General features: G+C 41.6%; 7 protein-coding genes and 1 long non-coding RNA gene across 12 annotated transcripts; 6 read left to right on the top strand and 2 right to left on the bottom strand.

Annotated features, from left to right (window-relative positions):
* Window positions 1–1,154: 1,154 nt before the first annotated feature.
* On the bottom strand, window positions 1,155–8,797 carry LOC115689450 (nonsense-mediated mRNA decay factor SMG7-like). Of its 2 annotated transcripts, none has more exons than XM_056306215.1 (8): window positions 8,625–8,797; window positions 7,120–7,257; window positions 6,436–7,044; window positions 6,207–6,329; window positions 4,511–4,725; window positions 2,512–4,428; window positions 2,302–2,421; window positions 1,155–1,694 (listed from the first exon to the last, which is right to left on the bottom strand). In XM_056306215.1, exons 2-6 carry the CDS (start codon window positions 7,183–7,185, stop codon window positions 2,535–2,537), a joined length of 2,907 nt encoding a protein of 968 aa, XP_056162190.1. In that variant the 5' UTR covers window positions 7,186–7,257; window positions 8,625–8,797; the 3' UTR covers window positions 1,155–1,694; window positions 2,302–2,421; window positions 2,512–2,534. The 2 variants fall into 2 exon arrangements, with proteins under 2 accessions (XP_056162190.1, XP_030471343.2); XM_030615483.2 differs by having other exon boundaries at window positions 7,120–7,222.
* A 3,550-nt stretch (window positions 8,798–12,347) lies between these two features.
* On the top strand, window positions 12,348–19,833 carry LOC115689449 (nonsense-mediated mRNA decay factor SMG7-like). The gene is made up of 8 exons (XM_030615482.2): window positions 12,348–12,493; window positions 13,071–13,174; window positions 13,250–13,858; window positions 13,961–14,083; window positions 15,769–15,986; window positions 16,067–17,995; window positions 18,086–18,215; window positions 19,014–19,833. Exons 2-6 carry the CDS (start codon window positions 13,109–13,111, stop codon window positions 17,970–17,972), a joined length of 2,922 nt encoding a protein of 973 aa, XP_030471342.1. The 5' UTR covers window positions 12,348–12,493; window positions 13,071–13,108; the 3' UTR covers window positions 17,973–17,995; window positions 18,086–18,215; window positions 19,014–19,833.
* Window positions 19,834–24,614: 4,781 nt separating this feature from the next.
* On the top strand, window positions 24,615–41,514 carry LOC130136111 (uncharacterized). Its single transcript, XM_056306192.1, has 9 exons — window positions 24,615–25,166; window positions 26,282–26,368; window positions 36,255–36,301; window positions 38,556–38,665; window positions 38,750–38,850; window positions 39,490–39,582; window positions 40,571–40,654; window positions 40,824–40,907; window positions 41,418–41,514. The coding sequence occupies exons 1-9, from the start codon at window positions 24,615–24,617 to the stop codon at window positions 41,496–41,498; spliced, it is 1,239 nt and encodes a 412-aa protein (XP_056162167.1). The 3' UTR covers window positions 41,499–41,514.
* A 1,803-nt stretch (window positions 41,515–43,317) lies between these two features.
* On the top strand, window positions 43,318–44,382 carry LOC130136110 (uncharacterized). Its single transcript, XM_056306191.1, has one exon. It carries the CDS (start codon window positions 43,318–43,320, stop codon window positions 44,380–44,382), a length of 1,065 nt encoding a protein of 354 aa, XP_056162166.1.
* An 18,809-nt stretch (window positions 44,383–63,191) lies between these two features.
* LOC115663656 (uncharacterized) lies at window positions 63,192–92,016 on the top strand. Of its 2 annotated transcripts, XM_056306247.1 has the most exons (21): window positions 63,192–63,806; window positions 64,927–65,348; window positions 65,637–66,291; window positions 67,405–67,491; window positions 69,060–69,106; window positions 75,632–75,741; window positions 75,826–75,926; window positions 76,566–76,658; window positions 77,848–77,931; window positions 78,101–78,184; window positions 78,695–78,763; window positions 79,947–80,006; window positions 82,831–82,902; window positions 83,009–83,116; window positions 83,193–83,269; window positions 83,633–83,716; window positions 87,005–87,119; window positions 87,206–87,295; window positions 89,931–89,996; window positions 90,074–90,169; window positions 91,523–92,016. In XM_056306247.1, exons 1-21 carry the CDS (start codon window positions 63,348–63,350, stop codon window positions 91,643–91,645), a joined length of 3,102 nt encoding a protein of 1,033 aa, XP_056162222.1. In that variant the 5' UTR covers window positions 63,192–63,347; the 3' UTR covers window positions 91,646–92,016. The 2 variants fall into 2 exon arrangements, with proteins under 2 accessions (XP_056162222.1, XP_056162223.1); XM_056306248.1 differs by lacking the exon at window positions 63,192–63,806 and having other exon boundaries at window positions 65,208–65,348; window positions 65,642–66,291.
* On the bottom strand, window positions 70,715–71,123 carry LOC130136147 (uncharacterized). The gene is made up of 2 exons (XR_008815177.1): window positions 70,961–71,123; window positions 70,715–70,832 (listed from the first exon to the last, which is right to left on the bottom strand). It is a non-coding gene; the product is annotated as an uncharacterized LOC130136147 (long non-coding RNA).
* A 7,353-nt stretch (window positions 92,017–99,369) lies between the features above and the next one.
* LOC130136109 (uncharacterized) lies at window positions 99,370–117,511 on the top strand. Its single transcript, XM_056306190.1, has 4 exons — window positions 99,370–99,637; window positions 115,913–116,638; window positions 116,729–117,144; window positions 117,433–117,511. Exons 1-4 carry the CDS (start codon window positions 99,548–99,550, stop codon window positions 117,509–117,511), a joined length of 1,311 nt encoding a protein of 436 aa, XP_056162165.1. The 5' UTR covers window positions 99,370–99,547.
* Window positions 117,512–123,492: 5,981 nt separating this feature from the next.
* LOC115689446 (transcriptional corepressor LEUNIG-like) lies at window positions 123,493–130,869 on the top strand. 3 transcript variants are annotated; one of them, XM_030615477.2, is made up of 13 exons: window positions 123,493–123,834; window positions 124,595–124,687; window positions 124,847–124,956; window positions 126,009–126,305; window positions 126,428–126,571; window positions 126,879–127,112; window positions 127,442–127,544; window positions 127,663–127,772; window positions 127,938–128,087; window positions 128,694–128,849; window positions 128,944–129,060; window positions 129,993–130,199; window positions 130,403–130,869. In XM_030615477.2, the coding sequence occupies exons 3-13, from the start codon at window positions 124,906–124,908 to the stop codon at window positions 130,544–130,546; spliced, it is 1,713 nt and encodes a 570-aa protein (XP_030471337.2). In that variant the 5' UTR covers window positions 123,493–123,834; window positions 124,595–124,687; window positions 124,847–124,905; the 3' UTR covers window positions 130,547–130,869. The 3 variants fall into 3 exon arrangements, with proteins under 3 accessions (XP_030471337.2, XP_030471336.2, XP_056162155.1); XM_030615476.2 differs by having other exon boundaries at window positions 124,590–124,687; XM_056306180.1 differs by lacking the exon at window positions 123,493–123,834 and adding an exon at window positions 123,874–123,983 and having other exon boundaries at window positions 124,590–124,687.
* Window positions 130,870–143,473: the final 12,604 nt, after the last annotated feature.

The following is a 143,473-nucleotide window of genomic DNA, read 5'->3' as shown; positions in this document are numbered from 1 at the left end:
GCACATCATAATGTTTATCGAACAATGCAAATAATCGAAAATCGATAACAAATCTAGATGATTGGATTTCGATAAAAACGTTTTTGTTCGTGCTGAGGTGGAGCTGGGCACGTTTTGCCAATATTGGAGTGTACGTCTTGTTTTGCCTCTTATGTGTGGTGGACTGCCATTCTACTACTAATAATACTGCATGATGACTTGGTGAGTCCATTTTGAATTTTTGAATTTTGACTTTCTTTCAAGTGCTTCGTTTACTCTCTTTTTTTTTTTTTGGTAATTTCCTGTGCATCAATTGTTTAAAAGATTAACTATAGAGAAGATAAGTAAATCCTTACCTTTTTTCTAATATTTTAGTAAAAATTAGTATTGAAAAAATTACACTTATTCTATTTATTCTATTAGATGATATAAGAAGTGCAATAAGAGGATATAAGAAGTGCCAATTAAAAGCTTAGATGCCGCTTTTTTGTACTTCTTCTTTTTTATTTTGGCGTAGTTCCTTTTTTTTTTTTGGTTGAAATTTTGGCTTACAGAAAATTTTGGCGTAGTTTTTTCTTTTTGTCAAAAAAATTTTTCAATTATACTCAAAAGTCATGATTCACATCTACCAGCGAAAGGTCCGATTGCCTCTTCCCATCTCCCAACGCCATCACCGTCACCGGATTAGATCTGCTCCTTCCTTGGCCGTGGCAAAGAAAGGTGGATCGCGGTGATTAATGATAGATCCAAGACAAGTTTACATTGATGTCTCCTTGGCACCAGTCGAGATAGATGACGATGGACCATATCTGAAACCATCATCACAGATTCGGTAGGACACAGCAAGAAATGAAACTATTCTGCCAAATGACAACATGTCCTTTTTGTCATCGGTTATCAGCAGAGTCAAGCACCTGTCAACGATTAAAGATCCCATACACGAGTTCTCTCGAGAGACAGAGAGAGCCCAAGAGCTCGCTACGAAACTATCGAAGCAGCTCAGAGAAGCATGAGACCCGATTCTAGGCCGAATTCGAAGAGCCTAGAATCCGGAACAGCATGTCAGCAATCGAATCAACACAAAACAATCCATGTGTCTAAACAATTATGTGACAATATATATAGATGCGTACGTCCATAAGGAAAAGCATGACGCAGACAGACGTGCCGACACCAATAAAGAAGAGAGTACGAGGACTTTATTGTGTGCTGAAGACCTGGACTCCAACAACGGCAAGACAAACCAATAAGTCTTCTATCTCAAGTTCTTCAAACCACTAAAGCATATATGGAAATGCAGATACTCGGTTCCAGACACATCATCTATCCATCACTCAGACTCGACCCCATCACATAGCTCTCGATGGGATTATTCTCATCAGATACCCCCCCGGCACAGGCCGGACAGTGCCAAAGTCACGACTGGAGCTCTCAAATTTCTGACAAGCTGGTCCAACAAAAGGGGTCCCCCGTCGCAAACTGCCAAAACTAGATGCCCAAACTCATCATGGTGACGACCCAGAAGAACAGAGAGCATGCCATCCACATTCCATCATCCAGATATAATAATAATCCCAACAATTAATGATCTCGGTACCCAACATATCTTGACCACGGTTACCAGAAGAAGCAACCGCTTACAACCTGGCATTATAAAAATGTCCGAACTCCTCAAGATTTCCTCCTGAGCTTCAAAGCTTGGCTTACCTGTTCAACTGATGTAGGAAGAGTCACAGTCAAGACAAGAACAAACTCAAAAAAGAAAGAAATGGAACAAAGCCTGCTGTACTAAATTTGTATGCAAAATTGGTGTACTAAGCATGTGGCGGACTCTTATTATAACTCATGTGTTTTAAATGTCCACTCGTAGTCTGGCACAACATTTGGTCTATCCATTTTGTAAACTAGTCTTCATATACCTAACATTATTCAGAACATAAACTTCTGGATCAGAGGGAATTCAGCTATCCCTAACTCAAATCAAGAAAGGCATGTCTCTGCCTAACAATTACACAAGATAAAAAAGAAAGCCAAAAACAAGTGACTGCATTGAACATATGCAACAACTACTAACTTGTCCTATAAATAGATAATGCTGACACGATCAACTTTAGCATGCAAAACCTAGTTTCTCAAGGCATTTTTTTTTTCCCAGGATGCAATTCATGATGCCTATTTAGTGAAGTCATTGATGATTCTCTCGGTCATCTGGCTCCCTTTTACTAATCTGCTAAGTTTATTAACCAACCAAAGCCTAATGTAATTGGTAATTCTCATTTCCCGGGGGTTGAAACACAGTAATTGTGAACAAAGAAATCTCACTTGCTAAGTAGAACTTCCAATCTAAAAGCCAAGGCCATCCACACTCCAACACAAACTTAGCATTGATAGATCCGCCTAACTGGAGCTTGATATGGCAGAAGGGTCTCACCAATATCATTCCTGACAAAAACAAATACATTATCATGTCCGCACTCCATAAGTTAGCAGATGGACCACAAACTCCAAGAGTTATTGTAAACTTAACCATACCGCAACATGCCGTCACATTGATCTCACACAAAATGATGACCTGTCCAGACTGGTCCTTGGTACTGCTCTGGCAAAGGACCAAGCTGTGGGTTCCCATTAATTATTTGCTGAGGTTGCTGCATCTGCTTCGGACACTCCACAGTCTCGTGATCATGCCAGCCTTTATGAATTTCCATTTGGTGGACTGATGGAACTTGCTTTCCTGGAAACGGGAAGCTGACCGTCCCAATTGAAGCAGCACTGCTACTAATGGGCGGTAAGTTTGCAAAAGATGAATAAGAGATGGAATTGTCCCCGATGCCCCCGAATGCAGAAGACATCTGATACCCATCCAACCAGCTATAATTGTCCAACATTTGGTTCTGATAGCTCAGGTCTAAACCAGAAAAGGGTCCATTGGCCTGCTTAGGAACAGCATTAAAACCAGGGGGAGGGCCAATATGTCTGAGTGGCCTAGCAACTGGTTTCTTCTTCAAACCTACAGGAGAAGGAGATGATGGCTTCGGAGCCAATGCATCAACACTAACTCCAGAAGACATTAGAGAATTATATATAGATGAAGGAACCACAGCATCTGGAGCATTTGCCTGATTTAGAAACAAGCTGTCGCTCTTAATAGCAGATTGTCTGTTCGGAAATGAATTAACAGCAGGGAAAAAGTTGACGGTGTTCTCATTGATCTCAGAATGTGCCAGATGCCCATTCTCCAGCATCCTTAGATCTTTGAAGCTATTAGACAGCAAAGTTTCTTCTGTCAACCAATTTAAAGTATGAGATTTGACAGGCTGTAGATTACCAGTAGAAATGGGATTCCACGAAAAAGCATCTGAAGTGGTCATATGCAGAGAGTTGTCAGGAGGGGCTGACATTGAAGCAACTGAAAAGGGTTGACCGCTTCCAAAGACATTTTTCTGCGGCTCCAACATCTTAGAAGAGACCAAATTTTGAACAGCAGTATCTGTTTGCTTCTCTGCTGCTGTCGGCTTAAAAACAATCTCTTCATCCTCCTCTTCCCCTTCCACATATAGCTGAGAATTCGACAGGAACTCTTCCGATTTCACAGCCGTTTGTGCTCCATTTTCTAGCAACATGTCATTTGCCTTAGGCACAGTAGAATCAGGAAGACGAATGTCCTCTGCTGACAGTTGACTCTCAACACCAATGACAAATTTCTTAGCCTTTGAGTCATACCAAACTGTTTCGTTATTGATTTTAACCCCTCCTACAAGCACTTTCCCAGCTGCAAGAGTCCTTTTAACACGAGCATTTTTTTCCTTGATCCCTTCGCTTCCAAAAGAATGCTTTCTTGAAAAGTCCAAAATGGTTTGTGCAGGAACAAGCGGCAGAAATCCTCTCAATTCAAAATCTTCACACAAAGCCAGCCGGTTTCCAGTTTCCCCTTCTTCATATCTGCTCATGTTATCAAAGCAACTTTCATCATCACAGTCATCTATGGACATCGACCCGATCGACAAAAGCTTATTCATAAGAGAGACATAGCGACTCCACAAATTTGATCTAACAGTTGCCTGCTTCTCATCAACATCGCCGCCCATGGCAACATCAGGATAAGATGCCAACCATTCCACAAAGACCAAAATGCCAGGTAAGAGGTAACTCAAAGAAGGATCGCGAACTTGTTCGCATCTCTCCATCACTAGTCCCATGATCTCAAAAACCGCAGTCAATGCATTCTGAAGCAGTACAGCACGCTGAACAATTTCGGCATAACTCTGGCCTTCACTCTCGCGTTTCACGTTATGAATAGTATATATAAAGATAGACACAAGCCTGACAAAGAAAAGACCATTCTCTACAGCATCATTTCCAAAACTCATCTCTTCTTCAGGCCCAGATGACATAAGATCACGTAAACCAGTGACAACCAAAGAGAGGACTTCCGCAAAGGTCTCCAAGCTACACCAAGAATGCCAATATAAATAGCAAATACACCATGAAAACAGCAAAAAGCATAAGAATTACTAATAAGCACTTATACCTTGTTCGAGTGAACAGAATTCCATTTAGACGGACAAAATGGATGCAAAGTGAGTTGTACGTATCATGGGTGTTGGAGTTACTTTCTTTGAAAGTTGCAGCTTCAGCAACAGTATCTTTAGATGCAAGCTTGGCTTTCTGTCCTCTCACTTTTCCAGCAGACCGAATTATAGAACTTTTAGCATCCCCATGCAGTAGAGAGAAACTCTGACGATTCTGACAATTCAAAAACAGGTAAAAACAAAGATGTCTACTAACTTTTCCCCAGACACACCAACAAAAGGCACCATAAATAAGTACTTGCTAAAAATAAGCAATGCCGACATAAAAACCAGACAATTTCCTAGCTTGTTTGGCTAAGTTCTACAATCTCATCATACAGTTTTAGTTACATATGCAAAATGCTTATCAAATTAAGTGAAAACCCGAGAAATTTGTCACCCTAACAAATAAATAAATTATAGCAATGAACATCTCCAAATGCAAAATGTTTTTCAAAGTGCCATCTTTCAGTAGGCAACTATAATAACTGCATCTGGACTCCAAAACTGTGGAAGTGCACGGCCTTCCGAGTGACTACAGAATAATGAGATTCCCCATTAATGCACATGTTAACACCTTTCCAGCTGATATTTGGATCATTGTAGTTGTATCTTTATGCAAACTCCCCTTAAATAAAAATTATTATTTATGAAACCCAGATGTTCTAAACAGCTCATGAATGTTCAAAAAGTGCATTTTTTATATCCTTCATACCTGAGACCATGATCATTAAGGATTCTTATAATCAATTCAGTAGAGTACAATACTGAGCATGGTTAAGACTGATCCCGCGTAGATCCAGGTGGGATCGCGATTCTACCCCCAATACTAAACGTCCCACTTTAATTTGAAATTAGGCCTTTTCAATACTTCTGGAGAGTGGTGGTGCAGGAGGAGAAAGGAATGGCATCTCTCAATGCCATAATACAAAAATAATGTCTAAAGTCTCAATGCCCAAAACCCATCATGCTCTCAAAACAAGCTTTTAGGCCCATTTAAAAAGGTAGAAAAAGAAAATCAGAAGCATGCCACGAGAATAAACTTTGAGAGATGCCATTTTCTTTCTCCTCCTATACTGGCACTCTCCAATAATATGACAGAGAAACCCATATCCATTTCATTTCTTTTTCTTCACACCACTCTACTGGTAAGCAGCATCACCATCTCACCATCTCCAGTTCTTCCTCTTTGAATTTTATCTAGAGCATCTGATTATGGGTTTGTCATATATATTGTTGTTTATCCTCTATGTGGTTAGATTGTAAGTATGCTTCTTTGAGATATATCTCTCTTGACAGTCCTTGACTTCTCTCTAAGTAAGAGCTCTATATTTGAGCTTTGTTCCTCTTTCTAAAGGTTAATATGCAAGTAACTGACTATTTGTACATATAGTCGTCTCAAGTTGCTTAATTTGTTGCACCCTAAAATCCTTGATCAGATCTTACTTTCAATCCACGAATAACCAAGAAAATCTTAGGACCCAATCCTAACAACTTCTCAAGACTTGATACAATAAACATCAGAAAAGAAGATAAGAAATGTAACGTCTATGAGATTGTTGTATCACACGACATAAATTCAATATTATGAGGAACTAAACCTACAGAAATGACATGCTAGAATGTCAGGACTTCATTGTATAATGAAAGGAATACCTTTTCGAAGGCAACAATCAAGTTGTCCCTTGCAGTAGAACATGGGTTATCCACAGCCAAACTCCGGAAATATCGGTAAACAGTCAGCAAATCGTCCCCAGAATAAGAAGCTAATATCGCAAGCTGAAAAGGAAGCAATTTGACACATATAATCATCCAGAAAGCACTATAAAGCTGAGCAATTCGCCTCAATCAAACGTCGTTAAATTATTCATAAAGAAAGGGAGACCTGATGATGGGGATTCCCAATAGACGGCCAAAGAGATGCAGCTTGGAGATAGTAACTTGAAGCTGCTGCATACTCACGAGATTTTGAGTCAGGCTCTCCATACAGACCTTTGTAGCGTGCAAGGTCACCCAAGTAAATCAAGCAACGGTGACAAGATATCAGAACCCTTTTTACATCTGCTGATTTTTTTCCATCTTTCTCGGACAAAAGTCTGCTGTCTACCTCCTCAGAGAAGTAACCAAGAGGGAGACCATACTTTGACCTGATTTTCAAGATCAAATCATGATAGAACCCAGTTGCTTCGGAAAGAAAAGTCTTAAAATGCAGTCTTATTTTCGTTATTCGATCTGGACGAGAGGAGGGTCCTTTCCCATTGACCGATGCATTTGAATTTGCAGATGCTTGAGCAGCACTGTAGTGTGCTCTCAATTCCTCAATTTTCTTGTAATGCAATTGCCATAGAGCATGCTCGATGTTGTGTTTCTCCGAAAATGTATGATCCTCAAGAATTATTGCTTCATAGTTCTCACGCATCTGTTGCCATACATTTGGGTCAGATGGAATTCGTGCCTGGGCAGACTTCCGACGCCTATTATCCAACTCAATGTTCTGTACAAAGGGGCATGCATCAAAATGCAAGACCGCAAGTACTGTAAGCAGATATAATTAGGTAAAGAAAAGTACCTTTTCATAAAGTCGTCCTGCGCGCTCCCAGGACGGAGCAGGCATATTATCCGTCTCTATGATCATTATCCATCCACATTAACACCGCTCGCCTTCTAGTTTGCTTCATTGCCATGCACATCCCGAAACACATATGAGCTTAAAATGACCAAGAATAATTGATGATTAAATGTAATACAGAAACATTTATGCAGTGACACAGCTGCTTGGTGGTGGTTAAATGAAAGTGTAATAGCTAATTTGTGAGAAATTCATGCTGCACCATGAAATAGCATCATCAATTGAATGCATGAGATGTAGACACGGATTTTGCAATCCCATAAATGTCTATTAAAAGCAACCAGATATTTTTCATTTGAACAAACTAACCAGAAGAGACACCAAATACCGGATGGTGACTATGTAGACCGAGTCCGATACTCTTCAAACAGGACCAAGAAGCACAAAAAATGGCATGGCACGATCAAGCAACAACTTCCCTATAACGCTATATTCAGTAGATGTGATTGGAAAGGAAATGAAGGGGTTCGAACAAGTACAGAAAAAAAGAAAGAGAAAGGAAATATAAAAACTAAGTTTATGATATTGTTCGGATGCAAGCAACAGAAAGGAATAGAAAATAATGAATCATGACTATTGTGTCCTTTTGTGCATTTAAAATAACGTACAAGTGAGAAAGAAGAAAGAATCATTTAATGAAAGCACCAATCCTTCCGCATCATTCCATTTTCGGACGGATACACATAAAATTAACTACGCCTAATCTTTCCGAATCCTTTCCTTTTCTTTCCTTTCCGTTGCCTTCCCTCCATCCAAACAAGTAAGCATATTTAAAATCCTCTCTCTGCCTTCTCAATCTCCTCTTAACGAACATAGTGTAAACTTATAGAACGAGATTAATCAGAATAGTAACAAAACCTCAACAATCGACCCACCGCTCGAACGAAGTTATACCATAATTATTGAGAAAAGCACCAACCACAGACCAACCACTAACGTCAGTTGGCAGGGTGCAATGCACCGCGACACGAGGGCCACACATCTCATCCTGCAAATCAACATCTCATCCTGCAAATCACTTTCGACCTTCGGGCGATCAACACAGACAATACTGCTAAACGCATCACGTCTCGCCGTCAACCCTATCGCGCAATATTCGATCAATGTCCATCTCTATCAATCAAACAACAAAGTGAACCCGCTACTATCGAAAAGCTCAATTCCGGCAGCTGTTTCAAGGGGCGGGCGGGCGGGCGGGTGATCCAACGGCAAGCTAAACCGAACGGAGAGAAAGAACACCAGCGCCCAGGACACACGAAACCGACGGCGGCGGACACGATTTCCTCCGAGAATCCGCACGCGAAAATCGAAAAGAAAAAACACAACAAGCGCACGCCGCGAGCGAGGGATTCCGACATTCAAAGTCAGCAGACGCGACCGCAAATCGGAGGAGAACAGCAGGCGAGGGGGAGATCGTCGATAGCACGAACCGAAATCGAGCTTACCTGGTTGGCGGCGGCGCCGGCGGGGCCAGATCGGAGGAGACGGGGAGGATCGGAGACCCGGCGCGGCGATGAGAGAGAAAGTGGCTTAGAGAGAGAAAGAGGGGGAGGACGAATCTGGATTGCGGAACGAGAGAGGGCTTTTCTACGGTCCTCGGAGAGGGTGAGAAGACCGCCCTCCGAAGGTCTTCGTTTTTATACTATTTATTTATTAATTAATTATATTTGTCTAAATCACAAACGTTTTATCCAATAAAAAATTTAAAAAAAAACAAAAAAGCACTCGGATTGTGTATGCGAAAAACAAATTGTCGGGAAAAAAAGGTGATTAGGTGAAGATTGGAGCTATCTAGGAAAATTAACTGAGATTATTTTAGGTTGACAAAAAAAATCTGAATTTGAACTTCCAAGGCATTAGAGATATAAGGAATTGCGTTATTATTATCTTGACTTATATTTTAATTGCGATGCTCGGGAAATTCAAAAGGAAAGGTATAAAGCAAAGTGCTGCAGAACCATTTTAAGCACGGGATCGGACAAATGTGATTGGATTTGATCCGCCGGTACCACCCATGACGGGATTCTTCGGGCGTTTTCAGCAGTACGCAATGCATTATAATGAGCGGGTACTAATATTGCATAAGTTTTAACGGAATTTAATAGAAACTACTGAATTTGTTTTCCCATACAAGGAGAAAGTTGCTTCGGATTGCAAAATACAAAATTTGTCTTGAAATCGTATTCGCATGCCGGTTTAAATGCCCGAATTTGTCAAGAAATAAAATAAAACAAAACAAAAACAATACCACGTGGACCATTTTTTGTAATCATCCCTAATTTGTGCAAGATAAGAACTTGTAGATAGAAATTATGAACCCTATGCTTGAAGGAGTCTTATCATGATTAACACATTTCCTACCATAAACTACCATATATAGCCAGACATAAGATTCTTCTCCATAAATCTGCATATTTCCAAACATGAGACCTTGATACCATAAATTTAACATATTTTACCAGAAATAGATATTTTAGGTATTTATTAGTACATTATCATAAATGGGGAATTTCACTCCACGATGAGATATTTCACCATAAAAAATCAAATCCATGTATTAAGAGTTACAAAATGATGATTTTTCCATAATAGACATTACTTTATTGCATACGAGATTATTGTACAAAGCAGAACTGAAAACTCCATTTAATAGAAATTTAGTTACCAATAAAACGATATTACTATGAGCAAGAACTTTCTACTACAATGTTACACTTTCCTACATTACATACTAGTCTATCGCGGATAGAACTCTTCGTAAAGTTGCATAGATTTACCAAAAAAATTGAGAGCTATGCCACGTACGGGTCGATTTCCAATCGAGATAATGGCATGATTTGACCATGACTGAATGTTTTGATAGGATTAGTTGAATTTCGGCACGATCCAATCAAACTTTGTCGGATGTGATTTTTAAGCTCTGAAATAACGGTACCACTAAACTTTAAAAGGGAATAAGAGAAACCGACTTGGCCTTATAAAACCCGAATTTCGAATTTGTTGTCAAACTAAAACTTGCAAAACAAGCAAATTGTTCCATCTCTCTATTACTTCCAAAGAGAAATCCTCACTCTGTCTCTCAATAAGAAAAGCGACAGGTTTTCATTGTCTTAATAAACTTCTTTGCTCTCATGGTCAAACGCGTTGACTATTGGTATGCGATGTTGACTATTTAGTATTTATTTTTCCTTTTCTTTTATTTAATTTAATTTTTAGGACCTTTGGGGGATGTTTAGGTGAATGGCCCTATTTTTTTCTTTTGGTAATTCTTGTGACATGATAAGGTGATTTATGTGTATAACCGATGGAGTCGTCGCCATTCACCGGCCCATATAGACCGTGGTCGGTCGTTACGATATGATGAAGCCAATGCGCCGGTGGTGGCCCGGACCAACCACCAAAGATAGAAGTTTGGAGCCGCCTCGGTCGTGGGCTATAACCCCAAAAGGCATTTTACTGCATTCGAGCTATCAATAAAAAAGGATTAAGCGAGTATTTTTTAAATATTTGTTCACCAATATTGTATCGTCGACGAAATATTTTTCACCGAAATTTATTTTTCATTTTTTATTAAGAGGATATGGGTGCTGTGGCAACAAGAAATTTAATTGATGATGAAGTAGAGAACACTTTGTCGAATTTAATCGACGACAAAGCCAGACGATAGAGAGATACAAAATTGGAATACAATCAACAACGAAGATTTAAAAAACACAACTAAGATACAGGCCAGAAGTTAATTAGCAAAGAGATATCTGAAATTATGACCAAAGTATGAGACTTGAAAAATATTTAAATTGTGGAAACTAAAGAAAAGATAAATTTACGAGTGCGTTGAGTCCTATGATTGATTGACAGGATTTACAAAAAGTACGCTTGGGGTATTTATAATAGGCGGTTGCAACTTTGGAATTAAAAAAAAAAATGGACAACTTACTAATGGTGGTTTACTAAACTTGCTTCAAGAGCACTTATCCAAAAGAAGTTAAACAATCCTAAATTAATGAATATGGACATAACCACCCGTCGTTCTCTTCTTGTTGATTGCTCGCCGATGCCAATGACTTTGTCGACAAACTTCAATGCTCTTGTCGATAACTTCCTAATGTATTGTCAATGACTTCACCGACGAGGTGTCGATTCCATTCAAATTATCAATAAGTATGTTCATAATTTTATTCTCACTAATTAAGTATATCACTTATCAATAATAACCAAAAGTCGGTCATTTTTCGGTTTAAATAATACTATAATAAGAATTTTATTGATTATGCCAAACAGAGTTATTTTTAAGGCCTTTGCCACAACGATAAAAAATTAAGGGAAAATAACACAAACGGTCCATGAACTTTGGCATAATATGCAATTTGATCCATGAACTTTTAATTTGTTTAATGTAATCCCTGAACTTCAACCTAATGTTCAATGTGGTCCCTGAACTTTTAATTTGTTCAATTTAGTCCCTAAACTTTTTGTACATATTCAATTCAGTCTCTGAACTATATGAAAATGTTCAATATACTCATTAGGTTAAAGTTCAGGGACTGCATTAAACAATTAAAAGTTTCTGGATCAAATTGCATATTAGACTAAACTTCATCAACTGTTTGTGTCATTATCCCAAGAACTAACATATCGAGCCCGTTTAACAATGAAATATGTGATTTTCAAAGCATTGATTATGCATGTCACGAGCAATATTATGGTCCGACATAATAAGAATTTTAATTATTTTTTTTATTTAATTACTCGACAGGCTGTGTAAATCCAATTTTCACAAAAATCCACAACGATTAGAAGAATACCGATCATTCCGGTTGAATTGAAGCAGACGTATGGAGTGACGATGTGTTGACGTTAGGCGGTGTTTGACCCGCCGACCCTTCCAGCCGAACCCGACGACTCGCCGTTTCGGACCTTCCCACGCTCCAATGTCACGAAGACTCCGCCCATTTTTCCTTTTCGTTATTTTTTTAGCTCTTTTGCCCTTTCGAATTAACAACGGCTCGGATTGACCGGTGGAGAAAGCCATCGAGGGGCTCAGATCTCTCGATGTTGGGGGGTGGGGGCAACCGGTCGAGGAGGTAAGAAAGCGTCGGCGGTAGAGGGATCTGAGCGGTCGAGATTGAACGCTGGCGACGATCCAACGGCTGGAGAGATCTCCTGCGACGACCATAGAAAGTCGCTCTCCAGACTTCTTCTATTCCGCCTCGTTTTCCTCCTCCTCCTTCTCCCATGGCCGTGCCGGATTTTCGCCTCGCTGGTGCGATTCTCGGCGAACCCTAAGCTCGCCGAACCGCGCAGGCGAATTCAGGTAAGTCGATTTCGGTTCATCTTTGCGATCGCTTCTCGATCTTCGTTTTCCGGATTCTTCTGGCTCGAAGCTGTTCGGTTTTTCAATTTGCATCTGGGAAATCGGGGGGGAGGAGGGGCGAGGGGCGGGGCGGGCGGGGGTCTCGCGATTGTAGCCGTGGGTTTTCTGAGCTCCGCACGATGGGATCGCCTGAAATAGCGACCCGGACGAGGGCCGGCGGCGATCTCGCCTGACCGAATTTAAGGTTTGGCAATAGTGGCGGCTACGGTTATCATGCGATGATGTTTGTTGGCCGTTGGTTTGTGTCCGAATCAACGTTATCTGGTAGGTGTTCGAAGCTGTAGGCGAGCTGTGGAATTTGTGTCCGAACCTTGTGCATATGATTGGTGGCGGTGATAGTCCATATCGCAGCATCAAATTCTGTTGAATTAGCAGTTTAAGCTGCATTTAGCCCCACGAAACAGCTGCGACGCCGCATCGCCGTTTCTTTATTACCTTTAAATCGTCAAGTATTCTTGGTCATTTTGAACTCATATGTTTATTTTATTTTTTTTTGTGAATTTGCATGGCTTTGAAGCAAACAAGAAGGCGAACAGTGTTGATGTTTGATGGATAATGATCGTACAGATGGATAGCACGCCTGCTCCATCCTGGGAGCGTGCACGTCGTCTTTATGAAAAGGTTTTCTTCTTCACCTACTTCTTTGAGTGGTCTATTGCTCGTGTTTCCGTATATTGACGCATGCTCTTGGTGCAGAACATTGAGTTGGATAATAGGCGTCGTAAGTCTGCCCAGGCACGGATTCCATCTGACCCGAATATATGGCAACAGATGCGTGAGAACTATGAAAAGATATTCCTTGAGGATCATTCATTTTCTGAGAAGCACAATATCGAGCATGCTCTGTGGCAATTGCATTACAAGAAAATTGAGGAATTGAGAGCTCACTATACTGCTGCTCAAGCATCGGCTAATTCAAATGCATCACCGAATGGGAAAGGACCCTCCACTCGACCGGACCGAATAACAAAAATAAGGCTGCAGTTTAAGACTTTTCTCTCCGAAGCAACCGGGTTCTATCATGATCTGATCTTGAAAATCAGATCAAAGTACGGTCTGCCTCTTGGTTACTTCACTGAGGATGCAGACAATGGACTTTTGTATGAGAAAGATGGAAAAAAATCTGCTGATGTGAAAAAAGTTTTAATATCCTGTCACCGTTGCTTGATTTATTTGGGTGACCTTGCACGTTACAAAGGTCTGTATGGAGAACCGGACTCGAAAGCTCGTGAGTTTGCAGCAGCTTCCAGTTACTATCTCCAAGCTGCATCTCTTTGGCCGTCTATTGGGAACCCCCATCATCAGGTTTTTTTAATCAATTACCCAACAAAACTTTGAGAGGGGTGAATTGCTAGACTTTCTAGTGCTGTCTGGATGTTCATATGTAACAAATTTCTTTCTCTGCAGCTTGCTATATTAGCTTCTTATTCTGGGGACGATTTGGTAACTATTTACCGATATTTCCGGAGTTTGGCTGTGGATAGCCCATGTTCAACAGCAAGGGACAACTTGATTGTTGCCTTCGAAAAGGTAGTCCTTAAGATAAATGCATCCCTTACATGCTACAAAAGTAATTCTACAGGTTTATTTTCTCAAATTATTTAGTTTATGTTGTGGGTTTGATATCTCAACTTATTGAGTTCATGTCATGCCAGTCTAAGAGATGTTACATATCCTGTCTTCTTTTCTGATGTTTATATTATCACATCATGAGAGAGGTTATTTATGATCTGGATCCCTAGTAAGTTATGGTTTTATTCATGGATGGGCAGTAGGATCTGATCAAGGATCATAGGGTGCTACAAACTAAGCGACTTGTGATGCTTATTCAGACAGAGAGTCAATTATCTGCATACTAACCTTAAGAAAAGAGAAAGGAGGCTTAAAAATTAGAGCTCAATATTTAAGAGGAGTTGAGCTGCATACAAGAAAGACATCTTAAAGAGTTACGCATACAACTGAATGGGCATTAAAGATGAACAAGCATCTATATCTATAATACAGCATATTGACACGACAAACAGTAAGCGGATGCACTGGAGAAAGGAAGAAAGAATTCAAAGAGGAAGAACTGGAGATGGTGATGTTGATCAATAAGTGGTGTGATAAGAAACAGAACAATATACAAATGGACTAAACTAGGGGTGTAAGTGAGTCAAGGTACTTGTGAGCTACTCAGATTTTGACTCGCAATTTACTCAATACTTGGCTCGATTCTTTCAAGTTCGAGTTAAGTTCAAGGAGTTTGAGTACTTTCTTGAGTCATTTTGAACTTGAAAATGCTTGAATCAAATATCTCGCAGGCCTAATCGAATAAGTGTATTTTTATCTATCTCGAACTGTACATATTTATAATTGTAAATAGATTCAAAAGATTATTTATTTTTCAATCACATTGTATTTACAGAATTCAAAAGGCTCAAGTTTGAAAAATTGAGCCCAAATCAAGTTGGAGCCTTGAACTTTGGAGTCTGTATGAGCTCGAGTATTGAACTGTTTTGACTCAACTTTACTCGATTACCCCCCTATATTGGACTGTCAGATTATTGGAGATTGTGGTGCAGGAGAAAGAAATGGCATCGCTCAAGTTCTATTCTTGTGGCTCTATTCTGCTTTTCTTTTTTTAGGTGTGTCAAACGGACCTAGAATTTTTTCCCAAGACCCGAGACTTTAGACCCAAATTAGATGTTATAGCCTGGTCTGTCATACTTTTGGATAGTGGCGATACGGCATCCCTCTAGATCTACTCTTGTGGCTTTCTTCTGCTTTTCTTTCTGTTATTGACAAATGGGCCCTAAAGCTTTTTCTGAGAATATGATGTGTGACAGTTCTGAGACTTTAGACCTTATTTAGGTATTTTGTGGTTGAAAAGCCTAGATTTAAAAGAAAAGTTCTGAGACTTTAGACCTTATGTTTATTTATCTATTTTTTTTTTTTAGGGGGGGGGAGGGGGGGGGAGGGGGGGTGTTAGTGTAATGGGTCAACGGTTGACTGCATTTTCTCTTAATTTGAAAAAAAGCCTGTATAGATATGGTCAACTGTATGATAAAGATTGTATTGCTTAGATGAATTTGCTAGGAAATTATTTGTTAAGTAATATCAGCATGCTGAGTTTTCGTGAGAACTGATTCATGGACCTTTGTGTTGGTGTATATATGGAAATTTGGAAATAGTTACTTTGACATCCGTGTTTTTTCCTGTTTTGGAATTGTCAGAATCGTCAGAGTTACTCTCAACTTCATGGAGATGCTACTAAAACTTCTACGGTGCGGTCTGCTGGAAAAGGAAGGGGACAGCAAGCCAAGGTTGGATCTAAAGACACTGTTGCTGAAGCTGCAACTTTCAAGGAAAGTAAAGCCAACAGCCATGATACCCACAAATCACTTTGTATCCGCTTTGTGCGACTAAATGGGATTCTGTTCACTCGAACAAGGTAAATGCTAATTAGCGATTCTTATGCTTTTTACTATTTACATGTTGTGTTTGCTGTTTATTGTGGCATTTGTGATGTAGCTTGGAGACCTTTGCGGAAGTCCTTTCTTTGGTTGTCACTGGTTTATGTGATCTTCTGTCTTCTGGGCCAGAAGAGGAGATGAATTTTGGAAAAGATGCTTTCGAGAATGGACTTTTCTTTGTCAGAATCGTGGCTATTCTTATATTTACCATTCATAATGTGAAACGTGAGAGCGAAGGCCAGACTTATGCAGAACTAGTTCAGCGTGCTGTGCTGCTTCAAAATGCATTCACTGCAGTTTTTGAGATCATGGGGCATGTCATGGAGAGATGTGAACAAGTTCATGATCCTTCCTTGAGTTATCTCTTACCTGGCATTTTGGTTTTTGTAGAATGGTTGGCATCTTATCCTGACGTTGCCACAGGTGGCGACGAGGATGAGAAGCAAGCAACTGCTAGATCAAATTTCTGGAGTTATTATGTCTCTCTTATGAATAAGCTCTTGTCAATGGGGTTGATGTCCATAGATGACTTTGAAGATGAAAGTTGTTTTGGTAACATGAGCAAATATGAAGAAGGAGAAACTGGAAACTGGCTTGCTTTGTGGGAAGATTTTGAGTTAAGAGGATTTCTGCCTCTTGTTCCTGCACAAACCATTTTAGATTTTACAAGGAAGCATTCTTTTGGAAGTGAAGGACACAAGGAAAAAAGTGCTCGCATGAAAAGAACTCTTGCCGCAGGGAAAGCGCTTGTTGGTGTGGTTAAAATCAATGACAAAACGGTTTTGTATGACTCAAAGGCAAAGAAATTTGTTATTGGTGTTGAGTCTCAAATGTCAGGAGAAGACCTCATTCCTCCCATTTCTAATGTTCCTAAGACAAATGATCTGGTGCTAGAAAATGGAGGACATACTTCTGTAAAATTTGTAGAACCTCTCTCGAATTCTCAGCTATATGTGGAAGGGGAAGACGAGGATGAAGAGATTGTTTTTCAGCCTACAGCAATAGAGAAGCAAACGGATACTGCTGTTCAAAATTTCGTTCCTTTGGGGATGTTGGAGCCCCATAAGACTGACTTGGGAACTCATCAACCCTTGTCAATTGCTTCTACATCGGCACCTCTTGATAATTTTCTTCATGTGACTACTTCAGATGCTTTTTCATGGAACCCCATTTCTGCTGGTAATCTGCAACCTATCAATTCACATACTTCAAATTGGTTGACAGAAGAAACTTTATTGTCCAATAGCTTCAAAGATCTAAGGATGCAAGGGAATGGGTATCTTGCACAACCTGAGATCAAAGAGAGCACTGTCAACTTTTTTCCTGTGGCCCATTCAGTTTCCATCAAACAGCCTGCTGTTAATAGCAATGGTTTTTTTCTGAATCAGGCAAATGCTCCAGAAGCTGTGGTTCCTTCATCCGGATATAATGCTTCCAATTCTTCGGGAGTGAGTGTTGATGCTTTGACTGTGAAACCATCATCTGCTTTTCCTGTAGGTTTGAAGAAGAATCCCGTTGCTCGGCCCCACAGACATCTTGGTCCTCCCCCCGGTTTTAATGCTGTTCCCAAGCAAACCCATGGACCCATATCGGGTTTAGACTTGACTGGTCAGAATCAAATGTTGGATGACTATAGCTGGTTGGATGGGTATCAGATATCTTCAGCTATCAAGGGCATCGGGAATAATTCCATAAGTTATCCATCTCATCCAAACTCCCCACAGATAACTAGCAGTGCTGCTTCAGTTGGGACAGTCAGCTTCCCATTTCCTGGAAAGCAGGTCCCTACAGCCCACCAAATGGAATTTCAGAAAGGCTGGCAAGATTATGAGAGTTTGGAGCCTCTAAACCTACAACATGAGAAGCAGATGCAGCAACCTCAGCAAATAATTGACGGGAACCCGCATCTTGGTCCTTTGCCAGGGCAGTACCAAGGATCATGGACAGGTCGTCATCTTGTGTGAGGTCAATGTGACAGCATCTTGTGGTATGATGAACCTTTCATTAACCGTTGGAGTTTGTTGTCGATCTGCTAAACTTACTTAGAGCTAACCTGATAATTTCTTCTTCTTATCAGGAATGATATTGGTGAATACCCTCACCCTTCTTCTGCCCTATTAAACTCCAGTTAGGTGGACCTGTCAATGCTAAGTTTGTGTTGGAGAATGGGTGGCTTTGGCTTTTAGATGGGAAGTTGTACTTAGCAAGTGAGATTTCTTTCTCCCAAATTATTTTGCTTCCCCACATTCTAACAAACCACCCCCCCTCCCCCCCACATATAGATATATAATTATAACAATAAAAATCTGAGAGAGATAGGGGGAAATAGTTTTTTGGTTTAATATTAGGCAATATCTGTGACAGGCCATATCAGTTTTCTGAACAATCAACTATACTAACGGGATATTGTGAATTGACGTCCAAGGAAAAACTAAATGCCATGGGAAACAAGGTTTTGCATGCTGAGTGGATGATGCCGGCATGGTTTATGCACAGGACAAATTAGAACTTGTTGCATTTGTTTTACGCAGTTGCTTGGCCAGAGCATTCTTTTTCCTCTGTCTTTCCTTATGGTTAGACAAAGAGATGGCTTTCTTGATTTAATGTATTGCATGCCTTTTATTCATTAGAAGGTCTACTAAGACTTCTTCCCACAATTGGTACATTAATAGCTGTGATGGACTGCCTGTGGCGTTTGAAACTAACGAGTCATATTCAATATCCAACGAGTTTGCCACATGTCTTGGGCTTTTTTTTGGAAAGCTAAAGGAAGGTGGAGGGATGAAGATTATGGGGAAAATTTTTAAATCTCCTCCTCTACCTGTCAAAAATTTTAGTAACTTTTGAAATTTTCAACACGGATTTTCAGTCCTCCCCTTTCTCTAGCTTTCCAAACTGAGCATTAGTGTATCAATTTTGTGGACCAATCTTAGTATAGCAAGCATTGTTCCGTTTTTCTTTGTTTGAGTTTGTTCTCTTCTTGACTTGGACTGCTCTTGTATCAGTTGCACAGTAAACCAAGCTTTGAAGCAGAAGTTGATCTTGAGGAAGTTGGACTTATTTAAAATGCCAGGTTTTTATGCGGTGCATCTTCTGGTAATCATGGTGAAGATATGTTGGATAGCGAGATCATCAGTTGTTGGGGCTTCTTATATAATCTAAAGAGTCGATGGAGTATGGATGGGGTGCCCGCTGTTCGACTACCTTGTCATGACGGCTTCTGTCCAATGGAATGTGATGAGTTTTGCCATCTCTCTGGTGTTGTCAGCTTCCAACGTGGGATGCATTATATTGGATCGGCCTGTCAGAAACTAGAGAGCTCCAGTTACGACTCTGGTTCTGGTCTATGACGATGCTATTTGATGAGGATAATGCCATGAAGAGTGATGTGATGTGGTCAAGTCTGAGCAAATTGATGTGTCTGGAACTGAGTATGTGCAGTTCCATATGCTTTAGCGGTCTGAAGAATGAGATAGAAGACTTTAAGTTATTGCGTAAGTTGAAGTCAGCTTGAGCTTCAACACAATAAAGTAATGGTACTTTCTTCTTTCTAGCGTCGGCCCGTGTCTTCTCTTTGGTGACATCCGGTAAAATATCGTCGGGCCGTTGTTGCGTCAGCGTCATGCTTTTCTATGGATATTGTTGTCATAGATTTGGTTTGACATGAACTTTCTTATGTTGAATTCGATACTCTGATGGTCTACCCTTTAGATTCCTATTTGGTCTGGGAACAGGTCTCGTGCTTCTCAATGTGTTGTTAGTGCGTGCAACGTGCTACGATGGTTTTTAGCCTGTTCTCCAATTTTCTCTATTTTCTACGAGTAACACTGGCTTGCGATAAATTGTCCTAAACCGTTATATATCATCATGTAGCCTTATAGACCGATCACATGTATAAGTTTTGGTGCCTTAGTCAATCCGAGTTCGTCGATGTTTTCCTCGATCTTCTGCGATCGACGGCGTAGATGGTCTCGTTGGATGGCGGTGTTAAGGTTGCCTTAATCGAATCGAGTCCTCTTACACGTGGCTTGGCATGGGTCGGAATGGACGTAAAATGAATCTGAACACATTGAAGTCGGGTGATGCGACGATGAGTCAGACATTGAGTCTATAAGTTGAACTCTGTATTATATTGGATAAGGACAAGCTTCTGACTTGATTCTTAAGTTAAGGCTCATCCTCAGATGGTCATTATGGAAATATTTATGAGGGTACGGTGGGCAGGTCGATCTTGGTTCATTACAATTCATTGGACCAATAAGTACTGCTTTTTGACTTGACTATATTTTGTCTCTGGTAGCAACTTTAAGATAGGTGGGGGTGGAGGAGGAAAGAAATACAAGAGGTGTCTTAAAAGTTGACCTGAGAGAAATTTTTTATATTTGGTCTTGGATTTTATAAATGGTAGACTTGATTAACAGTGTAGCGATTGATTATCTATGAGAGTTCGTTTTGTAAAAATGATCGTTTAAAATAATTAATTCGTGAAAAATATTTTCATTATCGATAAAAATTTATGTTTAAATATTTTCGTGAATGTTGAAAATATTTTTCGTTCATTCTTTATTGCGAGCGATACGAGCGATCATTTTTACGAACACATTTTTTAAATTATTCATTTTCCGCGAAATAAGCGTGCCTTTACTTTGAACCAGCTATGCAATGTTTCATGTGCATCAAAAGGATAGGACCTCCAAATGTGTGCTGCTGTGTTTGAACTTGAATGGGCAGTGGAATTATTTGAGTGCTAATTTTTGTTATATTAGTATAGACCCGGAAAATTTTTAGTTGCACATGATGTATGTAGACTTAATTATATGTGATCCATCGAATCATAAAGACCCACTTTTGGAACTCACGTGATCCGACGACGATTTAGATTGCTCCCGATGCTGTGTAATAAAGTCTCCTGTGGACCCATGTGATAGAGTGTTAACTGCTATTTTGTACATGTTTTTTTTTTGTTCTGTTGGCATATTTGATTCCTAACCGAGGTGGTGTATTATGACACGATTAGTGAACCACTCAGTCAAATATTGAGGCTACTTCACTTCTAGTATTGCCGGCTTATTTAGAGTGGGGAGAATAGAAATGATGGGGATCCTAAGATTAAGGTACATGACAACACCTCAATGGGTTTACTTATTTTGAGAATTCTAACTATATTGTACATAGGTTTTATTTCATTTGAGGGAGAAATTATCCAATTGATACTAGGCATATTGAACAGGTGCCGATTCAGTCATAAACTTACAAATTTTGTCAATTTAGTTATGAACATTTACGTGAAATTTCGATATAGTCATTTCAGCCATTTTTTCGGAAATTGCCGATTTGCGGTGTGCCACGTAGGACGGCTAGCGATGTGACGTGTCATTAATCGTCATGTCAATTAGAAATATTTGGTCATTTTTTGGTTTCAACACTAAGATAATAAAATATTATGATATCAATTATAATCAATTGAAGATATGTACAATCCAGGGAGATATGTGTATATACACATTTCTGAGAGTTATGGAGAATCAAATAAGATATGGAAAATCTCTTAGATTCTCTAACATCTTGGAGAAATCAATTGTAGTTTGAAGAACAAAAAAAAAATGCCTAGGTAGATTGTCGAAATGGCTTAGTGTGCTGAAAAGAGAACTTGTTGATTCGTGCAGGCTACATAACAAAAAGCTGACGTAACACTTATGTGTTGTCGTGGCTTCTATGCAAGTTATACAACAACATAATGTTGTGACGGATGTTAGTCATAATTGAAAAGGAGAATGACATGAGATGTGATTTGTGCTTCAAGCATGCTCCGGGTGCGCAACCGGGTGCAATATGCATGCAAAATTTCCCAAGAATTGCTTCGCTCTACTAACAAGATAAGAATATGCATAAGAGAGAATTGGATGACTTTTTATATTTTGGTGTTTTATAATAAAAGTACACGAGCCTATATAAGATGATTATTTATGATAATAAAACATTTTGATATCAATTATAATCAATATGGATAAATACCATCAAGAGAGATTTATTTACAATGCTAAAAGTTATGGATAATCAAAGAGAATGCAGAAAATCTCCTAAATATATATTTCTAACATCCTCCAAATTTCAGTTTCCATTTGTGTAGGAACTTTTGTACTTTTTACCTTAATGAACTATCTTGCTTAAAGGAGAGGGAGGAATATTTCAAGATCTTCTTAATTTTTTTGTGAACAAGTAGATGGAAGTATTTTAAAACTGTTTACAAAATTGTTTTCATCTCGTCATTCCCCTTCTTAGAAACAAAGCATAGAAAGATATTTAAGGAGGAGATGCTTCCTTTCATCTTATTTTGAAGGGCACTTGTGACATTTCTAAATTAACTCACTCGAGATATTGTCTGCTTTGTCTGTGCTACATTAAGTCTTATGGTTTTGTCAGCTCCCCCTAAGCACACATAACATTAAAGTTCTAATACTAAACTTGCTATTACGTCAAAAGGTGCCTTTGTGAGTCAAATTTAATTTTCACACACACACACACACACACACACACACACACACACACACACACACACACACACATATATATATATATATATATATATATATATATATATATGGCAGGCATATGCTCTTCTCCTCTTCGGTGTGTAATTTGGTTCATTTTAACCCCTTTCGCCATCCTAAAAGCTTGCTAGAAATCTCTCATTGTTTGAGCTGTAATGCCTCAAAAAGTCACGTGCAACATGTATCTTATCCTAATTATAACTTGTAGTTATTATTAACATACGGAAGCACCAAAAAAAAAATTCACCACATCCCATAGAAGAAATGACACGGGTTTAATTATTGTACATATGTTTCATCTTTTATAAAAATATTGGTAGTTAGTATCTTAATACAATGGCCAAGCAAAGACAAATACAATACATAAGTCCTAAAAAGAGTAAGGGTCACCTATTACTAACATACCACTCCTACGCCCAAAAACTTGCATGTACAAAGGTCAAGTTATTTGCTATGGATTGACAACTTTGCTATCGATACATCATCGTCACTAACAAAAGCCCTCAAAAGTCCAACTAGCTTATCGTCGATATTCTAGTACCAAGCAACAAATCAATGGGGAATCCACTCTTTAAGCCCCATATTGACCCACACGATGGAATTACACTTAGTATATACTACTGCCGATTCAGGTATAAGCACATCTTGATATTCATAATCAAAATACATGGTAACTCCAAACCACAACAATAGAGGGTGATTTGTCCTACAAATTAAAAAAAATAAATGAATGAGCAAAGCTTAGTAAATGAAATCTCAAAGTTTAAGGTAGGGTATTCTCTTGTCACTTAAGCTGGTACCAACAAACAAACGTGAATTCAAGACAAGTACAAAATCACTATGTATGACAAATGCAAAAACAAATGCTTTAGTTTTCCTATTATGATATGCCAATGAAAACCATTAATAACATTGCACAAGATGGTTCACTCAAATGCAAGAGGATAGCATAACATATTATGATGCACGATTATCACCAACTAGTTTATTAATGGACATGTGTGCACATAGACATGCATCATATTCATTATTTCATATCATCCCGAATACTCCTAAAGCATCCCAACACACGGGATCTCTCAACTCCTAGGCATCCTAATAGACAGGATATCTCGACTCTCGAGGCTCCCAAACACTTATAGGGCATCTCAACTCCAAAGCATCGTTACCACCAATATAGGGGCAACAGAACAATTTAACACAATACAATTCATATTTAATCAAATAGTAGCATTGCACATGATAACATTATAATCATATGATCTTCCTTGCATCAACAACAAAATCAACACTATTTTTCAATAATCAACATCTAGTACACAATATCTTTTCATGCAATCATTTTTGATATACAATTACCTTAACATTTCAGTAATCATATCCACGGATAATGATAATGACATACTCACCTCCTTTCATTCTCATCATGCCTTTCATTGATCACATACATGGGTAATGATAATGACATGTTTAACTTCTTTCATTTCTCATGCAAACAATAATTACATGCACTTCAACACATATACCCTCATTTTCTTCTCATCATGCTATTTTCAATGTAATAAAAGGCTTTAGTCAAGCAATCCTATCAATATCGGTAAATGATCAAAATCAATTATTGGGTAAAATTAACAAATGTGTATAATTGACAAGTGAGTATAATCGAAAGTTGGGTATAATTGGCAATTGGGTATAACCAACAAGTGTATATAATAGGCAAGTGGGTATAGCCAACAAGTGGGTATAATCGACCGGTGGGTATAATCGATAAGTATGTATAATCGACAAGTGATCAAAATTACGTAAAAAAATAAAAACACACGGCCACATTTGGTTTACTTGATGAAGATTTTTTATAACTTACTAAGAGATTAGGACAAATAAACAATGTTAAAGTAATGATGACCTTGGGTTAAAAAAACTAGGTGTAAAGAGAGAGCTTAATATGAGTAGCTAAGAAGAGATATTTGATTGGACAAAGAGAGAGCTTCATCGGCCAAGTAAAATGCATAAATGATGATTTAAGCTTATCGAGAGCATGCTTTACGTGATGACATGACTATAGCAAGAGTTGTTTTTCATGAGATAACTGAATCATCCATCAAGGCTGCTCTTAAGGCACCAAGAGAAATAGATGCAAACTTGGTGCATGCTTACCTTGCACGCCGTGCTCTAGATTATCTGATTGGTTTTAATATTTCTCCTATATTATGGAGGAAACTACCAGGTTGCCAGTCAGCTGGGCGAGTCCAATCTGCTACTTTAGCACTTGTTTGTGATCGAGAAATGGAAATTGACCAGTTTGTTCCACAAGAGTATTGGAGTTTGGAGGTTGACTTTGAGAGAAGAAGTTTGGATCCTTCCCTCAAATCCATTTCTATCCCATCCCGCTTGACATATTTTGCTTCGACAAAATTGAACCAGTTGTCAGTTGGTTCCTATATAGAGGCAAAAGATATTGAAGAGAAGATTAGATCTGAAGGTTTCAAAATTGTTGCCTCTAAAAGTAACGAGATGAGAAGGAATCCTTCGACACCTTACATCACGTCGACTCTTCAGCAAGATGCTGCCAATAAATTACATTTTCCAGCCACATACACTATGAAGGTTTGTTTCTTAAAATCCTGATGACCTTCTCAACTGATGCATGCATAATTTGACCAGCAAAAACAGTTTTTGAAAGTTAAGAAGCATGCGTTTTAATTCCAAGTGCATAAATTTTAAGCCTAGTTTGGGGAAATGATGCTGTGGATAGTAATACATGTGGAAGGGTTCAGCTGTTTGCTTGCCTGAGTATCCGAGAGATTGATTTGAAGGCTAATATGTTTTCGCATCCATGAAACACTAAAGTGTGATCCCTGCTGAAGACTCTCTTAGAGTAAATGACTTGTCACTCTTTGGCTGGCTGCCAAACCACATGAGCTATTTTATAGGTCGTGCAAAAGTTGCTAAAGAAGGTAGACGGCCCGGTCTGACCGAGCCTTTACACATGAGTGACAGCAGAAGTGCGGGGAGAATTGATTTTTGTTCTTTCTTTTTCCATTTTTTACTTTATTGTTTGTATCTCTTCTTCTATTCAATCTCATTTTACTTTACAAGCTGGCACTTATATTATCAGATTTTAGCATTTTACTCATCTATATTCTAAGAGAATTATGCTAAAAAAATGAAGACTCATGAATTTGAATTTTGAATCTAACTTAAAGTTAATCTTTTTCATTTTTTTTAGTTGAAGTTATGTATAATGAGATTCTCTCTCTCTCTTTCCCTCCGACTGCAGTATTTTTATCGGACTAATGATTTTAGAGAAGACATATGATTCTTCTTGTTTTACAAAGTCCTAATATCACTCTGAACATTCTATTATTGATAACCATATTCACCAATAAGAAAATGAATTTGGCTAATAAAAGATAACACTTTTACTAAACGAACATTTTCTATCTCATAATATGTAGTTTTTGTAGACATTTATTATCGAGTGCCACAACTAAGTTGGAATTTCATTTTCAAGTGTTTGTCATCGATAATGTTTTGTTATTTTAAAAAACTTTATGATTTGAGAGTATGTGTGATTTTTTCCCTAACTCTAGAAGTCCAAAACTCTACTTCGCCTATTGGTTGGTTAAAAGTGAAAATAGAAACAGAATGAGTTTGTTCTTAAATAACAAAATGATTGGAGCTGCTTTAATCATGGTATTCACATTAGTTCTTGAATGCAGCTTGCACAAAAGCTTTACGAAGGGGTACAGTTATCAGATGGCAAGGCAGTTGGTTTGATAACATACATCAGAACTGATGGTTTACATGTAGGTGCTGTTCTTTCTGTAAGATTGTCATGAAGTTAATTGGTTGCTTTTACATACTCTAGTGCCAACACTGTTGTTCTTTGAAATTACTTGTTGATATTTACTGACAGTTACGTTCAGCCCCTTTTAGCAGGTAAGCACTCGACCCATAGTGTGGACTTTTTATATTGGTTGCTTACGTAAATGTTGAAAGTGACATCTTTGAAAAACAAAAGTGACATCTTCGGAGACTTAATGATGTGTTATTCTGGGGAAGTGAAGGAGATAGGATCGGTTATTTTTTCATGGCAGTGATAATGTGCACTGATGTTGGGGTGAAGTGTTGGAACATCCTCGTACTTTGGTCATTTGTAACTTTTGATGCCCCTAAACTTTCTTTCTGGTAGTGTTGTTGCCGGTTCTATTTTAGACTGCTTATGGCTCTGCTAAGCTGGGTTATAGTGAGATCTGTTGAGCATGAATTATGGGCATGGCAAGGTATTCAAATATCTTATCATAAAGTGGGTCTCTTCAATTCCTCTTTCTATGGTTTTGGTTGGTCGGAGAAGAATGGAAAAGATGTCTTTTGAAGGAAAAAAGTGTCTTCTATCTGTTAACACAATGATATTTCGAGGAAGAAAAACCACGTTCCTCACTTTTCTGTATTTCTTCTTATTAAGTTTACAATGACCTAGAAGCGTATATATATACAAAGAAAAGAAAGAATCTTAAAAAATATATCCTCTAAACTAGCTAACTATAATCCTTGATTCTAGCTAATTACAATCATAAATATATTTTACAGCTCATTCTCACACTCCCCCTCAAGTTGGTGCATAGATGTCGTGAATGCCCAACTTGTCAAGTGAGCTGTAGAAGATCCTGCTTGATACAGCCTTCGTCAGAATATCTGCCAACTGATCGTCAGATCGTACAAATGGAAATCGAATCACTTTGGCGTCCAAGTTTTGCTTGATAAAATGACGGTCCACTTCAACATGTTTGGTACGGTCATGTTGAACTGGATTATGAGAGATATCAATTGCTGCTTTGTTATCACTGAACAACTTCATCTCGGCTTTAGGAGCGAACCCAATCTCTGACATTAACTTCTTAAGCCATAGGAGCTCACACACCCCTTTGGCCATCCCTCTAAATTCAGCCTCTGCACTTGATAATGCTACTACTTTCTGTTTCTTGCTTCTCCAAGTAACTAAGTTTCCTCCCACAAAAGTGAAGTATCCACGAAGTTGATCTTCGGTCATGAACACTCCGGCCCGATCCGCGTCGATAAATCCTTCGATTTCAAGATGACCCCTTTTTAAGAACCTCTCAAACCGCGTCCTGGAGAAGACTTCAAGTAGCGAAGTATACGCAACACTGCATTCATATGATCTTCACTTGGGGCATGCATAAACTGGCTAACAATACTCACCGCATATGCAATATCAGGACGAGTATGCGACAGATAAATTAGTTTGCCAACTAACCTTTGATATCTTTCTTTATTTGTTGGCACTTGATCTGGATACTCCCCAAGTCTATGGTTACGAACAATTGGTGTGTCTGCCGGGTTTGCGATCAACATTCCCACCTCTCGCCAATAAATCTAGCACATACTTTCTTTGTGAGAGAAATATTCCCCCTGTCGACCTCGCTACTTCAATCCCTAGGAAGTATTTCAACCCCCCAAGATTTTTCATCTCAAACTCCTCAGAAAGTTTCTCTTGAAGCTTAGATATTTCTATCAAATCATCTCCAGTGATAATCATATCATCAACATAGATAATCAACATTGTAACCTTCCCTTGATGTTGTTTTAGAAACAATGTGTGATCTGAGTCACTTTGGGAATATCCATACCTCTTCATCGCCAAAGTGAACCGGCCAAACCATGCTCGTGGAGACTGCTTCAGACCATACAATGATCTCTCTAACTTACACACCGCCTCAGGCTGTGAGGATGAAGAATAACCTGGCGGAACATCCATATAAATCTCTTCTTCGAGATTACCGTGAAGAAATGCATTCTTGACATCATACTGGTGTAGTGGCCAGTCTAAATTAGCAGCAAGAGACAACAAGACCCGAACAATATTAAGTTTAGCAACCGGAGAAAATGTCTCTTGATAGTCAATTCCGTAAGCTTGCGTATACCCCTTTGCTACTAGTCTTGCCTTGTACCTCTCAATCGATCCATCTGCTTTGTACTTCACAGAAAAGACCCACTTACATCCCACAGTCTTCTTTCCCTTGGGTAAATCTACTAGCTTCCAGGTCTCATTTTTTTTCAATGCAGCCATCTCCTCCTCCATTGCTTGAACCCACTTGGGATCTTTCAGAGCATCCTGTACCCCTTCTGGAATACGAACTGCGGACACGTTCGATATAAATGCCTTTCTTGGGCACGACAACCTTTTGGTTGACACATAATTTGCAATAGGATATGTACATCTCTTCTCTTGCAGATCCGTGAATATCTATTTGGAGGCTTACCTCGATTGTGTCTAGTAGGTAATTTATATCCCACAGAAGTATTAAGCTCATCAAAGATACAAGAAGGAGTAGGAGAGGTTACCTCAGGAATATTCTCAGGAGTTGAGTCGGGTACTGGAGAAGAGGGAAGCTGTTCTTCATGATTTTGCTCCTGTAGAAGTTGGCCACCCTCAGATGATACCTCTTCTACTTCCTCAGACGATACCACCGCCTCAGACATCGTCTTTCCACACCCCCAGACGATGCCTCTTCCGTCCCCTCAGACGATGCTTTCTCCACCCCTCCAGATAATATACTACCATGCTCTTCCGCCCCTTCAGACGATACTTTCTCCACCCCTCCAGATAATATACTACCAGGAAACTCCCACCAATTCGCCGTTTCTATCTGTATCTCCCCCTGAAAGGAAGAATGGGAACTCGGATAAAAAGATTCAGCTTCCACAAACGAGACATCCATAGTCACATAGGTTCGCCGGGTAGAAGGGTCATAGCAACGATATCCCTTCTGGTGTGTACCATACCCCAAGAACAGACATCGTAGTGCACAAGGATCAAGTTTCGTTCGCTGATTCTTTGGGATATGAACAAATGCAACACACCCAAACACCCGAGGAGGGATGGTCAGGACTGAAGGTAAAGGCACATATGTGGACAAAGTCTGTAGTGGTGTTTGAAAGTTTAACACTTTAGACGGCATCTGATTGAGGAGATGGATAGCTGTAGTCACACTATTGTCCCAAAATCTCTGAGGCACATGACTTTCAATCAACAGAGCTCGAGCTGTCTCAAGGATATGTCTATTCTTTCTCTCTGCCACACCATTCTGCGTGAGGTGTTTGAGAGCAAGATGACTCATGAATCATGCCATGTTGTTGAAAATACTCCTTAAGGTATTCATTCATGTACTCCCCACCATTATCACTTCTTAGAACTTTGATCTGTCCACTAAATTGGGTCTGTAACATAGTATGAAAATTTCTAAATATCTTGGCTACCTCATTCTTACTTTTCATCAAGAAAAGCCATGTCATTCTAGTACAATCGTCAACAAATATCACAAACCACCTACAACCCGAAACAGCAGTAATAGGAGATGGACCCCAAACATCTGAATGTATCAAAGAGAAAGGAGCTTCACTTTTATTCAAACTTATAGGAAAAGGAACTCTATGACTCTTAGCCAATATACAAGTCTGACATTGCAAATTTAAATCCTTCAAATTCAAAAACAATTCAGGAAATAATCGCTTCAAATAACCAAATGACGGATGTCCCAACCGTCGATGCCAAAGCCAAATATGTTTTTCTCTACTTGATGGATGTCTTGCTAGCATGATTTGCACTCCCGGAACTGAAGTCATCCATATAATACAGCCCCCCTCTCTTAGTACCACGCCCAATTATCTCCTTCGTGAGAATATCCTGAAACAAACAAAAGTGGGGATACATTATAACAGCACAATTCAAATCTTCATAACTTGTCCTACCGAAATCAATTTGGTCGATAATGAAGGGACAAGCAAGGTGTTAGGAAGAGAAAAAGCAGGAGAAATCGCAACAACTCCAGCCCCAGTCACCGGATAGGTGTATCCATTAGCATTTGAGATACTGTCACGTCTTGGTTTTGAAGTATGAACAAAGTCATCAGGAGTAAATGTCATGTGATCAGTAGCTCCCGAATCAATAACCCAGTGATTGCAATCAATCTGATTAGAACTAACCAAAGCACTTCCATGGTTACCTCCTGACATCAAATTCTGAGGATCAACGTGAGGTATCAGTGACAGTTGAGGCTCAGCAGTTGCTAAAGAAGCTTTCCCTTTTCCTTCTGCTTGCTTTCGAGCTTTCAACTCTTTCCACCAATCTGGATACCCATGAAGCTTAAAGCACGTCTCCCTGGTATGCTTAGAATTACCACAATTCGAGCAACCTCCCCCCGGAGAAATTTTCTGGCGTAGTGCCGAGCTAGGCTTTCCCCCTTCCTGCGTAACTCCTGGCTTCGCTATTTGCAATAGCGGTTCTTGATTTGTTTTGACATTCGTCCTATTCCCCCGAGATACCATGGCTGCCGAATCATGGACCGTGTCGCTGTTGGTCAGCATTACAGTTTGTCTCATGTCTTCTCGACGGACACGCGCGTAGGCTTCTTCACAGTAGGAAACGGCTGCATCTGCAAAACATCTGCTCTAACCTTGTCAAGACGGTCGTCCAACCCATCAAGAAATATGTATACGCGATCTTCCTGTATAGCCATATTGTATCTTTCAATATCTTCAGGATACCGCATTGGGTTCGGACGGCGAAAGTCGATTTCTCTCCACAAGCCTTGAAGGTTGTTGTAGTACGCCTCAATTGGTCCTCCTCCTTGTCGCATCCGAGCAACACGCCTCTTCAAGTCATAAACCTGAGAGGCATCCGTTCCGTCAAAGAAAGTCGTTGCAATTGCATCCCAGACAGATTTCGCTGTTGGGAAGCGAATGAAATTGCCAATCAACGCCGAATCCATGGAGTTGATAAGCCATCCTTTCACAGTCGAGTCTTCTGTTTTCCACCTCCGAAAGCCAGGATCTGTAGGCAGTGGCTGAGGAAGGTCTCCATTGATATATCCCAGTTTGTCTTTACCAGTGATGTACATCTCGACAACCTGAGACCATAATCCATAGTTGGCTCCATCCAGTTTAATTGCAATTTGAGATGAAGCCGAATCATTCTGCGGTGTTGGTGATGGAGGAGGAGGGTGCGTCTGGTTCTGAGTGAGAATCTGAGTTAATCTGGCAGTCAGATTCTCCAAAAAAGCTTCCGTGGTCGAATTCCCCCCTTGGTTCTGATGGGGAATCACTGCTCCGGTAGGGTTCTGATCCTCCATGGATCCAAAAACAATCGTGACAAAGATGAAGAAGATCGAGTAGGACGCACGCCGAACGACGCAATAGAGAAAGCGAGCGAAAAAGAAAAAAAAAAAATTTTCGGGGGCACCCCCAGCCCACTCCCCGGCGAGCAGGACCGCCGTAATCGAGGATTCACGTACAGTACTCACAAAGAGCAAACCCTTGGCTCTGATACCATGTTAACACAATGATATTTCGAGGAAGAAAAAACCACGTTCCTCACTTTTCTGTATTTCTTCTTATTAAGTTTACAATGACCTAGAAGCGTATATATATACAAAGAAAAGAAAGAATCTTAAAAAATATATCCTCTAAACTAGCTAACTATAATCCTTGATTCTAGCTAATTACAATCATAAATATATTTTACAGCTCATTCTCACACTGTCCAGGCACTTGTTGGACATTGGTTTGAAGTTCCACACTTTTTGTACAGTGCGGAAGGTTCTTCCAACCTTGGCTCAACATTGAGCTCTTATTTTGGCTTTGAGATCTTTGTTTACATGGGTTGGCACCCCTTGCTGCCTCATAGTGGATTTGATGTCTTGACAGTTTTTTGGATTATCATACTTGTCTTTGGTTTGTGCATTTGTGTTGCCCTTCCGAAATAAAAGTCCTTGTACTTTTACATACAAGTTTTGATATGTTTCTGGCTAGATTTTTATTCTTTTGCAAAACCGGGAAAGTATGTCATCGAAGCTTGGCCTGTGAATAAGTTTTGGTTCCAATGGGATAATCCATGTTGAGTTTTTGTGACGTTGTGGCTTTCATCTCCTGTTTAGAAAGGGAAAAAGAGGAGGGTAGGTGTTTCATGGAAAGGCCATCAAGGGGGTGCTGATCCGTTTGAGGAAATTAATTTTAAGAGGGTGTCAAAATATATATATTCAAAAGTGGGACTGGAGATTTACTTGGGAATTTTATTACTTTTTTATTTTCTTTTCATTGCAAAAGACTTATATCTTCTAGAGAGGCAAATGTCTTCCCCCCAACCAAAATCTTACGTGCTACATGGTATCAAATTTAGTTATTCTCCCAACTCGAAGTCATGTTCTCACGTTTCAAATTCGAAACTCAGCTTATATAGAACTTCAGCCCGGAGATACCATATTAATGGACCTTGTGCAATATTTTGTGCTTAGCTGTTTTACATTTATTTTTGTCTTGATTCAAGTTTGAACTATTAAGGAGCTTGTGCTTCAGATTGTAATATTTCAGTCAATTGGCATCTGCTGTCACGCCCCGAACCCTATCGAGCATGCGACATCCCTCTCAGGTCGAATAATACGATGTCCCAGGGTATCGCCGACCCAATTATACTCATGCGGTGATTTATCAATCAGCGAAAGCCACAATTAATACCCGGACAAAAAGAACTAGGGTAAACAGGGGAGATTCAACACATCCATTGCTCATCCAAACTTATACAATATTCACAATTTACAAACCACATTATACACAAGCACACCGACTTCTACACTATTGACTACCGACGTAAAAAAGGATCGATAGCCTGGATATCCTATCACCAAAAATGGTACACTCCAAAAAGCCTATTCACAACCCCTACACTAGCCCCTACGCCCTCTGCTTGGCTTCCACTCAGAAATTGATTCTTCCTCATCCGAATCTGAATCCCCTTGAACTATCTGCTCCTTTGAGGACTTCGGCTCGGTCTCGATCTCGATCGGGTTGTTTATATCACTCGACTCCGCTGGAACCTCGACTCGCTCTTCCTCTTCGAACTCCTCATCTGGCTCTTCCTCTGACTCATCATCAGATCGCTCTATGCCTACCCAGACTACGATAGTGTGCTTAACTCGGGTTATATGATCATCTATAGGATATTCTACGACATTATGGTCGGTGTGCATCGGTACTCCAAAACGCTCGGGTGGCGGCGGTGGAAGATTCATTGCTCCGGCCGGGTTCTAAAATGTTTGGTTGAAACAACCATGAGATCACATCTCAGTAAGCACACACCCTATACCCCACCTAGGCTATCACGTACCTCCAGACAATCACAACCACAACCACACTCAACCATCACACAGCAGGCACACAATTAATACTTACCTGGGCCTTTCCAGCATGCAACCTGCACGTTAGCCACAATGGTAATATTTTCCAATCACATGCACGTACTAATTACGTCTCATACATTCGTTCCTACCTCATCACATTCCTTTCCACTCAACTCGCCAGTGACCCACGTAATGGTACCGCCTCAGGTTCACTGCGACTAACTCATACTTGACTCGCCAGTGACCCGCGTAGTAATACCGCCTCAGGTTCACTGTGACTAACTCAAAACAACACTTCAGGGCCCGCGTAATGATACCGCCTCAGGCCATGTATCTTGCCCGCGTAGTGGTACCGCCTCAGGCTCAACACCCACCACCTACGACACAACCCGCGTAATGGTACCGCCTCAGGTTGGCCGTCCTCCGGTAATACCGGGCATCGTCCCGCGTAGTCGTACCGCCTCAGGACGGATCAATTCCTCGCGTAATGATACCGCCTCAGGGATTTCCATTATCACACGTACCGCACCACACACACTTTCTCACTCGTTCACATGCTTAACATATTGGCCATTCACACTTGGCCCGTGCACGCATCAAACCACGCATTTCTCATGCTCAATCGATATTCAAACACGGCCAATTGACAATCAATTCAATTCGGCCCGAGCGTGCACATAACAAAGCATATTTCAATCCATCAAATCACTGTACAATAAACACACAAGGCCACTCACGGGCCCACAAACACAACCACGTACACATGCACAATTTCGACATTTCCATGCTCATTTCAAGCCATATTAAACGCTACAACCCCGTCACAACACGGCACCTCAACCCGATACCATTTAGTCCTTAAATTGGACCGAATACTCCTCACTTCAAGCCCCAATTTCCAGCATTCAACTTCCCACCAAATCAGTCCCGGATCACCACAATTTCGCCCACAATTCAGCCAATTCGCGTCCCAAAATCGGTCTATCATCATAACCCCTAAACGACCCCAATTAACAACAAAACCGACACCAATCAATCCAATTTAATGCTTAATTCATCCGTCGATATCCGAAGTCCTAAATAGAGTTTAGGGCGTGACTTACCCGAACTCTAGACTAACTCGGCTAGAGTAGGAAGGGGGACGGCGGACAGCGGCCTCACGGCGGGGATCGGCGACGGCGAGCGGCTCGTCTGGACGGCGGGCGGCGGTGAGCGGCGTTCCTTGGCTGCGGTTCACTCATGGCCACAAGGAGAGAGAGAGATCGCCGAGAGGGAGAGGGACGGCGGCGTGAGGGTGGTGGTGTGGCTCGGTGACCGAGCGGCGGCGATCGGGCGGACGGCAGCCGGACAGCGGTGGCGTGGCAAGGGGGAGGGCGGTCGGTCGATGAGGGAGGAGAGGGAGCCGAGAGAGGTGAGGGAGAGGGAATGAGGAGAGAGAGAGGGAGTTGGACTAAATAGTCCAAGGCAATAATTGAGGGGCCAAAATGACCATCATGCCCCCCTCTCACTAATCCAATCAACTGCCGAGATTCATCCTTATCATTAGATCGACGGCCCGGATCAAATCTTTTCCAAAATATCCAAGGGCAATTTGGGAATTTCTCAAAAAGTCCAAGGGCAAAATTGTCCAAAATTCTCTAATTCTAAGGCTAGGAAAAATTACCAAAATGCCCCTCCCAAATTGCATTGGCCTTAACAAATCTCCAGGGGTAAAATGGTCATTTGCCATTTCTCACCGAAATTAAATTTTTCTGAAGGATTCGGGCAAATCCAAGGCTACCCGGGCAAATGACAACATCGTCCAAGTGATCTGTCGGGACTTTCTGAATTTCCAACGCCCAACTCGGTTTCTAATTTAATGACTAAGTTCTGAACAACGTAACTTGTGTATATCTCATACTAATGGGCGGCTTTTGGGGAAATTCGCATTATTGACCCGTGGCCGATACTGAATCATGCCACGTGTAAGTTTACTCGGGTTGTGACGATCTCGGTTGTCACTTAATCGCGAGGATCGATCGCTAGATCCGACAGGCACGATCGTTTGGTATAGGTTTGGGGCAATTCGTCAATTCATTTCGTGGTCGGGTGGAATCACCCGCGATCCACTAATATGACAATGGCGAACTGATCCCTGGCTATCCTTGGATCGGCCTACAGTGGCTCAAAATGTCACCTCGACAATTTTCATGGTCGAAGGTCGGTTCACGATCGAGTTCTTTGGTCGCGCGAATTTAAATCCCTAATTAGCCTTTCCCTAATGGTTAGTATTCCAGAAAAGATCAGTTCCGAATGAGAACTAACTACAAGCACGTCCATAAACTACTAATTTCATAAATCCCAAGTGGGTCGGATTTCAGAATGTCACATCTGCACTCCCTTTGTTCTAGTGATTTGGCATTGTCTAGTTTATTTGCTTATCTTTGTGATAAATTGTTCTTTCTTTGGGGTCAGATTCTGACAATTTGCTCTGACAGTACCTTTTTTGAGTTTGTTTTAGATATCTGAGGAGGCTGTGAAGGATATACGCTCTTTGGTGATTGACAGGTAAGATGATGATTTTTGCATTTAGAATATTTGAAAGGTTGAATCTTGCATGTGCGGTCTTCATTATTACTTATTATAGGTGAAAGCTGGTTTTCTACCATTTATCTTGTTAAAAGTTTAACGGGGAATTTCATTTGAGTTTCAAGTCCTTGAATAACTGTCTTGTGTGAAGTATTTTCAAAGGTTCCTTATTTCTATTGCATTAGCTGGATTTTGATTTGTTTTCTTGACTTCTTATTTTTGGAGGGAAGGGTTTAAATTAGGTTAGTTTTTATTTCTTATACATAGTATAATCGAAGGGATGGAGAGTCTCTAAGCTTTATGTGGTTGACTTTGTGCGAAAAGTTTTTCTAAGGTTTGAAAACGTGTTTCATTTCCTCTCAATTTGGTTATTTAGATGCTGCTGCAAATATAGTCAGTCTGAATTTGCAAATGCTGATGTTGTCACCCTACAGTCGATTTCGCTCATATCAAGGTCCACTTTTCAAACAATTGGCTAAAAATTTGCATCTTTGTCAAAGAGTGTATTGCACATGGAAGACATTTTACCAAGCATATGTCTGCGGGAGTTAAAGGGAAGTTATAAATGAGCCATCCGAGTGTTGATGCCTTTTCTAATGTGTTTTACACTGATACAGGTTCCTGGGTTGCTTTTGAACCGGATATCTGTTTGGGGCTTGTTAGCTAGCTCTTTAATTTTATGACTCTTTTTGATTTCTAAGAGAGTGGCTTATTGGCTTTTGTGTGAGTCACACTAATGTTCAACCACCTGTGATATGAGGTTCTATCACATGGTTCTATCACACGGCATAGTGGTCATTTCATTGTTTTGAGGTTGTTATTACCTTTTCTTTTATACATAAAAAGTTCAATGATAAGGCACTAAGGGGGTGCAAACCCTCATACAAAAAGCCCAAAAAACTAAAGCCGTATGCAGAAGAGTTCTCCAAAGTGTATAACTTTAAGCTATATGCAAAACAGTTGTCAAAATAAATCATGAGCTATATCGACAAAGGAATTTACATCCTTTTGCAATTACCCGCTATACCAAAGGTGTACAACTTTCAAGCCAATTTTCAATAACAAAAGAAATGGAAGATTCCTCTCCATCTAAAGCTCTCTTGTTCCACGCCTTCCAAAATCAACCAAAAAACAGAGGGAGAGGAATTGAAATAATCCCTCTTTTCTTGTTGCACTGTAAACAAATGCCCTGCCAAGCCCAAAGTTTGCTCGATGGAACCTCAAATAACTCAACTTAACCCTGTGCAAGCATAGGAAATTGTCCAGACCATTCTCGTCCAAACCATTATCTAAAGTAAGGATTCTTCTCAAGTTGCTTCCCAAGAGAAAAAAAAAAACCAACAAAAGGAAACTCTGTCCAGAACCCTCACTTTCCAAATTGCTTTCCAAGGACAATCCATTGTACCACTGCCGACCTCCCTATCTAGCAGCTTGTAGTAAGACTTTACAGAAAAGATTCAATCTCTTTCATTGTTCCACACCAAAGCATCCTTACCATTTGGAGATTAATATATTGTACCATGCAATTGGTTCTGAGAAAGTATTAAAGTATATGATGCTGGAGGAATTTAGGAAGTAATGCACATGTGTGTGTCAGCAATTTGACAGTCCGCTAAATTTTTTGATGTTCCAATGAATGGCGTGTAGTTAAATCATCAAGTTGACTCTTGATATTGGGTAAAAGAACACTACAAGTGCCATAACTTGTGTACGGCGCTCATTTTGGTGCCATAAGTTTTTTTTGGATCACTTTAGTGTTAAAATTTTTGAAAAACGATCACTTATGTGCTAAAACTTTTGAAAAACGATCACTTAAGTGCCAACTCCGGTGCCGTACACAATTTTTCGCCGGAAATCCGACGTGGCATTTTTTTTATTAATTTCTGAAGCTGACGTGGCTCGCCGGAGATTGGCACTTAAGTGATCGTTTTTCAAAAATTTTAGCACTTAAATAATCGTTTTTTAAAAAATTTTAGCACTTAAGTGATCGTTTTTAAAAAATTTTAGCACTGAAGTGATAAAAAAAAAACTTATGACACTTAAGTGATCGTTTTTCCTCCGACTTGGCACCAAAGTGATCCGAAAAAAAGTTATGGCACCAAAGTGATCTCCGTACACAAGTTATGGCACTTATAGTGTCCTTTTGCCCTTGATATTGTGAAATAAAACTATGAAATTAATGAAAACCACGAAGATAGCAGGTCTAATATGCTTAAATTGCTTTGTAATGTAGGTATGGGTCAGATTTTGCAGCAGAGGCTGCACGCAAGTACTTTAAGAAGGTGAAGAATGCTCAAGAAGCTCATGAAGCAATTAGACCAACTGATATCCGGAGGTTGCCATGTAATGTTACCAACTTTCCAAGACTTATTGACTAATGTGTTACAGATTGAGGCATGCTATTAATGTTCTTTTATTGTCTTGTAGCATCGCTAGTTAATATACTTGATGAAGATTCTTTGAAGTTGTACACTCTTATCTGGTCTCGTACTATCGCATGCCAAATGGAACCTGCTGTAATTAATCAGGTAAGGATATGATAAGCTTCACGAGTTTCTACTATAGAGCTTTTCTTTCCTTCTCTCTTTCTCCCCAATTAGTGAAGGCCTTTTCTGTTTGTTCAAGCACGAGAATGCAGTAGCTTTGTCCTATTTAATTCCAAAAATGCCCTAAGAAAAAGCCAAAAGTTACAAAGAAGGAAAAGCCCTGGAATAGGTTGCGAAGGGTTATCAATGTGTTCCCATGGTCTCTTCCTTGGATGAAAATTTTTAGGATGAAGTGTATCTGATAATTTTCTCTAACATCCCTTTGCTGACAAGTGGAATGCATGCTTGGTCAATGTTGATAATCATGGTTAAGAGAAGTTGCTATAGCGACTCAAGTTAAATTCAGTACCATTTGTAAACTTTTACTCTAAATTTGTTCTGGATGAGAGAGTACTAGACGTCAGTTCTGGAAATTTAGGAGTAATAAACCATAAATCAATTAGTTATGGAAATGGAAGAGGTTCTATGCTTCCCCAGTCAACATTATGAATTAGATTTGAAGCATGTTCAACTATAACAGTGTTCTCAGTTTTTGTTGCTTTTATCAACTATGTCGGTACCTGCTTTTATCTTGTTCATAAAGGTCGTTGACTCAAGGACTAAAGTCTTCTTCTAATCCAGATTCTTGTGGAGATTAAGAATGCTGATGGGTCTATTGTGTTGAATACTTCAAGCTCGAAAATTGGATTTCTTGGTTACCAGGCAGTTTTCAAGGTATAAAATCTTTATCAGCATGTTTGTGCTCAGTACACTTGTGTCATGGCTTCTATGTTAAAAATGTGTGAAATTCCAAGCAGCTCATTGCTGTGAGTGCCATTTGAGTTTGTTATGGTAAAGTATCATTATTTCAGATTGGATAGAGTTTAACAAGCATGCTTATCATATGTAAGAAATGATACTGGTAATTTCCGAAAGACCAACAAGCTTATTTGGGAATTTGATGAGGAATAACATTCATATTGAGGATGTTCAAATAGATATAGAGGTGCACTCAAGAGTATCTGTGGATTCATGGTTTTTAGTGCGAGAAAAAGTAAAATTGAACCTACTTTGAGTGAGGGAGTCTTGCTGGATTTTACAAGTGGTTAAAATAGAATCTAAAAGTGTTTCTCCCGAATTGGAAGCTGACTGAAATCTTAAATGAAGATAACCATGTGGAGACTCGCAGTGTAAGCAAACATTTATAATTAAATGTTATCCTACTTCCATGTGTATTAACCAGTTTCTTTGCCAGTATTCTGACTTATCATAACAGGCATTTATAGATGATTAATGGAGAAAAAAGGACAAGGAGTATAGTTTTTTATCGGTTTATATATCTCAATGTGAATTTGGTCTATGGAACCGTGATCTTGCAGAAGAGCATCTTAGTTAGTCAGCTTCTGCACAGAAAATGTCTGAGCCGAATCCATTGTAGGAAGAAGCCTTACTTCAAACGAGAGAGCTAGATGTCAATGATAAATTTGAGTAATATTGTGTAGTTGGGAATCTGCTTATGTTTGTTTAGAAAGTTGAGTTTTAAAACGTGTTTTGACTGCATTTGCATGTTCTTTTATAGTGCAACATTTAAGTCTACTAGGTGAGTCATGTTTGAGGCTTTGTTTTCGGTGAGAGCCAATGTTTCGATTGGATCAACTCTTGTGGATGGGTATTTTTTTCTTTTGCCAAGCTACTTTTAATACTGCTGTATTTCTATTTTTAGGATGTGGAAGCGGAAACAGTGAGGTCTAAAGAAAATGAAGGGAATGAACGTGATGAAGCTTTTGAAGTACTGAGCTCTCTGAAGGTATAGAACCATCATTAAGACGATATAGAAGAATTAATGTTTGTCTTGCTAAGTAAATCCGTGTAAGGAGATGGAACTATATCAGAGTTTGTTCATGATGATCTTTTGCTTATAATTGCCAGTTTACTTTCAAGTTCTATCAAGATTTTAATGTATATTTGTTTAGTAGGTTGGAGATTTACTGACTCTCAGTGATGTGCGATCCAAGCAACACTACACTCAGCCTCCATCGCGCTACTCAGAGGGTGCATTAGTAAGTTACTGTCATTTTATCTATATAATCGAACTCTTCTAAATGGTTTCGGGTAATGTTCACGAAGTGCCTAATATCGGCAAGGACTCCATCTTCTCATGTTCGGAATGATTCTGAAAAGCTGAAGTTCATTAGAAAGATTTTATATTTGGAGGTTATTGTTTCGTTGATTTACTTGCAACATGCATCGTTGAGAAGTTTTGTTCTTTCTGTAACAGTATGTGTTTGGTGTTTTTGACGGTGTTCAGGAGGATTTAAGAGTGATATATTTATATTCATTTGGTGTTTTCCAGTTTTCACGAGGGTTTTGCCATAGAGATTGGGAGGGAGGGGTCTATATAGCTGTTATCCCTTTGACTGGATTCAGAGTAATCTTCTGGTTGAGATTAGAAAAATAGTAGCTGAGTTATGTTAAAGTAGTGGCTGAGTTATGTTACTGGGGATGCTAGTTTTTGTAATTTTTTCCTTTGGATGCATTGTTCTGCATCTTTACAATCTCAAGTGTTAAAGGTTAAGAAGCTGGAAGAGCTTGGAATCGGGAGGCCGTGTACATACGCGAGCACACTGAAAGTGCTGCAGGTAAATGCCTAGAATTGCATGCAGAAGGCAGTGAATGTTCTGATATTGTGCAATTGTCATGATGGCAGATAGCATTGAGATTTGAGAATCATGAATGTGCATAGGGTGATTTTCTATGAATCTCATTTCAATATAGAAATCATCAACATGAGTGGGGTTGGGACTTTTAGTCAAACTAAATTTGTAACATGCAGTTTTTTATCCAATGATCACCTTATCTATGTCAAGATATAACCCAAGAGGCTGTTACAAATTAAAATAAGGCAGATAAAGAATGTTGCAGAGTATCAGATTTTCATTAACTTCCAAAGAAGTATATTAGCCTTTGCATGATTTTTAAATGGCAGTGTCTTTCACTGATTGAATTCTGAACATTTCTCAAAATTAACCAACAGAGAATATTGAAAATCACCTCGAGCTACTTCTTTATATTCAAGTTTTTATTTGAGTTAATGGAGGAAGACAAAGGTAGACCAGTCATCCCCTTTTGATTTCCCAAACTCCAGGCTGATCTGACTTCTTGAAACAGTGGTCCTGAATGCACTTAATGGCTCTTCTTTTTTCCATCAGGGCCTTTGGTCCTTCTGTGGTTGATGGGTTATGCTTGTCTAGCCTTCTTCCATTTATCCTGGCAGAAGCAATAAATTTTAACTGACTTTGCTATTGCACGGTATACTTTCAAAATTGGATTTTCATAACGGCTGCAGATTTTGTCCTCATCTTACATGACTAAACTGAAAGCTGTTGAATCAATTGCAAAGCTAAAAATTACCATCTTCATTTTGGTGAATTTTGTGATCTTGTGAATCATGATGTCGCCTATGAAATATGGCGCTTCAGATTAAAGTTGTCAGGTTGGGATATTATTTGTCAGATTTGTGTGCAAAAACAAATTTGGTCAAACAGTGGTACAGCATATTCTCTGGTGTTGTATCATATGAGGAAAATATGAGTTCTCGAATCACCATGGAGTAATAGTACTCTGACGAAAAGAGCTTATAAGATGTGGTCAGTTAAATAATTCAAATGGTTGAATTGCTATCTGGTCAATAGGTCAGTTCCAGGTCTGGTCCAGTTGGACGAACACTGATCGCTACAAATTCAACTTGTGCTAGTCTTTCATATATGGTGGAACAAGTTGAACAAGAAATGGAAATGTATATTCTCCCAATTCTCCCCAGTTTAAATTTGTCCGGGTATTTTTGATTTCCGTGTGCGCAATTAAATCTCTGATGTTTAGTTGAGGTCGGCGATAACTTGGGACGTTCAACTGTTCGACCGAAGGCGGGATGTCGCGGGCCCGACGGAGGGCTCGGGATGTGACATCCCCGTTTGAATTGGTATCAGAGCAAGGTTAGCTCGATCTAGAATTGGTCGAAACTTGGAGTGATAAGGAGCGGAAACCTTAGGGTAGTAATTGGGGAGATCTTAGTGGGGTGTAGGGTAGAGTGAGCTACACGTGCCTCCAGATTGGTTGTTGTGAATGTTTGTGTAAGTCAATTGTGTGTGGTAATTGAATTGCAGGAGCGTCTGGACTTGAGGTAAGTGTTCAGACTTTGACGATGGTGATTTCGTGATTTGTAGTGGGGAATTGCTTGTTGAGTAAACGGATGTGTTAATTCGCTGCTTAGAATTGGATTGAGCTAGTTGGTTTAGACTGCTAATTCCTGAATGGAATTACAGCAAGTAATAGAGTGGTAGAATCGTGACGATGAGCAGCGAAGGAAGAGGAGTAGGAAGAGTCCCAAGAAGGGGCGCTGGTAGAGGATCCAGGGGTAGAGGACGCGCTCGAGCTAGAGCCGTAGAGGATCTTGGAATGGGTGCTGGAGCGATGGAAAATTTAGGAGTTGATGCTGGAGTAGCAGCAAACCCCGAAATAGAAGTTAGATCTGTTGTGGACCCGAGAATGGAAGCTGTGATGAGAACGTTGGAACGGATTGGTGATATAATAGAGTGGCAGACTCAGGAGCGAGCTGCTCCGGTTGCCCAAGCCGTCGAGGCTGTTGCTGTTGCTAATGAGAACCAAGGTCAGGGGCAAGTGGTTGCGAATAGACCTATGCACCAGCTGGTAGAACAATTCATAAAGTTGAAACCACCCAAGTTTTTTGGGAAAGGTGACCCGGAGGCTGCACCTCGATGGGTAGAGGAGCTTAAGAAAGCTTTTGAGGTTTTGGAATGTAACGATCATGAGAAGGTGACCTTAGCAGTATATCAACTACAGGATAATGCTAACGATTGGTGGAAAGCCACCAGGGATAGGATTTTTCCTAAAGGTACAGCCAAGACTTGGGCTGTTTTTACCGAGAGTTTTTATGAGAAATACTTTTCAGCTAGTGCCAGAGAAAGAAAACTCGCGGAATTTATGAGACTCCGCCAAGGTCAGATGACGGTAGATCAGTACAAGGCGGAATTTGCGAGATTGTCTAAGTTCGCGCCAAGAATGGTGGAACACCCTGAGGATAAGGCGCGAAGATTTCTAGATGGATTGAGAGCGGACATCCGTAGCCAGTTGCTACTAGTAAACCTGGGAACGTATGAGCAGATATTTGATAAGGCCCAGATTCTTGAGCGGGATCAGATGGATAGAGCCGCCGTATCTGGATCGAAGTTTGTCCAGGGTTGGAATAACCGTAATCCGGGAAAGAGGCCGATGGTGGATAATAGGCGTTTTACTCCACCAGTTAAAAGGAATATTGGAAAGCCAATCCAGATTGGGAATGGTCCGTGTAGGATTTGTGGAGGTCGACATGGAAACGGGCCTTGTCCAACCAGGGGTGGAGCTTGCTTTGGATGTGGAGGATTTGGGCATCATATAAAGAATTGCCCCAATTCCAGGCAGAATAGACCGCTTGCTTTGCCGCCACCTCGGAATGAGAATCGGACTGGAGTGGCCTAGACAGCGAATCTGAATCAGAATAGGCCTCAAGCTCAAGGACGAGTATATGAGATGGCCAGACGAGAGGCTGAGAACGCACCAGGGGTTGTCACAGGTACGATTTCTCTGTGCAACCATGCTGCGTATGCTTTATTTGATCATGGAGCGTCGCATTCCTTTATATCGAAACAGTTTGTGGAGTTAGTTGGAATAGAACCGTAATTGCTTGATGTTATGCTATGTGTGACGACTCCTTTAAACGATAAGATGTTGATATCTTTGGGTTGTCCAAACTGTAAGATTGTGATTGGGAATAGGGAGGAATTGATTGATCTGGTAGTTCTAGATATGTATGATTTTGACGTGATAGTAGGGATGGATTGGTTGTCTAAGCAGAGGGCTGTAATGGATTGCAATAGCAGGGTGATCCAATTTAATCCTGTTGGACATCCGGAATTTAAATTTGTAGGAAGTCGAGGAGGACCCTCGATTCCGTTGATATCCTCGGTGGAAATGGCAAAATTGTTGAATGAAGGATGTCAAGGATTTCTAGCTGTGGTAGTGGATTCGACGGCTGAAGAGCCGAGACTTGAGGATATAGCGGTAGTGTGTGAATATCCCGATGTGTTTCCTCAAGAATTACCGGGATTACCGCCGGAAAGGGAAGTAGAGTTTGTAATCGAGTTGGCACCTGGAACTGAGCCAATCTCGAAGGCACCTTATAGAATATCGCTATCGGAGTTAAAGGAATTAAAGGTGCAGATGCAAGAGTTGTTAGATAAGGGGTTTATTCGTCCCAGTGCGTCTCCGTGGGGAGCGCCAGTTTTATTTGTAAGAAAGAAAGATGGATCGTTGAGATTGTGTATAGATTACAGGCAGCTAAATCAGGTGACAGTTAAAAATAAATACCCTTTGCCAAGGATTGACGATTTGTTTGATCAGTTACAAGGGGCTTCGGTATTCTCAAAAATTGATTTGAGAACGGGGTATCATCAGTTGAGAATTAAGAAGGAGGATGTACCGAAGACGGCATTTAGGACGAGATATGGACATTATGAATTTATGGTGATGCCGTTCGGATTAACGAACGCCCCTGCTGCCTTTATGGATTTAATGAATCGGGTATTTAAGGAATTCTTAGATCAGTTTGTGATTGTCTTTATCGACGATATACTGGTGTACTCGAAAAGCCGGGAGGAGCACGAATTTCATCTGCATAGAGTGTTGCAGACTTTGAGGAAGAACGCACTGTACGCTAAGTTTAGCAAGTGCGAATTTTGGCTTAGTCGAGTAGCGTTTCTCGGTCATGTAATTTCCGGAGAAGGAATTTCTGTGGATCCGTCGAAGATTGAGGCCGTGACAAAGTGGCCTAGACCGACAACGGTAACAGAAGTTCGGAGTTTTCTGGGTCTGGCTGGATATTACCGTCGCTTTGTGGAAGGATTTTCGGCAATAGCAATGTCGTTGACTCAATTATTGAAGAAGGAGAATAGATTTGAATGGACAGATCAGTGTGAAGGAAGTTTTCAGGAGTTGAAGCGGAGGTTGACAACGGCACCGGTGTTGACGATTCCATCAGGACCGGGAGGATATGAAATATATAGTGACGCGTCGTTGAAAGGATTAGGGTGTGTGTTGATGCAACATGGGCGAGTGGTAGCATATGCATCCAGGCAGTTGAGGCCACATGAATTGAATTATCCGACGCATGACTTGGAGTTAGCCGCAATAGTGTTCGCCCTGAAGATTTGGCGACATTATTTATGCGGAGAAAGATTTCAGATCTATACTGACCATCAAAGCCTCAAGTATTTATTTTCGCAGAAAGAGTTGAATATGAGGCAACGACGCTGGATGGAATTATTGAAAGATTATGATTGTGATATTCTATATCACCCTGGAAAGGCAAACCGAGTTGCGGATGCGTTGAGCCGAAAATCAAGCATCGCGCATTTAATGGTCAAGGAGTGGATCCTATTGGAGAATGTGCGAGACTCGGAGTTCAAGTTTGAAGTAAGTCAAGTCTCGAGTCTGTTAGCTACGTTAAGGATTGAGCCGGAGATCCAGGCTAAAGTTAAAGCTTTGCAGTCTACGGACCCAGAGATACAGAAGGTTATTGAGATGGATGTTACTAAGAGAAAGCCGGATTTTAAGGTATCCGAGGACGGGGTATTGAAATTTCGTGGGAGGTTATGTGTGCCAGGCGATGCGGGAGTTAAGGAAGAAATTTTGTTCGAAGCGCATCGCAGTCAGTATAGTATCCACCCAGGCAGTACTAAAATGTACAGGAATTTGAGGCAATATTATTGGTGGAACGATATGAAGTCGGATATTGCGAAGCACGTGGCTAAGTGTCTGACATGCCAGCAGGTGAAAGCGCAACATTGTAAACCTGGAGGATTGTTGCGACCGTTGGAAATCCCAGAGTGGAAATGGGAGCATATAACCATGGATTTTGTGTCGGGATTGCCGAGAAGTCAAAGAGGTCATGACACCATTTGGGTGATTGTCGACAGATTAACTAAGTCGGCACACTTTTTGGCATTGCGAAAGGATTTCGCATTAGAACGGTATGCAGAGTTGTACGTGCAGCAGATAGTTCGCCTGCATGGGGTACCAGTGTCTATAACATCGGATCGTGATCCTAGGTTTACCGCCAATTTTTGGAAAAGTCTGCAGACGGCGTTAGGATCCAAGTTGCAGTTCAGTACAGCTTATCATCCTCAGACAGATGGCCAGTCTGAGAGGACGATTCAGACGCTAGAGGATATGCTCAGGGCATGTGTGCTGGATTTTCAAGGTAAATGGGAAGAGCAACTGCCCTTAGTGGAGTTTGCTTACAATAACAGCTTCCAGCAGAGTATTGGAATGACGCCCTTTGAAGCGCTATATGGCCGTGCTTGTAGAACACCCGTGTGTTGGGATGAAGTGGGAGAAAGAGCTATAACAGGGCCGGAGTTGGTTGAGCAGTCGATCGAGGCAGTTAAGATCATTCATGAAAGGCTGAAGACAGCGCAGAGCCGTCAAAAGAGTTACGCAGACAGAAGGCGAAGATCTCTGGAATTCCAAGTAGGGGATCACGTATTTCTAAAAGTGTCGCCCATGCGAGGATTGTCCCGGTTTGGTACGAAGGGGAAGTTGAGTCCAAGATATGTGGGACCCTTTGAAGTGCTAGAAAGAATTGGAGATCTGGCGTATCGCCTTGCGTTACCACCGAATATGTCGCAGGTGCATAACGTGTTTCACGTATCAATGTTGAGGAAATATGAACCGAACCCGACGCATGTGTTGAATTACGAAGAAATAGAAGTGGATGATAAAGTATCGTACGTCGAGAGACCGATCAGGATTGAAGATCGGAAAGAACGGGTTCTGAGAAATAAGACGATCCCAATGGTCAAGGTTATCTGGGAGCACCACGGGACTGAAGGCGCAACTTGGGAAAGCGAAGAAATGATGCAATGTCAGTGCCCCCAATTGTTTGAGCAACAGTAAGGAATTGTAAATTTTTAGTAGTGGTAAGATTGTAAATTTCGAGGACGAAATTTTATAAGAGGGGAAGATTGTGACATTCCGAAATTTCCGCCAATTGGAAATCATGAAATAACTGAGTTTTATGAGATGTGCTCGCAGTAAATTCTCGCCCGGAACTGATCATTCCTGGGAATGCTAACCATTAGGGAAAGGCTAATAGGGAATTAAATTCGCGCTAAAGAAAATTCGATCGTTAAATCGCGTAAGTGATATTTTGAGCCACTGTTGGCCGATCCAAGGATAGTTAGGGGTCAGTTCGCCACTGTCCTAGTAGTGGATCGCGGGTGATTTCGTTGGACCACGAAACGACTTGACGAATGATTCTGAAATTATACCGAATGATCATACCCCTCGGATCAAGTGATTGATCTTCGCGATTTTAATGACAACCGAGGTCGTTACGCACCGAACGGACTTGCACGTGACTCGATTTAGTATCAATCATAAGTCGATTTCGCGAATTTCTCCAGCAAGCCGCCCGTTAGCTCGAGAAACGCTCGAGATGCGTTTAATAGAATTTAATTATTGATTTTTTGCCCAAATTGGACACCGGAAAATTAGGAAGTCACGCCGGAACATTAGGACGACGTTGCACGTGACAAGTATCAATTTTTGGTGCGCTCAAATTCTTTGGAAAAATTCGATTTCGGCGAGAAATGGAGAAAGTGACGATTTTGCCCTTAAGGATTTATAAAAGGTTAGTTTTGGGCAAGGGGCATTTTGGTCATTTTTGCTTTAGATATTTTTGGGTCAAAGTTCCTATTTTAAGTCTAGATAAGATTCTCTCTCCTCCATTTCTCTTCCCCTTGCTGCCGTGAGCATCCCCCCCAACCGTAGACACTCTCTCTCATCTTTCTCTCTCTCCATTCTCTCCTTCTCTCCCCCAAATTGCCGTGAGCTTCCCCCTCCTCCACCATGGGCTTTCCTTGGCCGTTCTTCCTCCACCGCCGGCATCGCCGCTCGCCGCCGCACGCCGGACCGCCCTCAAGCCGTCATCCACGCCGCCCTCAAGCCACCACTATCCTCAAATCTCACCATCTCTTTCTCTCCCTCTCTCTCTCACGTGAGGCAAGACCCACGGCCAAGTAAGTCGCGCCGTCGCCACCCAAGCCGATCGCCGCCACCCGGGAGCCGTACGTCGTCGCCGCCGTTCCCGATTAAGGGCCGCCGCTTTCCGTTCTAGCCGCGATAGTCTAGAACGCGGGTAAGTCGCGCTCTAAACCCGATTTGGGACTTCGGGTATTGACGGGCGATTTTGGGCGAAATCTGTATAAAGTTAGGTGCGGAATTGTATGAATTGGTAGTGGAAATTTTATGGCGGGCCTTGGGATTTAATTCGGGCATTAATTATTGGAAATTAGAAAATAACAGTGGCTGTGATCTACTGTTCATGGGGCCATGATGGGCCGATCGGGACGCAAGTTGGGTTTTTAGAACCGGTATTTTATGGTGAGAAGGTTCCGTGAAGGATCAGAATTAATCCGACGCCGTTTGGTGAGAGAAAAATGAGAATTTACGTGTTGGATGCATATCTAAATTATAAATAAATTGTGGTGATTAAATTGAGTATGTTGTTGGGCAATTGGGTGATTGTATATGCTTGTTGGGTGCACACGTGAGTTAGATTAAATTAATTATTGGTATTGCCATGTCCTATGCTGAATGTGCATGAGCTACGTGTAAAATAATGCATGTGCGGGCCACGTGTGAAGGGCCAGTTGCGTGTGATAAATGCATGTGGAGCGTGGGCATGAGTGAAAAGGAATCGTGGTGTGGCAAGTGATCGTGGGAAAGTATGTGAAAGGGGTGAAAGTGCGAGGTTGGGATCGGGCCGAGTACCATAAACTCGGGCAGCGATCACGTAGGTCTGTTGCATTTGGCACAGGCTGAGGCTTGAAAAAGCAAGTATGAGATTCGGTCCGAGGCATGATAAGCTCGGGTGAGACCGGGATTGGACCGAGGCATCATAAGCTCGGGTTCCGATCATGTAGGCCTGTCGCATTTGGTGCGGGCTGAGTGTTGGGTCGCAGTGTACCTGAGGCGTGTACGTTGACGTGGGACACTGGCGAGTGGTGTGGGAAGTGATAAGTGGTCGTAGTGTACCTGAGGCGTATACGTGTACGCGGGTCACTGGCGAGGAATGTGGATGAGACAGGATGAGAACGGAACGAGTGCATGACATGAAAATTGTGCATGCTTGCGATTGTGTTGATGTGCCTGCTATGTGATTGTGGTGTAAGTGTGTGATTGTGTTTTGTGAAATTTCTTGGAGGTACGTGATAGCCTAGGTTGGGTTTAGGGGTGTACTTGCTGAGATATAATCTCATGGTTGTGTAAACCAACAATTTTCAGAACCCCGACCTGAGCGATGAACCCTCCACCACCGCCACCAGTACGTTTTGGAGTACCAGTGCATACGGAGTATGAGGTAGCTGAGTTTTCGATGGGTGACGGGATGACCTGGATAAGACACACGACGACCGTGTTTGTAGAAGTGGGAAAGCTTGCCTTGGATGAGAACCATTTTTGAGGTTGAACGTTAGGTCATCGACTCCTTTTTGATTTCGGTAGTTTCAGTAAAGTGTGCACTGGTAGACAGAGGTTTGTTTTATTGTATATATGGTGGAACAAGTTGAACAAGAAATGGAAATGTATATTCTCCCAATTCTCCCCAGTTTAAATTTGTCCGGGTATTTTTGGTTTCCGTGTGCGCAATTAAATCTCTGATGTTTAGTTGAGGTCGGCGATAACCTGGGACGTCGCAACTGTTCGATCGAAAGCGGGATGTCGCGGGCCCGACGGAGGGCTCGGGACGTGACATAAAACGTTCCGATGGCCAGAATTTGAAGCTGCAGACGTGGGAGGTGCGTGCGTAAGCTTGATTACGTCATTCAAGCTCCAACAATCGTGTCAAGTTGAGCCATCGATCAACTTTGTTTGTCTTTTCCTTTGATGGAATCATGGGTCATCAGCATTGCAGATACCATGTTCTCGGGCAATATTATTCCCTAGATAACTACTGGGTAAATAGGAGCAATCATTAATCATAGGAAATTACAAATAGGGGAAGGAGGCCTACCTCTTTTTCCGGCCAGCCCGCTTTTTTTTCGAGATAGGTTTGGCTCTAGAGGAGCTGCTATCAGAATTGGGTGTGACCAGGGTAGGAGCAGGCTCCGGCTGGCTTCTCTGGCTTTTCGAGCCAGGGGAATCCCCTTGGCAAAGAACAACTTTCGATCTTGTATTGGGCGGGGCTGAGAAGGGTTCCTCTTCAGAGTCGTTGTCCACTTTACTAGCCAACTCCCATACAGAATCATCCGAATCGGACCCATCCACTGAGGAGTCAGGGGACGGCAATGCCGGGAAGGGGAGGGGCTTAGTCGGCACATCGCAGGAGTCAAGGAGAGGAGACTCTTCAAAAGTCACAGGGGGGGCTGAGTATCGGTGATATTGGTCGGCACAACTCCTTGTTTTTTCCCAACCGTCTTCCAAACGCCAATATCCGAGAGCTTATTAACCTTTGATGCACCAATTGGCTTCGGGTCCAGCAGAGAATTTGAAGTAACCACCATAGGAAGAGGACATTTGTGGCCGAACGTGCCACATTTCACGCATGACATGGGTTTCCATTCATACTCCACTTCAATCGTGCATGTCTTCCCCCTAAGAATAACTTTAACCGAGTCTAGAAGCTGCTGGTTAGCTTTGATTTCAACACACACTCTGGCGTAGGATATCATCCTCATTTTTTTCCGTCTGCATGTCAACATGCATAGGCTTCCCAATTGCGCTAGCTATGGCGCTGATGCCTGCCGCAGACCAAAGGGCATAAGGAATCTTCCTTAATTTAACCCAGATCGGAAGGGATTTGTAATGGTTTTTCTCTGACTCAAGCTCCGGATGCCATTGTTGTAGGATCATTAGGACCTGGAGGATGGTGATAGGCCCCCCATCCAGAATTTTTCTACGAACAGCTGGGTCTGGTATGTGGAAGAAGAAAAAACTGTCCACGTTAGCAAGGATGTCCACAACCTGTGATCCCCATAGGTTCTTAAAAGCACTTTCAGTAAGTTTGAAGGGTAGTCTCTTTCCAACGTAATAGCCCACTAGACACTCTTTCCACAGTGGGTTTGTGTTCTCCAGAATTTCCTCAGATATACTGACAACGGGATTCCTATCCACCATAGAGGGCGGGATGTAGGATAAGGCGTAGCCTTTCTCTGCCGATTTGGCAATGGCAGCCCAAGAGGGTTGTGAAGATTTTGGGATGGCTTACTGATGGGGGGACTTAGCTTGTTCCTTTCCCCTATTGCTGTTTTGCCCAGGGATGGGCATCTTGTCACCTTGCGAAACTGAGGGAGTTCCATCATCATATGGGGTGATACGGGCCATTCTAGATATAGATCTTCCCATGTTTCTTCCCTGTCGATGAGATCTTTGTCCCTGTGGGTCAGTACGATCTTTGTCCCTGTGGGTCAGTATTTTTGGATGAACTCGGGTCTTCTAGCCGAACCTGAGTATTCAACTTTGCTATTGCAGCTGAGGAATCTTCATTCAATATTATAGCAACCTGAGGTGCAGAACTCACAGGGTCTAATGAAAGAGAGATGCTTTGGGTAGTTTTAGCTACACCAACACCAGAAACTACGGTCGAGGGGTGCTTAGAGGGCCCCTTCATTTGCACAGCTTTAGTTGATTGGGTCTTGGGCAGTGAGGCCACATGGGAACTGGGATTAGTTGCCATGGGATCACTTAACGAACTGCCATAAAACCAAGAAACGTTTTGAGAAACGGATGAAAAGAAACCCAGAACAGCAAAATTGCTACTATACCAAGAAACCCAGATCTACTCGACACCCAGGTAGAGTAGTCCACAATTCCACCGATCAGAAGAGGGAGAAGGGCTAGGCGATTCCTGACACAAAACTTCAAAGAAAGCCAACGGAATGACCGTTCTAGAGCAGGAACACTCTAGGCGGACAATCGCAAGAACAGAAGAGCGAAAAGAAGGAAACCCAGATCTGTACCTCCACACAGAAGGAGAGATTAAACAATAATTCGTCCAGTCCAGAGGGAGGAGACACCAGGGCGACTCAGGCACCAAATCCAAGCCGAAATCAACGGCCGAAAAGATCAGACGGCAAGCGGCCATCCGAGAGATGCACAGTAGCGCAATCTCCCCCAAACGAGAGGAAGTGAATAGTATCGCGAGTGTACAGTACCCGGAGCGAGAGAAAAGTGAATTACGCGAATTTGTTTTTTTTTTGGTAAGGAATTACGCGAATTTGTTGGTATTGCTAGAATCCAAAAATTCCTATAATCTATCTAAGCTATTTTGCCCATTAGCTAGCGAGTTAGTTTTGTTTAGAAGATTTAAAGTTACCTACACTAGTAGTCCTAGTTATAGATCTGAATCGAATATGAGATGTTTATTTCGTAGAAAACATTTTCCTCATTTTCTGATGTTTGAATCGCCTAAGAAAATGAGTTAATGAAAAATGTTTGCTTAATTAACGGAAAATCTATGTTTAAATTTAGAAAAATGATTTTCATTTTAAAATATCAAAAATCATTTTTCAAAATATGACTAGAAATTGGAGCTTGGACCTGAAATTCTGCGTTTGGATACGATAACCCCAACGCTCATTCCTAAAGCCCATTGTAGCGGACCTGGGTTTAGAGGCCAAGGCTGGGTCCATTGAGGCCAAGCCCGAGTCTAAAGGGGCCTGGCCTAGAACCCGATACCTAGGCTCAGGTCAATAAAGTTGGGGCTTGGGACACCGGTGCTCGTGCTCAGGACCTTAGTGGTTAGGGCTAGGTCCTTGATGCTCTAGACAAAGTTCGCAGAGGCTGAGCCTAGTACCCACTACCATTGCTCAGCTCATTGGCGCCCCGACCTAAGTTTATAGAATGGCCCAAGACCCTGAGGCTCGTGCCCCTTCTTCCCGACGCCCACACTAGTCATGGCCACGGTTGGAACCGGCGGTTCCGGTTTGTGGCAAGTATGAACCGGACGGTTCCAGGGCCTGTTCCGGTTCAGTTCGAAACGGCCGTCGGTGCGAACCGGTTCCGGCCGGTTCATAATTTTTCTTTTCTGTTTTTTTTTTTTTTTTTTCCTTTTCTTTTTTTTTTTTTTCTTTTCTTCCTCCGCCGGCCATAGCCGGGGGCTCAGGCGAGGCCGCCGGCCTCAGCGAGGCCGCCCTCGCTTCCGCGGCGAGGGCCGCCGCTTGGGCCGGGCGAGCCGGCCTCGCTAGATCGGGCGAGGCTCGACCTCGCGGCGTCGGGCGAGGCCGACCTCGCTCGCAACCGCGAGGCCGGCCTCGCCGGAGACGGCGAGGCTCGACCTCGGCGGCGTCGGGCGAGCCGACCTCGCACAATGCCGAGCCGGCTCGCCCGACCGCATGAGGCTCGACCTCGCCGCAGCGCGAGGCCGGCCTCCCCGAGGCCGCGAGGCAGGCCCCTCGCTAGATCTGGCGAGGCTCGACCTCGCGGGCGTCGGCGAGGCTCGACCTCGCCCGCAACCGGGCGAGCCGTGCTCGCCCGGACGCCGGCGAGGTCGAACCTCGCCAGATCTGCAGCTCTTCTTTTTTTTTTTTTTTTTTTGAGCAGCCCTGGCAACCGACGTTGGGCCGGTTCAAAAATTTCTAGAATAGGAAGCCGAGCCCGTAGGGCACGGGCCGGTTCCGGCCTCCAAACCGCAGCTCGGTCAACGGGCCCGGTTTGACGGGCCGGTTCAGGCCGCCCGGGTTCGAGTCGAAACCAGCCCGTGGCCATGACTAGCCCACACCTTGGTCCGTAGAGGCTTGCTCGAAATCGGTGCTTGGATATAAAAACTTCAACGCTCATTCCCAAGGTCCTTCGCAGCCGACCCAGGTCTAGAGGCCGAGGCCCAGTCCACCAGGGTCCATTGAGGCCAAGCCTGAGTCCAAAGAGGCCGGGCCCAAAACTTGGTGCCTAGGCTCAGGGCAACAAAGTTGGGGCTCAGGACACCAATGCCTATATGCCTAAGACCTTGGCGCTCAGGGTCAAGTCCTTGATGCTCGAGCCTGAGTACACAGAGGCGAGGCCCGAGACCCCGGATTCTCGGCACCTGGGCCTTGATCTATAGAGGCTGGCCTTAGGTCCACAAAAGTAAGGCTTGGGACCCTAGACCCATGTCTGGATCCCCCACGCCCAAGCTCGAGTTCGAGTCCCATTAAGGATGGGCCCGAAATGCTAGTGCCCTTACCCGGATCTCCTACGTCCAAGCCCGAGACCTCGGTGCTTGGCACCTAAGCTTGGGACCTCAGTGCTTGTGCCCGTGACCGAGTACACGACGACGGATGCTTCGGATCCTAAACTTCAAGCTATAGGTAGGAAAATGAAAGAAAAATTTGACAAATATTATGGGAGTTTGGATAAAGTGAATATGATGGTGTTGATTGTGCTTGTGTTTGATCCTAGAGCCAAGTTGAATTATGCGAATTTCTTGTATGGACAAATTTATGATGATGAATCGAAAGTCAATGAGATGCATTATAAGGTGAAGGACGCATTAGAGCGTTTGTATGAATTTTATGAGCAATCTTCTCTCGCTTCAAGTGATCGAAATTTTGATGTCCAAGATTTGAGTGCAAATAGTAGTAGTTCAAATACCGATGTCGGTGGTGACGAAGGTAACAATAAGTATGACCTCCAAGCTTGGCAGAGAACTTTTATGAACTCGAATCAAACAAAGTGCGAAGACAACAAATCTGAGCTTGATCGGTATCTTCAAGATAAAAATGAAAATATTCTTGATCTTGACATTTTGATGTGTTGGAAGACTAGCAGCTCAAAATATAAGATCCTATCTTTGATGGCTTGGGATGTTTTGTCTAAACCCATAACTACTATTGCTTTAGAGTCGACTTTTAGTATATCGGGACGTGTGTTAATGGCTTTCGAAGTTCTTTGACTCCCAAAGTAGTGGAATCTTTGATTTGCACTCAAGATTAGTTGAGAACCGTTCACGTGCCGATTAATGTTGAATAGTGCATCGAGTATGCAGAAAAATTTGAGTTGGGTAAGTGATGTTTTTATCTTTGTATATTGTAATTCCTTTTATATATCTAATAAGTGAAAATTGTATTTAGTCTCTTCTTTTTTAAGATATGGATTGTCTTAATGAGGAAATTATCGTCGGTAAATAGAGTTTACTAGTTGAAGCGAAATGAATATATGTGGTGAGGCTTTCTAATACTTATTTTATTTACCAGTAAATAGATATGGATTGTCTTAATACTTTGGTTTTCTTTGTTTTTATTTTTGTCCATTGTTGAAGGAGCAGCTAAGGTCGTGTTATCTATGATTCTGCCAATGGTTTGTGCATGCCTTTGACCTTGTGGTTGTTTAAAGGAGGAAGAAATTTAATGGAGAACATGTTTTTGATGGTTGTTTAGATTAATTATGAGGGTTTTGGCAAACCAGTATTTTGCGGAGATCCTGTAAAAGCAACTACATTCTGATTCAAGAGAACCACTGTAAGTCTCGCCACCATATTTAAAATATGGCTAGTTGCTTCTTCATCTCTTCTTTGGTGCAAGTTTCTTGAAGTGATAACTTCTCCATCGGTTTTTATGATGCTGTTGAGATTTTGATGATGGCTGCTGGAGAGACAAATTGATTGAGGTATAGTGTTTCGCTTTTTTTTTGGTACCTGGCACTTAATACTACTAAGAGTTTCTACATGATGTGCCTGCAGTCTTCCTTGTGAGGACATAATTAAAGTAGACTATTGGTTTTTAGTCTTTCACCTCCTTTTCTTTCAAACCAAAAGTTTGTACTCTTAAAAGTGACTAATTGGAAGACTTGTTGTCTTTATCAAAATAATAATGGGATTGCTTTCTTAATCAAATCCTACTTTTCACATTCTTTTGTAGTTTTTTGTTTTTGCTTTTGTGCTGAAATGTATGACCTTTTAGTTTTTGTTTATTTGTCCTCTGGTTCTTTTGGCTATTTTCAGATTTTATTAAGATAATCTTATGCTTCATTTCTCCCTTGAGATAACTTATCAGAAAGAAGGTTGAAAGTGGGACATTGGGTTTAGTGGAAAATAGTTCAAAGAGCATGTTCTAAGGTTTTAGAAATAGAAACTAAAAAGTCCTGTGAGGTGACGATGGTCTGCCGTTCTGTGACCTAAGATTTGGAGTTTACATTTTAGATGCTTGTGTCACCGGTCGATAGTTTGGGAACGACCTGTGCGGCGACTTAGGCTTCCTTGGATCGTTGGAATGCTCAGGCCAAGCCTTTTCTTGATCACTCACTCGCTCACTTGGATCGTAGAGAGAGAAGCTCTAGGAGAGAATGGAAATTGCTTATATTGCTTGGATGATGAAAATGAGAAGGAGGGCACCCCTTTATATAGTAGAGGGCCTCATATTACATTTGTTAATCGACTATCGATCTAGTGACCAATATTGCATCGTCCTATGTGCCAACTACCCACATTTATGGATACGGCGCAATTATTGTATCGCCCATTCCTAGGGGTGTTCTAGAAGCTCCATTAGAGTTTGAACTAGTCTTTGTCGATGTTGCATTGTCCTTGGTGCATGAAAACCTCTTGACCGAGACATTCTCCCCCAGCCATTCGAGCGATGCCCTCGGCGCTCTTGGCTCAGGGTTGCTTGTTGGCTTCTTGGAGCGCTTCCTATTCTTCCGAGGTTTCTTGGCCTTTGGCTTCTCGGCTTCTTTGGTTTGGCCTCCTCCATGTTGGTCGATAAGTTCGCCACCTTCGGGAATAGGACATCGATCGGCATGTGGTGTTGAAGAGGATGATCCTTCTTCGGCTTTGGCTCGATGTAGGGCTTGGACATAAACTTCTCAACTCTTGGTGCATCATCTACGCGTCGGATCGTGGAGAGGATCTTCATCTCGGTCAATCCATGGATCATTGGTACCATGGACAGGCACTCCGGGTCGGTGATTATGACCATATTGGTCCTCAAATCTATCATGGCTCTTGCAGTGTCAAAATATTCCATTCCTAAAATGAGATCATAATCATCGAGTAGAATTACTCGAATGGGAGTTTGCCTTCCCATCCATCAACTTGGAGTTCCACGTCTTTGGCTACGCCCACGGCCGGTACATCTTCGGAGTTGACGACCTTGTACCGATGACCAGTTGGCTCCACGTAAAGTCCCAAGCTTTTGGCCGCTTCATTTGACATAAACAAGCTCGTAGAACCTGGATCGACCAAGGCAATGAGGGGTTCGCCATGTACCTTGACCTCAACGAATGATAGATGCGAACTTGTTGGCTTCTTCTTTGGCGGAGCTTTGTCCTTCATGGAGTTGATTGAGTTGAGAACCTTCATGGTTCCGAGTCACACTTCTCGTTTCTCATCGTCTTGTTTTGGCTCCTCATCTTTGGTTATGGCGAGGAGAGCATTGATCTTGCTCTTCTTCGGGCATTTTTGGGTCCAATGAGGATCGTTGCAAATGAAGCATGAGGACGGCGGTGGAGTCTTGAACTTGTTCTTGTAGTCCCCTTGGGGTTGATTCCACTTCGGATCGCTTTGCTTGGACGATCCTTCTCCCCATGACTTCTCCTTCCCCCATGGTCTCTTCGGCCATGGTTGTGATCACTATCTAAGTCCTTTCGGTCACGGACAGCTTGGTCTTCTTCTTCGTTTTGGTGGCGATCCGATCTCTACCCGTTCCCTCTCGACTTTGGGGTCTTCTTGGTGAAGTCGGCGAGAGACTTGGCAACAACTAGCGCCTTCGAGAGGCTTCGGACGTCCCTTTGCTTGAGCTTGAGTAGTGCCCACGGCTTCAATCCATCCATGAATGCCCCGAGAGCCTCCTCCTCTCCAAGGTTAGGAATTTGGAGCTTGAGTTTGGTGAATTCCTTCACATACTCTCGGACCGTGCCTCATTGCTCAAGGCAATGGAGCTTGCTACGGGCTTCTTGTTGAGCAAACTCGGGGAAGAAATAATCCCGAAACTCCTCTACAAACCCATCCCAAGTATTGATGGGATCGGCGCCTCGCTTCATGTCGTTATATCTATTACGCCACCAAAGTGTTGCATTATCACTAAGGAACATTGAAGCGGTTCGTACCTTGGCCAATTTTTCTTGGATTTCAATGGCATCGAAGTATTGCTCCATGCTTCAAAGGAAGTTATCCACCTCTTTGGCGGACCAGTTGCCTTTGAAATCCTTTGGTTTTGCCATGTCCAACTTGTGTGCCGCTTGAATGGGCAAGACAGCGTTCGCGATGCTTACTTTGCATAGGATGAGCTCGGTTTTGAGCTCTTGCACCTCCATCTTCAAGGCTTTGACTTCGGCCTTGGAAGAGTTGCCTTCTTTGAGCTCTACGACTTCAAGCTTTAGGGCCTCGATTGATGCTTGGAGGGTTTCATCCTTCTTGTACAAAGGAGCCGTCGCATGATTGACGACGTTTGTGAATTCGTGGCGGAGAGTTCCTTTGACCTCATTGATCTGCCCCTTAACTTCGTCTAGTTCCTTGATGAACTCCAACATTGTTGTCCTCATTCTCATGACCTTCTCATCGACCGCGGCCATGGCGTTCGACGAGGCATCCCTTCTCTAAGATTTTGCACGAGACTTTCCTTGGGCAACCGGTTCATCAAGAGCCCATTCATCCACAACAACCGAAGCGAGTTGATCTTGGCTCGACATTCTCTCAACCAGTTGGTGTGCTCCTTGATCTCCTTGGACGGACTCTCTACTTACTCTGATACCATTTATCACGGGTTGATAGTTTGGGAACGACCCGTGCGGCGACTTAGGCTTCCTTGGATCGATGGAATGCCTAGTCCAAGCCTTTACTTGATCCCTCACTCTCTCACTCGGATCGTATAGAGAAAATCTAGAGATAGAAGCTCTGGAAGAGAATGGAAATTGCTTGGATGATGAAAATGAGAAGGAGGGCACCTTTTTATATAATAGAGGGCCTCAGATTACATCTGTTGATCGACTATCAATCTAGTGGCTGATATCGCATCATCTTACACGTCAACTATATGCATTTATGGATACGGCGCAATGACCATATCGCCGGTCGTTGGGGGTGTTCTAGAAGCTCAATTAGGGTTTGAACTAGTCTTTGTTGATGTTGCACGGTCCTTGGTGCATGAAAACCTCTTGACCGTGACACTTGCGCTTGTATTTTGTATCTGAAAACCTTAAAATTGGATTGCTATTTTTTCTTTTCTTTCAAGTCATTTATTCTTCTTCACAATTCTATTTTCCTGTTTACCTCATTTGCCCTGCTTTGATCTATTTCGGGAGAAGAACACTAGAAGTGCCAAAACTTGTGTACGGTGCTAACTTTAGTGTCAAAAATTTGTTTCGGATCACTTAAGTGCCAAAATCGGAGAAACACGATCACTTAAGTGCTAACGGCGAGAAATTTCGGCTAAATTAATACGTGGCTTTTTTAATTAAAATTTTAATCTACGTGACATTTCCACGTGTATATTTCGAATTTCTCAGTCCTACGTGGTATTTCCACGTGTAAATTTGGAATTTTTAATTATTTTTTGATTTTTTTTTTCTGTTTTTTCCTTCTTTTCTTTTTTTCTTTTTTTTTCCTCTTCTTCTTCATTTGGCCGGTGACCGGACATCGACCACCGGCCATGGCCAGCTGCCTGGCCTCGCTCGAACGAGGCTGCCGTCGCCCGCCACGGGCGAGGCCTGGCTGACCTTTGCCTGGGTGAGGGCGGGCGAGCCCCGGGGAGGCGAGGCCGGCCCTTGCCCAGAGCCACGGTGGCCTCGCCGGTCGCCTTCCCTCGGGCGACGCCAGGCGAGGCGCCGTGGGCTCGCGGGCGAGGCCGGCCTCGCCTCGCTGGGCCTCGCCTCGCCGGGCAAGGGCGAGCCCCGGCGAGGCGAGGCCGTCCTCGCCCAGGCCACGGTGGCCTCGCCGGGGTCGCCTTCCCGGGCGACGCCCGCGAGGCCGCCGTGGCTCGGGCGAGGCCGGCCTCGGCTCGACGATCTAGCGAGGGCCGGCCTCGCCTCGGCCCAGGCCTCGCCTCGCACAGGCAGGCGAGCCCCGGCGAGGCGAGGCCGGCCTCGCCCGAGCCACGGCGGCCTCGCCGGGGTCGCCTTCCCGTGGCGACGCCCGGGATGCCACCGTGGCTGGGCGAGGCCCGGCCTCGCCTCGCCGGATTTGGCGAGGGCCGGCCTCGCCTCGGCCGGGCCTCGCCTCGCACGGGCAAGGGCGAGCCCCGCGAGGCGAGGCCGGCCTCGCCCGAGCCATGGCGGCCTTGCCGGGGGTTGCCTTCCCCCGAGCGACGCCCGGCGATGCCACCGTGGCCTGGGCGAGGCCAGGCGGCCGGCCATGGCCGGTGTCCGGTCATCGGCCAAACGAAGAAGAAGAAGAAGAAAGAAAAGAAAAAAAGAAAAAAGGAAAAAACAGGAAAAAAATCATAAAAAATTTTAAAATTTTAAAATTTTAAAATATTATTAAATATTATTCTCGTCAGCGCCGACGTGCCATGTAGGACTGAGAAATTAATAAAATATGGCCACGTCAGATTTCCGGCGACCCAAATCAGAGTTGGCACTTAAGTGATCGTTTTTTAAAAAAAAGTGGCACTTAAGTGATCCGAAACAAACTTTTGTCACTAAAGTAAGCGCCGTATATAAGTTTTGGCACTTCTAGTGTTCTTCACCCGATCTATTTCATAGTTAGATAGTTTCTCCTCTTTCTACCTGGCTTTTGTTGCCAGTGGTTCTCTTGGAGATTTGATTGCCACTACACAACTAATTGCTGCTCCGCTAAAGATTTCCTTCTGTTATTGCCTCTGGTTTTTACTTGTTTTTTCGCATTATTGCCTATGACCTCAATATGTTATTGAACTCGCACCATGCTTGTGCTATGCATGTCAAAATGCAACTTGGGGCAAGCTTTAATACGTCGGAGTAGTTTCGTACCATAGCTCTCCTACAATTTAGGCATATATTGGACATTGATATTTCCACCCCTTGCAGTAGTTTCTAGCTTCATCTTTATTGTTTCCTTTCAGTATTGTAGGTGGTGGAGGAGCAACTTGCTTTGATGACCAGAAACAAAAACTTTTCTACTTTGGAGGAGCTTGGAGGGGAGCATGTTTCATACTTTTTGTTGAGAAAAATGTGGCATCTTGCCTTGGAATTTAAAGTCATATGTGTTGCATCCCAACAATTACTATTTGTCGTTATATCCCATTTCTATTAAGAAAAATGTAGCTTTCTAATAACTAGTCTCTTGTATTCTTTTTGGTGAATGACAAGCTTGTTTAGTATTGTTGCCTATATTTTCTTTTTGTTTGACTAAAAGTGAAAAAAAAAGAACCTGTTAGACTTTAGAATCGACCCTATAACCTGTGACAGGGTAGGTTCCACGTTCTACGTTCTACGTTCTGACGGGTAGGTTCCAGGTTCCAGATTCCAAAAAATGAGGAACCTGTACCTGAGAGTAGTTTTCGAGTTCCAAGTGGAACTTGTGAGGAACCTGAAACCGCTCATCCCTACACGACACCCGGACTTGGGTCCATCAAGACAAGGACTAAGACCTCGGTACCTGTGCTTGGGTCCTTGACACATGAGCTCAAGACCCCAGTGCCCGCGCTAGGTTCCCCTAGGTCTATTAAGGCCGAGCTGGGGATTGGGTCCCCGGCTCTTGGGCCCGGGCCCAAGACCCCTATGCCCATGGCCAAGTCCCTGGACCAAATCGCTAGCGCCCGAGCCTGAGTCACCAGGACCTAGGCTCGAGTCCATCAAGGCCGAACCCGACTAGTGCTTGTGCCTGGTTCCCCCGATACCCTTGTGCAAGTCACTATCACCCAAATATTGTATATTTACATAGGAAAATCAAATCAAATTTTCTTTCCAAACGATAGAAAATATTTTTCGATTTTTTCAGATTTCAAATAAACTCCGTAAATATTGTCATTTTCTTGAAAAATGACTTTCTAAAAAAATATTTTCTAGAAATGTAATATTTTTCGCGAAATAAACGGAACAATATGACTGGTCACATTCGTAAATATAGGAATCGCCAATTAATAGTTGATCTTGATTTGACATTTTCACAAGACTTGGGATGGAAGTGCCATGAAATTGATTTGGAATATTAAGAGGCGGTGACTAGTCGACGGAAGGAGCTAAATTCGACATATAAAAGATTAGAATTGTAAAAAAGATTTAAGGGTTAAAATTGAACTCCTAGGAAACCTCATGGGACAAAAAGTGTAATTTATCAAAAACGAGGGACTGCCACGCAAAAACGGAATATTTGGATATGAGCTTTCGCATTCGGGATTTTTGGTGAACACCCTGCTCTTCTCCACCGGTGAGCTCGTACGAGTTTCCATGGCGGAAGTAGAGTTCCATCTCCCCAACTGAAGTGGACTTATCTTCTTCAGCGCCGCATAGTTTCGATCTCGACACCAACCTGGGATTCGGTTGGTGGGTCGGAACTGGAGATGGCGGCGGCCGTGAGAGCGCTGAAGTTGCTGACGCTGTCGTGTCCTTCCGCGCTCAAACCTCCCCAGCCTTCGTGGGTGTGTTGTGGGTTGATTCCGCTTCGCTCGTCGACCCTCGAATGGCGGTCCCGTTGCGCCGGAGCCCGTTTCTTGAGGAGCAGCAGCAGCAAGAGCGACGCGTCGGTTCAGGAGACGGCGGCGAAGAAGAAGAAGAAGAAGAAGGGGAAGGGGGAGGGGGAGGGGGACGGTGGGAACGGGAGAGGAGCTACGGCGATGGAGGCGTTGGTGAAGCGGAGGACGCGTTCGTCGAGGGAGCTCGACGACGAGACGGTCCAGCAGTTGCTCGGCGTCAGCAGCCACATACCGGTGCTGCTCGGCGAGGTGCTGGATGTCTTCTCGGGCCCGAAGCTCCGGTCTTTCGCTGATTGCACTCTCGGCGCCGCCGGCCATTCTTCCGCTGTCAGTATGCATATGTTTATTACGCGTTGGTGCTGTTAGTTCAATTTGTTCTTTTTTGAGCAAAACTCGCTTGTGGTTTACATAGAAGTTTGTGGGAAGATGGATACTTGGGGTCTGTGTGATGTTGAACTTATTGGCAGGTTATTTGACATGGAAAGTGACATCTGCTTGTATTCAAGATTTCCAACCTGGATTTTGTTAATGGGTTTTGGACCCTCTTTAGAACAGTTTATCTATGCTTCATACTCTTTTTTGTAGTGAGTAGTTTAGCAGATAGGGAAGAGCTAGAGAACAAATTATGGGGAAGGAGAGATCCTTGGTGATCAGCTAAATGGAAATCTCTTTCAAAAAATGATGAATGACTGCAGTGTTGGCAAACTAGCGTAGAATTGCTGATGCTGAATTTAGCAGCTGAGTCAGCTGCTTTATTGCTTTTACCAACCATAAGATATTCCATCCACCTTCAGTCTTTGAGGCTCAGCAATAAGAAATGATTACCTTTCTTGAGAAGCTTAATAACACCTCTTTTGCTCAATAATCAGCATCATGAATGGATTTTGGACACTGCTTGTGATATGAGCAAGCAATCATCAGCATTGTAGTAGCAGCAGCATACATAAAATCGGTGGGTTCCTTAATGTCCATGTTGCATTTGAAATTACTTTCTGTTAAGGTTCTTGAATATCTTATTCCATTATCTAATGAGGATGATTATCTGTACTCATAAATAGTGAGAGCAAATGGATTCCTTTTATTTTCATGCTAGAATAAATTTATTTTGTTTATTCTCTCAGATTATAATTCACTTCTTGTAGTGGGAAGTTGCAATTCCGTCTCCTCACATAGAAGCTTCATATAGGTTCTAAGGGAACAAACATCTTCTGGATGCATCTATTCTGCTCTCAAAATGGGCTCAGATTCAAATAATTTATTTCATGTGTAGTACTCATATTCTTATGTTCTGAATGAATAAAATGTGTGCCGCTTTTCTCATGAACTTGTTCTGTTGGAGATGGCTTTCACTGATTCTAGGATTTTTTTCTGTACTATTGCTTTAAGGAGACGTCTAATTTTTTTTTTTAATCATGCTATGATATCTTAACTGATGTTTGTTTTGCAGGCTAAGTCAGGCGGAAGTCATCCTGACTCGAAGGAACTCCTAGAGGCTCCTGCTTCTGCAAAAAAAAGTTCGGGCAAGAAAGTGCGAAATTCTAAACAAAAATCTGTGAAGACTTCTGTTGAGCCAATGGGAGAAAAGAAAGATCAAGCAATCAACAAAGTGAGTTCGCCAAGTCAGAGGATTTTGAAGTCTTTTTATCCTCCTGAGGGGAGATCTGTTGTGGTTGTAGAATCTGTTACAAAAGCAAAGGTTATTCAAGGCTATCTTGGTGATATGTTTGAAGTTATTCCAAGCTATGGCCATGTAAGGGACTTGGCAGCACGATCAGGATCTGTTCGTCCTGATGATGACTTTAGTATGGTCTGGGAGGTGCCATCTGCTGCTTGGACCCATCTGAAGAGTATCAAGGTTGCCCTAAGCGGGTATTGATTTCTGTCCCACTTACTTCTTCATGAGAAATCTCAGTGAAAATACTAGTGTTTTGCTTAGGGGACTTTTCAGGAGCTCAGTGAATAGTTCATGAACTTGATTCAACCGGATTTTAGTCTACCAAAATAATAAAGTATCTATCTATGAATATGAAAACCATGCCAGTGTGAGTAGGTTATGTGTTAATGTTTATTATCCGCGACATCTGTCAATGTGTAAAAGGAAAATAATTTGGTGTTTAACTATGCTTCTGAATACTTTCTTCCTGTCTTGGTTCTCAGAGCAGATAATCTAATTCTAGCTTCAGATCCTGATCGTGAGGGCGAGGCTATTGCTTGGCACATCATTGAGATGTTGCAGCAGCAGGATGCTTTACGTGATGACATGACTATAGCAAGAGTTGTTTTTCATGAGATAACTGAATCATCCATCAAGGCTGCTCTGAAGGCACCAAGAGAAATAGATGCAAACTTGGTGCATGCTTACCTTGCACGCCGTGCTCTAGATTATCTGATTGGTTTTAATATTTCTCCTATATTATGGAGGAAACTACCAGGTTGCCAGTCAGCCGGGCGAGTCCAATCTGCTGCTTTAGCACTTGTTTGTGATCGAGAAATGGAAATTGACCAGTTTGTTCCACAAGAGTACTGGAGTTTGGAGGTTGACTTTGAGAGAAGAAGTTTGGATCCTTCCCTAAAATCCATTTCTATCCCATCCCGCTTGACATATTTTGCTTCGACAAAATTGAACCAGTTGTCAGTTGGCTCCTATATAGAGGCAAAAGATATTGAAGAGAAGATTAGATCTGAAGGTTTCAAAATTGTTGCCTCTAAAAGTAACGAGATGAGAAGGAATCCTCCGACACCTTACATCACGTCGACTCTTCAGCAAGATGCTGCCAATAAATTACATTTTCCAGCCACATACACTATGAAGGTTTGTTTCTTAAAATGCTGATGACCTTCTCAACCGATGCCTGCATAATTTGACCAGCAAAAACAGTTTTTGAAAGTTAAGAAGCATGCGTTTTACTTCCAAGTGCATAAATTTTAAGCCTAGTTTGGGGAAATGATGCTGTGGATAGTAATACATGTGGAAGGGTTCAGCTGTTTGCTTGCCTGAGTGTCCGAGAGATTGATTTTGAAGGCTAATATGTTTTCGCATCCATGAAACACTAAAGTGTGATCCCTGCTGAAGACTCTCTTAGAGTACACGACTTGTCACTCTTTGGCTGGCTGCCAAACCACATGAGCTATTTTATAGGTCGTGCAAAAGTTGCTAAAGAAGGTAGACGGCCCGGTCTGACCGAGCCTTTACACATGAGTGACAGCAGAAGTGCGGGGAGAATTGATTTTTGTTCTTTCTTTTTCCATTTTTTACTTTATTGTTTGTATCTCTTCTTCTATTCAATCTCATTTTACTTTACAAGCTGGCACTTATATTATCAGATTTTAGCATTTTGCTCATCTATATTCTAAGAGAATTATGCTAAAAAAATGAAGTCTCATGAATTTGAATTTTGAATCTAACTTAAAGTTAATCTTTTTCATTTTTTTAATTGAAGTTATGTATAATGAGATTCTCTCTCTCTTTCCCTCCGACTGCAGTATTTTTATCGGACTAATGATTTTAGAGAAGACATATTATTCTTCTTGTTTTACAAAGTCCTAATATCACTCTGAACATTCTATTATTGATAACCATATTCACCAATAAGAAAATGAATTTGGCTAATAAAAGATAACACTTTTACTAAACGAACATTTTCTATCTCATAATATGTAGTTTTTGTAGACATTTATTATCGAGTGCCACAACTAAGTTGGAATTTCATTTTCAAGTGTTTGTCATCGATAATGTTTTGTTATTTTAAAAAACTTTATGATTTGAGAGTATGTGTGATTTTTTCCCTAACTCTAGAAGTCCAAAACTCTACTTCGCCTATTGGTTGGTTAAAAGTGAAAATAGAAACAGAATGAGTTTGTTCTTAAATAACAAAATGATTGGAGCTGCTTTAATCATGGTATTCACATTAGTTCTTGAATGCAGCTTGCACAAAAGCTTTACGAAGGGGTACAGTTATCAGATGGCAAGGCAGTTGGTTTGATAACATACATCAGAACTGATGGTTTACATGTAGGTGCTGTTCTTTCTGTAAGATTGTCATGAAGTTAATTGGTTGCTTTTACATACTCTAGTGCCAACACTGTTGTTCTTTGAAATTACTTGTTGATATTTACTGACAGTTACGTTCAGCCCCTTTTAGCAGGTAAGCACTCGACCCATAGTGTGGACTTTTTATATTGGTTGCTTACGTAAATGTTGAAAGTGACATATTTGAAAAACAAAAGTGACATCTTCAGAGACTTAATGATGTGTTATTCTGGGGAAGTGAAGGAGATAGGATCGGTTATTTTTTCATGGCAATGATAATGTGCACTGATGTTGGGGTGAAGTGTTGGAACATCCTCGTACTTTGTCATTTGTAACTTTTGATCCCCCTAAACTTTCTTTCTGGTAGTGTTGTTGCCGGTTCTATTTTAGACTGCTTATGGCTCTGTTGGGCTAAGCTGGGTTATAGTGAGGTCTGTTGAGCATGAATTATGGGCATGGCAAGGTATTCAAATATCTTATCATAAAGTGGGTCTCTTCAATTCCTCTTTCTATGGTTTTGGTTGGTCGGAGAAGAATGGAAAAGATGTCTTTTGAAGGAAAAAAGTGTCTTCTATCCAGGCACTTGTTGGACATTGGTTTGAAGTTCCACACTTTTTGTACAGTGCGGAAGGTTCTTCCATCCTTGGCTCAACATTGAGCTCTTATTTTGGCTTTGAGATCTTTGTTTACTTGGGTTGGCACCCCTTGCTGCCTCATAGTGGATTTGATGTCTTGACAGTTTTTTTGGATTATCATACTTGTGCTGGTTTGTGCATTTGTGTTGCCCTTCCTGAAATAAAAGTCCTTGTACTTTTACATACAAGTTTTTGATATGTTTCTAGCTAGATTTTTATTCTTTTGCAAAACTGGGAAAGCTGTATGTCATCGAAGCTTGGCCTGTGAATAAGTTTTGGTTCCAATGGGATAATCCATGTTGAGTTTTTGTGACGTTGTGGCTTTCATCTCCTGTTTAGAAAGGGAAAAAGAGGAGGGTAGGTGTTTCATGGAAAGGCCATCAAGGGGGTGCTGATCCGTTTGAGGAAATTAATTTTAAGAGGGTGTCAAAATATATATATTCAAAAGTGGGACTGGAGATTTACTTGGGAATTTTATTACTTTTTTATTTTCTTTTCATTGCAAAAGACTTGCATCTTCTAGAGAGGCAAATGTCTTCCCCCCAACCAAAATCTTACTTGCTACATGGTATCAAATTTAGTTATTCTCCCAACTGAAGTCATGTTCTCACGTTTCAAATTCGAAACTCAGCTTATATAGAACTTCTGCGCCCTGGAGATACCATTTTAATGGACCTTGTGCAATATTTTGTGCTTAGCTGTTTTACATTTATTCTTGTCTTGATTCAAGTTTGAACTGTTAAGGAGCTTGTGCTTCAGGTTGTAATATTTCAGTCAATTGGCATCTGCACTCCCTTTGTTCTAGTGATTTGGCATTGTCTAGTTTATTTGCTTATCTTTGTGATAAATTGTTCTTTCTTTGGGGTCAGATTCTGACAATTTGCTCTGACAGTACCTTTTTTGAGTTTGTTTTAGATATCTGAGGAGGCTGTGAAGGATATACGCTCTTTGGTGATTGACAGGTAAGATGATGATTTTTGCATTTAGAATATTTGAAAGGTTGGATCTTGCATGTGCAGTCTTCATTATTACTTATTATAGGTGAAAGCTGGTTTTCTACCATTTATCTTGTTAAAAGTTTAACGGGGAATTTCATTTGAGTTTCAAGTCCTTGAATAACTGTCTTGTGTGAAGTATTTTCAAGGTTCCTTATTTCTATTGCATTAGCTGGATTTTGATTTGTTTTCTTGACTTCTTATTTTTGGAGGGAAGGGTTTAAATTAGGTTAGTTTTTATTTCTTATACATAGTATAATCGAAGGGATGGAGAGTGTCTAAGCTTTATGTGGTTGACTTTGTGCGAAAAGTTTTTCTAAGGTTTGAAAACGTGTTTCATTTCCTCTCAATTTGGTTATTTAGATGCTGCTGCAAATATAGTCAGTCTGAATTTGCAAATGCTGATGTTGTCACCCTACAGTCGATTTCACTCATATCAAGGTCCACTTTTCAAACAATTGGCTAAAAATTTGCATCTTTGTCAAAGAGTGTATTGCACATGGAAGACATTTTACCAAGCATATGTCTGCGGGAGTTAAAGGGAAGTTATAAATGAGCCATCCGAGTGTTGATGCCTTTTCTAATGTGTTTTACACTGATACAGGTTCCTGGGTTGCTTTTGAACCGGATATCTGTTTGGGGCTTGTTAGCTAGCTCTTTAATTTTATGACTCTTTTTGATTTCTAAGAGAGTGGCTTATTGGCTTTTGTGTGAGTCACACTAATGTTCAACCACCTGTGATATGAGGTTCTATCACATGGTTCTATCACACGGCATAGTGGTCATTTCACTGTTTTGAGGTTATTACCTTTTCTTTTATACATAATGTAGGAAGAATAATGATGTATATTTTATTGATCAGAAAATACGGTATATATACACATCAAAATCCCAAAGACCATTATACCCTTTAACACTCCCCCTCAAGCTGGAGCATGGATATCAAGCATTCCCAGCTTGTTACAAATATACTCAATCCTACTTCCCCCTAGAGATTTGGTAAAAATATCAGCTAGTTGTTCACCGGTCCTAACATGACTAGTAGAAATAACTCTAGCTTGAAGTTTCTCACGGACAAAGTGGCAATCAACTTCGATATGCTTGGTACGCTCATGGAAAACTGGATTTGAGGCAATATGGATAGCTGCTCGATTATCACACCACAACTCCATTGGCGCAGGGTCTTCAAATCCAAGTTCAACTAATAATTGACGCATCCAAACTAGCTCACAGGTAGCTTGAGCCATAGCTCTGTATTCTGATTCTGCACTTGATCTAGCCACAACACTTTGCTTCTTACTCTTCCAAGATACTAGGTTTCCTCCTACAAAGGTACAATACCCTGATGTAGACCTCCTATCTATAGGAGATCTTGCCCAATCAGCATCTGAGAAGGCTTCCACCCTTCTGTGACCATGATCCTGATAAATGAGACCACGACCGGGAGCTTTCTTCAAGTATCTCAAAATTTTGATTACAGCAGCCCAATGTGAGGTACGGGGAGAAGACATAAACTGACTCACAACACTCACTGGAAAAGAAACATCAGGTCGAGTGATAGTCAGATAATTTAGCTTTCCAACAAGTCTTCGATACCTCTGCGGATCATCCAACAGCTCACCATCTTCTGCTGTCAATTTAGAGCCCACTTCCATTGGTGTATCCAGTGGTTTAGCACCTAGCATACCTGTCTCTGTAAGCAAATCCAGAACATATTTTCGTTGTGAGATATAAATACCTTTCTTCGCCCGTGCTACTTCGATACCCGAGAAATATCTAAGAAGACCCAAATCCTTTGTATGAAACTGCTGTTGCAAATACCTTTTCAACTCTTTAATCCCTGTAGAATCATCTCCAGTTATGACAATATCATCCACATAAACTACAAGGAATATCCGACCAGCTCCAGAAACTCGATAAAACATAGAATAATCTCCAGTACATCTACACAACCCAAACTGGAGTACCGCCTCAGTAAACTTCCCAAACCAGGCTGTGGAGACTGCTTTCAAGCCATATAAAGATTTGTTTAAGCGACAAACATGACCGGACTCCCCGAGCAACAAACCCCGGTGGTTGCTCTATATACACCTCTTCCTGTAAATCTCCATGAAGAAAGGCATTCTTTACATCGAGCTGAAATAGAGGCCAACAAGCAGACGCAGCCAAAGAAAACAAAAGACGAACGGAGGTCATCTTAGCCACCGGAGAAAAAGTATCACCATAATCAACCCCATAAGCCTGTGCATACCCTTTAGCAACCAGTCTAGCTTTGAGACGAGCAAGAGAACCATCAGGGTTAACTTTAACAGTATATACCCACTTACATCCAATGGCTGTTTTCCCTGCAGGCAAAGGAACAAGATCCCAAGTCTGATTTTGGTCCAGTGCCTGTAATTCCTCTTCCATAGCTGCCCTCCAGCCTGGACTAGATAATGCTTCAGCAACAGTTTTAGGAATAGGATGATTATCAATGGTCATTAGACTAGCTCGACAAGAAGCAGATAAACCAGAATATGAGACAAACTGGGCAATAGGGTGTTTGGTACAACTACGAACTCCTTTGCGATGAGCAATAGGAATATCGAGATCAGTATGTGACCGACTTACCTCAGGTTGAGAAGACGAAGTAGATGGGATAGGCTGAGGTACATCTGCAGGGGGCTCCACATGCTGACGAGGACGTCGACTATAAACATACTGGACAGGTGGAGGAATAACTGGAGAGTCCGAAGTGGGTGTTGATTCCATAATAACATATGTTAAGGAATCATCATCCACTGTAGGAGTCTTCATCGAATTATCAAAATAGACAGTAGACTCGAAAAAGGAAACATCTGCAGTGGTGAAGTACTTATGCAAAGAAGGACAATAACAACGGTAACCTTTCTGTGTACGAGAATACCCAACAAAAATGCATTTAAGGGATCGAGGATCAAATTTGGAAAGTCCTGGACGATGGTCACGAGTATAACAAACACAACCAAATATACGAGGTGGCAAATGAAACAAAGGGTCAGAAGGAAAAAGAAGAGAGTGAGGAATGGCACCCTTAAGAACAGAGGACGGCATGCGATTGATAAGATAACATGCTGTCATAACAGCATTAGCCCAAAAGGATTTATCTACCTTCATTTCAAACATCAAACAACGAGTAATTTCTAACAAGTGACGGTTCTTCCTTTCGGCTACACCGTTTTGTTGTGGTGTATCCGAACAAGAAGATTGATGAAGAATGCACCGTTGGGACATGAATTCAGAGAATGTTCTAGAAAAATACTCCTTGGCATTATCACTTCTAAGAATGCAAACAGAAGCAGAAAATTGAGTATGTACTTCATTAACAAACGCACAAAAAATAGAGAATAATTCAGAACGACTTTTCATTAGATATAGCCAAGTGGCTCTTGAATAGTCATCTACAAAAGTCACGAAGTACTTGAAACCCAACTTTGAAGCAGTAGGACATGGACCCCAAACATCAGAATGAACTAAAGAAAACGGCCGAGAAGCCTGTTTATTGACTCTTGGACTATAACTAATACGATGCAATTTTCCAAACTGACACGACTCACACTCAAAACTAGATAAAGAATGAAACCGAGAATCAATTTTCTTCAAACTTGCTAAAGAGGGATGTCCCAAGCGACAGTGAACTTGATGTGGAGAAACTGCTAAACAAGCTACACTGGTAGCATTATCAAACACATATAGTCCCCCTGACATATGTCCTTTACCAATCTTCTTCTTCGTCTTCAAATCCTGAAAAACACAGGAATCAGGATAGAAGGTTATAGAACAGTTATATTCTTTGGTAAGATGACCAACATACATAAGGTTAAATGGAAAATTTGGGAGGTACATGACAGAGGATAAAGATATGGAGGATGTCAGTGGTACGGTGCCTATCCCTTTTACTGTGGACAGAGAGCCATCAGCTAATGTAACACTAGACAAAGACTCGTGAAAGACAGAAAAGATACCTGAAGATCCAGTCATATGATCGGTAGCACCTGAATCAATGACCCAGGGGCGAGAGGTAGAGGAAAGACATGCTGTTGCATTACCTGTCTGAGCAAAAGTAGCTGTGGAAGAGGAAATTGGCGAGGAAATTGGCTGAGAAATCTGGAACTGATTGTACCTAGCAAGTTCCTCTTCTGACATTCTAATCAGTGTTCCTCCTTCAGAAGACTGCGAAGAAACACCCAACTCTACTGCATTGGCTACATTAGCGGCAGTACGAATGAGGGGCTTTCCATGAAGCTTATAGCAAAAACGCTGAATATGTCCAGGCATACCACAATAATGACATGTTCGTGCAGTCCCAGATTACTCCCTTTGTCACTAGAGATGCTACCATATGACCGTGATTGGCCTCTATTGAATCCACGGCCACTACCACCACTATTAAAGCCACGGCCACTACGACCACCACCACGACCTTGACCACCACCTCGATTTCCTTGGATTGCCAAGGCAGAACTATCACCTATGGGGAATATATCCTTAGATGACTCACGTGAAACCCTTAAGACCCGAGAAAAGGTCTCCGTTAGTGAAGGCACAGTATTTCCTCCAAGAATTTGTGAACGAACTGCATCGAACTCTGGTCCAAGTGCTCCCAAAAATCCCATAACAGCCAATTGTTCTCGTTGCTCCTGCATCGTCTTAACATCAGAGGTAATTGGCAAAAGATGATTAAACTCCTCATACATTTGTTTAAAATCAGCAAAAAATTGAGTAAGAGACCGATTCTTTCTGTCACTCTAAAGAAATCTTGGGAGATTTCATAGATCCTTGAGAAATTATTTTCCCCGAATAAAGGACATTCAAGTAATCCCACAAATCCTTAACAGTAGTGGCATGTGTAACTAAGGCAGCCACGTGAGATTCCATAGAATTCCACATTTGCCCAAGAATTCTGGCATCTATGGTATCCCATTTAGTATCAGCAGCAGTTCGTGCACTGTCAAACGGTGATTTTGCTCTCTTCCGGTCAATACTATCACCACAATTCTCTTCCAATGCTGAAAGTTGGTGATCCCAGCTAATTTTTCCTCGCTCAAACGATTAGAAGATGTAGATACGACTTGATCAATACTCCTTTGTTCTTATCTCGCCATAATCACTCACACTAAACCGAAACAAAACTCCACAACCTATCACAACAACTTCAAAATGATCGACCAAATCCGAACCAATCAACACATCGGTTCGACCGGTAATTATACGCAACAGTTAGCCCCCTCTCTCAATCTACATGTATAGCACTACACGTAATCGCCAATTAGCCAAACCAACATCACATCCAATCATCCAAACCAACATACACGCGATAATCTCCCTTCCCTCAAGCATACGCAACCAAGTCAAACTTTAGAACACATTCACCTCCTCCTTCTTCTTCTTCTTCTTCTTCTTCTTCTTCAATTCCACTTCAATCAGCAGCCATCGAAGGGGTCGTTTTTAGGGTTTAGGCTCTGATACCATGTAGGAAGAATAATGATGTATATTTTATTGATCAGAAAATACGGTATATATACACATCAAAATCCCAAAAACCATTATACCCTTTAACACATAAAAAGTTCAATGATAAGGCACTAAGGGGGTGCAAACCCTCATACAAAAAGCCCAAAAAACTAAAGCCGTATGCAGAATAGTTCTCCAAAGTGTATAACTTTAAGCTATATGCAAAACAGTTGTCAAAATAAATCATGAGCTATATCGACAAAGGAATTTACATCCTTTTGCAATTACCCGCTATACCAAAGGTGTACAACTTTCAAGCCAATTTTCAATAACAAAAGAAATGGAAGATTCCTCTCCATCTAAAGCTCTCTTGTTCCACGCCTTCCAAAATCAACCAAAAAACAGAGGGAGAGGAATTGAAATAATACCTCTTTTCTTGTTGCACTGTAAACAAATGCCCTGCCAAGCCCAAAGTTTGCTCGATGGAACCTCAAATAACTCAACTTAACCCTGTGCAAGCATAGGAAATTGTCCAGACCATTCTCGTCCAAACCATTATCTAAAGTAAGGATTCTTCTCAAGTTGCTTCCCAAGAGAAAAAAAAAACCAACAAAGGGAAACTCTGTCCAGAACCCTCACTTTCCAAATTGCTTTCCAAGGACAATCCATTGTACCACTGCCGACCTCCCTATCTAGCAGCTTGTAGTAAGACTTTACAGAAAAGATTCAATCTCTTTCATTGTTCCACACCAAAGCATCCTTACCATTTGGAGATTAATATATTGTACCATGCAATTGGTTCTGAGAAAGTATTAAAGTATATGATGCTGGAGGAATTTAGGAAGTAATGCACATGTGTGTGTCAGCAATTTGACCGTCCGCTAAATTGTTTGATGTTCCAATGAATGGCGTGTAGTTAAAACGTCAAGTTGACTCTTGATATTGTGAAATAAAACTATGAAATTAATGAAAACCACGAAGATAGCAGGTCTAATATGCTTAAATTGCTTTGTAATGTAGGTATGGGTCAGATTTTGCAGCAGAGGCTGCACGCAAGTACTTTAAGAAGGTGAAGAATGCTCAAGAAGCTCATGAAGCAATTAGACCAACTGATATCCGGAGGTTGCCATGTAATGTTACCAACTTTCCAAGACTTATTGACTAATGTGTTACAGATTGAGGCATGCTATTAATGTTCTTTTATTGTCTTGTAGCATCGCTAGTTAATATACTTGATGAAGATTCTTTGAAGTTGTACACTCTTATCTGGTCTCGTACTATCGCATGCCAAATGGAACCTGCTGTAATTAATCAGGTAAGGATATGATAAGCTTCACGAGTTTCTACTATGGAGCTTTTCTTTCCTTCTCTCTTTCTCCCCAATTAGTGAAGGCCTTTTCTGTTTGTTCAAGCACGAGAATGCAGTAGCTTTGTCCTATTTAATTCCAAAAATGCCCTAAGAAAAATCCAAAAGTTACAAAGAAGGAAAAGCCCTGGAATAGGTTGCGAAGGGTTATCAATGTGTTCCCATGGTCTCTTCCTTGGATGAAAATTTTTAGGATGAAGTGTATCTGATAATTTTCTCTAACATCCCTTTGCTGACAAGTGGAATGCATGCTTGGTCAATGTTGATAATCATGGTTAAGAGAAGTTGCTATAGCGACTCAAGTTAAATTCAGTACCATTTGTAAACTTTTACTCTAAATTTGTTCTGGATGAGAGAGTACTAAACCTCAGTTCTGGAAATTTAGGAGTAATAAACCATAAATCAATTAGTTATGGAAATGGAAGAGGTTCTATGCTTCCCCAGTCAACATTATGAATTAGATTTGAAGCATGTTCAACTATAACAGTGTTCTCAGTTTTTGTTGCTTTTATCAACTATGTCGGTACCTGCTTTTATCTTGTTCATAAAGGTCGTTGACTCAAGGACTAAAGTCTTCTTCTAATCCAGATTCATGTGGAGATTAAGAATGCTGATGGGTCTATTGTGTTGAATACTTCAAGCTCGAAAATTGAATTTCTTGGTTACCAGGCAGTTTTCAAGGTATAAAATCTTTATCAGCATGTTTGTGCTCAGTACACTTGTGTCATGGCTTCTATGTTAAAAATGTGTGAAATTCCAAGCAGCTCATTGCTGTGAGTGCCATTTGAGTTTGTCATGGTAAAGTATCATTATTTCAGATTGTTATTAGTCTCTTTCTCTTAGTTGCCTAATGTTTGGGCCGTAGCTATTTGCTCACTTCTTGTTCACCATTTGACAAAGTCGCAACACCTTTGCACCCGTCGGTACACCTCTTTGTATCACTTTTGATACGAGGTTTTTGTGTTCGGCTTCTCTTTGTAAGTCACGCGTTGAAAAGTTTATATACTACTTACCTTACCGAAAAAAAAAAAAAAACAAGCATGCTTATCAAATGTAAGAAATGGTACTTGTAATTTCCGAAAGACCAACAAGCTTATTTGGGAATTTGATGAGGAATAACATTCATATTGAGGATGTTCAAATAGATATAGAGGTGCACTCAAGAGTATCTGTGGATTCATGGTTTTTAGTGCGAGAAAAAGTAAAATTGAACCTACTTTGAGTGAGGGAGTCTTGCTGGATTTTACAAGTGGTTAAAATAGAATCTAAAAGTGTTTCTCCCGAATTGGAAGCTGACTGAAATCTTAAATGAAGATAACCATGTGGAGACTCGCAGTGTAAGCAAACATTTATAATTAAATGTTATCCTACTTCCATGTGTATTAACCAGTTTCTTTGCCAGTATTCTGACTTATCATAACAGGCATTTATAGATGATTAATGGAGAAAAAAGGACAAGGAGTATAGTTTTTTATCGGTTTATATATCTCAATGTGAATTTGGTCTATGGAACCGTGATTTTGCAGAAGAGCATCTTAGTTAGTCAGCTTCTGCACAGAAAATGTCTGAGCCGAATCCATTGTAGGAAGAAGCCTTACTTCAAACGAGAGAGCTAGATGTCAATGATAAATTTGAGTAATATTGTGTAGTTGGGAATCTGCTTATGTTTGTTTAGAAAGTTGAGTTTTAAAACGTGTTTTGACTGCATTTGCATGTTCTTTTATAGTGCAACATTTAAGTCTACAAGGTGAGTCATGTTTGAGGCTTTGTTTTCGGTGAGAGCCAATGTTTCGATTGGATCAACTCTTGTGGATGGGTATTTTTTTCTTTTGCCAAGCTACTTTTAATACTGCTGTATTTCTATTTTTAGGATGTGGAAGCGGAAACAGTGAGGTCTAAAGAAAATGAAGGGAATGAACGTGATGAAGCTTTTGAAGTACTGAGCTCTCTGAAGGTATAGAACCATCATTAAGACGATATAGAAGAATTAATGTTTGTCTTGCTAAGTAAATCCGTGTGAGGAGATGGAACTATATCAGAGTTTGTTCATGATGATCTTTTGCTTATAATTGCCAGTTTACTTTCAAGTTCTATCAAGATTTTAATGTATATTTGTTTAGTAGGTTGGAGATTTACTGACTCTCAGTGATGTGCGATCCAAGCAACACTACACTCAGCCTCCATCGCGCTACTCAGAGGGTGCATTAGTAAGTTACTGTCATTTTATCTATATAATCGAACTCTTCTAAATGGTTTCGGGTAATGTTCACGAAGTGCCTAATATCGGCAAGGACTCCATCTTCTCATGTTCGGAATGATTCTGAAAAGCTGAAGTTCATTAGAAAGATTTTATATTTGGAGGTTATTGTTTCGTTGATTTACTTGCAACATGCATCGTTGAGAAGTTTTGTTCTTTCTGTAACAGTATGTGTTTGGTGTTTTTGACGGTGTTCAGGAGGATTTAAGAGTGATATATTTATATTCATTTGGTGTTTTCCAGTTTTCACGAGGGTTTTCCCATAGAGATTGGGAGGGAGGGGTCTATATAGCTGTTATCCCTTTGACTGGATTCAGAGTAATCTTCTGGTTGAGATTAGAAAAATAGTAGCTGAGTTATGTTAAACTAGTGGCTGAGTTATGTTACTGGGGATGCTAGTTTTTGTAATTTTTTCCTTTGGATGCATTGTTCTGCATCTTTACAATCTTAAGTGTTAAAGGTTAAGAAGCTGGAAGAGCTTGGAATCGGGAGGCCGTGTACATACGCGAGCACACTGAAAGTGCTGCAGGTAAATGCCTAGAATTGCATGCAGAAGGCAGTGAATGTTCTGATATTGTGCAATTGTCATGATGGCAGATAGCATTGAGATTTGAGAATCATGAATGTGCATAGGGTGATTTTCTATGAATCTCATTTCAATATAGAAATCATCAACATGAGTGGGGTTGGGACTTTTAGTCAAACTAAATTTGTAACATGCAGTGTTTTATCCAATGATCACCTTATCTATGTCAAGATATAACCCAGGAGGCTGTTACAAATTAAAATAAGGCAGATAAAGAATGTTGCAGAGTATGCGATTTTCATTAACTTCCAAAGAAGTATATTAGCCTTTGCATGATTTTTAAATGGCAGTGTCTTTCACTGATTGAATTCTGAACATTTCTCAAAATTAACCAACAGAGAATATTGAAAATCATCTCGAGCTACTTCTTTATATTCAAGTTTTTATTTGAGTTAATGGAGGAAGACAAAGGTAGACCAGTCATCCCCTTTTGATTTCCCAAACTCCAGGCTGATCTGACTTCTTGAAACAGTGGTCCTGAATGCAATTAATGGCTCTTCTTTTTTCCATCAGGGCCTTTGGTCCTTCTGTGGTTGATGGGCTATGCTTGATGGGCTATGCTTGTCTAGCCTTCTTCCATTTATCCTGGCAGAAGCAATAAATTTTAACTGACTTTGCTATTGCACGGTATCCTTTCAAAATTGGATTTTCATAACGGCTGCAGATTTTGTCCTCATCTTACATGACTAAACTGAAAGCTGTTGAATTAATTGCAAAGCTAAAAATTACCATCTTCATTTTGGTGAATTTTGTGATCTTGTGAATCATGATGTCGCCTATGAAATATGGCGCTTCAGATTAAAGTTGTCAGGTTGCGATATTATTTGTCAGATTTGTGTGCAAAAACAAATTTGGTCAAACAGTGGTACAGCATATTCTCTGGTGTTGTATCATATGAGGAAAATATGAGTTCTCGAATCACCATGGAGTAATAGTACTCTGACGAAAAGAGCTTATAAGATGTGGTCAGTTAAATAATTCAAATGGTTGAATTGCTATCTGGTCAATAGGTCAGTTCCAGGTCTGGTCCAGTTGGACGAACACTGATCGCAGTTGTCAGCTATAAATCCTTATCATTGCTATCGTAGCAGCAAATCAATCATGCACTTTTTTTTCTGTGGTTCAGGACAGAAATTATGTGACAGTAAAAGCCCGTGTCCTACATCCTGAATTTCGTGGCCGCATGGTATGTTGCTGTTTACTGAATAAAATCATGAAAATTCTGTCTACACAGTAGTCATTGCTAAATTCAATTTCAATCATGGAAATCACTTACATAGTCATAGACTGTAAAATATGATGAGTTTCAGAAATGAATTTTGTGGACTGTTTTCTTCTGTGTTAGGTTCTTCTGAATTTTTTGAATGTGACTTTAGATGGATACAATGAGGTAAGAAAAGTAGAAACTTGGATCGTGTCGGATGTAGGAAGAAATTCCAGATAGGCCTACAGCCAGTACTAATGGTGAGGTCACAAAAGAACCATTTATTCCTTAATTATTCCTACTTGTCAGCACCTCCTCAAAATGGCTCATCTTTTGCCATAGATTGACCGCTGGATCTCTCATGTAGAAACCAGAGGGCTTCCAGTAATGGATGGAATCCTGTCAGCATACTGATGCTTGTCCACATAGCATTTTAATGATGGAGCTATCCCTTAATTTGCGGTAGTTGTGCAGATTATGCTCAGAGGTCTGGAAATTTTGAAGCTCATCTCTTGCTCTCGTTGGTGTTAGTGGGTTTGTGGTCAGTTCTATGTTGGATGAGCTATAGCCTTGAAGGACTGAGCTTTTAGTGGCTTATAAAGAATCTCGTTCCATTTCTTTTGGTTGGTTGGGGAAGAAATTTATTCAAGGGCTCTGGAGAACAAAGAAAGCTCCTTAAGCATTGATAAGGGCGAATTGCTGTGTGTTTCTTTTTGTTGGTCTTGGGTATTTGATTCAGACATCTTTCTAGACATTTAGAATCTTTTTCCTTGTTGTTGGTCTGCACTGAGGATGCATGCCCTTGGTGCTCTTGCAATAAACTGTGCCTATCTCCCAAAACAAATGAGAATAGGTTCTTAGCAACATAAGTGGAGAATAGGTTATCATGTCGTGTTGATAGATACAGTAGGATGACTCAGTACTTGTTAATGAACCTTGTCTCTGTCGCTATAGGTATGTTGACAGAGAACTAGAGAGATTTTTATTATGATGGTTGATAAAAAATTTAGTTTATTTGTCCGTAAAAGTTAAAGAAGTTGGGGGAGTGGATGAAATAGGAAACTTATGTTTGAAATTTTGCAAATAGTAACCCAAATTAGATTCTGTAAAAAAGGTGGTGGTAAAGCCTTGTCAAAAGCATTCGTTTATGCGGTGGCGAGAGAACATTGTCATTAAGTTTGCTTAAGATGACTGAAGACATAAGTGGTTACTTAAGCAAAGCTGAGTTAGAAACCACCTATAAAAAGTTTTCCAATATATGCAGTGGTGAGAGAACATTGTCATTAATATTGCTTAAGATGACCGAAGACATAAGTGGTTATTTAAGCGAAGCTGAATTAGAAAACCACTTATGAGAAGTTTTCCAATATATGGTAGGTTTATTTAAAAAAAAATCTTCCATGAGGTAATTATGGGCCTAGAGTATGCTTCCGTTTAAGACATGAATTGAGGACATGATATTATGCAGCATGTTTGTTAGGAACGGAGGAAAGAAGAAAATTAACTAAGATGATTCCTCTCCATTTTATGTCTCATTTGGAACGAAAGAAACAAGAGGGCGTTTCAAGGAGTTGAATTCTCTTGGAATTGTTTTAGAATTAATTGGTTAAACACCTTCAATTTTGGTATATTGGGAAAGTGAAATGACATACTTCTAGTTTGTTGGAATGTTAGGAGCAACATTTTTAGCCATAAATTTGTTCATGGGTGGCTTTCCTTTTGAAGCCATTCTTTATAGAGGTGATACCCCTTGGTGCCTTCTTAATGAATGGTACCTTCTTAATGAATTTTTGTGTATAATTGGAAAAAGAAAATCATGTACGTTTGTTTTTCAGGTATTAGACTATAGGAATGAACAGATTCTTTCTTTTACTATGATTTGTGTTGTGGCATGTTACTGGAATAATATTTGGAAAAGTAGGACTTCCATCTATGATGTCTGACTTGTCTGTGGTGGTTTTGGGCAGAGTAGACAGTGAACTTAAGATGTTTCAGTGAGAGGAGGAGGTTTAGCGAATGAGCTCATATCAAGAGAATAGGACTTGGGAGAAGGCCTTAGATGAAATTAGGAAGTGCTGAATTGGGACTTGTGGAATTGCAAGTACGTATTGTAGGATATAGATGGATCCCTTAAATTGTATGATAGGGGGTAAAAAGGTTTAGCAGTTGTTGTTTGATCATTAGCACATGATTTTCATTTTAAGCATTACTTTAAGTGAAGTTGAAAGCAACTTGAAATCACGGAAATGCAAAGGTGTATTATGAGTCACTTAAGAAATTGCTTCCATAGACAGCAAGTATGATTAAGTTAGAGTTTCTTGGGAAATGTGAAAGAGATCTTCTGTTACTGGGGTTTGTCATTTTTCCCCTAAAATAAGAAGTGTTTCTTTGGTCATTATCTAGACTAGGCATTTGCCAGGTCTGTAGGAGATTGTCGATGAAAGAGATTAATTGTTTTGACTTACTTGGAGATGGATCTTTTGATTCTAGTGTTGAATGAAGATTAAAATCTAATAAGAACTGGGTTTTACTATTAATCACCACTGATTTGACCGATATGCATTTGGTTATTGAATGCTGAATGTCCCAAGCTCCACAGTGACACAGGTAATCATAAGGCTTTGATAATAGTTTGTTCACTTATTTAAAGCTTCTATGTGCGGTTTATTCTGTTTTATCTTTGTACTCTGAATGTCATCAAGACGAAAAATGGGTTAGAATCTGTTTTTCTTCTTGGCTTGGCCCTCCTCAGCTGAAAGAATTGTCTATGCCTGACTTTTTATCTGTTTCTGCTTTTGATGTTTAGGTGTCAGCATTTCTTTCTCACCATTTTTCTGAGGTCACGGACTATAGCTTTACTGCTGATATGGAGACTGAGGTAAACTCTTTTAAATCATAAAATGTCTTTTCTGTCAATGATGACTCCAATTTTCGGTATGTCTGCTGATTTTGGCTGATCTTGTCTAATAAGTACCACTGTTCAGCTCGATAATGTGTCAGCTGGTTTAACAGAGTGGAAAGGTCTCCTGAAAGATTATTGGGCACGATTTAGCTCATATTGCAACCGCACTGCTACTGTTCATATTCATCAGGTATGGCTCTTTTGGTTTTTTCCCCACATGAGCCTACTAGTAATTTCATCTCAATAGAATGCTTTCAAATTGGCAGGTGGAGAAGATGTTGGAGAAGACATTTGGGGACTTTTTATTTGCTTCTCTTCGTGATAAAAGTAGGAAGTGTCCAAGGTATACGCAAACATTACTTGTTTGTGTTGATGGTCAAATGTAACAAGCATCTAGTTTTATCCTCCAAATTTGATTTACTTGAACAACTAGCTTGTCATTGGATTGACCGATCTATCTTTTTTTCTTAATTCGTCTATAGAAGCTGAACCATGACTATTGTCTGAGTTTGCAACGTATATACTGTTCTTTGAAAATGATTGGTCTAGTCGGTTGATCTGGTGGACAGTTTGTATGTGCTTTTGCTTGCTAGATGGAAATTTATGGAGTTGGTCATCTATTGGAAAAAGCTGTGGTATTTTTTGCTCATATGAAGGTGTTATGATGTCCTTTATAGTCTTTAATCTATAATCGTTGATTTTTCAGTTGTATGGAGGGCACTTTGATATTTAAAGTAAGCAGGTTTGGTGCTGGCTACTTTATAGGTTGTGATCAGCACCCTAAGTGCAAGTTAGTCTCTCTCTCTCTCTCTCTCTACTATACAGAGGTAGCAATGATTGCATGCCTATTTCATATTATCTTTTGCATCTTGCCAGTGATGGTTCTTCATGAGAACATAAGATTGGAATTCAGATGTTCTTGACCTGAATGCTGATGGATTAGACTGAATTTACTACACGATGTCTAAATTGGGCCAAAGTTATGACTTGAATGCGGATAGATCGGACCTTTTCTTTTTTGGCCAGCAGATAAGACTGTGTTGAGCATAAGATATTTTACTCAGTGTTGGCAAATTTAGATATGACTCCATTACATGACCTGAAACAGCACAGCGCAATGCGTTCAACTAGAGAAATTTCCAATGTGGCTTGGGAGGCATGACATAATGCATTTCACCAGAGCACCACATGGATGTGATAAATAAAACCTAGTTGTTTTGGTTTGTTAACAAGAATGATGCAAAGTAGAAACGAGTGTATGGCATGCCAACATGAATTATCAACCTAATATAAAAGTTGACCCAATTCAGGCTTGACAGATTTGATCTGTAATAAGATATGCTCTAGATTGTATTATTTCCGGATCTTTTCTGTTTTTAACAATGGTTGGAAATATCGATTGTCCTAATTGTAATATTTCGTTAGCGTTTCAGTGAGAGCACAAGACATTTGAGTGATGGATTGTATTTTTAACTATGCAAATTATTGTCGACATTAGGACGTTTGACCTATTATTGAGCATGACGTGCCATCATGATCAAATAAGCTTGTAAAACGCGTTTCTTCCAGATTTGTCAACTAGTAATCCTTCATTGTGTCACCTGTCTCTAGTTAGAGTTCCACTTGCTAATATTGACTGGCCTGACATCTCTATGTTCTGCTTACCTAAAAAAAATCATAACTTTCTACCTTGTAGTAGTATAGGATATAAATCTTTTCAATATATGATTGGTCAATTCACCTCAGAAATAATGTTATATCATTAAAAAAGAAATGATTGGTTGAGGTGCAAATTACTGAAAAGGATTCAACTTTTGATTCTGTTTCAAGTGATATCTCTTGGTGGTAAATTAAGTGAGTTAATTTACTTGGGGGTGGGTGGTGTTGCCAAGAGATGTACAGAAAGAGCTCAAAGCCAAAACGGACCTCTTGTACACGACAATTAATTCACATTGTTAATCAAAGCTTTTAGATCCAAAAGTTAATACCCACTCCATCAAAGAAATTAAAACTTTAACCAAACTTTTAATTACTTATTATGTGTCCAAACTAACCAAAAAGTAGGAGGAACTGAGTATCCTATGGAGACGGATTTGAGTACCCTGCCAATCCCATAGCTCTTGCTAACTGGATCCAGCTATAACCCAGCATAGCCTCATTGAGGCATAACAATTGCCAAAAGATCTCATCCAAGGATAATGAAGAAGAAGACGCGTCAAGGTATTTTTATTCCTTTTGTTCTTCTTCTCTTCTTCAGATTGTCCAAAGTAGGAATGTCTTCCCAAAAAGCTTCCTAATCAAAGAAAGCAACCAGTAGTGGAATTTTTTCTTTCCAAATAGCTTTCTAAGGAAAATTTATCCTACCACAATCGCCGGTCTTCTATTTCAGGCAGTAAAAGGATCTTACCGACAATAAGTCATCTTTGACACAATTCTAAACCATTACATATTAGAGTTGCAGTGTTTGCGAGAATCAATCAACAATTAAAGAAATCAGCAAAAGCTTCTAACTCCCAATCTCGGGCTCGTCTCGAAAAATCAATCACCCCGGAAAGCCCTCCAAGATTGAATTGGTAGCAATCCTCCACAAGTGCCTCCTTGCTCCTATTAATATGAAAAGATGCGAAACCAATCTTTACCACCATACTTTTGCTCCAGAAATCACTTTCCAATTACTTGTATAGTGAGGCTACCTTATCTTAAAATATGAACATAGTCCGCATTCTATTATCTAAATTAGGCTGTTTCATTCGTGGAAAATAAGTTGGACGTGTGGGTTATTTTTTTCTTTTGTGCTTTAACCTTTTACACTAACATTTGAAATATGATTGTTATTAATTTCTGAAGGCTTGAAACCTTAAGATCCTATAGGCTTGAAATGGGAAGTTATTTAAAATTTATTTCCTCTTTAAAATTAAAAAGAATATAAATGTGTTTTTTTCCTCATTTTGGCGGGATCAAGTTTGGAGGAAAGCAAAATAAGCATTTGCCATAAACACTTCCAAACACACCTTCTCTTTAGTGCATTAATTTTATGTATTGTCAATGTTGCACCCACTTGTACTTTCAAAGCGAAATTATGAACCAGAACTTTTACTTCCTATATAATACGGCGAATAATCCAAATGAATGCTTCAAATATATGGCAAATTAAGCCTACCCCTTGGATGCTGCTTTATTGACAACCGTTGTACTACATCCCCATCCCTGTACCAGGACCCCTAGCATACCACAATGTAGCTGACATTGATCCAATTCTAGTTAAGCATAGGTCTATTAGGATCTTATTTTGTATTGCTATTTTGATTCTTTGGTGCTAATACTAATTGAAGTATCTCAATGGTGTCAGTGATGTACTTGTATCTATTGTGGTTTTTTAGTTTGATCACATCAGTTTTTTTGCGAGAAATTCTTCTTATGATGTTTAGGATCTTTGTCTTTGATGCCTATGGAATTTACCTTTTTCAAAATCTAAAACTTACCAAATGAATGATTGAGGTGTTGTGTTGTAATTCCTTTCCTCTGCCTTTTGTTACAAGAAGAAACTCTAGTATGACAGTTAACCTGAAACAACTTGATTCAATGTGTTTTTATTATGTAAAAATAATAATTGAATACTGCAGCTAGTTTGAGGAATTCTGCATTGTTTGCTGGCATTACCATAACTTAAGATTCAAATTTCAGAAATGACTTTAATAGCTATTTTCTTAAAGTTGAGTCCTTAATCGAATCATGTACCTGAGTGTGCCCTCTTATTTATTCCCTCATAGGTAATTTTGTTGTTTTAGCTGTTTATGGATATGGAATTGTTATTGTTTTAGCTGTTTATGGATATGGAATTGTTAGCTGCTTAGCTTATTAAACGTTAAGCAGTGTTCTGTGCCCATCTCCGGCTATACAAGTGAAACTACAAGCTGAGACTTTCTCTCCACTTGTCCTGTCAATAGTAGTAAAAGGAATTCCTCTGCATCTGCTTCACCATTTGGGATTCTCATGTATGAATGCAAAAAGCACAACTAATATTGTCTTCCACTTTGTTCATTGCTGCCAATAATATTCTCTGGTTTGATATATATAGGTATATTGCTAAGACACTATACGGTGATGAAGAAGAAGAAGATGCTACTCCTCAGACTAACAACTCAATCGAAGAGCCAAAACTTCTGGGTCTTCATCCAGGTTCCAATGAAAAGGTTAGCTTGTATGTCCTTCGTTATTGATAGGTAATCGCTCAATACATTCACTTAACTTTTTTCTTCAAATCCTTTTATGCTTCTAGATTCTTCTTAAGAATGGTCCATATGGATATTATGTACAACTTGGTGAAGATAGGAAGGGGTACATTCCGAAAAGAGCCTCTATTTCTCAGGTACTATTTTTTTTTTCAAATAAATCTAATTCAAAGCTATCTTCATACTAATGTTCAAGTTTTGTAATGATTTTTTTGTTCCGATTGGTATACAGCGGTAGTTTTATCCACTGTCATTCTTTTCCATTTTCATTCTATTTTCCCCTTGGGGTAGTGGGGAATAGTTTGTTTGCATAGGCTTAGTGGAAAATGAGAGGTTAACAGTTGTGAGACAGAGAAAAGAATGTGGAAAGGGTTGATAAATTTTTTCTTAGTTGGTGCAAATATTTGTGGCTACAATCACTCATAATTAGACAGCTTGATCTCCTCGCTTGACACAGCTGAGAGCAAGCCATGATTATTCCATTCCGGTTATTATCATTCCATAGTATTTAAGAACGGCATTGTCTGTCAAGATTCACATCGAAGATGAGTCATGCAGTGGTATAATTCTAGTTATTTTGTTTTTAAGTATCTTATTTTTTATTTTTTCTTTTATTTCTTTATGAGGTCAATAAATAGTCATGTGCAGTCATTTCACTTTTAACGAGCCCCGGTGATTGAGATTAGAAGTTGTTATGTTAGATGAAGGCTTGAGATTGTCTTACATCTGTAATCCTATTATAAATAGGCCTTTAAGTCACTTTGTCACTGGTTTTTCCTCATTCAATTAACATCCTGGGTTTCTATAAACCCAAGAATTTATTTATTCCAGGTGCAGTTTGTCTCGATTCTAGCCCTTGATTTTTTTTTTGGCTTAATTGTTTGGCTGTTTTTCACTTCTCCGCTGCGGCGATGGAACAATGTCCTGATGCTCGGAATTGTCTCTTGCGCTGGGAATACCCTTATAGACATGAGGGGATTCTGATCTTGGTCACAGGATCCGTGTTGTCTTGGTCACATAGAGAGATGATGGTCACACTGAGTCATGTGCGATTAAAACTCACATGAACTTCACACTCTTTACATGGGTTATAAATGATGTTCTTTCTAGGCCTAAGTCTCCTGCCTCATATAAGCATCTAGGGCCACCCTAGTTAGCTATAGTTAAAAATTTTAAGAATTGTAAGCATAGATTAAAGGAAATGTTTTTTTTTTCCAAACAGGCCCTCAGTTTATATTACCTTCATATCTTTCTAAGACAAATGCTAAAGCAACTTAGTTGATGAATAGAAAAATAAATTAGTATCTTCAATGTACATAATATATGGAAAAAATGAAGCTAGAAATATTTATCTTAGCTTCCTTGAAAAGTAAATATTCTCTTTTTATTATCAATATGACTGTCAAGCCCCCCTTTTTCAATCATTTTCAGCTGAGTCCTGCCCTATATTTATAGAATTAGACATGTTTGCCGTGTTACCACACCTAATTCCAAATAACAGGAGCCACTATTGATTCCCATCTTGGAAAGGAGTGGCCTATTGAGTTAGTGAGCCTCTTAGTGAAAAAAATCAGCTATCTGATCCTTTGGTTTATCTGAGGCAATCAATATGTGTTTGTCATTTGCTTTTGCTTGATGAAGTGCATAGTAGTACCCTTTGCTGTATCATGTTATGACATCGAGAGCAGTATTTATTGATGCTTTATTGTGCCTGTGCTGCAAAAGTGTCATTTTGCTTGCCAGAATTTGCTCACTCGAATCACTTAACAATGATGTCCCATGTTTCCAGCTATATAACTCGGCCTCTGCACTAAATCGTGAGACTACCATCTGTTTGCTAGCTGAATTTCCAGCAAATGTACAATAGCTCGGTGTAGGCCTCCAGTCACACATTGATCCAGACCAATCAAAATTGATTAGATAGCCGTATTTGTAAGGTTATTTCGCAGGCTTGTGTACCCAGGAAATACTGATCAACATGACATGACACTGGTACCCGTCATTGTTGGACGAATCCAAATGCCCTTGGACTTGTGCTCTATGGTGAAGCCACTGGGACAAAGCTCTCTCCCATGCATTTTCTCTTTTTGAGAGAGATAGAGGTGGCAGAAGGTAAACAATAAAAACCCTAGAGTCCGAAAGAAGACTTGTTCGAGCAAACCGTTGAAATTTCCATGGCCTGGGTACTGACTACTAAGCACCAGTATGCCTGGAGTCTGTAGAACCTTGGCGCAGACAAGATTTGACCAGGACATGCAAAAGGGCTGCCCTTACAAGCCAGAATTTCACGAGCCTATAAAGTGTCAAAGGACTTCCCGATGGAAGTTAAAGTACAAATTAAATATATAGCTAACAAGAGAGGCTTTTACAGAAGGCAATATCTTAAATTGAATTGCAATTCAACTATTTGATTCAAAATTCTGTGACTGCAGAATTGAGCAAAAAATATCAAAATAAATTACCAAAATATTCATCTTACGTGATTCGAGACATTGAATCCAGCTTACATCTCTCTATTTTATAATTGCCATTGAGGTTTAAAAATCATCTTATGTTTGTGTTACTGCACATTTGACTTGGATGATAATCTAGTCGATAAGTCTGTTTGTATTTTCTTAATATGTCAGAGCTTTTCTTTTTGCTTCCTTTTAGTTTTTTGGTTGTCTTACATCAGTATGTCTGCACATAATTAGACTTCACGGCCAAATCCATACAGATATAGATGGATGTGTAATCTATGTGTTAGGACTAACTATAGTTTGTCTTCTTCAGACAAAGGAGGTGGATTCTATTACCATTGAGGATGCTCTTGAGCTGTTTCGATATCCTGTGACGTTGGTATGTCTTCATTACTGGAACATTTGTTCTTTATATTCTTAGTTACAAATATGCGCAATTTAAGTGTGATTATGCAGGGTAACCATCCGAAGGATGGGCAGCCTGTGATTTTGAAGCTTTCAAAGGTTGGATTTACCGTCAGACATAGACGCACAATGGCTTCTGTTCCTAAGGTGATCATTGTCTCTAATATACTCCTGTTGTTTGGTGATCCCAATCAATTTTCATTCTCTCTTTGCATGGGTTGCTTTCCTGGTCTTAATTAAGTCTAGCATATTATGGAGAAGCAATAAAAGCGGTGAAGAAGTCTCTGAATTGAGTATAATACTGTCAAGATTGGGAGTCTAGTGATTCATCTATTTCTGTTTCTTATATTGCGAGATGATAATATTCTTAGTGCAATATGTCAATTATTTCATATCATTAGGATGTAAGTTGCCTCCACTCTCAGAAATAAGGTTTAACTGGCTTGGAAAATTTTTTCTCCATATTTTAGAAGGTGTTGCTCCCGGCATGGGGAATCCCATGTGAGATGGATGAATCCATGGAGCCCAATAGACTCACACAATTAGGATTGCTTATGCTTCCTTTAGATCTGAGAAGTAATTTCATTCATTAACCGCATCGGCAGTATGTTCACTGAGAATAACAAAAAATACTTAGGTAAAGTTTGTTCAACAAACTGACAACCAGGCCATTGCAGAAAGTTTCCTTAGCTATGAGTTTGCCAGAAGATTGTTGCTGAAGGCGTTTGAATACGTGGAATTAATGAAGTAGCAAAGTAGCCAACCTCACTTGGTGAGGAAAAGCTCGTCATTGCTCCTCTTTTACTAGTTTTTTCATCTCAAGAACATCACGATTCCAGGGTTTCAATTTTTTCAAATGAAGGATGTTGATGATTTATCTTTTTTTGCACCTGTTTATTTTATCGGTGTATTGTGACTTACAAGTGATGCTGGACAACTACATGTCTTTCTTCTTGGTTCTCGGTAATAAGAAACAAGAAGCTTGTCTTACCTCATATCCAGAAAAGTAGTTGCTCTTTAAGAAGTGGAAATAGATTTCATGGAGTCATTTTATCTAAATTGGGCTCACATATTTGGCCAATTTTTGGGCATGTGGTTTAGCAATTACAGTCTTAGGTTATTTGGTCTCAGGTTTTATGAAGCTCATTGAAGATCTTTGCATATTTCTTTGTTGATTTATATAGCATTATTGGGTGTAATCCTGAAATGAAGTTCATAAAAGCAAGTTAAATTATATTTTCCACGCATTCATCTATGTCATTTCCTCTTCACTTGATTAAATTCAGATATTTGCTTTTTCCTTTCATCATTGAAACTTTGTTTATCTTGCTTCTGATTCATTCACCTTTTTTTGGTTTAACTGTTTGATCAAATGATAGATGATTAGATTGCTTAACGCATCATGTGAGGCAGATTTTTTGCTTTTCTATTTTTTTTCTGATGATCTTGAGTGAGATAGAGCCTTGGTAGTCCTCATTGTGGATGTTAAAAACTATGCAGAACCTCAAGCCAGCGGATGTCACTATGGAGAAAGCCTTAGAGCTATTATCAGGGAAGGATGTAAGACGCAGTGGCCGACCTAAGAATAAGCCGAAAATCGAAGAAGCTCTGGAGGTCTTTTAGCTTTGGGAAAAAGAAAATCAGAAAGAACACAAATGCATTGGTCAATCGACCCTTTCGAGAAGTTATCGTGCCGATTGGTTCCCTTCTGATCCCTTGTCATTGGTCGCGGGAGATGATGTTAGAACCGTGATGGCACCGGGGATATGTAGAAGATGAGAGAATGTGTACAGAGATGTATCCACATTTGGATATATGCATAATTGTAGGGGCTGAATTGCGGTGTCCTAGGGGCCTATTTGTGTTCAACCTTTGTAAGCGTTTGGAGACAATTAGAGACAACGGTTACAATTTTGGGTGTAGGGAAATGGGTTGACCAACAATAACACCAAATAAGAGTATACAAAAATTGATCATATAATGTTTTTGCTTCATTTACATGAGCCGTTAGATTACGTGATTCTCCTTCTATAACTATCAATTGCAGCCATTGAACTAGCGTAATGCAAAAGAACCTAGCGTAATACAAATGATCAGTATAACCATTATAATGTTGTAAGCGTTTGGATAAGTAATACAAATGATCAGTATAACCATTATAATTCAAAAGAACCTAGCGTAATAACAAACTAAACATTATAATGATTTTCATCTCATTTTCCGCGTAACATTTGTATCAATCGCTCAATTCAATGATCAGTATAACCATTCCAACATACCGAATTTAGTATCTTTTGCATTACGCTAGGGGCTGTCGGCTCCCGCTTCAGATTTTGATTTTTGATCCCAGCTCAAATAGATCGGGCCGGTTCGGTTCGGTTCCTTGTATAATTTACCTGATCATATTGTTGCCGCCCTCCACCACTTAATATGGGCAAAATGTAAGGATCTAATGGGGGGCATTCCATTTGTGAGAGAGAGAAAGAGAAGAACTCAACATGGGCTAGGACCCGATCCAAAGGCACAAAGAAAGACCGACCCGACCCGACCCGTCCCGACCATATATCTTGACAATCGGACAGTTAAGCCTAACCCTTTTGCAAGGCGCCTAAAGCCTTACGAACGACAAGTTCTTGTATCCTTAAACCCTTACCAACCAGACATTTGCCTCGACCTCGATAGCCTCTTTTCCTTTACTTCGTTGCCGTTCTTCATCATGCTTCTCCCTACGAATTCAACACGTCCGACGCTTTGCACGTCGACCCCAGTGCGTGTCGGAGGAGGAACAGTGAGAGGAGGGAGGACGGTGACAAGCCGATAGTCCAATGGTAGCGCCATTTCAATGAGTCTCGGATTAAGCGGGAGCTTATCGTCATCGGCCACCGAACCACGATTGTCTTCACTCCGCCGTCTTCGGACAACCATGACTCAGGTTCTTGCTCATCAATTTCAGCTGCCGAATTGCCGTACACAAGTTTTTGCACTTCTAGTGTTCTTCACCCCTGAAATTTCTCTACTTCAAAGATGAATTCCTCGTTTGGTGCTTAAATGTTCCTTAACTCAAATAACCACTTGCAATACAACATCATCCCATAAACCATTCCAACATACCGAATTTAGTATCTTTTGCATTACGCTAGGTGCTGTCGGCTCCCGCTTCAGACTCGGATTTCTAATCCCAGCTCAAATAGGTCGGGCCAGTTCGGCTCAGTTCCCTCTATAATTTACCTGACCATATTGTTGCCGCCCTCCACCACTTAATCCGGGCAAAATGTAGGGATCTAATGGGGGGCCTTCCATTTGTGAGAGAGAAAAAGAGAGGAACTCAACATGGGCTAGGACCCGATCCATAGGCACAAAGAAAGACTGACCCGACCCGACCCGACCCGTCCCGACCATATATCGTGACAATCGGACATTTAAGCCTAACCCTTTTGCAAGGCGCCTAAAGCCTTACGAACGACACGTTCTTTTATCTTTAAACCATCACCAATCAGACATTTGCCTCGACCTCGACAGCCTCTTTTCCTTTGCTTCGTTGCCGCTCTTCACCCTGCTTCTCCCTATGAATTCAACACGCCCGACGCTTTGCACGACGACCACAGGACCCCAGTGCGTGTCGGAGGAGGAGGAGTGAGATGAGGGGGGGGGGGGCGATGACAAGCCGATAGTCCAATAGTAGTGCCATTCCAATGAGTCTTTGATTAAGCAGGAGCTTATCGTCATAGGCCACCGACCCCCGATTGTCTTCGCTCCGCCGTCTTCGGACAACCATGGCTTAGGTTCTTGCTCATCAGTTTCAGCTGCCGAACTGCCGTACACAAGTTTTGGCACTTCTACTGTTCTTCACCCCTGAAATTTCTATACTTCAAAGATAAATTACCTATTTTGTGCTTAAATGTTCCTTAACTCAAATAACCATTTGCAACACAATGTCATCCCATAAACCATTCCAACATATCGAAATTAGTATCTTTTGCATTACACTAGGCATTGTCGGCTCCCGCTTCAGACTTTGATTTCTGATCCCAGCTCAAATAAGTCGGGCAGGTTTAGCTCAATTCCCTGTATATTTTACCTGACCATATTGTTGCCGCCCTCCACCACTTAATCTAGGCAAAATGTAAGGATCTAATGGGGGGCCTTCCATTTGTGAGAGAGAGAAAGAGAGGAACTCAACATGGGCTAGGACCCGATCCATAGGCACAAAGAAAGACCGACCCGACCCGACCCGACCCGACCCGACCCGTCCGGACCATATATCTAGACAATTGGACAGTTAAGCCTAACCCTTTTGCAAGGCGCCTAAAGCCTTACGAACGACACGTTCTTGTATCCTTAAACCCTCACCAACTAGACATTTGCCTCGACCTCGACAGCCTCTTTCCTTTGCTTCGTTGCCGCTCTTCACCCTGCTTCTCCCTACGAATTCAACAAGCCCGACGCTTTACATGTCGACCCCAGTGCGTGTCGGAGGAGGAGGAGTGAGAGGAGGGTGGGCGGTGACAAGCCGGTAGTCCAATGGTAGCGCCATTGCAATAAGTCTCCGATTAAGCAGGAGCTTATCGTCATCGGCTACCGACCCACGATTATCTTCGATCCGCCGTCTTCGAACCACAATGGCTCAGGTTCTTGCTCATAAGTTTCGGCTGCCGAATTGCTCTACACAAGTTTTGGCACTTCTAGTGTTCATCACTCCTGAAATTTCTGTACTTCAAAGATGAATTCCCCGTTTGTTGCTTAAATGTTCCTTAACACGAATAACCACTTGCAATACAACATCATATCATAAACCATTCCAACATACCGAATTTAGTATCTTTTGCATTACGCTAGGTGCTGTCTACTCCCGCTTCAGACTTGGATTTCTGATCCCAGCTCAAATAGGTCGGGCCGGTTCGGCTCAGTTCCCTATATTATTTACCTGACCATATTGTTGCCGCCCTCCACCACTTAATCGAGGCAAAATATAGGGATCTAATGGGGGGCCTTCCATTTGTGAGAAAGAGAAAAAGAGGAACTCAACATGGGCTAGGACCCGATCCATAGGCACAAAGAAAGACCGACCCGACCCATCCGGACCATATATCTTGACAATCGGACAGTTAAGCCTAACACTTTTGCAAGGCGCCTAAAGCCTTACGAACGACACGTTCTTGTATCCTTAAACCCTCACCAATCAGACATTTGCCTCGACCGCGACAGCCTCTTTTCCTTTGCTTCGTTGCCGTTCTTCACCCTACTTCTCCCTACGAATTCAACACGCCCGACGCTTTGCACGTCGACCACAGTGCGTGTCAGAAGAGGAGGAGTGATACGAGGGGAGGCGGTGACAAGCCGGTACTCCAATGGTAGCGCCATTACAATGAGTCTCCGATTAAGCAAGAGCTTATCGTAATTGGCCACCGACCCACGATTGTCTTCGCTCCGCCGTCTTCGGACAACCATGGCTCATGTTCTTGCTCATCAGTTTCAGCTACCGAATTGCCCTACACAAGTTTTGGCACTTCTAGTGTTCTTCACCGCTGAAATTTCTATTCTTCAAAGATAAATTCCCCATTTGGTGCTTAAATGTTCATTAACTCGAATAACCACTTGCAACACAACGTCATCCCATAAACCATACCAACATACCGAATTTAGTATCATTTGCATTACGCTAGTTACTATCGGCTCCCGCTTGAGACTTTGATTTCTGATCCCGGCTCAAATAGGTCGGGCCGGTTCGGCTCAGTTCCCTGTATTATTTACCTGACCATATTGTTGCCGCCCTCCACCACTTAATATGGGCAAAATGTAGGGATCTAATGGGGCCTTCCAATTGTGAGAGAGAGAAAAGCAGGAACTCAACATGGGCCAGGACCCGATCGAAAGTCACAAAGAAAGACCGACCCGACCCGTCCGGACCATATATCTTGACAATCGGACAGTTAAGCCTAACCCTTTTGCAAGGCGCCTAAAGCCTTACGAACGACACGTTCTTGTATCCGTAAACCCTCACCAACCAGACATTTGCCTCGACCTCGACAGCCTCTTTTCCTTTGCTTCGTTGCCGCTCTTCACCCTACTTCTCCCTACGAATTCAACACGCCCGACGCTTTGCACGTCGACCACAGTGCGTGTCAGAAGAGGAGGAGTGATACGAGGGGAGGCGGTGACAAGCCGGTACTCCAATGGTAGCGCCATTACAATGAGTCTCCGATTAAGCAAGAGCTTATCGTCATTGGCCACCGACCCACGATTGTCTTCGCTCCGCCGTCTTCGGACAACCATGGCTCATGTTCTTGCTCATCAGTTTCAGCTACCGAATTGCCCTACACAAGTTTTGGCACTTCTAGTGTTCTTCACCGCTGAAATTTCTATTCTTCAAAGATAAATTCCCCATTTGGTGCTTAAATGTTCATTAACTCGAATAACCACTTGCAACACAACGTCATCCCATAAACCATACCAACATACCGAATTTAGTATCATTTGCATTACGCTAGGTGCTATCGGCTCACGCTTGAGACTTTGATTTCTGATCCCGGCTCAAATAGGTCGGGCCGGTTCGGCTCAGTTCCCTGTATAATTTACCTGACCATATTGTTGCCGCCCTCCACCACTTAATATGGGCAAAATGTAGGGATCTAATGGGGCTTCCAATTGTGAGAGAGAGAAAAGCAGGAACTCAACATGGGCCAGGACCCGATCAAAAGTCACAAAGAAAGACCGACCCGACCCGTCCGGATCATATATCTTGACAATCGGACAGCTAAGCCTAACCCTTTTGCAAGGCGCCTAAAGTCTTACGAACGACACGTTCTTGTATCCTTAAACCCTCACCAACCAGACATTTGCCTCGACCTCGACAGCCTCTTTCCTTTGCTTCGTTGCCGCTCTTCACCCTGCTTCTCCTTACGAATTCAACACGCCCGACGCTTTACACGTCGACCCTAGTGCGTGTCGGAGGAGGAGGAGTGAGAGGAGGGTGGGCGGTGACAAGCCGGTAGTCCAATGGTAGCGCCATTGCAATGAGTCTCCGATTAAGCAGGAGCTTATCGTAATCGGCTACCGACCCACGATTATCTTCGCTCCGCCGTCTTCGGACCAACATGGCTCAGGTTCTTGCTCATCAGTTTCGGCTGCCGAATTGCTCTACACAAGTTTTGGCACTTCTAGTGTTCATCACTCCTGAAATTTCTATACTTCAAAGATGAATTCCCCGTTTGTTGCTTAAATGTTCCTTAACTCGAATAACCACTTGCAATACAACATCATCCCATAAACCATTCCAACATACCGAATTTAGTATCTTTTGCATTACGCTAGGTGTTGTCTACTCTCGCTTCAGACTTGGATTTCTGATCCCAGCTCAAATAGGTAGGGCCGGTTCGGCTCAGTTCCCTGTATAATTTACTTGACCATATTGTTACCGCCCTCCACCACTTAATCGAGGCAAATGTAGGGATCTAACGGGAGGCCTTCCATTTGTGAGAGAGAGAAAGAGAGGAACTCAACATGGGCTAGGACCCGATCCATAGGCACAAAGAAAGACCGATCCAACCTAACCCGACCCGTCCGGACCATATATCGTGACAATCGGACAGTTAAGCCTAACCCTTTTGCAAGACGCCTAAAGCCTTACGAACGACACGTTTTTGTATCTTTAAACCCTCACTAACCAGACATTTGCCTCGACCTCGACAGCCTTTTTCCTTTGCTTCGTTGCCTCTCTTCACCCTGCTTCTCCATACGAATTCAACACGCCCGACGCTTTGCACGTCGACCCCAGTACGTGTCGGAGGAGGAGAAGTGAGAGGAGGGGGGGCGGTGACAAGCCGGTAGTCCAATGGTAGCGCCATTGCAATGAGTCTCCGATTAAGCAGGAGCTTATCGTCATCGGGCACCAACCCACGATTGTCTTCGCTCCGCCGTCTTCGGACCACCGTGGCTTAGGTTCTTGCTCATCAGTTTCCGCTGCCGAATTGCCGTACACAAGTTTTGGCACTTCTAGTGTTCTTCACTCTTGAAATTTCTCTACTTCAAAGATGAATTCACCGTTTGATGCTTAAATGTTCCTTAACTCGAATAACCACTTACAATACAACATCATCTCATAAACCATTCCAACATACCAAATTTAGTATCTTTTGCATTACGCTAGGTGCTGTCGGCTCCCGCTTCAGACTTGGATTTCTCATCCCAGCACAAATAGGTCGGGCCGGTTCGGCTCAGTTCCCTGTACAATTTACCTGACCATATTGTTACCGCCCTCCACCACTTAATCCAGGCAAAATGTAGGGATCTAACGGGAGGCCTTCCATTTATGAGAGAGAGAAAGAGAGGAACTCAACATGGGCTAGGACTCGATCCATAGGCACAAAGAAAGACCGATCCAACCTGACCCGACCCGTCTGGACCATATATCGTGACAATCGGACAGTTAAGCCTAACCCTTTTGCAAGGGGCCTAAAGCCTTACGAACGACACGTTCTTGTATCTTTAAATCCTCACCAACCAGACATTTGCCTCGACCTCGACAGCCTTTTTTCCTTTGCTTCGTTGCCGCTCTTCACCCTGCTTCTCCCTACGAATTCAACATGCCCGACGCTTTGCACGTCGACCCCAGGACCCCAGTGCGTGTCAGAGGAGGAGGAGTGAGATGAGGAGGGGGCAATGACAAGCCGGTAGTCCAATGGTAGCGCCATTCCAATGAGTCTCCGATTAAGCAAGAGCTTATCGTCATTGGCCACCGACCCCCGATTGTCTTTGCTCCGCCGTCTTCGGACAACCATGGCTTGGGTTCTTGCTCATGAGTTTCAGCTGCCGAACTGCCGTACAAAAGTTTTGGTACTTCAAGTGTTCTTCACCCCTGAAATTTCTATACTTCAAAGATAAATTGCCTATTTGGTGCTTAAATGTTCCTTAACTCAAATAACCATTTGCAACACAATGTCATCCCATAAACCATTCCAACATACCGAAATTAGTATCTTTTGCATTACGCTAGGTATTGTCGGCTCCCGCTTCAGACTTTGATTTCTGATCCCAGCTCAAATAAGTCGGGCAGGTTTAGCTCAGTACCCTGTATATTTTACCTGACCATATTGTTGCCGCCCTCCACCACTTAATCCAGGCAAAATGTAAGGATCTAATGGGGGGCCTTCCATTTGTGAGAGAGAGAAAGAGAGGAACTCAACATGGGCTAGGAACCGATCCATAGGCACAAAGAAAGACTGACCCGACCCGACCCGTCCGGACCATATATCTTGACAATTGGATAGTTAAGCCTAACCCTTTTGCAAGGCGCCCAAAGCCTTACGAACGACACATTCTTGTATCCTTAAACCCTCACCAACCAGACATTTGCCTCGACCTCGACAGCCTCTTTCCTTTGCTTCGTTGCCGCTCTTCACCCTGCTTCTCCCTACGAATTCAACACGCCCGACGCTTTACACGTCGACCCCAGTGCGTGTCGGAGGAGGAGGAGTGAGAGGAGGGTGGGCGGCGACAAGCTGGTAGTCCAATGGTAGCGCCATTGCAATGAGTCTCCGATTAAGTAGGAGCTTATCGTCATCGGCTACCGACCCACGATTATCTTCGCTCCGCCGTCTTCGGACCACCATGGCTCAGGTTCTTGCTCATCAGTTTCGGCTGCCGAATTGCTCTACATAAGTTTTGGCACTTCTAGTGTTCATCACTCCTGAAATTTCTGTACTTCAAAGATAAATTCCCCATTTGGTGCTTAAATGTTCGTTGACTCGAATAACCACTTGCAACACAACGTCATCCCATAAACCATACCAACATACCGAAATTAGTATCATTTGCATTACGCTAGGTGCTATCGGCTCCCGCTTCAAACTTTGATTTCTGATCTCAGCTCAAATAGGTCGGGCCGGTTCGGCTCAGTTACCTGTATAATTTACCTGACCATATTATTGCCGCCCTCCACCACTTAATATGGGCAAAATGTAAGGATCTAACGGGGGGCCTTCCAATTGTGAGAGAGAGAAAGAGAGGAACTTAACATGGGCCAGGACCCGATCGAAAGGCACAACGAAAGACCGACCCGACCCGACTCGACTAGTCCGGACCATATATCTTGACAATCGGACAGTTAAGCCTAACCCTTTTGCAAGGCGCCTAAAGCCTCACGAATGACACGTTCTTGTATCCTTAAACCCTCACCAACCAGACATTTGCCTCGACCTCGACAGCCTCTTTTCCTTTGCTTCGTTGCCTCTCTTCACCCTGCTTCACCCTACGAATTCAACACGCCCGACGCTTTGCACGTCGACCCCAGTACGTGTCGGAGGAGGAGAAGTAAGAGGAGGGGGGGCGGTGACAAGCCGGTAGTCCAATGGTAGCGCCATTGCAATGAGTCTCCGATTAAGCTTGAGCTTATCGTCATCGGCCACCGACCCATGATTGTCTTCGCTCCGTCGTCTTCGGACCACCATGGCACAGGTTCTTGCTCATCAGTTTCAGCTGCCGAATTGCCATACACAAGTTTTGGCACTTCTAGTGTTCTTCACTCTAGAAATTTCTGTACTTCAAAGATGAATTCCCCGTTTGATGCTTAAATGTTCCTTAACTCGAAAAACCACTTACAAGACAATATCATCTCATAAACCATTCCAACATACCGAATTTAGTATCTTTTGCATTACGCTAGGTGCTGTCGACTCCCGCTTCAGAACTGGATTTCTGATCCCAGCTCAAATAGGTCGGGCCGGTTCGGCTCAGTTCCCTGTATAATTTACCTGACCATATTGTTACCGCCCTCCACCACTTAATCTAGGCAAAATGTAGGGATCTAACGGGAGGCCTTCCATTTGTGAGAGAGAGAAAGAGAGGAACTCAACATGGGCTAGGACTCGATCCATAGGCACAAAGAAAGACCGAGCCAACCTAACCCGACCCGTCCGGACCATATATCGTGACAATCGGACAGTTTTGACTAACCCTTTTGCAAGGCGCCTAAAGCCTTACGAACGACACGTTCTTGTATCCTTAAACCCTCACCAACTAGACATTTGCCTCGACCTCGACAGCCTCTTTTCCATTGCTTCGTTGCCGCTCTTCACCCTGCTTCTCCCTACGAATTCAACACGCCCGATGCTTTGCACGTCGACCGTAGTGCGTGTCGGAGGAAGAGGAGTGAGAGGAGGGGAGGCGGTGACAAGCCAGTAGTCCAATGGTAACGCCATTGCAATGAGTCTCCGATTGAGAAGGAGCTTATCGTCATCGGCCACCGACCCACGATTGTCTTCGCTCCGCCGTCTTCGGACAACCATGGCTCAGGTTCTTGCTCATCAGTTTCAGCTACCGAATTTCCCCACACAAGTTTTGGCACTTCTAGTGTTCTTCACCCATGAAATTTCTATACTTCAAAGATAAATTCCCCATTTGGTGCTTAAATGTTCATTAACTCGAATAAGCACTTGCAATACAACGTCATCCCATAAACCATACCAACATACCGAAATTAGTATCTTTTACATTTTGCTAGGTGCTATCCGCTCCCGCTTCAGACTTTGATTTCTGATCCCAGCTCAAATAGGTCGGGCCGGTTCAGCTCAGTTCCCTATATAATTAACCTGACCATATTGTTGCCGCCCTCCACCACTTAATATGGGCAAAATGTAGGGATCTAATGAGGGGCCTTCCAATTGTGAGAGAGAGAAAAAGAGGAACTCAACATGGGCCAGGACCCGATCCAAAGGCACAAAGAAAGAGCGACCCGGCCCGACCCGACCCGACCCGACCCGACCCGTCCGAACCATATATCTTGACAATCGTACAGTTAAGCCTAACCATTTTCCAAGGCGCCTAAAGCCTTACGAATGACACGTTCTTGTATCCTTAAACCCTCACCAACCAGACATTTGCCTCGACTTCGACAGCCTCTTTTCCTTTGTTTCGTTGCCGCTCTTCACGCTGCTTCTCCCTACGAATTCAACATGCCCGACGCTTTGCACGTTGACCGTAGTGCGTGTCGGAGGAGGAGGAGTGAGAGGAGGAGGGGCGGTGACAAGCCGGTAGTCCAATGGTAGCGCCATTGCAATGAGTCTTCGATTAAGCAGGAGCTTATCGTCATCGTCCACCGACCCACGATTGTCTTCGCTCCGCCGTCTTCGGACCACCATGGCATAGGTTCTTGGTCATCAGTTTCAGCTGCCGAATTGCCGTACACAAGTTTTGGCACTTCTAGTGTTCTTCACCCCTGAAATTTCTATACTTCAAAGATAAATTCCCCATTTGGTGCTTAAATGTTCGTTGACTCGAATAACCACTTGCAACACAACGTCATCCCATAAACCATACCAACATACCGAATTTAGTATCTTTTGCATTACGCTAGGTGCTCTCGGCTCCCGCTTCAGACTTTGATTTCTGATCCCAGCTCAAATAGGTCGGGCCGGTTCGGCTCAGTTCCCTGTATAATTTACCTGACCATATTGTTGCCGCCCTCCACCACTTAATCCGGGCAAAATGTAGGGATCTAATGGGGGGCCTTCCAATTGTGAGATAGAGAAAGAGAGGAACTCAACATGGGCCAGGACCCGATCCAAAGGCACAAAGAAAGACCGACCCGACCCAACCCGACCCGACCCGTCCCGACCATATATCTTGACAATCGGACAGTTAAGCCTAACCCTTTTACAATGCGCCTAAAGCCTTACGAACGACATATTCTTGTATCGTTAAACCCTCACCAACCAGACATTTGCCTCGACCTCGACAACCTTTTTTCCTTTGCTTCGTTGCCGCTCTTCACCCTTCTTCTCCCTACGAATTCAACACGCCCGACACTTTGCAAGTCAACCCCAGTGCGTGTCAGAGGAGGATGAGTGAGAGGAGGGGGGGCGGTGACAAGCCGGTAGTCCAATGGTAGCGCCATTGCAATGAGTCTCCGATTAAGCAGGAGCTTATCGTCATCGGCCACCGACCCACGATTGTCTTCGCTCCGCCGTCTTCGGACAACCATGGCTCAGGTTCTTGCTCATTTGTTTCATCTACCAAATTGAATTCTTGACCCCATATGAAAAAAAAAAAGGAGAGAAAACAATTTGACCTTTGTTTCGTTGATTTTTATCCCGTCAAAAATCTTTAACCGAATTGTGCGTTTCGAATTTTATTAGAGGAGACTAGGGTCTTAAATCAAGCTCGGACAGAGAATGTCAAATGTGTTTATTAAACCCAATTTATGTCTTACAACTTGACTCGATGAGACGCCAAACTCGACAATACTGACAATGAGATGAAAACTTGCAAATGTCGAGATCAAACTATATCGAGATCTGATCAGCGACACTACTAATACGACATTGCCATTCAAGGCACGCCAGAATCTAATCAATGACGTAACTTGAGGGAATATGGCTGGAATCTAATCAACAGCTATATTCTAAGCACAATGCCGGAATCTAATCGACGACGTTGTACCGGTGGTACAACATTGGAATTTAATCAACAATGCTGAACCCGATAAAGACTCTCGCCGCAATTGAATCTACTATGTGGAATCTGAAAGTTGCAATTACGACTACTCCTAATGTGCTGAAAGTAATGCTAGATAAAAGATGTGTTATGTTGTTCGTGTAGGGGTCTTTTCTACGTTGGAAATCCTTGAGTATTTATAGAGCAACCTGATAACTGTCGACCGGCCACTTTTCCTTGAAAGTCGTTTTTCACTTCCTTACATTTCGCACTTTAACCGCTTCCTGACTTATCGATGTTGCTTACGCTCCTTGGGCATCACGTAATGTAACAGCCTGAATTTCGATGTAATTCCGGGATCAATAAAATTGACAATATTTCGCATTTCATTTTAGTAAGTCTCGCCCAGAGCTGATCACTCTCGGGATACTAACCGATAGGGTATGGCTAATTAGAAAGCGGTACGTGGACCAAGGACCCGATCGCGAAGCGGACACCGATCACGAGAAATGATGAGAGAATATTATGAACCAATGTGGATCGATCTTAGGAAAGGTAACGGACTTGGTTTGGCCAAGGCCAACGATGACATCCCCGTTTGAATTGGTATCAGAGCAAGGTCAGCTCGGTCCAATCTGGTCGAACCCTGGAGTGATAAGGAGCGATGAGACCATGGGTAGCCAGTAGGGTGACCTTGTGTGCTACATGCATCTCTCGACAGCTGTGTTTGATTGAGTGCTCATCGGTATGACCCGTAAAGTGCAGGTGCGGCAGGACCTGAGGTGAATACGTGAACTCCTTGGGTGATGTGTTGATTGGCTCTTGTTAGGCCGCATGCTGGTTGTTTGATTGTTGTTTTGGTACCTGCCTAGGACTTAGACTGGGATAGAATGGTTTAAGTCTTTAATTTCTTAATGGAATTATAGCAGGTAGTGGAATAGCTGAGTCGTGAGGATGAGTAGAAGAAAGGGTAAGGAACCTCAGGGTTAGCCTAGTTCAGGAGGCCAAGAGGCCCGAGACCGCCGACTAGAGGATATCATCCAAACTCCAAGCGGGGAGAAGGGAAAGGAGCCCCAAGCCCGAGGCTAGCGAGGAGCCCGTGAGGCTAGAGATCCGAGGTTTGATGATGTGATGAATACCCTAAGGGAGATAGGGCGTGTTATGGGATTGCGGGCTCGGGAAAGGGCCGCGCTTATGCGCAGGCTGCGAGGCTGCCTGATTGCGGCAATGAAGGAAATCAAGCCCGACAAGAGCGGAGCCCGGCCAGCGATAGCCCGACGATGCCTCAATTGGTGGAGCAATTTCGAAGATGAAGCCGCCAAAGTTCAATGGTAAAGGTGACCCCGAAGCTGCCCCAAATTGTGTAGAGGAGTTAGAAAAGACATTTGAGGTATTGGGGTGCACCGACACGAGAGAAAGTGACGGGCGGCGTATCGGTTGCGGAGCGGTGCAAATGATTGGTGGAAAGCCACCGGGGTAGAGTATTCCGGAAGGTACGGAATTAAATTGGGCAGTGTTTGTTGAAAGTTTTTATGGAAAGTACTTTTCAGAAGTCGCCCAAGAGAAGAAGTTGATGAAGTTCATGCGACTGCGCCAAGGTCAGATGACCGTTGATCAGTATGAAAGAGAATTTGCAAGATTGGCCAAGTTCGCACCGACTACGGTTGAGAACCCGAGGGACAAAGCTCGGAGATTCCGAGATGGTTTGAAGCCGGATCTCCGGAGCCAGATTGTATCGCACAATATCAAGGATTTCAGGGAAATGTATGAGCGGGCACATATTATAGAGCGGGATCAGCAAGAAAGAGCAGCCGCTTCTGGATCGCGATTTGCCTAGATCAGAGACAACCGCCGTATGGGGAAGAGACCTATGACGAGGAAACGGGCGGTTTGTTCCACCCATTAGACGGACAATAGGAAAGCGAATCCCACCAAGTAGATTTGGGGCATGTTTTAAATGTGGGAGCATGGAGCATCGGATTCGCGATTGCCCACGGATGCAACCCTCGAGGCGCTCGGACTACCGCCGCCACGAACCGGAAACCGGCCGGACTTCCCCAGGTTAATCAAGGTCGACCGCCGGCTCAAGGAAGGGTCTATGCCATGGCGCGCAGAGAAGCTGAGAATGCGTTGGGTGTGGTCACAGGTACGATTTCCTTATGTGATCATGCTGCTTATGCGTTGTTTGATCCGGGAGCGACCCACTCTTTCGTTTCAGAGCAGTTTATTCAGTTAGTTGGTATGAAACCTGTGTTGCTTGAAAATGTGCTTTGCGTATCGACTCTCATGAATGATAGGGTGCTAGTCTCTTTTGGATGCCCTAGCTGTAAGATAATTATTGGGGGTAAGGAAGAGAGTATCGACTTGGCAGTATTGGCCATGTTCGATTTTGATGTGATCATTGGAATAGACTGGTTAGTCCGACAGAAAGCTATATTAGATTGCAGCGATAGGACGATCCAATTTAATCCGGATGGATGTCCTAGTTTTGTATTTCAGGGAAACCGAGGAGGAACCTCGATCCCTTGGATTTCTTCGCTTGAGATGAGCAAGTTGTTGCATGATGGGTGTGAAGGATATCTGGTAAATGTAGTGGATCCGACAGTGGCGGAACCTAAGTTGGAGGATATACCCGTAGTATGCGATTTCCCCGAGGTGTTTCCTCAGGAATTGCCGGGTTTACCGCCTGAACGAGAGGTGGAGTTCGTGATTGAATTGGCCCCTGGGACAGAGCCGATTTCGAAGGCACCATATCGGATGTCCCTATCAGAATTGAAGGAGCTGAAAGTACAAATACATGAATTGCTGGACAAAGGTTTTATTCGCCCTAGTGCGTCTCCATGGGGAGCGCCAGTCCTATTTGTTAGAAAGAAGGATGGAACTCTAAGGCTGTGCATAGACTACGGCGAATGAACCAAGTGACGAGTAAAGAATAAGTATCTGAGGATTGATGATTTGTTTGACCGATTACAAGGAGCCTCGGTATTTTCTAAGATAGATTTGAGGACCGGGTACCATCAACGAAGATCGAAACGAGGATATCTCTAAGATTGCTTTTAGGACCAGTACGGGCATTATGAGTTTTTGGTTATGCCCTTTGGACTAACGAACGCCCCAGCTGCTTTCATGGATTTAATGAACCGGGTGTTCAAAGAATTCCTAGATCAGTTCGTGATAGTTTTTATCGATGATATTCTGGTATACTCTAAGAGCCCTGAGGAGCATGAGGTGTAACGCCCCTACCTTGGGGTAATAAACGTGACGTCCCGTTCATTATTATCTTTCTTTACACACGAGCGGAAGCATAATATCGGGACAATCACATTCAAAACAACAGCGGAAATTTAGACAAGCAGCATCATGAACAAAGTTTATATTTACAGTGCATGAAAACATATTAAATACAGGCCCTTCGGGCCATGGCAAACAACACATATTTTCATAGCCGACTGAGTAACAAAACTCGGCTTGGGTTATCCTATACCCACTACGGCTTCTCATTCATCGCTTCTTCACCTCCACCCCGGTCCCGTCCGCCTGGCCATCCACATCCCACCCGTGGCTTTATCCCGGAGCCGGCCCGCCCGCACTGCCAAAGCACCGTTGAACCTACGCACGGATGAGGCACCAAGTCCGTTAGGCCCTCATCGAATCGTCACAAGCATCGTGATTTGACGGTAAGCGCGGTCTTTCTGACATCTATTACGGTGAGCACTTCGGCTTTCTGCTCCACGGGATTGCCAACGCGGGCTGGGGGAGATGCCATCCTACGGACCTGGAAAAAAGAGGAAACAACGGGGGATGAGTCGGGGAGACTCAGCAAGTAAAATTTTACTAACAGGCGAGGACATATCAATCGTCATTACACGAAACATTCTTACCGTACCAGCCTCCGTGGCCGATCAAACAACGACGGGCATAGCAAGCATAAAACAAGGATTCCAGGCATGGCTAAGTCACGGTTTACCTCATGTGTCGCGCCTCGGTTTCTAATTCGTGTTAGATAACATGCAAAAACACGAAACAAGGCAAACTTGTTATAGAGAACACAACATCGGAACACCAAGAACCGAGAACGGGGAAAGCTCATGATACAACGTATTTCAACGTCATTTCTCGGTAGTAAAATCTCACTTACTCTAATACAACAGGAACTAAACGGTAGAGAATGGGCGGGAAAGGCAACGGCCTCGGGTCTCGGACAACTCACGGTGTCGGCTTTTCTTTTCTCTCCCTCGGCTTTCTTTCTCTCTCTATCTCGGCACTCTCTCTCTCTCTCTCTTGGCCGGTTTGTGTATGTGGGAAAAGGTGTGCCAATTTCTCCCTAATGGCTTCTATTTATAGAGGAGCAAGGCTTGAGTTGATGAAGTAAGCGCACGTGTCATCGGGGAGGTGAGGTAAGCGCGCGTGTCACTTGGGAGATGAGGTAAGCGCGCGTGTCATCCAAGCATTAATAGCCTAAGCCAAAAATCATGAAGAAGATGGCTAATTATGTCTTCCTCTCTCTCTCCTCACCCATTGGCCGTGGGTCTCTCTCTCTCCCCCCAAGCTGGCCGTGACTCCTCTCTCTCTCCCTTGGTCAATACTTGATGACCAAGGCTTCATAATGGCTTCATAAAGGCTTGTGGAAAAAAAAAGGCCAAGCAATAAATGAGAGTAATGATGAAGATGATAAGGTTTGACTTAGTCAAACTTTCTAGGGTTATCTCCAATCAAAGTATAAAATATCTCATTTGAAATCTCAGAACGTGTTTTTTAAATCACCAGAAGACATCAAGTCCAAATTCCAACGTTCTCGTATAGAAAATGCTGAATCTTTGAAATCCGACAAAATCGGACAGCTTTGTACTGTTCACGAAATTGGACTTAAAAACATAGTAAATGGATTTCAAAAATTCTCTAATTTGAATATGTCATAAACAAGACCTTAACAAACATTTTTCATGAAGAACACGAATTCTGAATCTTTCTGTAAACACCATTTTTAGTAGCTCAAAGACAGACTAAAAACAGTTCACTAGAACAGCATTCTTGTTTCTCAAAGTAAGCTCTGTCCAGAATCCAATTCATCTCATAAAATTCCCAAATTTATATATGTTATAGCAAATGACGTTCTCAACAACTTTTATGAAGGAAACTTTTCCAAAATCGGCCTAGAAAAGCTTGTAGAAAATAAATACGGTGTGAACATCACCGAAATACCCATTCTAGGCAGTTTCACACGGTCCGAAAATCAGGCCATCGTATCACTCATATCAACTCCAAAAATTCTGAAATTAAAGTATGTAAAACTTCAAGATGTTTGGAACAACTTTCAAGAAGGAAGTATTCGGAAATTCGGATCACAAAAGTCTCCCCAAAAATAACAAAACGAAGGGATACAAAGGATCCGAAACTGGGTTTTCCAAAACAAGAGAAAACAATTTAGTTCTGATTGGAAAACCATCAAACTTAAACCATAGCCATTTCCCAGGGACTGAAATTGAGGATGTGACATGAGGTACACTTAGCTGTAGTGCTACGGACCTTAAGGGAACACGCGTTGTATGTCAAGTTCAGTAAATGTGAGTTTTGGCTCAGCCGAGTAGGGTTTCTTGGACACATAGTTTCTGGAGATGGAATTTCTGTAGACCCAGCTAAAATCGAGGCAGTAATGAAATGGCCTAGACCGACCTCGGTGACCGAGATCCGGAGTTTCTTAGAATTAGCTGGTTATTATCGACGTTTTGTAGAAGGATTCTCATCGATAGCCATGCCGTTGACGCGATTGCTAAAGAAGGAATCTAAGTTCGTGTGGGATGATAAATGTGAGAAGAGTTTTCAAGAGCTGAAGCATAGATTGACAACAGCTCCCGTGTTAACCATTCCATCTGGACTAGGAGGATTTGAGGTTTATAGCGATGCGTCACTAAGAGGACTCGGTTGTGTCCTGATGCAGCATGGAAAAGTGGTAGCGTATGCGTCGCGTCAATTGAGGCCCCATGAGATGAATTACCCGACGCATGACTTGGAATTGGCCGCGATCGTATTCGCCCTCAAAATCTGGAGACATTATTTGTGTGGAGAGAAATTCCAGATTTACACTGATCATCAAAGCCTCAAATATTTGTTCTCGCAGAAGGAGTTAAATATGAGGCAGCGCCGATGGATGGAACTTTGAAAGGATTATGATTGCGACATTTTATATCACCCTGGTAAGGCGAATCGAGTTACAGATGCCTTAAGTCGCAAGTCTAGTATGGCGCACCTAATGGTCAAGGAGTGGACACTATTGGAAAGGCTCAGGGATTCAGAGTTCAAATTCGAAGTGAGTCAGATATCTAGCCTGATAGCCGCCTTGAGGATTGAACCGGAAATTCAGGCCAAGATAAAGGAACTTCAGTCTACCGACCCGGAAATCCAAAAGATCGTTGGATTGGATGCTACTAAGAGGAAGCCAGATTTTCAAGTAAGTGATAATGGAATTTTGAAGTTCTGAGGAAGAATGTGCGTGCCTGACGACACAGAGCTCAAGGAAGAAATTTTGTCAGAAGCTCATAGGAGCGATTATAGTATCCACCCAGGCAGCACGAAAATGTATCAGAATCTGCGGCAACATTAGTGGTGGAACCGGATGAAGACGGATGTGGCCAAGCATGTGGCCAAGTGTTTTACGTGCCAGCAAGTAAAAGCTCAGCATTGCAAGCCAGGTGGCTTATTAAGACCGTTAGAGATCCCCGAGTGGAAATGGGAGCACATCACGATGGATTTCGTGACGGGTTTGCCACGAAGTCAGAGAGGGCATGATTCAATATGGGTAATAGTGGATCGCTTAACTAAGTCAGCGCACTTCCTAGCAGTGCGGAAGGACTTTGAGCTAGAAAGATATGCCGAATTGTATGTGAGGCAAATAGTACGTCTTCATGGGGTACCAATGACGATCACGTCGGATCGAGATCCGAGGTTTACGGCGAATTTTTGGAAAAGTCTGCAGAGGCCTTGGGCACCAAGATTCTACGATTCGGTGCGGACATCATCCATGCAGGTGATGGCCGGTCGGAAAGAACGATTCGGACCTTAGAGGATATGCTGGGAGCTTGTGTAGTGGATTTTCAGGGCAAATGGGAGGAACAGCTGCATTTAGTGGAATTTGCCTACAATAACAGCTATCAGCAGAGCATTCGAATGGCACCGTTTGAAACCTTATATGGTAGGGCGTGTAGGACGCCCCTGTGCTGGGATGAAGTGGGTGAACGAAGTATCACAGGCCCAGAGTTAGTACATCAGTCGGTTAAAGCTGTAGAAATCATTCGGGACAGACTCAAAACAGCACAGAGTCGCCAGAAAAGTTATGCCGATCGAAGACGACGACCTTTAGAGTTTCAGGTGGGAGATCATGTATTTCTCAAGGTGTCGCCTATGAAGGGATTATCTAGATTCGGCAAGAAGGGAAAACTGAGTCCTAGGTATGTCGGGCCATTTGAGATTTTGGAAAAGATTGGGGATATGGCTTACCGACTTGCCTTATCGCCTAACCTGTCCCAAGTACACAATGTTTTCCACGTGTCGATGTTAAGAAAGTATGAACCAGATCCGACTCACGTTCTAAGATATGAGGAGATAGACGTGGACGACAAGGTGTCGTACGTGGAAAGACCAGTCAGGATCGAAGATCGAAAAGACCGTGTACTAAGGAATAAGACGATCCCAATGGTCAAAGTTGTATGGGAGCACCACGGAAGGGAATGTGCCACCTGGGAAAGTGAAGAGGCCATGCGACGTCAACACCCCCACTTGTTTGAGGAGTAAGTGTAGACTACAAATTTCGAGGACGAAATTTTTGTAAGGGGAGAAGAGTTGTAACAGCCTGAATTTCGATGTAATTCCGGGATCAATAAAATTGACAATATTTCGCATTTCATTTTAGTAAGTCTCGCCCAGAGCTGATCACTCTCGGGATACTAACCGATAGGGTATGGCTAATTAAAAAGCGGTATGTGGACCAAGTACCCGATCGCGAAGCGGACACCAATCACGAGAAATGATGAGAGAATACTATGAACCAATGTGGATCGATCTTAGGAAAGGTAACAGACTTGGTTTGGCCAAGGCCAACGATGTACAATCGGATCGCAGGTGATTCTGCACGACCGAGAGTACACGTGGTCAACCAGTCCTGAACTTAAATCGGACGATCGTGACCTCTGGAACTAGTGATAATTTCTCATTCTCTCAATGATCAGGACCGTCATGACTCGGATAACCCTAAGTCGATACGCGTAACCTCTAGACAGCCGCCCGTTAGTGAGAGACCCTGAAATTGGAAATCGAGCGAGTTTTGATCACGAAATTGGGCCCGGATTTCGATGTCGAATTTCGATGGCTTAAGAGACTATTCTTGGAAATCTGACGTCATATTATGCTGGCCACGCATATTTTGAGTTAATACAGTTGAAAATTGGAATTTTGGTCCGGGGGTGAAAAATTACGATTTTGCCCCTCGGGACGCCAGCGTTGCTTTTCGAGGCCAAATGAGGTTATTTTTCGAGGCCGACGCCATTTTTGGGTGGCCACGCATACCAGGAGTCATTATGGCCAAAAATTGGAATTTCGACAAAAATTGGAAAAATAATATTATTTTATTCCCGGAACTTCGCAGTCAATTTTCAAGGGCTTAAGAGGCTATTTTCGCGATTCCGACGCCATATTATGTTGGCCACGGACATCTGGGGTTGATACGTGCGAAAATTGGAATTTCGCCCCGGGACCGGAAAAATGACCATTTTGCCCCTGGGCTATGTTCGGGTCCGAATTTTTTTGGGAAATTATTTGGGATATTTAAGAGTGCTTATCAGCTGCATTATTGGGGCTAAAGACCTTTTTACCCCTCAATTATTTAGATAGGATCAACCGAGACCGTTGGATTAGGGGTATTTTGGTCAAAACCGCCGGATCGGCGACACGTGTCGCCCCTAGCCCCCTAATTTTGACCAGCTTGGACCGGCCACTCTCTCTCCTCACCCTCACTCTCGGCCACATCTCTCTCTCTCCTCCCGATCTCTCTCTTTCTCTCATTTTCTCTCTCGGCCGAACTTCACCGGAGCACACCGCCGGCCACTAGAGCCTGCCGCACGGCCAGTGCCCGCCGTGGACCACCTCGGTCCCCGGCCTCGGCCTCGCCTCTGTCGACCCCTTTCTCTCTCCCTTTCTCTCTCTTTTCTCTCTTTTCCTCTCCCGATCATCACCGCCGCCGTGCCGGAGCTCGTACGGCCGAGCCGCTGCCACGGCGACCTCCAGCCCATCCGTACGTCGCCGTACGTAGCCGGCCGTACAGTGTCCCCCCGTACGGTCCGTACGGTGTCCGTACGGCCGACCGTACGCCGTCGCCGGGAATTCCGCCGCCGGTTTCACTGTTCACCAGTGATCGGCCGCCGTTCCCCGTCGTCGTGACCTTGGATTAAGTGAGTAAAATTCCTAAACCCGGATTAGGACTGATAGTGCGTTTTTCTAGACTGGTTTAGGTATTATCGGTGCATTTTGGACTGGCTTAGGTAGTATCAGTGTGTATTCTAGACTGGGTTGAGGACTGATTGGTAGAAATTATTATCGGGAAAATTTAGTGGATTAATGAAAATTATATGGGGAGATTAATTGGATTAAATGACCAATTTAGGAGCTCATTGGAAAATTACCAGGTATATCCGGGTTGACTGGTTGTACATAATTTGTGCTTAATTGGGATTGATTTCGTACTACCATGTCGCATGTCGTGTGGCTGAATTATGTGGAGTGCGATTAGCCAATGATTGGTTTGAAATTAATTATTGAATTGTGAATCGCACGTTGGGCCACACGGTATTAATTGGGCCAATTGAGCACGTGTTGTGATATTGAGTGATTGAATTTCATTGGTGCTCATGGTGCATTGCATCGCATAACATGGACACGCATTATGTATGCCTAGAGTGAGGCATGTGGTGGAATTGTGCGAAAATGCGTGCCTGCCATGAGTGTGTGATCGCCTAAAATACCCCAAAGCGTCATACGCTGGGTTCAGATAATAATGAGTTGTGTGATCACCTAAAGACCTTTGGGTCATGACCTTCGGGTCGATACCGTCCTCATGCACTTTGAAGCAGGACGATGCCCGGTACGTCCGGAAGACGACCATCCTCATGCACTTTGAAGCAGGCTAGAGACACTGGGCCAGATCGGTTGCTGCGCCTCATGCACTTTGAAGCAGGCTAGACGCACCGGGCCGAAGATGTTGTTGACTCGAGTCGTCGTAATAAATAATAAATTGGGCGATTGCCAATGTGGGCCAGTGGGCCGGGAAATGCACGTGACCTGTCGACGACATTTGCATGCATGAACATGCATGGACTGGCATGCGAGTGTGTGAGACTCGGTGCATGAGCATGTGATTGGCGTACGTGTGATAATGTGTGCCACGTATGTGCCGTGACTATTATATGTTGATCTGTCTAACCTGCAGGGTCAGAGAATGGTTTGATTATTGTTATATTGTGATTCAAATATTTATTTCCGGTCAGGAGATTGCATGCTAGCCTAGCCTAGGTTTAGGGGTTATACTCGCTGAGATTCGTCTCACGGTTATTATAACCCAACTTTTCAGACCCCCAGCCGTAAGGATGCCGAACCCGCCGCTTTTTGGAATACCTGTACAGATACACCAGTATACCAGTACCTACCCCGCAGGAAATGGGGAATCATACGTAAGATACCGGTCCGTGGTGTTTGTAAACGTGGGAGAGTATTTTCATCAGACTCAGGAATATGTAGCTTGGTGCTTGAGAGATGCCGACGGAAACCTAGGGCAACCCCTGAGGACTTTTGATGCGCCAATCGGTCAAAATGGATTGATGGAACCCATATATGCGGATGGCGAGGTGATCAATCCTCAGGATGTTCACGATGTAGATGGCGTTGATGAGCCTATGGATGAGGAGCCACAAAAGCCACAAGTGATAGCTGAAGATCAGGACCAAGATGCCGAAGAGGAGCCGGAACCCGAGCCGATGGATCAAGACTCAAGCGAAGACGGAGAAGTCGCTGAGGTAGGATCTGACGAAGAGCTGGGAGTAGACGACGAGTTAGGTCTCTACCTAGATCCAGAGTTGGAGCAGGACTCTGAAGATGAGCGAGCCCAAGCCGAAGATATGGATTCTGAACCGTCCGAGTCTTCAGAGAATCCTTCAGAGGAGCCGTCGGACGAAACTACTGGATCTTCCGACCCTGAGTGGGAACCCTAGGTTTGTTCTGAGCCATAGCTAGTAGTGAGGGCTGGTAACTTTTTGACTGTAGCCCTCTCTTTGAGTTAGTCTGACCTCCCTAGCCACTTCCCTTTTTGACCCCGTGACATGCAGATCGTATAGGTGGGGACTTATATCTTTTCATGGTTGTGTATAGATGTTTGTAAAGAAGTTTTCTATAGCAATGTAAAGTGCAAGTATGTTTCCTCGTTGGTTGCTTGTTTGGTTATCCTTGTCTCATATTTTACTGTCAGGGTTTATTATTTATTCTTCCGCTTGTGCTTTACTCTCTGTTGGGGCGTTGGGTCGGCGACGCTTCCTGGGAGCGTTGCACCATAATCGACCAAGGTAGGGATGTTACCGCTTCGTGGGGTACGGGGCGTGACACGTAATAGCTGATTTTCTTCCATGTGTCTCTTTATTCCTTGCTATTTCCCAAGTTTCATTCTTTAACTTTCTTGATCTTCACGCTCACGGTCATGTCTTTACCTTTTGACACGTGGAAATGAATTTCTTTATCACGTGTCACCATGATTTCAGACTTATCGACATCGCGTGCAAAGCTCTTGATCATGGATTTGTCGACGTCACGTGCAAAGCTCGTGATCTTGGACTTGTCGACGTCACGTGCAGAACTCGTGATCTTGGACTTATCGACGTCACATACAGAACTCGTGATCTTGGACTTGTCGATACTTTTATGATGTGTCTTGTTGATAACTACCTCCCAATACCTCTAGGTTTGACTCACAGCTTTTCTCAAGATTCATGCTATGTGGGCCGTACTTTATGTCCTTTGTGATTTGTATCCGGTCCACTCCCACCAGGGGTAATTTTGAGTGTCAACAACCTTAATTTGTCTAGGCGGCATTGCATTGTGCTGGTTAGATTTTTTGTTTTTGAGAATGGTGGGGATGGGGAGGTTATGTGGAATGGGGTCTTAACTTGTTGCCTTGGTCTGCAGATCCTAGAGTTTCCCTTCTTTTGTATTTTGTGCTTCGGAGATGGTAAGAACGTGTTCGTTTGCTGACCAAAAGAGAAGCGGAGTGCGAGTAGAAATGAGAACCGTGGATGCTTTTTGAGTAAAGGGTCGAAAATTGATTTGTTTAGCAATACATATGCATGTTAAGTTTGTGTGGTTGTGAATGTGCTGTCATTTGATTTGATTAATTATACTAATTTGACTTGTTGTTTGTAACTATTATTGCAGTTGCAGCAGGGGACGCTTCTTAATCATCGGGGAATGTCAATTTGCTCAACTTTATTTTGTACTGGAGAACTGTTTACGAGGTCATTTAACCTTAAAACTCGAAGCGCACCTAGTGCGCTCATGACTAAACATCTTAAGAATCAGGAAGCTGTTAATGGCTTTACAAGGTTTCATGGCGGTCCGTCTTTTGGCCTTTTACATGCTAGACCTGTACTTTCGAGCATTGCAGCAGACAGGTCATTCTTTAGCATTCGATTGAAATTCCCTGGTAATGAAGCTTTGGCTACCAGGTTTTACTCTCAAAGTTCTCGACCATTTAATCAAAATGATGATGCCTCTGTAAGGGATGGGATAAGAGGTGTCACTGGATTGGGTTTTAAGGGTTTCAAAAAAAATTGGAAGAAGGCAAAGCAGTTGGCTGATCAAAGTAAAAAGTCTGCTGCTTCTTTGCCCATTGTATCAGAATCTTCGAAAGAGGATATCTCCGTAGATGTCCAAGAAAAAATTGCTGATACAGCAAAAGAAGTAAACTTGAGTTCATCATCTATGACATCACTTGCTAGTGGAGCTAAACAGGATAAGAGCATTAGGAGACGAGAGCTTGCACGGAGCAAAAAGAGCAAAGAACAAAAGCGCGATCCTTTGAAGAAAGATTCTAAAAGTGCTGCTCGAGGAGAAGTGTCAGACCAGAAGAAAGGTGAATCCTTGTCTGCATCGAATTTGAAGGTTGGTGATTGCAAATCTGGAAATAGTTAGGAGTACTTTTTTTTTAATCATGCTATGATATCTTAACTGATGTTAGTTTTGCAAGCTAAGTCAGGCGGAAGTCATCCTGACTCGAAGGAACTCCTAGAGGCTCCTGCTTCTGCAAAAAAAAGTTTGGGCAAGAAAGTGCGAAATTCTAAACAAAAATCTGTGAAGACATCTGTTGAGCCAATGGGAGAAAAGAAAGATCAAGCAATCAACAAAGTGAGTTCGCCAAGTCAGAGGATTTTGAAGTCTTTTTATCCCCCTGAGGGGAGATCTGTTGTGGTTGTAGAATCTGTTACAAAAGCAAAGGTTATTCAAGGCTATCTTGGTGATATGTCTGAAGTTATTCCAAGCTATGGCCATGTAAGGGACTTGGCAGCACGATCAGGATTTGTTCGTCCTGATGATGACTTTAGTATGGTCTGGGAGGTGCCATCTGCTGCTTGGACCCATCTGAAGAGTATCAAGGTTGCCCTAAGCGGGTATTGATTTCTGTCCCACTTACTTCTTCATGAGAAATCTCAGTGAAAATACTAGTGTTTTGCTTAGGGGACTTTTCAGGAGCTCAGTAAACAGTTCATGAACTTGATTCAACCAGATTTTAGTCTACCAAAATAATAAAGTATCTATCTATGAATATGAAAACCATGCCAGTGTGAGTAGGTTATGTGTTAATGTTTATTATCCGCGACATCTGTCAATGTGTAAAAGGAAAATAATTTGGTGTTTAACTATGCTTCTGAATACTTTCTTCCTGTCTTGGTTCTCAGAGCAGATAATCTAATTCTAGCTTCAGATCCTGATCGTGAGGGCGAGGCTATTGCTTGGCACATCATTGAGATGTTGTAGCAGCAGGATACTTGAAATTATTCTTAATGAGTTAAAAGAGGTGGTGTAATACATGATATCATTGTTAGGCTAAGTTCAATGTCAAAAACTAAGAGCGAGTGGGTTAAAATATTCGGTGGAGAATGAAGAGATGTGTTCAAGTAGAAGAACTATGAATGGCATAATCATATGGTTTTAAATTTTTTTTTTTTTTTTTTTTTTTTTTTTTTTTTTTTTTTTTTTTTTTTTTTTTTTTTTTTTTTTTTTTTTTTTTTTTTTTTTTTTTTTTTTTTTTTTTTTTTTTTCCCCTTCCCCTTTTTCCTTTTTTTTTTCTTTCTCTCCCCCCCCCCCCCCCCACAATAAAACCATACAAACCATAAAACTACCAATCAAACACGCAATTTAACCACGATCGATCCTTAACATCACAGCCATATCCGAGCCTCCTAAACCACGCATAATCAGTCCTAAAACAGTCCACAACAACCCAAATATCCAGCCTCGATCTACGCTCCAAAACAGCCACCTAATCCACCTAAACCAAGCCCTAAACATGTCTAACAATACCCGAGGTCCTAGGTAACGTTTGGGGAGGTCACTTACCCTAGAAAAGCGGGGCAAACAAGCTGGACAAGGGGCTGGAACGGACGGGAAGGCGGCGCCGCGGCAAGCGAGGGGCCAGACCTTGGACGGGCGAAGGCAGCGGGCGGCGATCGGCCGCTGGGGGCGGCGGTGGGGACGTACAGGGCAGGGGAGGACGGCTAGGGGTGGCTCGGCGGTGGCTGAGCTGAACGGAACGGCGAAACAGAGAGAGAAAGACAGGCGGGCGGTGATGAGGCGTGACCGGGAGAGAGAAGCGGCGGCGCGGACGGCTGGGCTGGGCGGCGACCGATGGCGGTGAGCTGGTGGCCGGCCAAGGGGGTTCACACGCAAGGGAGAGGAGAGAGAGAGCGCTTCGGTGGGGGTGGGGTGAGGAGAGAGAAAGAGAAAGTGGAAAATGAGAGAGAAAGAGAGAGAAAATGATATTTATAATCTAACCCCAAATAATTGCACTCCGGAAATTACCAAAATACCCCCTATCTACCCTCCGATCTAATGGCCGAGATTTGATCTTATCCAAAATCCAACGGCCCACTTTCGTCCTTATCCAATAATTAAAAAGGCAAAATGGTAATTACTCAAAAAGGGAGAGGGGCATTCTTGTCCTCTTATTTTCGGCCAAACTGGGTAATTCTCAGTCCCCCGACTTAATCCAGTCCTTAAAATTCGTTCGCGGTCCCCAAGGGCAAAACGGTCATTTTTCCGGTCCCGGACTGAAATCCATTTTTTTGCAGAAATGGGTGGCCCCAAGGTTGGCCACACCAAAAACATCATCGGCCGCTCCAAATTGTCACTTTCAAAATTCTCGATTCCCGGGCCCGAATTTCAAGAAATGACTAGAATCGAACAATCGCTACTTTAGCTTATCTTTGGCTAACGGGTGGCTCTTTGGGATTACGCGCTCTCGACCCGTGACCGATACTAAGTCAAATCACGTTTAAGTTTGCTCGGACCAAAGCGACCTCGATTGTCATGTAATTGCGAGGGTTTGTCGCTAGTTCCCTTCGAACACGATCAATCAAATAGATCGGTCTCTGTTGGCTCAAAACATTCCCTCGTCAATCCTTATGGTCGAAGGCCGAACCAAGATCGAGTTCTTTGGTCGTGCGAACTCAATCCCATAATGGCCTTACCCCTAAGGTTAGCATCCCGAGAATGCACGGTTCCGAGTGAGATCTCACTATAAGTGCATTGGCCAAAATATTCATTTCATAAATCCCGAGAAAAGAATCGAAAATTCAGAATGTTACAAATGTGACACGAGTGTACCAGTTTTAAGTCTTTCATGGTATAAATTCAAAAAAAAATACTTATTCTCTTTTTCCTAATATAAAGTAGAAAAAATGAAAAATTTGGATGACTAATGGTCATTATATTCTTTAGAACGTAATGTCTTTAATGAGCCGGACTTTTTTATTGTGACTTTCTCTTCCCCTCCTCAAGACAAAGTATTATCTTCTCATACTCTTCACTCTCATAAGAATATGTAGAAGAGAGAGTTGTATAGGTGGTCCGGATTTGAGTCTGAATAGGATAACAAATTATTCTATCCAGTGTTTGGTGACGTTCTCTGGACCGGATAAATTCGGATAAAATGCCGGATATGAAATCCAACCTAGAAGTAGGATAAGATTGAATTGGATATAAAATTTAAAAATAACTAAAAATTCATATTTTATCCTTTAACAAAGTAATAAAGTGACATTTCGCATATTGCTTGCCAGGACCATCACCAAAATTACCAATCATCGTCACTTCTGACCACCGCATGATCGTTGTCACCTCCGACCATGCTGGTCATCACCGTTGGAAGGGGTCTAAAGATGATCGTTGTGCCGGGTTTGTATAAATCATCCTTTGTACCTTAGTTGCATACGTCCTTCACGTCACGAGCCGGCTGTTCACCTGCTGGTTGACGACGAACGGCTAGCACATCATCAACTTCTCTGTGACCACGCTCTTAAGCGTCGAGTTCCACCCATGACGCATGCCTTCTCCGATGTTGCCTCTCTTAGTAGCTTCCTTCGACAGTAGAGTCTGGCCGCATGACCCACTAGAAGTGCCTCTCATTCGTCACGAGGCCGTCCCAAAATTACATGAACTTGTGTCGGTTGAGAAATGACATGCTCTCAAGGTTGACTTCCCAGAGACGTGATTGAGAGGTTTGTGTCTCACGTATAGGAGGAGGAGAAGGAGCAAAGTCAGAGATGGGATTTTCAAAACTTTTTAAAGATTTTCAAATGAGAAATATTTTCAAAGATTTTCAATCTTATCTTCGGTTGCGGATTCTCGAAGATTTTCAAAGATTGTTTTCAAATATTCCAAATCCTATCTTAGATTGTATCAAACGTATGATAGGATATTTTTACAATCCGGAGATATAAGGATTTTAAATCGCCCTTTATCCTGTTCTATTTCAATCTGAATCTGGACAACCAAACGCAACCTTATATATTTCTGTGTATTATGATTAAGATACAAGACCTTATTAATAGGCTTTATAAGATAACTATTTATGGTAATAAAATGATATGATATCAATTAGGGTTAATATTATTAAAAATCCCAAACTAATATATCTGTAACAATTTTACCTCAAATTAAGTTTTTGACCACAAAAAACCCCAAACTAGTACACTAGTGACAAATTTATCCCAAATTAATTTTTTAATTAGCAAAAACCCCGAATTGATACATTAGTGACAAATTTAACCTCCGTTAGTTTCTATTAAATTGAATTAATACCACAAAAAATCATAAACTGGTACGTTGTGACAAACGGAGGGTAAAACATAAAATTGGTACATCCGTCAATTGTCGCATGTCATTTAATAAAGCAATTGGACAGTAAAATTTAGCGGAAATAAACTGAGAGTAAATTTATCACAGGTGTACCGGTTTGGGGTTTTTGGTGATTAAAAAATTAGTTTTAGGCAAAATTGTTACATGTGTACTAGTTTAGGATTTTTCGCAGTATTAATCTATCAATTATAATCAATGAATGATATACACAATCAAGAGAGATACATGAACATATGCACAATTTTAAAAGTTATAAAGAATCAAGTAAGATATGGAAAAGATTCTCGATATACGTAGATAAAAATCTCCTTGAAGAATTCAACTGTACTTTGAAGAAAAGATAAAAAAAAAAAAATTGCCTAAGTTGATTGCTGTAACGGCTTAGTGTGTTGAAGAGAAAAATTGCTAACTCGTGAAGCTATACGGCAACAAGCTAACGTGGCTTTTATGTGTTGCCGTGGCTTCATGCTAAGTGACAAGATGTAGTGGCTGCTGTGTAGCCATCTTAGACGGGTAGGTCGGGTTGGATCATAGATGATTTGATCTAAATTGATCCATTAACTCATTTATGACCAATTTTATTTGTAATGCAAATTTTTTTATCCATACCTGGCCTGACCTATATTACTGAAACACTTCTATATTTAACCAAATTTAGAAAGATTTATTCTTTTATGATTTTTCAAAAAAAATTTATATTGCTAAAACACTTTTATGCAATACAAATCTAGTGGACAATTTTTATACTTTTTTTTAAAAAATGAGGCTATGTTGTTTTGTAGAAAATGTGACATTTTCTGAAAAATGTTTTATAGGAAGTCATTTTTCGAGAAAATGATAATATTTTCCAATGCTTGGCTAAAATTTGAAAATGAATTAGAAAATATTTTTCACCATTTGGTATGGAAAATCTGATTTGATTTTCCTCCGTACACTCTTTTTAATAATTTTATTTTTATTTTTTAAATATAATTTTAAGTATTTTTCTTTTTCTTTTTTCTTTTCATTCTTTTTCTTTTTTTTTTCTTCTTCGGCTGGTCATCGACAACCATAGGTGAGATCGAGCCTCGCCAGCCTTAGGTAAGGTTGAGGTCAAGTCTCGCCAATGCCAGAAGTTGGCAAGCTCGAGCTTCGTTGGCCGTCGCCGTGGCCGACCACCGGCCAAGGAAGACGGAAGAAGAAAAAGAAAGAAAAAAATTAAATAATAAAAAAATTCAAAAAAAAATTCAAAAAAATTAAAATATAATAATCATAAAATTTTAAAAAATAAAAATGACATGTTTATCATCTATTTGAGCTTGTTAGGTAACTCATTCATGACCTATTTAAGACCCATTAAGTTGTAAGGTAGCTAATTTATGATCCATTTAAGTTTGTTTTTAAAATTTAAGGCAATCCATTTATATCCCACACCATTAAATATGGGGTTTTTTTTGTTGAATTTTAAATATGAGTTAAAATATGGGTTCTAGACTCATTTTGCCATCTCTACTGTCAGCCTACTTAACAACAACTTTGAAGATCAACTTGAGAGATGAATGTTAGTAGTAATTGAAAATGAGAATGAGATGGCATGCGAGGTATGTTTTGGGTATGCTTCGAGTAGGCATCGAGTGCAATGCGTACCCAGGAGAATCCTGAGAGGTACGGAGAATTAATAAAGATAGAATAACCTCCTAAATATATATCTCTAACATCCTTCAAATTTGAGTTGTCATTTGTGTATGAATTTTTCTACATTTCACCTTATGAATAATTCTTTCTTTAAAATTTTAAAATGAGAAAAAAAATTTGATCTTAAAAGATCATAAAAATTATAAGCCATGTTATACATTCATGTTCATGTAGAGCCAACCTAGCTTGGCTGGGTTCCATTTATGAGCACAGGACGCACTTTGCCCCTATGAAGTGATGCTTGTATGACGATGCTGTTTCGATCTCTTCTTTAAGTGTTGATACCGAATCCATCCTCAAGTACTCATTTTGGACTTATTGGGGTGCAGCGGCGAAACCCGAGTGGGGGAATTTACTCGACGCAGCCAGCACTAGTAAAAACACTAACGCCAATTCTCTCCATAGTCGTAAAAATAACACTTCCATATATTTTGCAATATTTCAAATAATCCCTGTAGCTACATACAGAAATTTTTTTGAAAAAATTAGTATAAAAGTTAAGATTTTTTTTTTCTGGTTAGCAGTAGGTTTTTTTTTTTTGGTCGTAGTTAGCAGTAGGCTGGGTTCAGGCTTTTCCCACCTGTCCCGCACGACAAAACCCCCAAAAAATGGCAAAATGAAGAAAAAAATCAAATTTTCCATTTTCTATTTTGTTCGCAACTTTCTCCTTCTTCCTCGGTCAACAACATGGCCGTCTCTGTCAAATCCCAGAAACAGTATACACACACACTCTCTCTCTCTCTTTCTCTCTCCATCTCTTTCTCTCTCCTCGTAATACGCGTGACTTGCGAACGAAGCTCCACATGGTCCTTCCTCCCTCGTCCTCCTCCTGCAATGAAAACCTCCTCATCATTATCTTCTCTGCATGAAGAATTTTCGGCACAACCCAACAACAATGGCGTCTCCTTGCTCGGATCCCACTTTCTTCTCTTCCTTTCCTTTTTCCCGCTGAACCCAGATTTTGAATGATCGTCAGATACGGCTGTAGACAGCAGGACGATATACGCTGCGCACCCACGGAGAGAACGAGAAGGTGTTCACTGTTGCCTTCACCGCCCGCTCCGGAATGGTCCGGAACGCGTTCTGAGAGGCGTTTGGCGCTCTCGCGTCTTCAGCAAAGAAGCATTCACGAGAACCCTTTGGTTTCTTGGGGTGTTTTTCTCTCTCTTCTTTTGAGTGCTTCTCTTTAAGGGTTTTTGGTGGCTGTGGAGTGTTTGGCGTGATACGACAGAAGTTATGGCTCAGGCGAAGTGGGAAGCTGAGAAAATGTGAGTGGCTCTTACGCATTCGTTCGGCTTTGTTGCTTTTCCTTTCTTTCTTGCTTGGACTTCGATTTTCTGGGTCCTGCGCCGTCGCTTGCTTGCATGCCATCCCATTCCTCTCGAGAGCTTCGCTTCTCAACCCACCCCTTGCGAAGGTTGTCGTGCTCCTTACTTCATCAGAGCTCTCGTGGCGTTGTTCGTTTTTCCATATCTTTTCGTGTTCTGATTTCTTGTTCGTGGGGTCGTCGGCAGTGATCGTTGTGTTAATGGGTGTTGTGAAATGATTTCGTTCGTTTGCAGATGTTGGGTCTCGAGTTTGTCCTTTCGTCGGGATTCGTCTTGTATCTTGTGAAGATTTGAATCATTTCGAAACGGTCATTTCTACTTCACTTGCTGACTCCCGTCATTTGGGAGTTGACAGGGTGATTTTGATCTTTGTTTGGCTTGCTTGGAGAGACACTATAATTTCTCTTGCCTTATGAAGCTCACTCGAAGGACCAAGTGCTGTTGCTTTCTTTTTGTGCCTTTCCAGTGATTTCCTTCTTGAACAAGTCAAACTGAATAAGAAGAACGAGAAAGATGCTATTGCTTCAATTGGTGGAAATTTTATTGGCGGATGTTTAGTTGTTTTGCTTTTTGCATGTTCTTAGAGAACAACTGTTGCTGTTGTTTGTTATTGAGTTGTGTTGTCATTCACACTACTATACCTGCCTCTGTTATCCATTGAAGAAGTCACAGAGCTCTTCCTGTTTCCGTGGCAGGTTAGACATCTATGTCTACGATTACTTTGTCAAAAGAAACTTACATGCTACCGCACGGAGCTTTCTAGCCGAGAGGAAAATCTCGACACACCCTGTTGGTGAGTTTTCTGTGCTTAAGGCCGGCCCCTTAAAATCAATTACAACAGGATCTCCTATTGGAAAGATTTATGGTTGGAAACTATTCTTAGCTTGAATATGCTAAATCCTATCATTAATTACACAGTTAACTTATGATACTCATAAATTATCTGTTGCAGCGGTAGATGTGGCTGGCGGTTTTCTGTTCGAGTGGTGGTCTGTCTTCTGGGATATATATATGGCAAGGATTCATGAGAAACGCTCCAACACTGCTACCTCCTATGCCGAGGTGCGTTTCCATTCCTCGTATAGCTTAATGAGTTCACAACTTTCGATATCTGTTTGCGTTATTCTAGGTTTTGTATAATTTAGAATACGCAGAAATTGATCCACCCCATATGCATTGTCTCCTGTTTAACTGCAAAGTAGATCCATTCTGGAATTTGCTTGTATAAAAACATGGGACTGGGTTTGCATGCATCCTTGACAGTTGTTGTAGTTCCTTATCCAAGATGTAAGCACCCGCATCTGGAACCATTCATTTATCTCCATGCTATTGGGCTCATAACATTTTTGTTTTACACCACTCCGCTGGAATGATTTGTTTAATAGCTTGCAACCAATATGTTTCTGTTCGAAAATTTAGAAAATGCGGAAAAACCTTTTCGAAGAACTTTGACTATTTTAAAATCATCATTAGTTTATGTAAATACATGGCCTATCATTAATGAAGTGTGATGGACTTGTGGGTAGTAGACGCGTTGCCTAGACTGAATTCCTCAGCAACCATCTGACCTGAAACTCCACCGGTGCCAATAGAAGCCTGCAAAGACAAGGACAGGTCTCACAGATCCTTCTAACATATCTCTTTGGCCTTCCTAAGATCCTCGGTCATATTGAGTTTGCTGGATTGACTGGACTGATCACTGTGTGGTTCTCGAACCTTTTTTCTTTTCCCAGCATTCCCTGTCTGAAACAGGGTAATGTTTGCCATCAAACTTTAATGTAGGTAATTGCAACATATATCATAGTCACATGATACATAACATGCAAATAATCATCTTGTGTGAGTTTTATGACAACTTACTTTTGCATGTGCAATGGGAAGATGAGTAGATGATATTTTAAAAGGCTAATTCCTGGGGTTAGAGTGGCAACCGCCTGCAAGTCCTTGCTAGAGGGCATTCTAGAACCCTTACTGCGGAGGTTCTCCGAGATAATCTTTTCTTTGGTAGGCTAATTTGGTAGGCTATTCACCTGATATACTTCGGAGTTTAAATGTGATATAACTGATACTATGGATGACGTGTCCCATCTGATTCATCTTTAACTACTGTTTAGGGACAGAATCAGCATCAAATTGGCTTCAACCAGTGGCCGAAATCTCAGATGCAGTCATATCATCCTGCCAGTCAACTGCAGTTGCAACAGCAATTGATGCCCCAAGCACAGCCAATGACATCCCCATCTGTTTATGATTTAGAAAGCAGAAAATTGAGGGCGCTTTTCCAAAAGCAGAGTCTAGGTTTTGGAATAGATGAGATGAATGATACGGGCGATCTACTTGCTAATGTTCGGCCTACAGCACGTATTGGCTATCCTGTACTTCCCTGTGGTGATGTGGATGTCCTATTGAAGGTGCTATTATCTTTCTGTACTAGCAATCAGCCCATTAAAGAAATCTTCGGTTTGTGCCTTTTTAGGAGGTTTATTTTTCCAAAGATACTTGCTTACAGTTGGTATTTTCTCTGTTAAACCAGCAAGCGGAGTATCCACAGAGCTCACTTTTGAACCATCAATATCAAAATTCTAGTAGTCCTTTCCCATACCCAAATAGAGTTTTATCTTCAGGAGGTACGAATGCTGATGGCAGCTTGCAAATGACTTTCAAGGAAAGTTTCCAGGTCAGCCAGTGATGTGGCAATAATCCCTTGTACTTTCAGACTTCTGAGGATTACAAGTATTTTCTTTTCAAAACAAATATATCCTAAGTACATATCTCCAAAACATGTATTGACTCTGGAATACTGTTTTGTGCACATGCTCCGACATTAAATTTTCAACTAAAGATTCAGCTTCATTGTGCGCGTGCATTTGGATGATAGCCATCATTAAAATTGACAATTATCACCATGACCTAAATCATAAATCTAAATTGACATATATTGCAATTTTTCTCATTATATTGTTTTGTTTCATTTTAAAATGAAGGCTTCACAAAAAGAAACTGTGCAAAAGAGAAAGCGGCCAGATTCAGCTTCATTCCCCGCAAAACATTTGAAGAATGTGGATGCTTTTGGACTTTTTTCTCATACTTCCTCAACACCTTCTATCATCACACTGGACGACAACATCTCTGTATCTTCTTTGCGACAAACTGATCATTCCTCTACGCCTTTTCCCCTAGTTGGTTCTGATGCTACAGATCCAGCATCCAACAGATTGGTAAGCACTGTGCAGGATTGTTTCTACCTTGCATTAGGAATTTATTGAATGGAAATGGATTTCACAAAATTTGTTCCATTTTGATATTGTGCATCTATAGAGCTGTTAGATATATGACATCTCATTGTCCAAATATTATCAAACAAGCTTACGTAATAGAATAAAAGTGTTTGACTCGTCGCTGTAGAAGAAGAGGAGTGTGGATAATTTCATTCCATTAAATGAGAAAGATGTAGACAATATTATTCGTTTGACAAAAGAAAATGTTTCATGCAAGTCATTGTGAATTGCACTTGTATGGAAAAGAATGATGTGAGGATATTGTGTAGGCTCAGACGAATGTGGTTTTGGATGATGCATCTTTGGCAGACAAAAACGAGTCTCTCTCATGCTATGAAGATTTAGTCACCAGGGACAAGGTTGTTAGCAATGGTATGACAGATTACTGATCCCCTTGGCTCTGTTTTTCCTCCTGACCGAAATCTCTTATACTAAATCTCTTATAAAATGACGAGCCGCCTGAGGATTAACGTCTATTTTGTTGGTTTAGGCCTCACTATTACTGAATTCCAGAGTCTTCCTACAAGTCCAAGTGATATTGAATTTTGTCACTTCTCATACGATGGGAAACTGCTTGCAACTGGTGGACATGATAAAAAGGTACGAAATTATTCAAGGGTTCTCTCTGAAATGGACAGGTCTATTGAGACAGTTTACTGAATTGCGCTGTCAAAATACAATTGTTTGTTGATTAAGGGATCTTTTAATTGGAACTTACCTTTTTGTTGACCGAACAAAGAATGTGTGACATGTTATATTCTGCAGGCAACATTCTGGTGCACCAAGTCGCTTAGATTGAAGTCAAAGCTTGAAGAACATTCCCAGTCGATTACAGATGCCCGCTTCAGTGCAAGAATGCCTCGGTTCGCTACTTCATCAGCTGATAAAACTGTCAGAGTTTGGGATGCTGATAATGTCAGTACGCATTTTCTGATTTTGTCTCCTTCTGATATTAGTTGCATGAAGGCATTCCTGACTTTTTAAGCATGTTAATGAACCATTACCCTACCAAACTACAGATGGCTTTTGATTTATGATGCTTATACCTGGGGAGCCTTAAGAAATCTGTTCAATTTCCTCTAATGGTGGTAGTGAGCTATATTATAATCACTGCTGTTGATTTTGATTTCTTGAAGGTTACCAATAGTACGTGTTATGCGGGAAATACATCAAAAAGGTTCTAGCATTTAAACGATAAATCATCCACCAATCCTTTTGAGAGCATGTTCTGTAGATGGAGAATCGTATGAGTGCTTCTTTAACAGGATATACCGTGTTATTGTATGGGACTTCACTGTTGATGACAAGATTGTAGAAATTCGTGGAATTTTTTATTCTTTTCATCACTTCAGATATTACCCCTGTGCAGAAGTAACATAGTCTTCTGAAGCACTTTTGGTCAGTGGATTGCATGCTCTGCTTGTGGAATGCATTTTCCTCTTTGTACTGGAACATTTGAGATGAGTGTACACATAAATCCATTTTACACACGTTGATGATGTTGAGAATGCCAATTTGCAGCCTGACTATTCCCTTCGAACTTTCACTGGACATTCTTTTTCTGTTACGTCCCTGGACTTCCATCCATGGAAAGATGATCTCATCTGCTCCTGCGATAATAACATTGAGATCCGGTATTGGAGCATCAAGAGTGGCCGCTGTGTGGGGGTTATCAAGGTTAAGTAGTGGTACTTTTATTTCTGAGAAAATTTGTACGAGGAAGCTTATGCATTCTCAGGCTGAGATTGTATAAAATCTCCCCATTATGTAGGGCGGTTCAAGCTGTATGAGATTCCAACCCCGCGTTGGAAGGTTTCTTGCAGCTGTTGCAAAGAATGTTGTTTCGATACTTGACGTGGAGACTCAAGTCTGTAGGATGAAATTGCAGGTCATTTCCATTTTTCTCAGTCTTCATATGTTGGTGTTAATATCTTGGCATAGTGAAGATGATGAGGAAAATGTGCTTCTACATGTTGGATGTTGATGTGTAGGGTTTTTCTGTTTGATAAAGATGGTATTCTTTGCTAATTAGTTTTCCATGGACGTGATGTCCATGCGGGTTTTACATGAGGAAATTTTACAATTGGCATCTAATAAGACAGTATTGTCCATGCAATTTCTTTTCCCCTGGCGAGTTGGCTTAAATTATTTTATAACCTTGTTTTATCAAAATTGCTATTTTTATCTGCATCCTTTCCCTTGACCCCAAGTAGCTTATACTCAACTAAAAGAGCAAGTTTAAGTTATTTCCGTATTCGCAACTCGTGAGATATTTCTTCATTTGATCGTTTTTGGACCTTCGAATGCACTGCATTATAAATAGATGTCAGTTGGTGTTTTCATTTTCCATGAACAAGCTGTCATCTGATTATGTATTGATGGTTTGAACTTCATGACTATTTACATCTTCCAGACAGATTCAACGTACCCCATCAACCCATAAGATACTTCGGTGAGGCACATGGACTGATCTTAGGGCAATGAGTAGAAGTTGAAATGATAAACTATGTTTATGTGGGTACGATTTTTTGGATTTTATATCACACATCCAAGAATGGACATGACATGTTGGGCCAATTTTTCCTTAACCAAAAAACTCATGACGATATTTTATGTCAGGATTCACCGAGGTGACCCTTTGATTAATAATCTTGTACAAATGGAAGCATGTTCATAGGAGAACTTAATGAGTGGCAATTTGGTTTATGCTTTGCAACGTTCCTTGTTTTCGGTTTGGGCCATACTGGACAATACTTGCTGAGGACTTTTACCAGTTAGAAGTTCAAGTAATTGACAGCCGGTGTGATGATGTTAATGCAGGGTCATGAAGGCACTGTCAATACTGTCTGCTGGGATTCTACCGGCGAGCATTTGGCATCTGTGAGTGATGATTTGGTTAAAGTGTGGAAAATTGGCTCTGGCGGCAATGCAGAATGTGTTCATGAGTTGATCTCTGCCGAGAACAAGTCCCATGCATGTGTCTTTCATCCCACTCATCCTTCTGCAGCAATCATCGCCTGTTCTGAGGCAAGTCATTGCTCTTTATTCTTTTCCACTTCATTAGTTTGATGTAACATCCATGTACATTTGGAATGTGGACTCTCCAATATGAGCAATGCGCGGTGTGCATGCCTACTTGGTAGGCCCTGCAAAATACTTCCTACAATTCAGCTTCTTTGTCTGGGTGGTGAAACCGTTGTTTTTTCTGATGTGGAGTCATTTGTTCTCAGAATCTGGAGCTCTGGGATATTGCTGAGAACAAGAAAGTGACCCTCCGTGCGCACAACGAACCGATATCTTGCCTGGCTGCATCTAGTGTCAACGGTCTTATTGCTTCTGCTAGTCGCGATAACTGCATCAAAATTTGGAAATGAGGTGATCGTTCCTCGTTTCCTTTTCTCTCTTGGGTTGGTGCAGGTCTTAACAGGTATATATACCAGTTTTTTCAACTATATTATGCCACTTTGGGGAAAGGATCTGTTTAATGGGTTTTGGCTTTACCCTTTGCTCTTGAAGAGCTTGCATATAGTACAGTTTTGCCTCTGTTGCAAAAGTCTAAAAGCTTGCATATAGTAGTACAGTGCAGAACGCAAAGAGTACTGTCGTGAAATACATGAACTTCAGTGAGAAACCTTCTGGTTTCTTGGTTAATCTTCGAAACACTACAATATGATAATACATATACCACACATTCTCATGCGTCATGTTTCTTTACTTGTGAAATGAGTTTTATCTCCTGGGGGATCGATGAGTTGTAGAGCGCGAGGTTGAGTGTAAGTGAGATTGGATGAATATGGACTCCCCTGAGCGTATTCACGTAGATGAAGATATTTCATGAAGTACGGTGACTTCATGTATTCATAGGTATGCGATGGTATATATATGTATGAATGAGTACTATCTCAGAAATGGGGTTCTACATATACGGAAAATTTACCTGCGTGCGCTTTGTTATTATTCTACCTTTTCCAAATCTTAAGTATGCCAAGTCAACTCAATGAGCTTAAGAAAAAATGCGTTGACTAAAGTTTAGGTCTAGAAAAAATGCGCAGACCCACAAAACACATTGAACATTTCGGCGTGACAAAGACCTAAAGATTGATATGTTGGTCGACAACATTTATAGCATGAACTAGTTTGTATATGCATGTCATGATATTGATAAAACCTTTGTCGATGCTGTTTTAAAAAGACGAAGTCAATTGACATAAGCTCATAATGCGATTTGTACGCTCGACTCCACGAGAAGACGTGACTCCACGAGAAGAAGATGTCGATGCATGGCGACAATAGAATAGAACCGAGTCTATTTAATATTTCCATGTCGACGATAGAGTAGAACGAGTCTATCTAATATTTTTTTACGGTATTCGCTTGCATGTTCTACAATGAATTGCACAGGGTAAACGTGTAGATTATGCTTGCGTGGAGTTTCATATATAATGGTGAAGTTTCTATACGTAAATGTCGGCATGGTAAGTTTAACTCATTTTAGAGGCAAAGCCAATCAGCAGACGATGTCTCTAAACTAAACTGCACAGATGACGCATTGAAAAATTTCGAATTACAAATAGAAAATCTGAATCTGATCTGATCGGACACGATATGTTTGATGGTATATTGACACGAATTAACATATTTTTGTTGTAAGTCAATTCTTTAACTTACCGGATCGAAATTACAATGTTTCATATTAACGTGAATTGGAGAAAGTATTCAGTGATTAGGTAGCACCACATTATAGGGTGACGTGGCATGCATTTTTATTTCAAATCCAATCAAAAATTGACACGTGTCCATGACGTGGTAAGTAACTAAAAAAAATTAAGAATCAACTTCTCCCTTTTCTCTCTGATCTTTCTCCCCTGTCCATGACCAACTCCTGCATCCAGTCACCGGCGCTTGCACTGCGTCAAAGCTGACCACTACTGCACGTCCATGGCTGAGCCACTCCCTTCGTCATCGCTCGGGGCCATGCTCGTCCATCGTCGCTCGAGTTCCCTCCCTTGAGTGCAAAAGTTTCTGCAAAAGTGCCAACATCTTTCTCCAGTCGCAGCAGTATAGTGTGGGAACATCTTTCTTGTTTTTTTTTTTTTTTTCGCATGTTCTGGTGCAGCAAATGGACGAGCTGCAACGAAACGGGTGGCTTGGCCATGGACGGCAACGACCGCAACCCACCGCAACGACGAAGGGGTGTTTCGGCCATGGACGCGCAGCAGTGGTCAACTTGGACACAGTGCCGGCGACTCCACCGGTGTGGAGAAGGTGGCCGTGGATGGGAGGAAGGAGGATGAAGAAGAGAAGGAAAAAAGAATGGTGAATTTTATTTTTTTAATCTTGTCACGTCATGAACACATGTCAATTGTTTTTTTTTTGGTTAAAACACATGTCAATTGTTGATTAGACTTCACTACAAGAATGCATGCCATGTCAACTTATGACGCGGTGCTATCTAACCACCGAATACTTTCTCCCACGAGTTGATATGAATATGAATGTGATTATAATACGCTCAACGAATTGTCGGACCACTTAACATGATGTTATCCTTTGCAAGGACGTACCTGGGTGACCAATTCACTGAGGATACAAACTGCAGTGATACCCAAACTAATTCTTTTCCACTAAAATTTAAAAATAAAGTTCATATAATGTAATTAGCTCCATGATGGCTGAGAACATATTATTTTTAACCGAACAAAAGTCTTTGCTTTCAAAAGTTTGGTTAATTAGCACCATACGTCATTAACAACGTTGCGAAAGAGTTGATTAATAGTACGCATTTGCATATGTGATAGTCTTTGCTTTCATGGGTTAGTTAATTAGCACCATGCGTTGCTATTACGTGTGTTTTATCAAGTTGTAGCCGCCAGCCCAATTGATGATGATCCATGGCCGATCAAAGTACTAATCTGACTTCAGATCAAAGGTGAATGGATTATATTATATAATCGGGATATGCTCACTGGAAATCCTGAAACTTGTCATGAAAATGCAATTGAGTCCTAAAACTTGTAAAAAGTGTAATCAAGTCTTAAAACTTGTCAAATTGATTCAATCGAGTCCCAAATTTAACACCGTCTAACTTACTAACGGAAAATGTTAACGTGGCGTTGATGTGGCTTTTTTTTTTTCTCTTTTCTATGTGGCGATGATGGGGCTAAATTATGAAACATAAGACTAAAACGATGTCATTTTGGCCCAAATTTAAAATTTAATACTAATTTTATTTAAATTAAATTTAAAAATAAGCTAAAAAAAGGAGGAGGAGGAGAAGTCAAGTGGGGAGGGCTGCAAGCCCTTGCCGTCGCCGCCCCATCATTGCTAGGAGGGGCCGGTGAAGGTGGGGGGTGGCTAGCGGGGGTCGTCAGGCCTCGGCCAGGGGCCGGCAACCCTCGCTTGGTCTGGGAGAGGGCCACAACCCCTTGTCTGTCATTGACGACGGCAACAGGGAGGTTTTTTTTTTAAAGCTTTTTCTGAAATTTTAATTTAAATAAAATTTGTATTAAAATAATAATAAAAAGTCATGTCATTGCCACGTAAAATAGAAAAAAAAAGGGCCACGTCCGTGCTTTCCGTTAGTAAGTTAGACGGTATTAACTTCAGGACTTGATTGAACCAATTTGATAAGTTTTAGGATTTGATTGTACCTTTTATAAGTTTTAGGACTCAAATACACTTTTGGGACAAGTTTTAGGACTTCCAGTGAATACATCTATGTTTATAATGTTGCGGATGCTCCTAAGCTTTTGTAATTCATTTGGTTAATGACATTTACATATTTATATAAATAAATGTGCACCGAAGTCTTAAGGACTATGTAGGATTCGAATTACTAAGACAATGCACGGGGCAAATAATTGGGTACAAACAATGGAAACTGAGAAGAACTTGCGTTGATTCGTGGATGCCATGCTTGCTCGAAGACTGAATTTGAACACAAACTTCACCATGGAAATTAACGAAGTGCGAAAAGCAAGTAAAATGCTTACAAAAAACGGCTGGAAAGTTTTTACTATTGAAGACGAGTATCAAAAGTATGAAACTTAGGCTTTATTTGTTTCGTGAAAAATGTGACATTTTTTAAAAATATTTTTCAGAAAATTATTTTCTAGAAAAATAATAATATTTTTTGCCGTTTGGTATAGAAAATTACCAAAAATTTTGAATTTATTTTTTTTACTTTTATATTTCTTTCCTTTCTTTTTTCTTCTTCCTCGGTCGGTTATCGGCCACGGAAATCGGCCACGGAAATCGGCCACAGGGGAGGGATGAGCTCGCCCAAGGTCGGCGAGGCTCCACCTTGCCAGAGTCCGGCGAACTCGAGCCTCGCCGGCCTTGTGCAAGGCTCCACCTCGCTAGATTTGGTGAGGCTCGAGCTCACCAGCCTTGGGCAAGCTTGTCCCTCGCTTGTGGCAGATCCCCAGCTGAGGAAGAAGGAAAAAGAAAAATAAAGAAAAGAAAAGAAATAAAAAATTGATTAAATTTTTTTTTTTAAGAATGAACATTTCATTAACTAAGGACTCGAGCCTGAGTGCAGAGAAGTCAAGCATGGCCTTCGTGGACCAAGGCCCGAGTGTCGGAGACCAGAGCTTGAGCATCGAGGACTTGAGCACTGCGATTATGCACCCAAGCTCAAGTGTCGGGGCAATGGGCACGTGTACCAAGGCTCTGGGCTCGACCTCGATGGACCTGGGAGTAGGCATTGGCGCCCGGGCCTAGCCTCAATAGACCCGGGTCTGGGCGCTGAAGACCTAGTCCTGAATATCGGGAACTCGAGAACTAATATATGGTTTTCCATGCCCAAGTGTAGAATTTTGGGTCCAAATGCCAATACCTAGCCATATTTAGAAAAATATTTTTCGAATTTTTCAAAGAAGAAATCATTTTCTTGAGATTTAAGCATAGATTTTTGGGAAACTTCAAAATGAGGGCCTGAAATACCATCATTTTCACAAATAAGGGCTTAAAGTAGACATTGTTTCAAATAAGGACATGAAGTGGCCAAATCGTCTCAAATAAAGGTATGAAGTGGCCAAATCGTCTTAAATAAGGATTTTTGGCTAGCCGGTGACTATTCCGTCATTAAAGAATGGGTATTTTAGTAAAAAAAAATTGACTTTCTTTTTCTTTTCTTTTTTATTTTTCCTTTTTTCTTCTTCCCTCCCCAGCTATCACTGTGCCTGGCCGGCAACCTTCGCTGGCCTCAGGCAAGGGCCGCTCTCGCTAGCGTCGGGCGAGGGCCGCCCTCGCCGGCATTAGGTGAGGGCCGCCCAACCCACGTCAGGCTAGGGTGACCCTCGCCGGCATCAGGTGAGGGCCGCCCAACCCACGTCAGGCTAGGGTGACCCTCGCCTGCATCAAGTGAGGGCCGCCCAGCCCGCGTCGAGCGAGGGTCATTCTCGCCGGCGTCAGGCGAGGGTTGCCTTGCCTGGGTTGGACGGGCGAGGGCAACTCTCGCCCTTGCCGGGGTCAGGCGAGGTCGCCTCACCTGGGTTAGGCGGGGAGAGGGCGACACTCGCACAGCCTCCGCCTGAGGCTGGCGACCTCTGTTGTCCCTGGCGATGGCCGGCGAAGGGAAGAAAGGAAAAAAAAAAAAAAGGAAAAGGAAAAGAAAAAGAAAAGAAAAAGACAGAAAAAGGAAAAAAGAAGAAGTAAAAGACGAAAATACCCTTTGACCGGTGAGGTCGAGCCCTTGTTTAAGACTGATATGGTCATTTCATGCCCTTATTTGAGACTAGATCCATTTCAGACCCTTATTTAAGAAAATGATGACACATCATGCTCTTATTAGAGACAAGGTCCATTTCAGGCCCTTATTTAAGAAAATGAAGGCACTTCAGGTCATTATTTGAAATTTTTCATAAATTTTTTATTGACTTCCTCAGCAAACCAAACGCCAATTAATAAGGAAAATATTTTTCGCGAAACAAATGGACTCACATAATTTATTCGAGCATCTTTTCTTGTTAGTACATGTCCATGTACTTTGATTCCTTTTGTCTTTAACAAGCTAATCATCCTTGAGAAAAAGTTATATAAATGAATATAATCGTTATCATTAAATATGTGAGCTTTATAATGCGATCTACATGATCAATGACTATGATAATTTCACTCTATTGTAGATTGAGTCAATATAAAAAAATTCTTAGTCATATGTCGGAGTCCAACATAAGCCTTGCCGTGACATCCTGGCTCTGTCCATGCATGCATTAGTCAAAAATATTTAATACATCCGTTTTATGTAAACAAAGAGCGCAGTGATTTGCGCTTCGTCTATATACAGTGCTCTATATGTGCACAGAAGCATTGCCACTCCTAAAGAACGTTGAGTACTCCGAGCACCTAAAGTGTTATATTTCGTCGGTCTACCCATGATGAGTGTGTTCAAGGGGCATCATTTGCTCTAATTATGAGTGTGTCTGATAGACACCTTTTGAAGAGGTGCGAGGGGAGTCTTTTAAGGGAAATTAAGGTAACTTTATCAGAAGATAAAAATCAAATAAGAGATAAGTAAGTTCTGAAGAATAAGAACTCTCTCTCTCTCTCTCTCTCTCTCTCTCTCTCTCTCTCTCTCTCCTCTCTTCATCAAAGAACGACGAATAAGGATTTTGTATCTACTTTGAGAAGACAATCAACATTAACTCTGTGGAACGAGAATACTATCCTCATGATTGTATTTGGACCAACGTGAAATAGATTCGTCCATCGTTCGCTGGTGATTCGACGTACGATCCTGGAAAATTTGTTCATAGTGCATTGAACAGATTAGTCGATTCTCCCAACACTTACTTCGAAAGTTGGTATCAGAGCAAGGTTACGATCTCTGCCTTATTTTTCCGTCGAATTTTTTTTACACTTGTTATTTGATATGGGAATCGAGAAGATGAACTTCATATCATCTGGATGTTCATTGCTCGGAAATTGCAACATGAATCGTTGAAAACGAAATCGGACGCGAAGAACGGGTTTGGAGGATAAATGTCAGTTATGTTTTGATCGTTTTTTGAAATATTTTTCTGGAGAAAATCACTTTTCATAGAACAGGGGGAAAGTACTCATTGAGACGATCAAAACGGTGGGTGGCATGCCACCGGAAGACGCCGGACGCACCCACACACGCGGCTAGAAGCTGCGATGCATGGGTGCCACGCGCACATTGTGCTAGCGCTGCCGGCGCGTGAGCGCCACACATGTGTCGGCCAACCGCGCGTGATGACGTCAGCAAAACTGTCGGTAACTGACATGCTGATGTCATTGATGGTGTCATCTCGCCGGCAAACCGACCCGGCCGGAACAACCCGACCTAGTTACCGACCCAACCCGTTGACCGGTCAATGGTCAACCGGTCGGGCCGATCAAAGATTGAACTGGTCGGACCGGGTTAAGAACCAATCAGGACCCTGGAGTGTGAACTACACGCGCCGCGTACTCAGGCGGCGCGTGTGGGCGTGTGGAAGCTTTGATTGGAGCGTGGTTGGTACCATTATGTTCGTATTTAAATTCTCTACATTGTGGTGTAATTATTTTATATGTTTGAAGCTTTTAAAGGTATAAAAAAAATGCATACATAACCCTAAATATGCGTATTTTTTGGGGGCATTATTGCATTTTTACTTGTATTTTCTTATGGTTTTGGAAATACAGAAGCTGGCTTAAATGTAAATGACCACATAAAGATTGTGTAGAGCATACTTCATTGATAGCATGTTTATAAGGATTAACATGCTTGCAATTTCAGTTTCGAGCTGACTCGAACAGTGGCCGGAGATCATTATTTTTTCATTATGTCTTGAATTCCGCATATGATTATATTTGATGTAATGAAATATTTGTAAGTTGATGATCATTACGTGAGGTCACGTAATCATCTTTTCTAGTGGCAGTTCGTAGGTTGATAGAATTCAAAGGAGTTCTCACCTAGAACTTAAAATTTGCGCAAATTAAACAAGTTAATGATAGTAGAACAATTGTATGCCGAAGTTGATTGGGAACATAGTGAATTTTCGTTTCGATATCTTTTTGTTGAATTATCATTAATTTAGTTTGTCTTTGCTGCAAATTAAAATGTGTGTTTATGTGGAAAATGTGTTAGTATTGATTCTGTGTTTATTATGTTAATGTGTAGTAGAAATTGATTGTGGCTTCAGCATCCAAGACCATTGTGGCTGAACTCAACAAGGGTGAGAAGCTAAACGGTGACAATTATGATATTTGGCATCGAAAGGTTCAGTATATCTTTGAGGACCAAGAGGTTTTGGAAACTCTCAACCACACCATGGATGAACTTGAGCATGAAACTTCTGCTCAACACAGAAGAGATCAAGAAACTTATCAAACTTGGAAAAAGAAAAATAGCATTGCTCACATCACGTTGCTGAGTTGCATACAAGAAGATCTCATGTGTGAATTTGAAAGTTATGACAAAGCGCAAGTAATGTGGGTTGCCTTGAAAGATAAGTTTGGAGTTACATCTGCCACCAAGTTGAGGAGGCTCACCATCAAATGTGACACATACCGGAAGTGTTCAAATCTAACGATAAGGCAGCATCTTTGGGAGATGTCAAATATGATACGTGAGTTGAAGTCCGCAGGTCATACCCTAACTGATGAACAATAAGTTCAGGTTGTTATAAGGTCTCTTCCTGACGCATAATGAGAATTTCGTCACTCCTGACGATATTGCGCGTCATTTGGAATTAGAAGATGAGTGCCTAGAGGCTGCAAAATCCTCTACCCATACTTATGTTGCTGAATCAGGTTCGAGCAAAGCTTCGGGCTTTAAGCGCAAGAGAAATCATAAATTCAATAACAAAGGGAAAGAGACTGATCAGGCGCCCAAGAGAGCTAAGACCTTCTGACGTAAGAAGTGGAGCAAGAAGAAGAACAAGGCCAAGATGAAGTGCTACAATTGTGGTAAACTGGGCCACTTCACTCGTGAATGCACTGAGCCGAAAAATGTACCACAGTACTCCATTACTTTAAGTAATGCTTTTGTTTCTAACACTGTAATACTTGTTGAATCTTATCCAATGTGGACTGTAGACTCAAGACCAATAGACCACGTAGCTAGAGACCGAGAAGCATTTGTGGAGTATCGTTGGATATAGTCTGGAAGAAGATGGATATATGTTGGAAATAATTCAAAAGTTGAAGTGAAGGGTATTGGCACATGTAAATTAACTTTTCATGGTGGACGAAACCTATTCCTACATGATGCCCTATATGCTCTAGATATTCGGCGAAACTTGATCTCTGTAGTTGTTCTTCTTGGCTTAGGTTATGTATTTAATTTTAATGGTGATTATGTTGACATTTTATTTGGAACAGTTTATTACGGTTCTGATCATGTATTGAATGATTTTATGGTGTTAGACATTGACTATGATGTGTACAAAGTTAATGTTGATGGTTGTTTTTCTTTAATTGCATCTTCTACTAATGTGAAAATTGATGCAAGTACTTGGCATGCTAGACTGAGTCACATTGGGTTACAAAGAATGAACGATTAGCAAGAGAAGGCCTTTTGAGGTCACTCGCAAATGTTGAACTACTCGTATATGAACATTGTCTAGCAGGAAAAACAACTAGAAAATCATTTGGTAGAGGAACCAGAGCTGAACTTCCATTGCAACTCATACATTCTGACATTTGTGGTCCATTAAACGTGAGGGCGAGGCGTGGAGCCTCATATTTCATCACTTTTATAGATGACTTCACACGTTTCAATTATGTTTTTCTGATCTCTCATAAGTTCGAAGCATTGGATTGTGTTAGACGGTTTATAGCTTTGGTAGAGAATCAGTTGAACAAAACAATAAAGGCATTGACAATAGATCGCGGACGTGAGTATCTATCTGAGCAGTTCAAGGCTCTTTGTGATGAAAAGGGAATTGTAAGACAATTAACTATTCCTAGTACTCAGCAACAAAATGGAGCTGTAGAGAGAAGGAATAGAACCATATTGGAAATTGTTAGGTCTTTGATGGCGCATCCAAATTTACCTATCTCATATTGGGGAGATGCGTTATTGACTGTTGCTTATATACTTAATCGTGTGCCCTCTAAGTCAGTTGCTTTCACCCCCTATGAATTGTGGACTGGTCGGAAATCAGACTTAAGTAATCTACGACCTTGGGGGTGTACCGCATATATTCATAATTCTTTCCATAAATATGAAAAATTAGGCTATAGAGGGAAGAAATGTATCTTTATTAGATACTCTGAACACTCCAAAGGGTACGTGTTCATAGGTGAATAAGTTGATGGAAGTGTGACTGAAATGGAATCACGAGATGTCACGTTCTTTGAGAATGATTTTCCTAGTAGAGGTGAGATTGATAAGGACTTTCAATTATATGAGATGGAAGATCCCGATAACACGCCCACTAATGTTATTGAGAGAAATATAGATTTACCTCAACATACAAAACCTATTGGGAGTGTAGTGTCGCCTGGCGAACTGAATTCTCAAGAAGTTCAGTTGTGTAAAAGTAATCGTAAAAGTATTTCCCGTCGTCGATTTGAGATTGAAGGGGAAGCATTTATAATTGCTCCACAAGACGATGCGGAGCCTAAAACAGTTCAAGAGGCTATCTCATCTCCTGACAAGGGAAAATGGAGAAAAGCTTTGGAAGACGAAATAGAGTCTATAAGGACAAATCACGTCTAGGACTTGGTTAATCTACCACCCGATCACAAGGCTATTGGAAATAAATGAGTTTTCAAGATTAAGTGAAGAGCGGATGAATCCATTGAAAAGTATAAGGCTCGCCTTGTGGCGAAAGGCTATACTTAACAAGAGGGTGTAAATTATGAGGAAACTTTTTCACCAGTTGTAAGGTTTGCCTCCATATGCCTTATCCTAGCCATTGTTGCACATTTGGATCTAGAATTACATTAAATGGATATAAAAACAACATTTCTCAATGGAGAATTAGATGAAGAAATCTAGATGAAGCAACCGATAGGTTTCATTGATGAAGGTCAAGAGCGTAAAGTTTGCAAACTTCATCGCTCAATATATGGCCTTAAGCAATCATCTAGACAGTGCTATTTTCGTTTTCATCGAGCTGTAACTTTTTATGGGTTCACGATGATTGAAGAGGATCACTGTGTGTATATTAAACGGTCCGAGGATAAATTTATGATTTTATCTCTTTATGTGGACGATATTCTGTTGGCTAGGAATGACAAGGGTTTGGTTATAAATATAAAAGAATGGTTGTCCTCTAATTTTGAAATGAAGGACATGGAAGAAGCTACATATATATTGGAAGTTAAGATTGAAAGAGATCGATCAAAAAAACTCATTTCTATGTCACAAGAGTGTCATATAATGAAGATTCTTGAACGCTTCAATATGCAGCACTGTAATCCCATTGATTACCCTGTCATGCAAGGCGAAGGCCTGAGTACTAAGATGTGTCCTAAGACTCCAGAAAAAAAGAAAGAAATGGTAACTGTTCTTTACGCTAGTGCTGTCGGAAGTTTGATGTATATTATGATATGTACTCGACCCGACATATGTCATGATGTGGGGTTAGTGAGCCGATATCAATCAAATCCTGGTCAAGCACACTGGAAAGCAGTTAAGAGGATCCTGAGATACTTGAAAGGCACAATGGACTACCGACTTTACTATCAAGGGAGTGATTTACGCTTATTAGGATACTCTGATGCTGATTAGGGAGGAGACCTAGATGAGCGTAAATCGACATCTAGATATGCGTCCTTACTTAATGATGGTGCAATTTCTTAGAACAACAAGAAATAGACATGCACAGCTTTATCTACGATGGAGGCAAAATTTATTGCATGTTCTGCTGCAGTGCAAGAAGCAATATGGCTAAAACGTTTCTTGGAAAATTTAGCCATTGTCATTGATGTTCCAAGACCAGTGACAGTATATTGCGATAGTCAAATAGCCATTGCCTATGTGAAAGATCCCAAGTCTCATGGTAGGACGAAGCACATTGACATAAAGAATAACTTCATCAGAGATATAATAGTGCAAAAGGAAGTAGTCCTGCAATATATTTCAACCAACAGGATGGTTGCTGATCCATTCACGAAGGCTGTTCCTAGAGACATGTTCTTGACACACAGGATGTCTATAAGGTTACGTAGAATGTGATATGTAATATTGTTGGGGATCACTGAATTATGTGTGTATATGTATTGTACTTGTTTGTTAATGAATTGATGTTTTATCAATTAGTACAATGTTATGAGACTAACACAAACATACATATATTGTTGAAAGGTATGTCGCCAGGCAATGATTGGCTCACTCACATGACCAATCACCTAAAACGCTATAGTAAGTGGATTGAGATGAGACGATATGTACTATAAATGCTGGAAGAGCAGTTTAGCACATAAAACGATTAATGTCGCCTTGATTGAAATCAAGATGAGGTCTGTTATTCGTATGTGATAAGACTCAATATGATAGTCCCACAATCATGTATGCCTGAAGGTAGCAGGATGCGAGTACTAAATTGGGCGCTGTAGAAAGCAAGCTGATATAGCACTCGAGCTAAACATGAGTACGTGAGAAGCATGTGACCATGTTTAGGTTAATATTCGTATAGTGGATATGTTTAATAAATGACATACGCTCTTATAGAAGGAGAAATCCACTATAACATGTAATTCATACTACATGTGCTTTATTCGACCAATAAGAGAGATAAGTACAATTATTCCTATTTATTCATCGTGTGAGCCCTTGAGGTAATTTATAATTTACCTTACTTTGTGCCCTATGTTACTTCTGACTATGTTCTCAAAGTAGAAGATCAATGTTGCTACTTTAGCCTGTTACTGGAGGTCATGAATAGATATGGCTTTATGGGACGTGTTTAAGAAAGCAGTTGTTTTTGAAATAGACAGAGACATGAGTGCGAAGGAAGACTATTGTTGTTTTACATCTATCACATGTGTTTACCAGTCGACCAGTTATTTCGCCTTCAATGGCTTTAAAAATAATTGTAAATACATGATGTTCTTGAGAATAGTCAAGGATAGCCTTTAAGGGATAGGTATACTTGGACTGATATAACAAAATATGTCTGGGGCACTGTAAGACATCAATTGTTTATTTCTTTTTGGGGTTGTAGCTATTATGTTGTCCCTAACAGGTGCATAATTAGAGCTCCTAAGTGTAGGTGTACTCACTGGTCGCACGGCTTTCTTGCCAGTATGAATTGTTTCTAAAGTAGATGAATGTTGAATGCCTTATGTTCTTGATAGAGCATCATCAAGCCCATCATGTGCGAGTGGGAGATGTTATA

Source organism: Syzygium oleosum, unplaced genomic scaffold (assembly GCF_021117445.2).
Source record: "Syzygium oleosum isolate NSW1041296 unplaced genomic scaffold, Sole_v2.1 Sole_v2.42, whole genome shotgun sequence".
Lineage (NCBI taxonomy): Eukaryota > Viridiplantae > Streptophyta > Magnoliopsida > Myrtales > Myrtaceae > Syzygium > Syzygium oleosum.
This window is presented reverse-complemented; position numbering and strand designations above follow the sequence as displayed.

Coding starts and splice junctions, on each gene's coding strand:
- LOC115689446 (XM_056306180.1), top strand. CDS start 123,931: ATGCCATCCCATTCCTCTCGAGAGCTTCGCTTCTCAACCCACCCCTTG. Junction 127,545..127,662: donor GGACAAGGTTGTTAGCAATG/GTATGACAGATT, acceptor TTGTTGGTTTAG/GCCTCACTATTACTGAATTC. Junction 128,088..128,693: donor GAGTTTGGGATGCTGATAAT/GTCAGTACGCAT, acceptor GCCAATTTGCAG/CCTGACTATTCCCTTCGAAC.
- LOC115663656 (XM_056306247.1), top strand. CDS start 63,348: ATGGCGGCGGCCGTGAGAGCGCTGAAGTTGCTGACGCTGTCGTGTCCT. Junction 80,007..82,830: donor CTGAATTTCGTGGCCGCATG/GTATGTTGCTGT, acceptor TTTGATGTTTAG/GTGTCAGCATTTCTTTCTCA. Junction 83,117..83,192: donor CTACTGTTCATATTCATCAG/GTATGGCTCTTT, acceptor TCAAATTGGCAG/GTGGAGAAGATGTTGGAGAA.
- LOC130136111 (XM_056306192.1), top strand. CDS start 24,615: ATGACTATAGCAAGAGTTGTTTTTCATGAGATAACTGAATCATCCATC. Junction 38,666..38,749: donor TGATATCCGGAGGTTGCCAT/GTAATGTTACCA, acceptor ATTGTCTTGTAG/CATCGCTAGTTAATATACTT. Junction 40,655..40,823: donor AAGTACTGAGCTCTCTGAAG/GTATAGAACCAT, acceptor TTTGTTTAGTAG/GTTGGAGATTTACTGACTCT.
- LOC115689449 (XM_030615482.2), top strand. CDS start 13,109: ATGATCGTACAGATGGATAGCACGCCTGCTCCATCCTGGGAGCGTGCA. Junction 14,084..15,768: donor TGATTGTTGCCTTCGAAAAG/GTAGTCCTTAAG, acceptor TGGAATTGTCAG/AATCGTCAGAGTTACTCTCA. Junction 15,987..16,066: donor ATTCTGTTCACTCGAACAAG/GTAAATGCTAAT, acceptor TTTGTGATGTAG/CTTGGAGACCTTTGCGGAAG.
- LOC130136110 (XM_056306191.1), top strand. CDS start 43,318: ATGGAAAATTTAGGAGTTGATGCTGGAGTAGCAGCAAACCCCGAAATA.
- LOC130136109 (XM_056306190.1), top strand. CDS start 99,548: ATGAGTCTCCGATTAAGTAGGAGCTTATCGTCATCGGCTACCGACCCA. Junction 99,638..115,912: donor TTCGGACCACCATGGCTCAG/GTTCTTGCTCAT, acceptor CTATTATTGCAG/TTGCAGCAGGGGACGCTTCT. Junction 116,639..116,728: donor TGTCTGCATCGAATTTGAAG/GTTGGTGATTGC, acceptor TTGCAAGCTAAG/TCAGGCGGAAGTCATCCTGA.
- LOC115689450 (XM_056306215.1), bottom strand. CDS start 7,185: ATGATCATAGAGACGGATAATATGCCTGCTCCGTCCTGGGAGCGCGCA. Junction 4,726..6,206: donor TGATTGTTGCCTTCGAAAAG/GTATTCCTTTCA, acceptor TTGAATTGTCAG/AATCGTCAGAGTTTCTCTCT. Junction 4,429..4,510: donor ATTCTGTTCACTCGAACAAG/GTATAAGTGCTT, acceptor TTCTTGGTGTAG/CTTGGAGACCTTTGCGGAAG.